We start from the raw sequence: 144,179 nt of genomic DNA, 5'->3' as shown, positions 1-144,179 counted from the left end.
AACATGGGCGTTGACTGGTCGGTCCATACCCCCAGTGACTCTGGGGAAGCTGAGCTCCAGGACACATTGGTGGGGTCTTCAATCCAGGGAAGCCTAGCCAGCATCCTGGTGGCATCTGGAACCTGGTGATTGAAAAGAGAGTTAACATATGAAGCCAAACAATTTGTTGAGCAATCATGGATCCCAAGCTTGGAATAGTGGAGAGGAAGTGTTAGGGAGGTACTCACTGCAAACTCTAGTGTAGTCCTGCTTTCAGGTATATATTTTATAGTTTATGGATACGTGTGCACATAAGCTCTCTCTCACAGAAACTGGTGTATATCTAGGTTATGGGACTTTGTTAGAAAGTGAACTACCTGAGATGAAATTAGAGTGTACTATTAAAGGAAAGGTCTCACCCGAGTAATGAAGCTGAAGGGTTGTCATTCCACACGTGAAGTCTCTGGATACATTCTGAGGTAAAGCATGTTGAGGTAGCAATCGTTGCTTTGGTTAGGTTGTAATCGGCAGATGCAATGTTATTTGGTTTGGATTGGGAGATGCATACGGGAAAGTGGGCCCTATCCAAGGGTTCCAGGACTGGGGGAAGTAGGGGCTCTATAGTGAAGATGTGAGGTTCCTGCTGTCTTAGGGTTCAAAAAGACAATCAATAGTTAATATTATCATCACATTATTTGTTAATTGGGTTAACTTTGAAAAGTCCCTTTGTTATGGTTTGCTGGACAGTACCCAGTATCTTGTATATAGCTGTGCTATTGGAAGCTTCTAATCTACTTGGTCTAGGCTTTTGAGAGAGTCCGCATATCAAATACATAGCCTATATATTAAAAAGATTCAGTTTGTCTTTTGAGAAACTTTGAGACATACAATTGATTTCCCCCTCTCATATTAATTAGCTCCTGATTTATATGTCTACATTTTGCTAGGAGTGTACATAAACACCATTCCCACCACCAAAGGACTGTGACCCATCCCTCCCGCCCACTCCCACCCCGCACTGGCCCAGGAAGCTACATGCCTACCCCTCACCACTGGGTTTTTACTTTGGTGCCCTACTTACAATTTGATCAGGTCCTGCTTTTAGTTTCCCTTTCAGATCTTCTTAGTCAGCTTCTGTTGATGAGTGGGATCATCCCATACTCATCTTTATCTTTCTGACTTAGTTCACTTAACATAATTCCTTCTAGCTCTGTCCAAGATGGGTCAGAGAAGGTGGGTTCATTGTTCTTGATAGCTGCATAGTATTCCATTGTGTATATATACCACAGCTTTCTCAGCCACTCATCTGGTGTTGGGCACCTAGGTTGCTTCCAGGTTTTAGCTATTATGAATTGTGCTGCTATGAACATAGGAGTACACACCTCTTTTTGATTGGGTGTTATGGAGTCCTTGGGGTATAACCCCAGGAGAGGAATTATTGGGTCATATGGAAGGTCCATGTCTAGCCTTCTGAGAGTTTTCCAGACTGCTCTCCACAGAGGCTGTACCAATTTACATTCCCACCAGCAATGTAAAAGGGTTCCTCTGTCCCCACATCCTCTCCAGCATTTGTTGCTGCTGTCCTTTTTGATGTATGCCATTCTTACAGGAGTGAGGTGGTATCTTAGTATTGTCTTGATTTGCATTTCTCTGATAATCAGTGACCTAGAGCAGTTTTTCATATGTTTGTTAGCCTTTTGGATCTCCTCTGTGGTGAATGTTTTGTTCATTTCCTCTGCCCATTTTTGGATGGGGTCATTTGCTTTTTTGCGGCTAAGTTTGCTGAGCTCTTTATGTATTTTGGTGATTGGTTTCTTGTCTGATGTCTGGCATGTGAAGATCTTCTCCCATTCTGTGAGGGGTCTCTCTGTTTGTTTAATAGTTTCTTTGGATGTGCAGAAGCTTTTAAATTTGATGTAGTCCCATTGGTTTGTTTCTGCTTTGGTCTTCCTTGCAATTGGGTTTGATTCATCAAAGATGTCCTTGAGGTGTAGGTGGGAAAGTGTTTTACCAATGTTTTCCTCTAAGTATTTGATTGTTTCTGGTCTGACATCTAGGTCTTTGATCCATTTGGAGTTGATTTTTGTTTCTGGTGAGATAAAGTGGTTCAATTTCATTCTTCTGCATGTTTCAACCCAGTTTTCCCAGCACCATTTATTGAAGAGAGCCTCCTTTTTCCATTTAATCCTTTGGGCCCCCTTATCAAAGATTAGATGCCCATAGGTGTTGGGATTTACTTCTGGGCTTTCAATTCTGTTCCACTGGTCTGTATGCCTATTTTTGTTCCAGTACCATGCTGTTTTGATGATGATGGCTTTATAATATAGTTTAAGGTCTGGGAGTGTGATGCCTCCATTTCTGTTTCTTTTCCTTAAGATGGTTTTGGCAATTCTAGGTGTTTTCAGGTTCCAGATAAATGATTGTAGTGTTTGTTCTATTCTCTTAAAGAAGCCTGGTGGAACTTTGATGGGTATTGCATTAAATTTGTATATGGCTCTGGGGAGAATATTCATTTTGATGATATTTATTCTTCCAATCCATGAGCATGGGATATCTTTCCATTTCTTGGTATCAGTTTCTATCTCCTTGAGTAGCGACTCATAGTTTTCAGTATAGAAGTCTTTCACTTCTTTGGTCAACTTTATTCCTAGGTATTTGATTGATTTTGCTGAAACAGTAAATGGGAGTGATTTCTGGATGTCTTCTTCTTCAGATTTAGTGTTTGCATAAAGAAATGCCACTGATTTTTGTACATTGATTTTGTAGCCTGATACCTTGCTATATTGCCTAACAACTTCCAGTAATTTTCTACTGGATTCTTTAGGTCTTTCTATGTATACTATCATATCATCTGCAAATAGTGAGAGCTTGACTTCTTCCCTTCCAATCTGTATCCCTTTGATTTCTTTCTCTTGCCTGATTGCTATGGCAAGAACTTCCAATACTATGTTGAAGAGTAATGGTGACAGTGGACAGCCCTGTCTAGTCCCCGATCTGAGGGGGAATGCTTTCAGCTTCTCTCCATTGAGTATGATGTTGGCTGTAGGTCTGCTATATATAGACTCCACTATCTTGAGGAATTTCCCATCTATTCCCATTTTCTGTAGAGTTTTGAGCATGAATGGGTGTTGGATTTTGTCAAAGGCTTTCTCTGCATCTATTGAGATAATCATGTGGTTTTTGGCTTTGCTTTTATTGATGTGATGAATGACATTGATTGATTTACGGATGTTGAACCAGCCTTGCATTCCTGGGATGAATCCCACTTGGTCATGATGAACAATCTTTTTGATGTGTTGCTGTATCCGGTTGGCCAAGATCTTGTTTAATATTTTGGCATCTATGTTCATCAGAGATATTGGTCTGTAGTTTTCCTTTTTTGTTCTGTCCCTATCAGCTTTTGGTATCAGGGTGATGTTGGCTTCATAGAAGGTAAGGTGTCCTTTTTTTCTAGTATTACTGCCTCTTCATTCATGCCTCTGACGCATTCTAGCATTAACCATCTCTATAAAACCGCTGTTCTTGGCTAACATTTTGATAGAGGACAGGCCATTGAATTCTAGGAAAATCTCAATAAGCATATGCATTAGTTTTGGAGAGGTGAGGTCTAGATCTGGCTGCTGTGTTAAGAATAGTCTTAAAAGCAAATCATAGAAGCATGTAACTGTTGCAACAATAAAAATTATTCTGGTCAGGAGACTAATTCAGAGAACATGTTTAACAATAAAGAGTATATGGATACAGGAAAAAAGTGAAATGACTCCATGTAATGTGAGAAAAATAATAAAAGTAATTTGTTTTCCAATTTAACTCTACTTACTATATCTTCTTTTATTCAACATTTAGTTTGCACCTATTCAAAAACATTTAATTTGTTATTTTATCTGAAATGCAAAGTGTTACACTAAGGCAAGGGTAGACAGCATAATGGTTATGCAAAGAGACTCTCTTGCCTGAGGTTCTTCAAGTCCCAGGTACAGTCCCCCACACCACCACAAACCAGAGCTAAGCAGTGCTCTGATAAAAGAAAAGAAAAAAAGGAAGTGTTACACTACTCAAAGACATAAAAATAAATATGTCTGAGATAACATAGCTACAATTTGTAGATTATTATGAATGCAGTGATAGGATTATGTTCATGGTATTATGGAAAGGAGAACCCCTAATTCACACTGTGCAGCATTGATCAGAGAAGGCATCTTGCAATGTGGGTGGATGGTGTGGTGAGCTAATACCATAAAGGATGAATTATTATGAAGAAGATATTGAATCTGCCAGGAGAGAGTAATTCAAAGAATAGTGCACAACTGGGTTAAGAGTGAGCCACTTCAGATTTACCCATGAAGTAAGCAAGCATTTTTTTAATCAGGTTGACACAGCATGGTAATTTGGTGAAAATGTATTACCAAAGCAAAGGGGTAATACAGTGTGAAATGTCACTGTCTATTGCTGCCGATGAAGGGACTCAGAAGGGGGGAAAGGAGGTACTAGGGGCAGGGTGAGGTGCTCCTGTCCTATGGTGGAGGAAGATGACAGTTTGGTGGTAAACTATACTGATAAACTATACTGGGGTAAACTATACTGATACCCATCCTGGGGAAATGTGAAAATGAATCCCTGTGATAACACCATCCCTTTGAGTCAACATTTTCTCAATGAATGATTCTGACATGGGGGGTGGGGTGGGGAGGGAATCTTTGCAGTTGCTGTTTTTGTTGAGTGAAAACATGCTGAATTTGCTGAAGTACCCAACTTCAAGAAGGTCTGGCTACTAGTCTGAAATAAGAGAATAGAGTGCAGGTAGACTTAAGAAGCATAAATTATAATCTATGTTTCTGTCTTTCTGGGTTTTTTTTTTTTACAGTCCATTTATTTTGCTGCCTACCTATTAAGCATGTGTTTCTTTTGAATTCTTTGTGTATATTACTACTTGTATGTATCTATAGTCACCTTCATTGTGCAAATGCATTATTGCCTTTTTTTTGGTTCCCCCTTAGGAAACATGGGACATTAGTATTTGGATGGGATGCATTGGATCGACCTTCCCGTGGTGCATCTCGTGAGTACCCATTCATTGGGGAAACTGATGATCCTTCCTAGCCGGGCAAACGCTAGAAGAAGTATTTGGATATTTCACACTAACCTCAGGACATTCCTAATAGTAATGTCCCAGAAGAAGGGTAACAGAGTGTCTCAGCTGATGGTGAAGAAGTCTAGGATATAATGGCTACTGAGTGTAGCAGGATGAAGGGTAAACAAAGTCAGGATCTTGTTGAAATCAAGGAGTTCTTATGTTGGGTACAGAGAAATGGGAGAAGACTGTCCTTACTTTAATTCTAGAAGAATTGTTATTCTTTTCTATGAAAACAGAAGCATGGTTGACACTAGGAATAAAGATGTTGAGATTCTCATAAGAGCTGCAGTCTTAGGCAGTGACAGGAGCATTGGATTACTTGGTAAGAAGGATGTTTTCTAGTAACAGAGGGAAGAAATTTTTTGACTTTCTGAGCTAAGATTTACAGAGAAATCAAACTAGTAGGTAGCAAACCCTGCGGCGTAGTATGTCAAAGTCAGCACATCTGTAAGGAACAGCAAGTCCGTCCTGAGAGTACAGCCATACATAGACACCAACACAGACACCAACACCTAGAGACCAAGAGTCCTAAACAGTGAGTCACAGTGTTTGACTGAGCTGTTCCCCACAGGTTCCTTTTTTGTGAGTCAGTATAAGAGGACTTGCAGCTTAGATATGGAGTTTCTAGACCCAAATGCCTTGAAAGAAATTGTTCATGAGTAAAGGGAAACTAGGGGAAGATACTACAGTTGCAAAACAGGATTTGACTTAGATGAGAAAACAAAATTATCTATTCTTGGGTCTAAAGGCTGAAGATAGCTTAAGAGATGACTTTGGAACTAAATCATGGTAGCTTTGAACTGTGATGAGAGTATAATAAGACTTTCTTGGGATATGTATTAAGCAACAATTATCTAGGAAGCCCTAATACGGCCTTTGATGTCCTATCAGAATGCCTCTTCCTTACCCAGATTAAAATCCACTCTCTGAAACTACTTAGCTGAAATCCTTGGCAGTTAGATGTATAGAACTGGGAGGGTGACAAGCTACCCTCTTATCAGTCACTGATATCATAGCTTGAGACTGCAAGTACAGTAGGAATACCCTGTTTCACAACCTTTGTATTCTGCATTCCTTTCCCCCAAAAGGTTTTACTCCAGGAATGCACAAGGTTTATTTCTCACACTTAACTTTTCCTCCCTTCATTGCTGTGTTGTCTTCTCTGATCACTAATTTAAAATTATCATCTCATGGCTTTGCCTCCTTCCCTACCTCATTTTTTCTTCTTAGCACGTCATGATTTAAGACTATGTACTTATTATTTATTACCTGATACTATTCACTGGAAGGTAAACTTCATGGGGACTAGAAAGCTCTTTTGTGAACTAAATATTGTATTTAGCACCTAAAACAGTGTCTGACTTGTGTAGGTCTTTAGTAAAGCTCATGAAAAGTGAGTATGACTGAACAAATGAATACATTGTTTAAGATTATGCTGGAAGATTGTGTGTGTGTGTGTGTGTGTGTGTGTGTGTGTGTGTGTGTAAAATGAGTACAAAAGGGAAAAGAGCAAGAAAATTTATATTAATAGTAGAATGTGAGTAAATGTTTCTAACTGAAGTGGGGATGTGTAGGGAGGTTTGGTTCAAGTCTCCCAGCTCAAGGATGACCTTGCTAAGGCTGCCCAACAGTATAAAATTTGAGGAGTTCAGAGATTAGTTCAGAACATTGTTGTGTTCTTCCTCTAATTACAAATCAATTCCTCATGGAAGGGAGGATAAAGTGAGACACAACGTGGAAATTCCCCATTCCTGCTGGAGCTGAACGATATATCCATTCAAGATAAGAGTGTGATACTTGGGAATGTTGATTTTTATCTAGCCAGATGCTTTTTCTGAAAACAATTTCAGAATAAAAATCTGGCTTTGGTATGACCTAGGAGTTGTTGAAGAATCTTCTGGGAAAGATAAGGAAATAGCAGGCTGGGGAAGAAAGTGGGGGAGTGTTTGGTTGCTAACAGCAGTTTGGGGCTGGAATTCATCATCTGCATGTCAGGATTTGCAGGGTTTATAGGCAGGCATAGGATTATTTAGAGAGTGTCAGACAGAAATCACCAGGATGACCCAGTGTGACAAATGAGTCTAGGGGGGCAGGGGTGGGACATGAAACAGAAGACCTGGGGTAAGGGCTGCTCAGTTTTGGTGGTGGGTGTGATCTGGAGCTACAGACTCTGTAATCTTATAATATTGTAATAATTAAGTTAATTAATTAATTAAAGGGGAACTAATAATGGTTTCCTACAGTTATTCACCTGTAAGTGGGTAAGTGACATTCCTAGATATAATGAGAAATTGAAATCAATGTGGTAGCTTTAGAGAGTAAAGCTGGATAGAATAGAGCTTTTCAAAATGATCCAGAATGACAATCACAAATCCTCTAATAGAGAAACACAGGAGGATCTCAAAAAATGAACAACACTTTCAGTTTTAAAGAAAAATCATGGATTGACAGAAATGAAATCGCTCATTTTAATTTACTTTCAAAAATTGATCTTGATGGTGGTAGCTTGCTAGTTCAGTATCATAGCAATTACTATAGTTCCTTGTTGAAATAAAGCTTTCAATTTGTAAATAATTTACTTATTAAAGTATGTTTAGGGGCCAGGTGGTGGCACATCTGGTTGAGTGCACATATTAAGATGCACAAGGACTGGGTTTGAGTCCCCAGTTTCCCACCTGCAGCGGAAAGCTTCATGAGTGGTGAAGCAGGTCTGCAGTTACCTTTCTGTCTCCCTCTCTCTATCCCCCCTCCGCTCTCAATTTCTCTCTACCTATATCCAATAGTAAATAATAAAAAAAAACCCAACAAATTAAAAAAAAAGTGTCAGACAGAAACCATCAGGATAACCCAATATGACTATGAAGTCTTGGCAGATAGGGAGGGGATGAAACAGAAGACAGAGAAGCAGATGGGCTTCTTTAATGTAGTGATTGTTAACAGGGGCAGAGAGTACTGAACTTTTTAGTCTATTTATAGTGTTTCTGTAGGGCTGGCAAGATAATTCACCAGCTTTGTCAAGTGCACAAGTCAGGTTTAAGCCTAATGTTCACTGCACTTGGAGGAAGCTTTTTCCCCCTTTTTCTTTTCTTTTAAAATTTTTTTTGTTGTTAATGATTTTATAATGTTTACCAAGATTGTGGGATAAGAGAGGTACAATTCTACACAATTCTCACCACTAGAGTCCCACATTCCAATCCCTCCATTAGAAGCCTCCCTATTCGTTATCCCTCTGGGAGTATGGACCAAAGATCTTTATGGGGTACAGAAGGTGGTAGGTCTGGCTTCTGTAATTGCTTTTTTTGCTGGAGATGGGCATTGACAGGTTGATCCACACCCTCAGCCTGTTTCTATCTTTCCCTAGGGAGGTGGGGTTCCAGGACTCACTAGCGTGGTCATCGGCCCAGGCAAGTCAGTCTGGCTTCAAGAAAATGTCATCTTGATGTAATGAAGCCCAAGTGAAGACAACAACAATAACAATAACAACAACAACAATAGCAACAAAGTTATTCAGTAATGATGTGGCTTACTTGCATTTTGACAATACCTTCTGGTAGAAAAAGGGGGTGAGATGCAACTAGGAAGGCAAGTGGAGCCTCAGGGTGAGTTTGTTCAGGAGAATATTAGCTATACTATGTATCAAAAAAATATTGGGAACCACTGGTTTGGAAGGCTCACTTGTAAGATCTATGCTGACCGAAAGTTATAATACTGCTATTTTTGAAACTTAAATATTATGAAAATGAATACACATTATGGATAGTAAAATATTTCTATGTACTAGTAACTTTACTTTGATAACAAAAGCAATACACATTTAAATATGATAAATAATTTAATTAACTTGGTTACATTTATACATACCCATGGAAATGGAGAGTTGAAGTAGTCTTTCATAAAATATCTCTAGTGTTTGAGCATTACAGGAAACTATTTGAACATATATTTGGTTTAAACTGTATATTTTTCCATTTAGTTATGTTTTTTTTTTGTTTTTGTAGCAAACATGATTTAAGTGCCACAATTTTCTCTAGTTCCTACTTCAAATATCTCTACTTTTAGAAAGAAATATATTCAAACACTCAGCAAACCAGTGTAACAAAACATTGATGTAAGAAAGGCGAAGGAAAAAAATGCTCTTAATAATTTAGTGTCAGTAATCACAGTGACCCATACTAGTTTAATTTGTGGTTGGAATTGTTTTTTCAAATCATCATAAATGTTCAGACGCAGTGAGCACTGATCCCTTGTTTTACTAAACTATTGCATTTTAAATTCCTAAATCATTTCTTGTGGAGGTCTTTTTTATTTCCTGCTGAAATAACATCTGAATATCTTTGAGAGTCACACCCATTTTATGCAGAATTAGCTACCATAAAAGTTAGTCAATAAAGATTTCTTGTGACTAATTCTCCTACGGGTAGGCAAAAAGAAGGAAGTGTGTCACTGTACTTCTTCCTTAACATGGGAATTAAAACCTTCATCTGCAGTAATCAGTAAATTTGATGACAAATTCAGCAGAGCAGTATTAGTGAAGACTTGGAGATACAGAAAGCAGAAGGCACATGAAAATTCATGTGAAGAAATGCTGTATACTTCATAAAACAGCTGTTTTCCATTTTTGCACTAAGGGAGAATAAGTCTCTGCCTTGGAATTGCTAATAACTGGAAACTTAAATCAATCACAGTTCATTATTCTTTTACCATTTGGATTTGCTTTATAGAAGTATGAATAAGTCTTTTCTTTTTTATATATATTTATTTACTTCCTTTTGTTGTCCTTGTTGTTTTATTGTTGTAGTTATTATTGATGTCCTTGAGAGAAATGGAGAGAGGATGGGAAGACAGAGAGGGGGAGGGAAAGAGAGACACCTGCAGACCTGCTTCACTGCCTGTGAAGCGACTCCCCTGCAGGTGGGGAGCAGGGGGCTCCAACCCAGAATCTTCCGCCCGTCCTTGCACTTTGAGCCACATGTGCTTAATCTACTGTGCTACCACCTGACTCCCTTGAATAAGTCTTTTAACAGTGGTTTTTGAGGCTTTCAGGAATAATGTGGCAATGAGACTTCCCTATAAAACATTTTATTGTTTTACAAAACTTTTTATTGTTTTATAAAACATTTTATCAAACATTTATTTTATCTCTTAGAGACTATATTCATTTGGTTGGTTGGTTGAAATGCACAACCTGAGTCCCAGGTGTACACAGAAGCCACACTTGACGGGCATTGTTAAGTACTTGCACACAAAACACTCCACTTCCTGATCTATGGCTTAGCAACAGTGAAATTTCACTGTTTTCTGAGTCAACAGATAGTCTAAGGATCAAACATGCACTCAGGGAAGAGTAACAAAGGACTTTCTGTGATTTATACCCTACTAGGAATTACTGTGCTAGAAATATGGTTAAAAAATTATGTAAAGGCAGTTTCTTTTTCTCCCACTTTACATGGGGTCAACTTGTTTTTACAAATGAATCTTTTTCAATTGCTGACAAGTTGACATCATAAATCATATGGCAACTGCACATAAAAGTGTCACCTGTCCGTGCACAGTAGTTGCTATTCTACCTACATTTGTTAGCACGGGTATCATACTTACAGGTGTGAAGGTCGGATCTAAAGCACTTCTTTCAGTTTGGTTTTCAAGAACTCCCCCCTCCCTATTCTACTTGAGAATGCATTAGCAGAACTCTAGGGAAGCACAATGAAAACAAAGGCAAAAAACTTCTACACTTTACTTCTGCTAATCAATAACTGCAGTTAATTTTGATTAACAGATGGAATGAGATTTTTTAAAAAAATTTCTTCTTAGCTCCCCAGGAGGGGTTTCAATTTTCTGCAAACATGAGCAGATTTTCATTGTCTGACAACACATAGTTTCCTATCGTAACACTCAGCAACATTTCTTGACATGTTCTTTCATGAGAAACATCTTTTATAAACCAGGTTTGGCAAAAATAGCCATAGCATGTATTGGCTTGTTCAGAACTCCCTGGGAGAATCTTTGTTCCATGGAACTACTTTATCTTGGTGGCACATGCCTGTGTGTTGCTTTGTTTCTTTTAAAGAGTCTTCAAAGACCAGCACAAAAGAGGATGGTTCAGGGCCCAAGAAAGTATAGAAAGAGAGGTAAGTTTGACAAGCTTGTCTCACTTGTTGGGTATCAACTGTTTGCAGCTATAAAATAACTTATGAGAAAGGAAGCCACAGCAGCTTTTAACAACTGAGAGAGAAGACACAGGAAAATATTGGCAGAACATATCAGACTAAAGGTCCTTTTCACAGATTTTTTTTCATACAAAAATGTGTTCATACTTAATTAATAGATCTTGCAAAGTGTAGGGATAAGCATGTATCCATGAAACTGTCCTTTTGATCTATACAATAAAGTTACCCATAACCTCTCAGTTTCTTTATGTCCTCTTACTTTGTATGATTATTATTTTGTTACATTAAAATGTTTAACATAAGCTCTGCCCTCTTAGCAAGTTTTAAAAGTTACAATGCAGTATTGTTAATGATAGGACTTATACACTAAATCTCTAGGCCTTAACCATCTTGTATAACTGAAACTTCGTATCCTTTGACTAATACGTTCCTATTTCCTGTTACACATTTTTTTTTTTTTTACTAACTAAAAGTTGTGCCTACCAAATCATAGATAAGAATAATTAAAAATTTTGGTCTGACATGGCCTCTTCATTATAACTTACATAAAGAACATTGGGCAGAAAAATTAGAATATTCTTTTTTTTTTTTTTGCCCCAGGGTTATTGCTGGGACTCAGTGCCTGCACTACGAATTCATTGCTCCTGGAGACCATGTTTTTCCCATTTTATTGCCCTTGTTGTCATTATTATTATCATTGCCATTGATGTTGTTGCTGGATAGAACAGAAAGGAATTGAGAGAGGAGTGGAGACAGAGAGAGGGAGAGAAAGATAGACACCTGCAGACCTGCTTCACCGCTTGTGAAGCTACCCTCCTGCAGGTGGGGAGCCAGGGGCTCAAACCCGGATCCTTACACCTGTCTTTGCGCTTTGCACTACGTTCGCTTAACCCGCCGGGCTACACCTGACTCCCTAAAATATTCTTTTAAAAATGACCAAAATATATTTCTCCTATATCTGGTTTTCACCCACAGTTAAGCTTGGAATTACAAAGCTCTGTAGTTTCTTAAGTATCAGGAGTGATAAAGGTGTTGTTTGCTGTGTTAACTGAATTAACATAATTAGCTTTAAAAAAACACCGGAGAATAGATACTTGTTAGGCAGTTGGTTTCCGTTGTCAAACCTTTGGGGAGGGAGGTGGGGCTGCACATCCAGCTTGTGAGGTCAGTGCTTTAATCAATCATACATTGTAATAAAGTCTCCATAAAAAGCCAAGAGAAGGGCTGTGTCATGGCATACCTGGCTAAGCACACACATTACAGAATACAAGGAGCCGGGTTCAAGCCCCTGGTCCCCACTTGCAGGGGGAAAGCCTCACAAGGTAAAGCAGGGCTGCAGGTGTCTCTCTATATCTTTTCCCCCTCTATCTTCCCTCACCTTTCAATTTCTCTCTGTCTCTATCCAATAATAAAATAAAATAAAAAGATTAAAAATAAATACATAATTTAAAAATAAATTTAAAAAAACCAAGAGAAGGAGGTTTTTTAGAACTTTTCTGGATTAATGGACATAGGAAAGTGTGGGGACAATGGCACAGTACTGTCACGGACAACAGAGAGCACATTAAGCTCTGAGATGCTCCCCTTGACCTTGCCCCACACGTCTTCCAAATGGCTGTCACTAAATGATTTTCATTGTAATCAATGAGGAATCTGTCAAGTAAATAGGTTTACAGAGTTCTGTGAGTCACTTTTACACATTAATTGAACTTGAGGAGGGGGTTGTAGGAACTTCTGATTTATAGCTAATAAATAGATCAGAACAACAGCCCGGGTTGTGTGAGTTCAATTCTTGGATATAGTGCTGAAGCCTAGGAATCTCTTGTAGGTGTGAGGAAGCATCCATACAAACTCATGTTGAACTGGGTTCAAGATCCTTTTCCGCAGACTCAACATTCATGTCTGGTTTGTGGGTTTGATGATGGAAAGATCACTTCAGCTACGCCAAGCTAGGCAAATATGGGCGTGTGCTGTGTGTGTTCCTACATATGTGATTTTGTTGTCATTATTGTTGCTGGGGTTTTACCATGCTGTATTGACATTTCCAGATAGACAGAGACAGAGAGAAAAGAGACGGAAACACACTACAGTACTGAAGCTTCCTCCAGTGTAGTGGATGCAGGGCTGGGACCTAGTTCAGGCAGTATCTGTGAGTTGCCTGCTAGTTAGAACTACTTAATTATTATCAGTATTATCCAGTTGGGTATGGGAAGAAATGACTGAAGTTAATCGGATATGTTGCGTTTAAATGTTCATTTTTGGCTTAGTAATGATGTCCCCTTCAGGAATGGAAACCATATTATTATGCCATTTAGATAAATATAAGATTACCTGATTCTGTTCTGCTTTCTAATTAAAAAGTTCTTTGCAATCTTTTTTGATTACAAAAGAATACAAATACTTCCTCTGCCTTCTGTTCTTCTCCTGAGCTGCGTGGTCAGTTCTCTACCGCCTGATGTCAGCACAAGGCCTACACTACTGCACCAGCCTCCAAGGGGCAGTAGCAATAGAGACTTGCAGTTGCAACTGGTAAGACATAGGGGGTCCTCTCCTCCCTTCAGCAGTCTTTTTGTTGATAAAACTGAAACCGGAGGTGACACCTCAAACTGGAGGTGACAGTTTGCCTCAACTGGCAAACTGCTGGACTGTTACTAGCTGCTCCCGAGTGTATATGGACTTTTAGCCCCAGGAATCTCTCTTTAGGCCCTCTCTGTCCACGAGCCACACTTGTTTGGACTCACCCATGACTTGGTGGGTTCCTGGAGTGATCCTAGTCTTGTCTTGTTGCATTCTCAGGTGATCCTCTTTGCTCGCCTCTGCCTTCTGAAGAAATGAGGACATGTATAGTCTTTTGATATATCTATTTTGTTTATATTACCATAATTTGATAATTTAAAAGAGTTAATGTTTACTGACTTAATATTGAGAAAACCACCAGCCAAAAAGCCTCAGAAATGCACCAAAGCATAAAATAAAAAATACACGGGTCCCATGTACTTGACTAGAACATAGGTACAGATGGAGATGTCTGTTAAGAGTAAAATAGTTGTAGTTGCTAAAATCTGCTGTTTCCTATAAATTAGGGAAACAATAAGCTTTAAGAACTCATTCAAAGTTATTTTTATGTCTAGACACATACCATATAGCCTCTTTTATGTTTATTTTTTATATTTATTTATTTATTTATTTTTTTGTTCTCTTTTGTTGCCCATGTTGTTTTATTGTTGTAGTTGTTATTGTCATTGATGTTGGTTAGGACAGAGAGAAATGGAGAGAGGAGGGGAAGACAGAGAGAGAGGGGAGAGAAAGATAGACACCTGCAGACCTGCTTCACCACCCGTGAAGCGACTCCCCTGCAGGTGGGGAGCTGGGGGCTCCAAACGGGATCCTTACGCCGGTCCCTGCGCTTTGCACCACGTGCGCTTAACCCACTGTGCCACCTCCCGACTCCGGAAAAAATAATTTTTGAGGGGAGCTGGTCAATGGCACACCAGGCTAAGTGCTCTTATTACCCTGTGCAAGGAGTCAGGTTCCAGCCCCTGGCCCCCATCTCTAGGGGGGAAGCTTCACATGTGGTGAAGCAGGGCTGCAGGTGTCTCTCTGTCTCTCTTTTTCTATCCCCCTTCCCTCTCAATTTCTTTCTGTTCTATCAAGTTAAATAAATATAGTCACTTTTTTTGCTTTTTATGTTTTCTTTTCTTCTTCTTCTTCTTCTTCTTCTTCTTCTTCTTCTTCTTCTTCTTCTTCTTTTTCCCTCCAGGGTTATTGCTGGGCTCAGTGCCTGTACCATGAATCCACTGCTCCTGGAGGCCATTTTTCCCCCCTTTTGTTGCTATTGTTGTTGTAGCCTCATTGTGGTTATCATTATTGCTATTGTTGATGTTGTTCGTTGTTGGATAGGACAGAGAGAAATGGAGAGAGGAGGGGAAACAGAGAGGGGGAGAGAAAGACACCTGCAGACCTGCTTCACCGCCTGTGAAGTGACTCCCCTACAGGTGGGGAGCCGGGGGCTCGATCTGGGATCCTTACGCCGGTCGGTCCTTGCGCTTTGCGTCACATGCGCTTAACCCACTGTGCCACCGCCCAACCCCTGCTTTTTATGTTTTCTATTCTTTTCACTTTGTGCTCAAGTCTTAGAGCTAAAAACATCTTCTGTCTACTCTACAAAATACTATTATCACTGAATATTGTAAGTAAACACTTTCCTTTGTGTCATTTAGGTGTGACTTTGTGGAAGTTGCTTCTCAGTGTCTTCATTTTTGTGACTGTCACCTTGAGGCTACTGTCAGAATGAAATTGGAATTCAACTTTCCAAGCCACCTGATAGCCTTAATTGACATCTCCTTTCTTTTTGTTCTGATCACTGCATCCATTTGTCCTTTCTCTTTTAGACTATTGTTTTACTTGAGCTTTAATTTCATAGCATCTACAGTTTTACTTTTGTTTTGTTTTTAAAGAAAAAAGTGAAGACACCTACCTAAAATGGTGATGCATTGTCACAGAGGGGATCTTAGTGTATTCTGCATCTGTCAAAGTCATCAGGGAAAATGTTCTAGCACCTGGAATTTAAATAATTCCTCTCTCTCTCTTTTTTCTTTTTCTTTTTCTTCTTTTTTTTTTTTTCTTCCCTCCATGGTTATCACTAGTGCTTGATGCCGGCACTCCACTGCTCCTGACGGCCATTTTTTCCCACTTTTATTGTGTAGGACAGAAAGAAGAGAGAGGAGGGGGAGACAGGACAAGAGAAAGGAAGACACAGGAAGACCATCTTCACAGCTTGTGAAGTGACCCTCCTGTAGGTGGGGAGCTGAGGGCTGGAACTGGGGTCCTTACACAGGTCCTTGTGCTTCTTACTAAGTGCCCTTAACCTGGTGCTCTATTGCCAACCCCCCCTCCCATTATTCCCTCACATAAAGCAATCCCAGTCTAAATTGCTGAACAAAAGTTAGATCGTATAGTTTCTCATTTGGAATTCTACTTTGTAGCATTAATAAAGGAGACAAAGAACTGCTGAATTGCCAGGAATAAGGAGAAGTCTTTAATTTGTATTCCTTTCTTAACTGTCATTTGTATTGAATGTGGTCTTTTATAGACTTTTACTTGATTTTGGAAGATAAACTAATTTTACTCCTTTCATTTCTATGAATCAGGAGAAACATATGACTTTTTTTTTTTTTTTTTTAGAATTCACTTACATAGTTTTTACGGTCTTAATTAGGAACGTTCAAGTGAAGTTATTCAGTTTTTGCTACTTTCCATTCACTGTACTTCAGTTTCTGATCTCCATACTCCAGGTCCAAGTCCGACTGTCTACATTTAAGAATAAGGAAGGTCAGACTGAAGCAAGATCCAAAGTTCAGAAGGTGCTCATTCTGTGGTATCCCTATAAAAGAAGACATAGAAATTAAAAAATGTTTACTTGAAGACAGATTCCCTGGGCGTGCTGATCTTCACCAGTATCCTAGTACATTTTTCTCATTACGCAAGGCTGTAAAACTTACCCTTTCTTTACTCCAGATCTTTTTTTTTTCTAGTCATAGAATACCAGAAGTTCTTTGAGAGGTTATTCCAGATTGGTACACAAGCCATAAGTGAGTTAATGATCCATTTACTGTTTTCCCTGGCTTCATTGAGTACTTCAATTAGCATTGCCCCTACCTGAAAAAGACCTTTAGTACCCAGCACTTGGTCTAGGAAGTTACAAAGAAGAGAGTATAAACTAGGGGAAAAATATCAAAATCCTGATAAAAATACAAACGTATGTCATTTTTTTAACATTTATTGATAATTTAATTACAGAAAGTAGTTCAGATTTTAATAATGCAAAAATGGTTAACAAAATACTTGTACACATATTGCCAGCTTTACCAGAGCAACAATACACTGATAAAGTTTAAGTTTGAAATTTATAATACACAAAGTATTATTAAGTCATTTTAAAATTTTCTTCCTATTTAAAACACTTTTTAAATTTTGGACAAAAGATACTATGTTTCTTTGAGTTTAATTGCACATGGTAAATTAATTTAAATTCTCCTAGAGAACACACTTTCACTGTGAAGATATTTAATTTTAATTTTCTCTTTATATAAACTTTGCTACTATGGCATGGTTTCTTTTGCAGTTTGGCAGTCTAGCAAAATTCCCATGCTATGGTCACTTGGAACTGTAGAGGAAAGGTTAAACTATTTTGACATTCCTGAATACACTTTTGAACTTAGAATAAGGGTTATTATGATTATTTAACTCTCAAATATAAGTAGAGATACAAATCAACTTTGTGTACTCTAGATAACCAGAGCAAGTTTTTCTTGAGAAGAGGCCCTGGTAGTAATAGCAATTGAAATTTCTCAGTTCTAGGAAGGTGGAGTTCTAGGGCCCAGTTATTCTAGCCTTGAGACCTGCACCTGCAATTCTTGCTACCTTGCCTCAGAAGATGAACATCCCAGCACTTCTCAAGCAATTCTAGCTATGCTTTGCTGATAACCACAGCACTGAGGAAAGAACATTAGATATTATGGAACTGAGGGAATCTCTTTCCTCCAAATTACCTTCTAGACTGCACCATTCTGAATATAAGTTTTATTATTTTGCATTTCATATACTAGAAACAAATATAAAATTTTCAAAATGGCAACAAACATAGAGAAGAAGCTTATATGCAATTAGTGACAGAGGATCTAAACAATGACCTTGTGAAGACTTAGCCAAGACTGAAGTTGCAACAAGTAGAAAGGACTCTCTCTGAGTTAAGAGCTGAAAATTTTGAATGGCTAACAGTGATTTGTAGAACAACACTGCCACCACAGTCATATAAACAAGACACTATATTCTAAACTTCACTATCTTAAAGTTGTTGTGTGTGAGAATTAAACTATTGTTACTGATTTAAAAGGAATAAGACATAAAAAACAAAGACTACTAATAATCTCAGAACCCCCTCCACGAACCTAAAATGCTCCTTATATTACATATTCACAATGTCACCAAGAATTCTAGTCAGAGGCTTCTACTGGTTATGAGAAAAGCCATTCTTTGTATTCTCCTTGATATTGTTACCATAGCAAACACCACTACATGTCCTATGTAAGCTATAGCTACATGCTAACATTTGAAAAATAAGTTTTCAAGGACCATTAAAAAAGTGTTTTGTTCAGATAGACTTTTTTCAAGGTGATTAAAAAAAGCAAAACTATTATCTACATTATAGTAGACTTTCCTACATGTTTTATAAGTTTTGTATTTCAGAAGTGTTTTACTGTGTGGTGTAAGAGGTTTCACGCATGATCTCTTAACTTGAGCAAAAGATGCATTAGTTTCACCCAGCACCAAGCATATTGGAAAGCATCAATAATAAAAACTTGGCTATGGCTAGGTCCTTTCCCTCCAAGGCACAAACACCTCAACACTTTCACAACTCTTTTAATGATATAAAGAAGATGACAGAGACAAGATTTGGGACTCTTGACTCTGGATGCTCAATCCACTAAAATACGTTGCTTTTAAAGTGGTAAACCTTGTTCTTTGGAAAGTTCACCTCTGAATTTTCTTTTCTTTTCTTTTCTTCTTCTTTTTTTTTTTTTTAAAAAAAAAAACATCAAGCTTTACTACCATTTAAGTAATATTTGAAACTAAGAAGTGATGCCATATCCAGCTAGGGGGTCAGAATTAGAAAATTTAAGCTGTTAACAGTACTGTTTAGAACAGGAGCATATAAGCTCCAAATTAGGCCAATTCATATGAGCTTTGTTATGCTGTTTTGAATGACTTGATCCAAATATCCATATTCAGTCAGTATGTAATTCTAGTCCATTCTGGTTATATCAGAAGGGAACAATGATCTTCTGCACAGACCATATTACATGACCCTCGTACCTCTGTTGCACCTTGTACGTTGCCAGGAACATTGGTAATGGGGCAGATCACTCTTTCTGTCACTGTTATATTTTGAGTGATTAATGGATCGCAGACTACCGGGGAAGGTTGCAACAGGGGACCAGTAGTCTTGTAAGTTTCTGTTACCAAATAGCTACCACCCTGCAAAGGGTCAGGAATGGAAATGGCTGGTTGGAAGGTAGAACTGCAAGTGTGCACAAGAGTAGATCCTTGACTGCCTGACAAAGTCTGGCACCTATCAGATCCTTGTTTCTGGATTCCTACAGCATAGCCACAAGATTCAATTCCAGAGTCCCTGCCATTGGTGGGTAGTTGAAATTGTTGGTCTTCAGCACCAAGTCCGAGGCTTATTTCTGCAAGCTTTTTAAATTTGGGGCCAAGTGAGTCCAAGAAGCTATCATCCAGATCATCAGCAATGAAACTGCAACAGCCTAGGGAGCCCACAGGAGAGCCAGAGCCACCCATGCCTTCGTTGTCGTAGATCAGCAAACAGTCATTTGCTTCCTGGCCATCATCTTCCTCTGCACAGACAAGTACTTTCTGAAGATGGATAAAAGTGGGGGTAAAGGATTTTAAAAAAGCATCAATTGAAGACAGTCATACTGATCACAGAAATCAAGATTTGATAATAATGAATGTTGAATTTGGGAAATCTGGAGAAATATGCTCTTTATAATCATATTTTGTAGAAATTGCCTGGTGTTTGACTGACATTCTTTCAAAAATGAGTCCAGGGTAGGCTTATGCCCAAATTCTTAATTGTGAAAGGACTTATATGGATTTAGTTCTACAATACAACTATGCTGATTCTTGGAAGTTTCTAGCAGACCAGGAATAAGAGTCTTCCCTTGTGTTTGCATTAATTCATAATTTTGTGTTTGAGGCTGATGGGAAGGGTAGTCACCTCACTGGGCACTATGGAAGGTAGTGTTTACTCAAGTTGGGGCCATTCTAGGCTCTGCAACTCTAAGGGGAACCTGACTCTTAACTAGGGCTCACATCATAGCCTGCAATATCCCAGAAATCATTAATTCAGACAAGTTCCTCCTGCCTATCTCTCCTCAGTTTCATCGGTCATCTGCTTCCACACCAGCCCAGATCCTGGCATGTAGCAGTTCTGATACCCAACTGGTGTGCTGCCACCTTAATGCATTGTTCACTAAGGTGGAAAAAGAATTGTTTCCCCGGGAGTTGGGCTGTAGCGCAGCGGGTTAAGCGCAGGTGGTGCAAAGCACAAGGACCGGCATAAGGATCCCGGTTCGAACCCTGGCTCCCCACCTGCAGGGGAGTCGCTTCACAGGCGGTGAAGCAGGTCTGCAGGTGTCTATCTTTCTCTCCTCCTCTCTGTCTTCCCTTTCTCTCTCCATTTCTCTCTGTCCTATCCAACAACGACAACAACAATAATAACTACAACAATAAAACAACAAGGGCAACAAAAGGGAATAAATAAAATAAATATTTAAAAAAAAATAAAAAAAAAAGAATTGTTTCCCCATTTCCTCCCTGTTCTTGTATCCCTGTCCTTTTTTGGTTCTATGCTTTTATTTTTGAGACATGAATTCAACAGTTTAACTCTTGTTGAGACATGAATTTCTTTGAAAATATGAAAACTAAATCAGAAAAATGTCTGAACGCATCTTCCTAAGTATCTGGCATAGGAATACCAAATATGGCATTTTGCATGTTTAAAGTGACCAATACTGACCCCGAGATGCACAAGACTGTTTTCCAGTGATATTCCATTTGAAGGGATGTGTTACTACTTGCTGTGCACCTTTCTGTGTAACTCTCTATTCACTGCTCCTTTTGACCAATGACTCTATTTTGGCAGGTGTCTTATGGCAGAACAGAAGTATAGTCTAATAGAAGTTCTTAAATGTGAATAAAACGACCCCAACTTTTCTCTCCAATTACCTGTGAGAAGTAAGAATCCAGGAAGTGCATATTAACTGCTCCATCCCCACCATCCCTGTTGCTTCCTCCTGTGGAATGCCTTGTTCTCATAGTTCCACTCTGTCCTCCAGAGCAGATAGTGGCTCCGAATCCCCCGGCAGCTCCAGCTCCTACTGCAGGTCCAGGCCTGGGGGTCAGTTCCATTCCCGAAGCTCCTTCTCCCACGGTTCCTCCAGCGTATGTGTTTGTACAAACTTCTAAAAACAGGGGAGAGAATTTTGAAACCTCTCATACTGTGATAGGAAAAATATACTTACTTTTATTGGTCTTTGATACCCATGAGCAATTGAAAAATAAATGAGTGCTGGAAAATGAAGTTATGTAACTAGATATCAGCAAAACACCTCATAGTTTTTACATGAGCATATAATAATAGAAGGGTTATTAGCAGGTGAAGCAGGAAGAATGTAAGTTGATCCAGCCCTTCTGGAAAACAGTCTGAAGACTACTCAGAACACTGGAAATGGACCTGCCACTATGATCAGTCAATTCCTCTCTTAGGGATCTATCAAAGAAAAACAAAAACAACTATTCAAAGAGATCTTTGTAGACCTGTGTTCATAGTAGCATTATTTATAATAGTCCAAACATCCTCAAGCTGAACCATAGATGAATGTTTAAGAAAGCTGTTTTAGATAAATATAACACTACTCAGATACCAAAAATGATGGAATAATCTCCTTTGCCTCATCTTGAATGGTATTTGAAGGAATCAAGTTAAGGGAGATCAAATAGAAGGAGAAGGCAAATACCAGATGGTATCACTTATAGGTGGAACTTTAGAAACACAAAAATAAAGGCAAATTTCAGAGTAAAACATGGACTATGCATGTACCTTTGTAGCAAGGCCAAAAAATGGGGTGATGTTGTTTGTGGGGGAGTAGCAGTGTGAGAGAAGGGGCTTGAGTGGGCATTGGAACCCACTGAGTGTACTATCCTGAGAAAGATCTAAATTGACCTTGGGAATGGAGTTCAGACACCTATTTCAAAAAGATGAGAAATTGTACCCATATGACTGACTATAACTGTCTTGTAAATTAGCAATTCCTCAGTGAAACAGCTAAGAAAATAAAGCATTCTTAAAACATAACAATTTGAAAGTGTTCAGAGGGAATAGATTCTCAGTGAAAACAACAGAAAAGTGAAGAACAGAATATTCAGTACATAATCATGGACAGCTTCGAATGTGATGCTTGCTTGTTTTCATGAAAAAAGAAATTGCAATTAAGCTGTCATGTTAACTTGATAAGGAAACCGAAGAGGAAACATTCATAAAGCTATCATGCAAATTCTTAAATGTTAATTTGATGTCTTATTCAAATTAAATAAATTTGGCTACTCTGTATGCTTTCATGTTGCACTTTCACAAAGAAAATTGATTTCTTCTAGGGAATTCTATTTTTTTTTCTTTATAACTATAATAGGAGAATCAGGTAAGGACTGAGGTAGCTGATAAAGGCAGCTAGCTATATATATGGTGGTGAGCCCATACAAACTTTTCTCGATGGACATTCCATAAGCAATTTGTTGTTAAATATGAAATTAAGAAAAACTCATTTTAGGCACCAGGTTTTATTGATCTGCTAGATTTTACTTTAGCTGTTGCATTGAGATAATATGAATAAGTCATTTGTTAAACCAAATAAACAAACAAGTTTGCCTTTATCAGAACATAAGTGGGCTTATGCCAGTACTATTGAGTAAAAGAATTGGTGACTGAACTCAATTCAGGAAGAAGAGAGGGCAACAAGACCAAGGATATACATAGAAGGTGTTAGCTGCAAGTATGATTAATGTTACTCATAGACAAAACAGAGTGGTAAGTGTCGTTTTTGGGGTGGCAGGACGCAGAGGAGAGAGAATCCAAGTGGAGAGGGAACACAATCCTTTATTTGCATGGGCACCTCAGGGCTGGGTCAGAGCACAGTGGTTTGGGCCACGTGGAGCCAGCCAAGAATGGTTGTCCCCTACTACGCGTACCACCCTTCCATCCGAGGTAAAAAACCGGAAGAGAGAGAGAGAGAGACAGAAAGTAGGAGGACTTTATAGGGCAACAACCAGGAGTGATGTGTTGGGACAGGATTGATTGAAAAAGGCACTGCGAGAATATCGGGGAAGTGGCAAAGCCTGAGGGGACAGTCTGGCAGATGTGACTGCATCTGTATAATTCCTCAGCAGGTAAGTATATAGTGTTTTGTGATGTTTTCCTTTACATTTTTCTATATGTGTGAAATTTTTCTTTAAAAAAAATCAGTAATTTGCTGTACTGGAGGTAGTGCAGCAGGTAGAGTGCTGGACATGCAAGTATGAAGTCATGTGTTCAATCTGCATATGTTACAGTGACACACTGGCTTTTATCTGTCACCTTGTATTTCTCTCTCTCACTTTCTCTCTCAGGAAATAAATATAATGTTACAGAAAGTCAATAACTGACTGAGATTGATACTTCTGTTTATTATGGCTGGGGAGAAGTAAAACAACTCTTCAGATACTAGAAATGTGATCAATGGACAAATTAACGCACTAGAGCCAGAGCAAGGTCATAGAATTGACTAGTGTATTCATAGAAAGTTATTTCTCTGACAATCAATGACTTGGAGAATTTTTTCATATGTTTGTTGTCCTTTTGGACCTCTTCTGTGGTGACATTCTGTTGATATCCTCTCCCCATTTTTTTTGGATGGGGTCATTTGTTTTCTTGTTGCTGAGTTAGGTGACCTCTTTTATATTTTGGTTATCAGCCACTTGCATGATGTATGACATGTAAAGATCGCCTATTATGTGGGAGTCTTTTGTCAGAGAAATGCAAATAAAGATAGTAATGAGATACCACTTCATTCCTGTGAGAATGTCATACATAAGAAAAAGTAGAAGCAACAAATGCTGGAGAGGTTGTGGAGTCAAAGGAACTCTCTTGCACTGCTGGTGGGAATGTAAGTTAGTCCAGTCCCTGTGGAGAGCAGTCTGGAGAACTCTCAGAAGGCTAGAAGTAGACATATGACCCTGTAATTCCTCTCCTGGGGATACATACTATGGAACCAAACACACCCATCCAAAAAGATTTGTGTATACCTATGTTCATAGCAGCACAATTTGTAATAGCCAAAACCTGGAAGCAACCCAGGTGTTCAACAACAGATGACTGGCTGAGTAAGTTGTGATCTATACATACTATAGAATCATACTACTCAGCTATTAAAATGGTGAATTCACCTTCTTCACCCCATTTTGGATGGAGCTTGAAGGAATCATGTGAAGTCAGATAAGTCAGAAAGAGAAAGATGAATATGGGTTGATCTTACTCATAGTCAGAAGTTGAAAAATAAGACCAGAAGGGAAAAAAAAAATAGGACCAGAAGGGAAAAAAAAATAGGACCAGAAAGGAAAACACTAAGCAGAACTTGGACTGGAGCTGGTATAGTGCACCAAAATAAAAGTCTTTTGGTGGTGGGGGGGTTCAGATGCTGGAACATGACCTAGCGGGGGTTGAATTGTTATGTGTAAAACTGGGAAATGTTACACATGTACAAACTATTATATTTTACTGCCAGTTATAAACCAATAATCCCCCAATAAAGACATTATAAAAATAAAGTCATTTCATGGAGACGCTATTATAGTGGTAACACCATCTATCATGTCCACATATGTGCAAACTATTTTGAAGGGTGTATAACACTTCTTAAAATTTTACATTTCTTAATTCCCTTGTTTTAATAAACAATTTTTCTGTTCACTTACCAGAATTTTCCATGAAATCAACACCATCGGATGTGATAGGTGGCACACAGATATTTGTGATTTCATGCAAACCCTGTTAAAAAATTAATACATTTAAAATAAGCCAGAGCTCATGGCACTATATGCAAAATGTGACACTTTGCAAACTGTAACAACTACTAGAAGCCAAAGTTATTTCAAGTATATACATTTTTAGGATTTTAAAAAATATTTATTTACTCCCTTTTGTTGCCCTTGTTGTTTTATTGTTGTAGTTATTGTTGTTATTGATGCTGTTGTTGTTGGATAGGACAGAGAGAAATGGAGAGAGGATGAGAAGACAGAGAGGGGGAGAGAAAGAGAGACACCTGCAGACCTGCTTCACTGCCTGTGAAGCAACTCCCCTGCAGGTGGGGAGCTGGGGGCTTGAACCTGGGTCCTTACGCTGGTCCTTGTATGCTTAACCTGCTGGGCTACTGCCCGACTCCCATGATTTTAATATTTTATGACATCTGATAAGCTAAAGTTCTGAATATTTCATTCCAACTCTGTCTTTCCAACTAGGGGTCTAGGAGTCTATTTTTTTTTAGTACCTTGTTAATTGCTTTCCTATCTTAATGTATTTAAATCACATTTTTCTTCAATGATTGAAATATAAACTGAATTTTCACCTTGTCTTCTGGTTGGGCTCCTTCAATTCCCCACTTGTGAATTGTTCCTTCTGAACCATCAGGAACTGGGATAAATCCACCTGTAACTCCCCCAACACCCCCTGAGCCACAGTCACACATCAGCAGCAGAAGCGGGGCCACTATTAAAAAAAAGGCAATTGGGTTAACTTTGAAAAGTCCTTTTGTTATGGTTAGCTGTACAGTACCCAGTATCTTGTATATAGCTGTGCTATTGGATGCTTCTGATCTACTTGGTCTAGGCTTTTGAGAGAGTCCGCATATCAAATACACAGCCTATATATTAAAAAGATTCAGTTTGTGTTTTGAAAAACTTTGAGACATACAATTGATTTCCCCCCTCTCATATTAATCAACTACTGATTTATATGTCTACATTTTGCTAGGAGTGTACATAAACACCATTCCCACCACCAAAAGACTGTGACTCATCCCTCCCACCCACTCCCACCCCCCACTGGCCCAGGAAGCTGTATGTCTACCCCTCACCACAGGGTTTTTACTTTGGAGCCCTACTTACAATTTGGTTAGGTCCTGCTTTTAGTTTAGTAATGATAACATTAACTATCGATTGTCTTTTTGAACCCTAAGACAGCAGGAACCTCACATCTCCACTATAGAGACCTTTCCTTTCATAGTATACTCTAATTTCCTCTCAGGTGGTTCACTTTCTAACAAAGTCCCAAAACCTAGATATAGACCAGTTTCTGTGAGAGAGAGCATATGTTCACACTTATCTATAAACTACTGCAAAATATATACCTGAAAGCAGAAGTACACTAGAGTTTGCAGTGAGTACCTCCCTAACACTTCCTCTCCACTATTCCAAGCTTTGGGTCCATGGTTGCTCAACAATTTGTTTGGCTTCGTATGTTAATTCTCTTTTCAGTCACCAGGTTCCAGATGCCATCAGTATGCTGGCCAGGCTTCCCTGGATTGAAGACCCCACCAATGTGTCCTGGAGCTCAGCTTCCCCAGAGACCCACCCTACTAGGGAAAGAGAGAGGCAGACTGGGAGTATGGACCGACCAGTCAACGCCCATGTTCAGCGGGGAAGCAATTACAGAAGCCAGACCTTCTACCTTCTGCAACCCACAGTGACCCTGGGCCCATGCTCCCAGAGGGATGGAGAATGGGAAAGCTATCAGGGGAGGGAGTGGGATATGGAGATTGGGTGGTGGGAATTGTGTGGAGTTGTACCTCTCCTACCCTATGGTTTTGTTAATTAATCCTTTCTTAAATTAAAAAAAAAGATAAAAAAGGCATTTTCATCATGACTTGACAATTAAAAAACTAATACACATAAAATAAATATTTTTAAGACTTATGGGACATTTATAATAGAACACATTTTTTTCTGCAAAATTTGCTAAACTGACCATAATAGAATTTCATGTGACTGTGAAACTAAACATAGAATCAATCTTGTGATTTAGAATTATCATAAATAGGTGTAAAACATTGTCATAAACAAGGCAGTTCTATGAATGGTGTTTGCTCAGTTCCTCAAACCTTCTCTATACATTTATAATTATTGCACTTATTTGTAAATGTCAAGGTGAGACAAGTAGTGGCGGGCGAAAACACAAATCAACGGCCAGGATTTTAGGTGGGCATGATAATGCTTCTAATTATCCCTCTGTAAGTCGTAATTAACCCACAATCTTTTTTAGCAACTGATGATCTAATACATGGCAGCCAATTTACTCTTAATTGTAACTTTAGCATATCTGACTTGGAAGGGTCTTTCTGTCATGGTAATTTTTATTCTTTCTTCCACATCACTCACATCTTGACAACAAAAATCAATATCCCCCTCTTACTAATGAACCAAGAGAGAAATAATCTTTTTTTTCCCCCCAAGTGCTCTAAAATAGACATACTGAAAATACAAAATGGAGGGGCCGGGTGGTGGTGCACCTGGTTGAGCGCACATATTACAGTGCTCAAGGACCCAGGTTCGAACCCACAGTCCCCACCCTCAGAGGGCCCCCTTTCCCCTTTCACAAGTGGTGAAGTAGGTCTGCAGGTCTTTCTCTTTCCCTCTCTATCTCCCCCTTCTCCCCACCTCTCAATTTTTCTCTGTCCTATCAAATTTTATCAAATAAAATCGGGAAAAAATGACCACAGGACTGGTAGATTTGTATTGCAGGCATGCAGCCCTAGTAATAATCCTGGAAGCACAGCGAGCATGGGGATCCTGGTTTGAGCCCCTGGCTCTGCGTCTGCAGGGGAGTCGCTTCACAGGTGGTGAAGCAGGTCTGCAGGTGTCTGTCTTTCTCTCCCTCTCTCTTCCCCATCTTTTTCCATTTCTCTCTGTCCTATCTAACAACAAAGACAACAATAATAACTACAACAACAATAAAAACAACAAGGGCAACAAAAAGGAAAATAAACAAAATAAAAAAAAATCCTGGAAGCAAAAAAAAAATAAAAAGAAAGAAAGAAAGAAAGACTAGCTATCTGTTCATGCTTCCTCCACTTCCTCCTCCTCTTCCTTCTTTTCTCCTCCTTCTTGGTTGTCTTGTGCTATTTTATTTAGAAAATATCACAAGACAACCAATAACACAGTATTTGCTTTGCCTTCTAATGAATATATACTGTTGACGAGTGACATATTAAATTTAAATAATTCAGACTGACCATGGAAATGTCATCTCTACCCCAGAGAGCCTGTGAAACATTAGGAATGGTCTGTTCTGCAGCAATGCATTTCTGGTGTAATGTAAAGGCGTCTGCAAATGCTGACACTCCATCCAAACCAGAACGAAACATGAGTGTACTTACAAAGCATCATCAAAAGGCCAAGAAACAGTAGTCCAATGCCGGCAGGCCCCAGACTCACAGATGACCTCCTTGTATATGCAGATCCGGGATCTTTGGATGAACCAGAATTTCCACAGATGTTCCTGTCATCACACTGACAGACCTCGAGTATCATGTTCTCTGGAATCTCACACTGTTGGTTCTGACTGTCTGTAATTATGAGGGGGATTCTGTACTGGTCAGGAGATAACTGTTGCTCGGCTCTTAAAAGTGCAGATGTAGCTGTAGAGAAACAATGATACAAATCAACATGATGGCAAGGTGTCTTTGTCTCTTAGTACTACTTATTGTTGTTAACGTAGACTGAGTTGCCATAGACATCACTGTCACATATTATGAGACAAAGGGTAAGGTGATGTTTGAGTTGTTTATAGGCTATAAGGTTTCAGCTGAAGGGACTCATCTGTAATTTCTCCTTATGCTTCTTCAACCCCAGGTGTGCCCATTCCTCTGTCCCCTGAAAATGTGATCATACCCTATTTTTTGTCCCAAAGATAATGAGTGGTGAACATATTTTAAATTTCAGGCGTCCTTTTCCTGAGGCTAACCCACTGTCCATAATATTTGTGCCAGGGTTCGGCTGCGGCACACCTGTTCAAGTATACACAAGGGCACGTACAAGAACCTGAGTTCAATCCTCCAGCCTCCACCGGCAGGGAGATAGCTTCACAAGTGGTAAGGCAGTGCTGCAGGTGTCTCTCTTTTGCTCCCATCTCCCCATCCCATCTCAAATTTTCTCTGCCCTAGTAAATAAATAAATAAAATAAACATTTTCAGTAAGTCTGCACCAATCCTTGACCTCTTGAGGAGTTCTCTGAATGAATGTCTCCCCACTGTGGCCATGTCTTTTTTTTTTAATTCTTTTTTATTATCTATTTATTTATTGGATAGAGACAGTCAAAAATCAAGAGGAAGGGGGAGACAGAGAGGGAAAGAGACAAAAAGACACCTGTAACCCTGCTTCACCACTCGCAAAGCTTTCCCCCTGCAGGTGGGCACCAGGGGCTCGAACCTGTTTCCTTGCATATTGCAGCATGTGCACTCAGCCAGGAGCACCACCACCTGGCCCCTAGAGGCCAAGTTACTTCCTCAACTACTGCTACCTCAATTGCTTTAGTCAGTCCTCCTCCCAAAGCCAGTGTCAGGGACCGCCTGTGGTTTACCCTTTGGAGTTATCAGTATTGATTGATTTCCATTGTTCATTGTTTTATTGTCCATTTATAAGTAGGCAACCAGCAGTTCTTATGAACTGTAGAGCTGAATAGCTGGAATTATTCTGACATGAGCATGCTCTATGACAGAGTGCCTGCTTTACCCAGTCCAACTACTATTGCCTTATCCAGACTCACTGAAGCAGGAGTGTCTAATTCATCTGTGATGCTCCTTTTGAAGTGTCTTAATTGTCTGTGTGTATAAACAACCCCTGTGGAACCAAATACTACTGCATACAACTTGGAGCTAAAGTCATAAAGATCTTGAAGGGTAGACAACCACACAGAACAAGATTTCTGTGTTATCTCCAGCAATGGCCAAGACCCATGATTCTGGGCACTATAGAGAAGTAAGGTTAGTTCAGAAAAGACCTAGAGAAAAGTGAGTTCATAAAGGATGGCCACTGTAAAGTCCAGAAAAAGAGAGTTTAACTGAGTCTAATGACTTTATCTGTGAGAATCCTAGAATGCATAGGAAATACAAAATGAGCATGATAAAGCTTAGAAAAAATAGGAGGATTTAATTCCCATTGTACAAAGGCTTACAATTTTTAGTCTACCATGTCAAGATTCTTGACCAGTGATAAACTATGCAGCACTTTCCATGAATATTAGGCCATTTTCTCCAGTGTGTGTGTGTGTCTGCTCACAGCTTTCCAGTTAGGAAAATTTTATTCATTTAGAAATTATATAGATGTTTAAAACATAAAGAGAGGTTTAAAACATAAAACATAAACAGAAAGGGAGATTTAGAGAGACAGCACCAGCTTCATTTAATGTAGTGGAGATTGGTTTAAATCTGGGTCTTGCACACAGCAGAGCTGTGCACTAGCCACATGAGCTATTTTGATGATCTGAATTTAGAAATTTAAAGATTGGGGGCTGGGCGGCAGTGCACCAGGTTAAGCACACATAGTATGAGGCACAAGGATCTGGGTTCAAGCCCTTAGCTCCCCACCTGCAAGGGGATAGCTTCATGAGAGGTGAAGTAGGTCTACAGATGTCTCTCTATCTCTCTCCCTCTCTATCTTCCCCTTCTCTCTCAATTTCTCTCTGTCCTACCCAGAAAAAAAAATGGCCATAGAAGCAGTGGATTTTTATTTTTTTTAGTGCAGGCACAGAGTCCCAACAATAACCCTGGAGGCAAAAAGAAAAAGAAATTTAAAGATAAATTGAAATAAAATAGACATGTGCCTCTAATTCTTCTGTATATGTGCTATGGAAGTAGAAATAAAATACTAACAATAAGATCTTGAAATCCATATGGGATACAAAAAATAGTAGTTATTATTTTTCACATATTTTACATTTTAGCATTCAAAAGAGATCAGTTTGAAAGAGAGAAGACATTTCACAAACAAGGATGGCATCTTCAATAAAAAGAATGTTCTCAATCTTAGAAAGGAACTGCTCTAGATTATCATTCTGAAAAAGCACCCACTTTTATTTATGCAATCAACTTTCCTGTTCCTCACCATTAAGCGCTGTAATACTCCACAAAACTGGCAACTTTTGTGGCTGCTCCTCCAGTGAAAATGTATATGGACCAGTATATCTGTCTCTGTCTAGTGCTCTTGCTGAGACAACCACAGAAGATGATGAACTGCAAATAACATCCTCGCTGAAGACAATTGTAGGACAGTTTTCATTGAAATCAGGTACTTTAACATAGATAGTTCCTGTAGAAGTTTGACCTGTGGTTTCTGTAAAAATAAAATTTTAGAGTTAAAGAATACTCAGAATAAATTCTACAAAAATCAACCTTAATTTTCTCTTGTCTACAACCAAGACTTTTGGTTTCTTATAATAACCACCCAACCATTGCCTCAGAACCCTGCCTATGGGTCCGACAAACAGGGTCACAGGGAAATACAAAAGCCACTCCAGGGGCCGAGTGGTGGCGTAACTGGTTGAGCGCACATATTACAATGCACAAGACACGGGTTAGAGCCCCTGGCTCCCACCTGCAGGGGGAAAACTTCATGAGTGGTGAAGCAGGGCTGCAGGTTTCTCTCTGTCTCTCTCCCTATCACCGCCCTCCTTCTTGATTTCTGGCTGTCTCTAACCAATAAATAAAGATAATAAAAAATTAAATAAAAAAGCCACTCCACAGAGAAAATCAATGATATTCCTATAAGTAAAAATAAGTCATCTGGTTTCCACATCTTGTAAATAAAAAAATTTAAGATTATCAGCTAGGCTGGTGCCTCTAATTAGTAGTATTGACTATTAATTGGATATGCTTGGAATCATATGGTTATGTAACAAATTCATTGATTACAAATAAAATGAACTTATTATAGTTGTCCTCAAGGTATTCTCCTGAATGAGCCCAGAAATGCATGAAAAGAATTTTGTTTTTAAAGCTTGAGCCAAAGAATTTGGAATAAATCATGATTTCTATTTCCTAAGATATAAGATTTAATTAAAAAAAACTTAAACATGACACTTAAAGATGCTTCAGTGATTGCTTTTTCACCAGGTCATATAATTTTTGGTGTTTATTATTTTGCTTTATGTTTAAATTTGTTAATATTCCTGAACATAATTCAATATTAAACTTAGGGAAACACAATACATATTATCTTTGAATAAGAAATTCACAGGACTTCATATTTGTGAGATTTCTTGATTAATTTTCTATAAATATTTTATTCTCCATTTCAAACCCAGAAATTCCTGTGGATCTAAAAATTTCTTTCCCAAACACAACTTGTCACAGGAACTGAATACAAAATTTATTGGTAATACAAACTCCATTGAGAAGCTAGGATGCCTACTTTTCTCCTGGGTTTAACTGCCTCAGATATGAAATCTCAGGTCCATAAGATAATAAACTTTATCTAGTGACAAAATTAAGAAGGTAATTTTAATCATTTATTCATAAAAATATTAGTTTTAATAATATTTATTCAAACATTATAGAAATATTTTCTTACCATCTATAGCCAGAATCTCAGCTGTGATTGTCTTGTTATGTATGAAAGAAAAATCTCGATCTATGTTTTTGATAAATTTAATTTGTCCAGTTTTTGAATCAACAGTTAGTAAACCACCATTATTGCGTCCCATGATATATCTATTTTATAACAGAAAAAAAGGGATTAAAAGTTATGGAATGCTATTTATTTTACAAAAATGAACTCACTAAATATTTAATTTATTTAATACAGACATTATATACAGCTATAAATAGCATCATAAAATTTAAAATTTCCATTAATAAATAGTATTTAATGACTCTTTGATATGTATTAGCTCAATTTTTTTTTGCTTTATGAACTATATAGTTCTTTATATAACAACAAATTTGCATGGTCTTAGATTTTAGACTGAAGTTATTTGATTTTGTTGTTGTAACTGTACCATGCCATTTTATTCTCTTAGGAATAGCAACTAAAAATTTCTGTGAGATTTTCCTGATGTCTCTAGAGATGCTGGGAAGGAATTCTCTCCATTCTATATTAACCTATGAAATGTTATCTTTCCTCATAGCACAATGTGTTCTCATAAATTAGTCTGTGTCTTAAATTCTCCTTAATCATCTTTGTATCTTTTGCATTCTTAGGCATTATTCTGGAATACCTTGCAGATTAAAACTATATCAAGGAATAAGAAAACAATGCAAAAACTGATTTACCTGACAGATGAAGAAACTTTTCTCGTATCTTCATCAATGGCTTGGTATGTTCCTAGGATGTAATTGACCAATTTTTTACTGCTTATGCCTTTCTGGACAGTAAATGTCTTGGAAGCAGGATGGAATGCAATACCTTCCTTTATATTGATTACTTGGATTGTGACAGGGGTTGACTGAACTTTATATTGAGAGATTACTGAGTGGTGAAATTCAGCTTTGTTTCTGACAGCTACACTCAGCTGTACTTTTTGAAGTTGTTCATAATCCAGAGCCTAGAGTAAAGACACAATTAAAGGAAAGAAGTGTCACAAAAATACAATCTAGAAAACAGCACCAGATTATTATGTTGTGATAAAGCAACCTTTGATGTTTTTTTTAAAAAAGATTTATCTACTTATTTATTTATTATTGAATAGACACAGAGAGAAATTGAGAGGGGAGGGGAAGATAGAGAGGGAGATTTAGAGAGATCCCTGTAGCCCTGCTTCACCACCCGTGAAGCTTTATCCCTGCAGGTGGGGACCGAGGGCTTGTGCACCGCAATGTGAATGCTTAACTAGGTGTGCACCACCTGGCCCCATTAATCTTAGAAGATTTTAGTCTGGTAATAATGCCTATGTAGGCTGAATCTGTTGATACAGCATGGTTTGAATTCTGATTCTATTACTTAATAATTATGTAAATCAGGTACAATATTAATTTTCTCTCATCCTTAAGTAACACTTCTAGGGGAAAAAAAAGAAAATCTTACTTCATCAAACCATTGTGAGGACTGAACCTATGAAGAACTGTAATATAGGGAGGTAGATAGTGGTGCTCCCAGTTGAGTACACATGTTATTGTTGATTCAAATTCCCATTCCCATCTGCAGTGGGGAGGCTTCACAAGAGGTGAAGCAAATACTACAGATGTCTTTCTCTCTCCTTCTCTGTTCTCAACTATTCTGTCCTATAAGAGAAAGAAAGAAAGAGAGAAAGGAAGAAAGAGGGAAAGAGAGAGAGAGATGGAGGGAGGAAGAGAGAAAGGAAGAAAGAGGGAAAGAGAGAGAGATAGAGAGAGGGAGGAAGAGAGAGAGAAGGAGAGAGAGAGAGAGAGAGAGAGAGAGAGTATGAGCCACAATACTTTGCTGTAAACAGTTGTTATGGACACTCAGAGAATAGTTACTGAATTCAAGCATAATATAATTCTGCTGATGCAAATGGGCAACTGGAATGAGGGTCATATAGGCAATGAACAAGGGAGGGCTTTAAAAAAGAGAGAAACTGAATCAAATGGTTTTAAACATAGTGGGGACCACCTAGTGGGTGGTGGTGCACCTGGTTGAGTGTACATGTCATGTACAAGGACCCAGGTTCAAATCCCTGTTCTCTGCCTGCAGGAGGAAATATTCGCAAGTTGTGAAGCAATGCTGCAGATTTATTTCTGTCTTTTTTTCCTCCATCTTCTTCTCTGTCTTCTCCTTCCCTCTCAATTTCTCTCTGTCTCAATTACTCTTTGTCCTATCAAAAGAACTAAATGAAAAGATAAAGAAGAAAGCATATTTCTGAAAAAAGAAAGAAAAACATGGTAGTGGACTAGTGGCAGTCAGAGAACATAGGGAACAAGAAACATGTAGAAACATCTACGGTAGATTTCTGTCAGTAAAGGAAGGAAGGCCATGCTGGGCTTGAGCACAGAAAATTAACATGCTAGGGCCTGACCAGTGGGTTAGACAGCGGGTTAAGCACACATGCTGTGCACGGACCTGTGTAAGGATCTTGGTTCGAGTCCCCAGCTCCCCCCCCCACCTGCAAGAGGTCACCTCACAAGCGGTGAAGCAGGTCTGCAGGTGTCTATCTTTCCCTCCCCTTCTCTGTTTTCCCCTTCTCTCTCAATTTCTCTGTCCTATCCAACAACAATAACAATAGTAACAACAAGGGCAACAAAGATGGGGAAAATGGCCTCCAGGAGCAGTGGGTTCTTAGTGCAGGCATCAAGCCCCAGTGATAGCCCTGGAGGCAAAAAAATATATATTTAACATGCTAAAAAAGTTGTCTTTGTGTAGTTGAGCTATGCGGTTAAAGAAAAAAAAAACTCTCTACTTTTATGTTTTCTATCTTTTTTTTTTTTTAATTGCTACCAGGGTTATTGCTGGGGTTAGGTGCAAGAGGTCCACCACTCCTGGTAGCCATTTTTCCTTTTTTTTTTTTTTCCTTTTGTATTGGATAGGGCAGAGAGAAACTGAGAGAGGAGGAGGAGCTAGAGACAGAAAGATAGGCATCTGTAGACCTGCTTCACCACTTGTGAAGTGTCTGCTTGCAGGTGAGGAGCCAGAGGCTCAAATCTGGGTCCTTGCACTTAGTACTACGTGCGCTTAACCTGGTTCCACCTCACGCCCTGGTCCTCCAACTTTTCTATAAATATGTGGTATTATTAGTAATAAACGAAAGAAGTCTATTTATATAAATGATAGTTTGGATCAATATAGAATATTTTTTACCACTGAAGAGAAATCAGTCCTTACCTTAACCACTTTCAGGATACCTTCATTAGTTCTGGGATCAGTTTGTATTTCAAACCAATTCCCTTCATTTCCAGAGGTAAAGTAATACACGGCAAGCCAGTTATCTGTAAACTCTTCATCCCAATCAGTTACTTGAAATCGAAGTAACTCAGAACTTAAACTGTTTTCTTCAATACGTCCTGAATACTAGAAGAGAGTCAGAATTTAAGATTGATGTTAAGTTTTAACTAAGGGTGCTACTAATATCAATTCTTACATCATGCATTGCCCCTTGAAGGTTATTGAATTTTTTTTTTCTGATTGAAGGAGCTTTATTATTTAATTGCCACTAAAGTTTTTAGAATAGTTTATTGAAGGGTTATTGAATTTTTATATATTGCAAAAACATATTTTACAGAAAATTTCAATGAGCTACAAAACATCAGCAATTAAGAAAGTACTGTGGGAGTCAGGAGGTAGTGCAGCGGGTTAAGTGCACAAGGACCGATGTAAGGATCCCAGTTCGAGCCCCTGGCTCCCCACCTGCAGGGGAGTCACTTCACAGGCTGTGAAGCAGGTCTGCAGGTGTCCTTCTTTCTCTCCCCCTCTCTGCCTTCCCCTCCTTTCTCCATTTCTCTCTGTCCTATCCAACAACAACGACATCAATAACAACAACAACAACAATAAAAAACAAGGGTAACAAAACGGAATAAATAAATAAATAATATTTTAAAAAGAAAAAAGAAAATACTGTATTAAGATAGCTAAATATAAAATAATGTGCATTATTCTTTAGGAGTAGAAGACATACCTGTGATTCCTTAAATATTGGGAAATTATCATTGACATCTTTCACTTTAATGCTACATTCACAATGAGATGATAGTCCTTCTCCATCTCTGTCTGCACCACTTACAACCAGACGATAGCTGCTAACTTGCTAATTAGGAGGATAAAGAAAAATAATTAATATTTACTCTCAAGAATACAAATGGTAGCTACTTGTTTCCTATGGGGGAAAGGGGTAAAAATATTCACATTCATAGTTCATTCTCTAGAAGGATAACATACACTTTTCCTGCTCATCTAAAAGTAGGCATGTGGAGTTCTGGGTGGCTAGATGGATGTAGGTCATGGTTTTGTCCTTTTTACATGACCAGAATGGTGTTGTCTCTGTTGTGAGTTTCTGGTGGCAAGATATCCACTTAGATAAAAAATTGGTGATGCCCATGGCGGGGTACTTATTGGAAGATAACTCTCTTATACAACTTTCTAGTGAGCCCATTTGGAAAATCATTTGTATAAAGTCAACATGGTGTCTGCCAGGTCGGACATGGTGGGAGAGATGATAGTTAATGGTGGCAGGATAAAGAGAAAGGAAGGGGAGGGCATGGGTGGGGGAGCATCTGGTTGAGAGCACATGTTACAGTGCTTAAGGACCCAGGTCCCCACCTGCAGGGGGAAAGCTTTGCAAATGATGAAGCAGTGTTGCAAGTGTCTCTCTGTTTTTTTTTTCTTCCTTTCATACCTTCCCCTCTCTATTTCTGACTGTCTCTATCCAATAATTAAAAAAATAATTTAAAAAAGAGAGGAAGGGGGCTCTTTCTAGTGTTTTAAAAGCAGGATAAAATTAAAATTAGTTAGAGGAAAAAGTTTGGCATTAGACAAAGCTATATTCCAGATAGAAATTTCTCCTTTCATCTCAGAATTTCTCCCTCCACCCCACTATATGAAGAGTCAGTCACAGTTCAACCTTTGTCCATTTTGTCAGTACCTTCTTTTAATTCCCCCCTTTTAACTTGATATAATATGCTTGTCTATTTAGGGTAAAACTGATTTACTATCCCACCCAACTAGATTCATGTTTGAATCTGAACAAATTTCCTACTGACCAAATTGAATACTGAGATATACTTATCTTTCTTCTTTTCTTTTTTATATGAAGTGGAATATTTTTTTTGGCTGTTTTACAAACAAACCATTTATTATTGAGTATTCGCAAGTGATTTGCTTTACCTCTCTATCCAGAGTATTAGTCATAGTGTGGACTTCCCCAGTGTGTCTGCTTAGGAGAAACATGGGCATGCCTGCAGGCTCCTGAGAGATGATTTTGAAGGCAATTTTAGAGTTCAGATTATTCGGTTCATCTGCGTCTGTGGCATTCAGTATCATCACCAGAGAATCTAGAAATACAGAATTTCACAGATCACTTAAAATCAATATTTTGTTTACATGAAATATTCAAACACAATTACAAAGACATCTTTGTTGTTTTTAAGACCCTAAAACTGTCTGTATGCTAGAAAAACACCACTTGAAATAGCTTTTACTGTCTTTGTCAATCAAGTAGAATTATGCTTTCTTCTCCAGTTTTCTGTAAGACTTTGCAATTTTAAGGTTGAGTACATTTTCTGTGTTTATTTCTTCCCTTGATGATGAATGACCTTATCATTATACTTTTTCTCTTAAATTATCCAACTTATCTGAATGCACCTCTGACACTTAAAATCTAAAAAAAAAAGAACCCAAACAAACAAACAAACAAATACAAAAGCAGCTGATACAGTCAGGTAGCCTAAGGTCACTTCTTTAGCTTTGCATCTATTGGTACAACAGTCAATCGAACATATCAAATAATATACACTGAAGTGAAAACAGGATCACTACCTAGAAGTCCAATAGCCATGGATAATCCAGCTTTAGGACTACATGGTACTCCAGCAGCCTGTACATACAGAATAAGATACACTGATTTGGAAAAGATACACTGATCACTATGTAGAAATACAGCAGTCATGGATAGTTAACTCAACCACTACTGAAAAGGAATTCCCAGGTTATTTTGATGTTTTCTTTTTCCTGTAAAATTATTGATGAAATTAAAAGAATAAACTAGCTTACAAAGTATACTGTAATGATTCTTGTGTTGGGGAGCAAATACAAGTGGTTGGTACAATAAAAGACTTACTTGAGGCACTATTTTCTTCAATCTCACCCATGAATACACTTTGCGAAAATACTGGAGGATTGTCATTGACATCTAAGATCTTGACTACCAATACTAGTGGTCTCTCCATCTCTCTGCCGTGGATATTTATTGCACGACATGTGATCTAAAAAAAGAGGGTTAATATTAACTATGATCTTACAAACTTTCAGGCTATGAAAATGTGGAGAAATAAAGCTTCTAGTGGCATGTGTAGATCTGTGGGGCACAGAAGAAAGATAAAGTATGTAAAGGTTAAAGGTAGAAAATGATCAATCACCACAGTGCGTAGACCAGTTGGGTAAGCTGCCCTTTTCTCTAGTCTGATGCTGTTACATGTCATAGTAAACAGAAAGAGTTTCATATGTTTCATTTTGGGGCTCAGACAATCAGTCTCCTGGTGTATTTTTTTCGGGAGCACATCTGTAAATGACGGTTCCTTGTAGTGGGACTATTATAGTTTGTTGGCAGATCAATACTTGCATGGAAGTATCCTTCAACCAATGAAAGAATATTTTTACAAAGCCACAGTACATGAGGGGAAGGGTGCCCAGTGCTGAGGACACATTCTTACCTGAAAACTTGGAGTTTGCTCCCGGTCAACTATGGATGTTATGTTAATTTCTCCTGTATTTTCATCAATAACAAAGATTCCTCGAGGGGGCTCATCAATTCCCATTCCAGAAATTCTGTAGAAAATTTTCTGATTTGCTTGGAAGTCTGAAGAAATCTGCAGCCCCCCCCAAGATCCAAAATGTTAAGGTGATCACCACTCAAACCTTCTCCTTTCTTTCTTCCTCTACCGCCATAGTCTTAAGTCATTTGTTTACTCACTTTTTCTGGCACTATACCATTTACTTTTTTTTTTTTTTTTTTGCACTGAGAAATACAAGTTTTTGTTTCTTTTGACTCTGGTATATTTTCTCTCCTTTTCTTTTCTTTCTTTTTTTTTTTTTTTGATAGAGACAGAGAAATTGAGAGAGTAGGCGGAGATAGAGAGGAGAGAGACAGAGAGACACCTGTAGCCTTGCTTCACCACTTGTGAAGGTTTCCTTCCTGCAGTTGGGGTCCAGGGGCTTGAACCTGGGTCCTTGCACACAGTAGTGTGTGTGCTTAACCAGGTGCACTACCACCTGGCCCCGACTCTGGCATATTTTCTTAGACTGTGGCCATCATGACGATTTTAAGAGGTCTAAGACTCAAGTTTATTTAATTCTGACAAGGCTATTTATACTTTTCTTTTTTAATTTTTTTATTATCTTTATTTATTTATTGGTTAGAGACAGCTAGGAATTGAGAGGGAAGTGGGTGATAGGGAGAGAGACAGACACCTGCAGCACTGCTTCATCACTTGTCAAGCTTTTCCCCTGCAGGTGGTGGCTGGGGGACTTGAACCTGGGTCCTTGTGCACTGTAATATGCACACTCAACCAAGTGCACCATCACCCAGCCCTCTTTTCTTTTCTTTTAAAAAATATTTATTTATTTATTCCATTTTGTTGACCTTGTTGTTTTATTGTTGTAGTTATTGTTGTTGTTATTGATGTCATTGTTAGATAGGACAGAGAGAAATGGAGAGAGGAGGGGAAAACAGAGAGGAGAAGAGAAAGATAGACACCTGCACACTTGCTTCACTGCCTATGAAGCGACTCCCCTGCAGGTGGGGAGCCGGGGGCTCGAACCTGGATCCTTATTCCAGTCCTTGCGCTTTGCGCCACGTGCGCTTAACCTGCTGCGTTACCACCCGATTCCGCTTTTTATTTTTTCTTTAAGTGCCATTACTTGAATTCCTGGGGATGAAACCAGGGGACTCATACATAGAAGGACATACACTCTACTACTGATCTATCTCTCCCATCCCTGCACAATGCTCCTTCTCTGAACAGATGATATTAAGAGAAACATTGATTTCAATTTAAGTAAGGAGAGCTGGAGAGAACAAAGAAAAAGGGGCTGCTGAAGTCAATATTAGAATGTGTGTTATAATGATTTGATTTTTATTATAATAATTATTCTTTTCAATGCAAAACTTCTTAAATACACACGCAGTTAGAATAATATAACAAACCTGATATATTTCACTACCAGCTGTAATGTATAAATTCACAACTGATATAGTACTGACTTCCAGTCATTTTTCCAGTTATTTTATTCTCATAGTTTTCCTGTTTCTAAGTAGAGTCTGCATCTATATTTTTAGTCATTAAAACTGGCCTTTTTACCTGAATTACTTTTTATTACTCTGAAAATCATAGTTTCTTCATCTTTCTCTTGACATTTTTATTTTATTCTCCCTCATCCTCTTTCCTTTCTTCCTTATCTTTCTCTTCTTTTTGGGGTACTGGCATCTCACAAAAATGTGATTTGACATATTTGTCCAAGGTGGATTTTCATTTTATATATATACACATGTATAATGAATTATATATTATTCTCTCTCATAATAAGCATATGAGAGAAAGAGAGAAAAAAAGAGAGGAAGAGAGAGAGAGAGAGAGGGGAAGAGAGAGAAAGAGAAAGAAAGAGAGAGAGGAAGAGACAGAGAGAGAGACGGAGAGAGAGCGAGGGAGGGGGAGAGAGAGAGAGAGAGAAACATAGCACAAGAACTTTCCTTGCTGTTGTGCCACTCCTAAGTGGTACTGGGACTCAAAAGTAGGTTGTATAAATGGCAAGGTACATACCCTACCCGATGAGCTATCTTTAGGCCTCTTTTCTCTTTTTCTAATTGTTATTATCAGTATATATATTTTTGTTGTTGTTGAATTTATCAAATTATTTATTCTATGGGTGCCCAAGTCTTCATTTTGTTCACTGGAATTGACTCATTATTTTAAATTTACTTAACATGTTTACTTGAGATGCTCATATTATCTTGCTGGTGTGACTTACTTTGGCAATTGGGTTTCTTTTGGAGTTGTCTTCTCTTTCTCTGCAGGGTTTCGCAAACTTCACCCACTCACGTTTATATCTTCTTCTGGCTGGCTGTACTGCCATCTCATCTTCTCCATGTTGACTTTTTGTCTTATGGCAAAAGGAATTTCATTTTAGTTGGAAATTTTAGCTTTGAATATTGACTATAGACACTTAGGCTGAGAAGTTCCTCTGTCTTTTAAGATATCTAACACCATTAATTATCAAATTTGCTCTACCTTAAACTTTGTTAAGCAAGTCAGAAACGTTAACTTAAATTGTAAAAGATCATACGATTTTTAATATTACCCTATTCAATATTTCCTCTAAATATTCAACATTGTCATGCTACTTGGGCACACAGGGCCTGTGTAATGGAAACCTGTTGATTTGTTTAATATGAGAAGAAAGATGATCAGCTGGAGAGTGAGCAGTGCTCTGGTTAAAAAAAAAAAAAGAAAAGAAAGGAAATGAAGAAGGAGAAGAAGGAGGAGATAGAAGAGGTGGAGGAAGAGGGAGGAGAAAGAAGGGAAAAGAGGAGCAGGAAAGAGGATAAGGATGAAGAAAAAGCAAGGTTTATATGATATACAGCATTCATATTAATAGTATTTAAATATTACTGGGTTGCCAAATTTTTAATTTTCTTTTCACAAGGTTTTAAACAATTTGAAGGATAATTATTTATATAACCCAAATGAAATGAAAAGTTATAGATAAACTAGTATTGAAATACAAAAATAAACTTTTTTCCATACTTTACCTCTAGTCTCAATTCTCCATGAACCAATACAATCACCTATAGAGATTGAAATAAAGTAGCATTAAACATAAATTCTTCAAATGAGAAATTATATAAGAAAACAGTTCTTGGGTTAGGGAGACAGCATAATGCTTATGCAAAATACTTTCATAACTCATTCTCTGAGGTTCCAGATTCAATCCCCAGCATCACCATAAGCCAGAGCTGAGCAGTGCTCTGGTCTGTCTTTCTCCCCCCTCCATACATGTATCTGGATCTCACTCATTAGAATAAATAAAATATTAAGGAAACAAAAGATTTCTGGTCATTGTATTCTAATATTCATTTTTTATTTTGCTTCTATTAAAAAATATATGTGGAGAAGTAGTACACAGAGGTGAAATCCTACCAGGAGGAAAAAAAAGTTCTCAGTCCAATGAAATGCTCCAAATTGTTTTATTTGACTACAGAATTTTAATGAAGACTTTATTGAACTTTGAAAAACTCTGCCTGACAGCGAATTGTAGTCAGACATTTCTTTTGATTGTTCTGATCAAGGTATTTACTTTCTTAAGAGCATACAGAACTAACCTTAGTCTGTGCTATTTTTCCATCCTGCATTCTACCAGGAATGTATTTTCTCTTCATCCACTCAATTTTTTTCCAGCCAAGGTTATTGCTGACACTCAGTGTGAAGATTATAGCGGTTTTGAAACCAAAGAAAGACCCAACACTGGCCACCAGCTATAGACCAATTTCTCTCCTCTCCGTGCGTTACAAACTCCTTGAGAGGCTGCTTCTGTCACGTATTTCTCATCTTACAGAGAAATTCCTATCACCCGCCCAAGCTGGTTTCCGCCCAGGAAGATCTACCTGCGAACAAGCCCTGGCCCTCTCAACTTACATTGAAAATGGATTCCAGAAGAATGTAAAGACGGGTGCTGTCTTTGTTGATCTCACAGCAGCCTATGACACGGTCTGGCACCGTGGTCTCCTAGTCAAGATCTCAAGATGCCTGCCTCCATGGGTGGCCAACACTATATTGTTTCTTCTCCAAAACAGAAGATTCCGGGTGCATCTGGGTGACAAGTCTAGCAGATGGAGACCTGTCTCAAGTGGCCTCCCCCAGGGCTCTGTTCTGGCTCCTACGCTATTTAATATTTACATCAGTGACCTCCCAGAAACTTCTTCAAGGAAGTTCATCTACGCCGATGACATCTGCTGTGCAACTCAGGCATCCAAGTTCGACATCCTCGAGGAAACACTCACGAAAGACATGTCTCTGATATCTGATTACTGTAAAAAATGGCGACTAATCCCTAGCACTGCAAAAACGGTATCATCTGTTTTCCATCTACACCATGCCTCGGCCTTGTGTGAGCTTAATGTGCAGCTTGGCGGTACGAGAATCCGGCATGAAGCCCAGCCAGTCTATCTTGGCGTTACTCTCAATTGCACTCTGTCATTTCACAAACATCTCGTAAAAACTGCAGCAAAGGTGGGTGCGAGGAATAACATCATTGCAAGACTGGCCAGCTCCTCATGGGGCGCGAGCGCTTCCACACTACGATCATCATCTCTGGCATTATGCTATTCCACTGCAGAATACTGTGCCCCAGTATGGTTCCGTAGCCCCCATGTCCACTTGGTCGATTCCAAATTATATTCCTCCATGAGGATAATTTCTGGAACCATCCGTTCCACCCCAGTTCCATGGCTGCCAGTTCTTAGCAACATCGCCCCACCAGATATTCGTCGGGATGCGGCATCATCTAAGTTCATTTCCCACGTCTACGCTTGACCGGACCTGCCAATATACGCGGATATCTTTGCCCACCCAGTCCAATGCTTGACGTCTCGTCACCCAATCTGGTCCCCTATGCCTACAATGAACTTCTCTGTTCCAGTCTCTTGGAAACAGAGCTGGCAGTCAGCTGAGGTAAAGAACAAACACCTCATCACAGACCCCTGCAAGCGTCAACCCAGCTTTGACCTAGCACCTTATGATTGGGCTCTCCTCAATAGCTATTGAACAGGCCATGGCCAGTGCACTGCTATGTTCCATCGCTGGGGAGTCAGAGATGACCTGAATTGCCCCTGCGGCTACAGACAGACTATGACCCACATAGTCAATGACTGCCACCTCTCCAGATTCAAAGGAGGTCTCGAAACTTTACATTAGGCTCAACCTGACGCTGCTGACTGGCTATGGAAGAAGGGCAAACGCTAGAAGAAGAAGTGCATATACAAATTTACCCCCCCCTCGCCCCAGAGGATGAGAGAGAGAGGTTGAGAAGCAGTAAAAAAGAGTGAAACACACAAAAGACAGAGGAGAGTCACCTTAATACTGCTCCACTAGTTATGAAGTTCCTCCCCTTCACGTGGGAACTAAGGCCTTCAACATGGGTCCTTGCATATGATAACGTGCACAGCCACTTGGTGACCCACGTCCAAGCCCCTACATACTTGAGCGCTACTGATCCTTTAAGATCAGTTATCCTTCAACAATCCCCATGAAACAGTTTTCATTGCTTTCTTCTTTTCTGATTTTCTATAAGATGCATTCTGCACCATGCAATTTAGCCCCAAGTAGTTTGCAATGAGTTATGATTTCATATTCTTTTATAAGCATTACATTGCTACTAAGTCAGTAGAATTACTAACTTCCAAGTCAGAGCTTTTATACTTTATCTTTTAGTTGTGAACTTCACAATACCTGTCCCTTAGATACATAACTTTGCAGAACTACTGATTATCTGATCAAAGAGAGTCTGGCAAGGCAAAGACTGTAAAAATCAGGTCAAAAGAAAAGAAAAAACAGAGCAATAAGAATAGCTAATGTTTATTATGGAACTTGTGTCAGGCACAATCCAAAGAGTTATTTATTTACTTATTTATTGTTGCCAAATATTCACTTCTCTAGACTGAGTTTTGTAGGAAGAGAGAGGCAGAGATAGAGATAGTGAGGGAGAAAGGGAAAGGCACTATAGCATCAAACTTTTCCCAGTGAAATGGGAGCTGGTTCACACCTAGGTAGAGCACATGGCAATGCCAACATCATTCCTGGTGAACTCTCTAACAAGTTCAAGCTCCATATGTATTATCCTTTAATACTTAATAAGGAGAAAGAGGGTCTGCTATTCTAATCCCTTTTATGAGAGAAAGAGAGAATGAATTCTTTGTCTTAGCTGTTACCACTAGTGGAGTGGCTGTTAGAACTTCAACAGCCTGATTCCAAAGTATGTACCTCACCATTACACCAAAGTTGGCAGAAATTAGTAGAAAGAACATAAACCAGGTTCCAGATGCTACCATGATGCCAAGCAGACCTCTCTGGGAAGATAACCCCACCAATGTGTCCTGGAGCCCTACCTCCTCAGAGCCCTGCCTCACTAGGGAAAGAGACAGGCAAGCTGGGAGTATAGATCGACCTGCTAACGCCCATGTTTAGTGGAGAAGCAATTACAGAAGCCAGACTTTCCACCTTCCACACCCCACAATGACCCTGGGTCCATACTCCCAGAGGGATAATGAATAGGAAAGCTATCAGAGGAGGAAGGGATGGGATATCGAGTTCTGGTGGTGGGAATTGCGTGGAGTTGCACCCTCTTATCCTATGTTTTTTGTTAGTGTTTCCTTTTTATAAATAAAAATTAAAAAAGGAAGAAGGAAAGAAAAGAATATAAACAACTTCTCAACATCACTTATTATCAAGGAAATTAAAATATCGACTACAACAAGGTATCGTCTCATACTGTTAAAAATGGCTTACCAAAAAAAAAAAGTTGGAAACAACTGCTAGAAAGAATGTTCAGAATAAAGAATTTGGACACTCTACTGGCGGGGTTGTTTCAACTCCTATGGTAAATGGTACTGAGATTCTTAAAAAACAAAACAAAACATAGAGGTAGGCCATGATCCTAAATACTGCTCCTACACATTTATTTGAAGGACATAAAAATACTTATTGAAAAGGATATATACACCTTTAGACTTAGAAGACAATATGCACAATACCCCAAATATAAAATCAACCTAAAATGCCAATTCACAGATGACTGGAGAAATAAGTTGTCCAATATCTACCTAATGGAATACTACTATGCCATTACAAAGATGATGTTACACTAAGAGAAGTTATGCTAAATGAAATAAGTAAGTAAAAGACAACTACAGGGTGGTTTCACATATATAGACTAACAATAAAACAAACAAGCAAAAAATAACCCAAAAGGGTATGCATTCAAAGTGTCCATGAAAAAGAATATATAGCTAGAACAGGATTTGAAATGAATTTTACAGCATTGCTAAGCGATTTCATGAGTGATTTGGGGGAGAAGACCAAAGCAACATAGTAATTATATCCCTCCTTCTCAGCTTATAAGCATGACTCAGTCACACGAGGGAAGGGATGAGCCAAGCATGCTCCCTTTACAGGAAAACGGGAAAGAGTCATCTAGAAAATATGAATCATGCTTGTACTAGCCTCAGAGAGAATGGATCTTGTGGTAAATGTCCTGGGAAGCACAAAGGAGAAACCCTGGACAATAGAAATGAATGTTGCCGTGGTCACCTCCTCCTTTGTTTAATTTTTACAGAATCAAAGTCTCAAGAGAATTTTGTTAGCCCATACCTTTATTTTTTTCCAGTCTCTCTTTTAAAGTCAGGTCACCGTGAATGTCCCCTAATTTTGGGAATATGGTGAAAATATGACAGTTTTTATGTTTTTTAGAATATGGGATAATTAATAAAAAATAGTTCTAAATATATACACTATTCTTTGGATATTTTGAGATATGTTTGAGGCTTTATATTATTTAGAAGAATGTTTTAAGATTTAATTATTTTAATTCACACTGGCAACTGGTGTCTTAATTTTGTAAATAAATACACTAATAAAATTACTTGAAATGTTTAATTTATACATAAAATTATATTAAATGTAATTTCTGGCAATGTAAATCAACCAAGTTGTTTCTTATCATCCTATCAATAGATTAGAAATAACAATATAGAGAATCCCTGCAGTTTTCTCTCTCTTCCTCTTATCTCCTGCTTATTTGATATTTTGATTATGTGCCTTGTATAGCATTGATATGGCATAGATATTTTGGTGTAGACAAAAATCAAAAATACCTTCAGAGAAATCCAGATGACTGAATTAATAAAATGATATGTAATAAACCAATTTGATACCCATATGCCCTGTTGACTAACTCAAACTTATGTAGTTATATGGTTCATATTGTATGGTTCATATTATATGGTTATGTAGTTATACAGTTCATATTATATGGTTTGCCTTCAATATGGTTCATATTGAAAGTGGTAGATACATACTAAAAAGATTTGAGGATATGAGTGACCAGTTGAAACAATTTTTTTTTTCAGTAATAGCGGTCATTTTACTTATTTTGACCAGAATGTTGTTTGCAGTTGTCTCTGGATTTGGTGTGGGGCAAAGACCAGGAGACAGTTTATTGAGTTCAGGGAACTTCCCAGTGGGCTTAAGGCACAGCCTCTCTCCTCATCTCTAGAATGAGAGGTATGGGTGGATCATACCCACCTCTCCTTGGGAAATCTGTAAAATGAATTCGCTAACTCAAATAAATCATTACAAAGTTTAAGTCCAAGTATGCGTCAAATTACTTTTGAAAAAGTCATGAGCATATATGAGTTTTTGAAACTTCTTTTGTTTTCTGTTTTTCATTCAGATAAAGAGAAAGGAAGAGAGACACAGAACCACTATGGTATTAGAGTTACCCCTGGTGACACAGCACTTCCTTATGGTGGCGGACTTAGATTTGGGCCAAGTGCATGAAAAGAAAAACACTTTACCTGTAAGCTATTTCTCTGACTTTCTACATTTCAGATGTTCTGAGGGGGGCAGATAAGTACACAAGAATCCTAGCCCACGGCAAGTGCTAAGTGTAATAAGTGTTAACCACTTGGTTGCCAAATTTAAGAAAAGAGGTGAGAGCCAGTTGGATATGAAGTGTTTTCTTACTGTTACTAAAATCAAGTACATGTAACTTTACTCTTTTTTTGAGCTCCAGTAAAAAGGTAAGAACACGTGTCCCTCTGTACAGTGTATAGGTTGCTGCCTGCTCAACTCCAAGAAGCTATATTCTCATTATAGTTTGAATGAACTTCCTTGAATTGTGTGGTGCACAGCTCAGCCATCTGCAGAGTGGCCCTGCAAGAAAGATTTGCATATGGGACAGACGCAGTTATTCATAGCATAATTATAGAGAGTAGCAAATTATTTATAAAATTTCCAAGTCAGACTTCACTCACCTTAGGCTATCATATTGACTCTTAACCGGAAAGGCCAAGAGGTTTAAGGGAAAGATTACGAGGTCCTGACTGTTCTGGTTCTCAATGAAAACTGGTTTCAGGTATTAAGTGAGTGGGAGTGGTAATTGGTAGAAATAATCACATCTTTCCTGACATCTGCCCAAGTCAGGTAAGCCTGACCAAAATTGCTTATCAAGCCTCTTCTGATTCTTAATTTTTGATGAAATGCAAGAGGAAACTTGTTTTCATATATTTATGAACACTGGAAACTGGGTTGTTTCATTGATTAAGAGGAGAAAAGATATCTCAATTTATTTCTATATAAAATGTGAATAATTGAATCTAAAATTCTTTTCCTTAAATTTATTTTTCAAGTGTAAAAGAAGGTGGCTAAATATAGTTCTGTGCTATATTTAGAACATTGCACACTTTCAATTCAAAATTTGGCATTGAACTACTTATCTCATTTTCCAGAACTTCCACTATTAATTTCTTTTCTTCTTCTTGTTCTTCTTCTTGTTCTTCTTCTTGTTCTTCTTCTTGTTCTTCTTCTTCTTCTTCTTCTTCTTCTCCTTCTCCTTCTCCTTCTCCTTCTTTTTTTTTTTTTTTTGCCTCCAGGGTTATTGCTGGGGCTCAGTGCCTGCACTACAAACCCACTGCTCCCGGAGGCCATTTTTCCCATTTTGTTGCCCTTATGTTTGTTGTTATTATTATCCTTGCCATTGCTGTTGTTGTTGTTGGATAGGACAGAGAGAAATCAAGTGAAATGGGGAGACTGAGAGAGGGAGGGAAAGACAGACACCTGCAGATCTGCTTCATTGCCTGTGAAGGTCCCCCCCCCCTGCAGGTGGGGAGCCAGGGGCTAGAACCTAGATCCTTATGCCGGTCCTTGAGCTTTGTGCTATGTGTGCTTAACCTGCTGCGCTACTGCCCGACGGCCCCCCCCACTATTAATTTCTTTAAAACACTGTGTTTTTAAAACCTTTAGATTTCAAATATTTCTACTCATTTTCTAATGAGTGTACTAAAAAAAATTTATTAGGGGGAAATAATGGTTCACAGTAAATATAATTGTTAATACGTGTAGAATTTCTCAATTTTCTGCAAAGCACTCCCAGCCAAGGTCCTTCTCCACCACCATGCACCAGGACCTGAAAACCTCCCCACCCCCAGAATCCTTTACTTCTATTCAACACACCAAACCTAGTTCAAGTTCTGCTTTGTGTCTCCCCTTTCTGTTCTTATTCCTCAGCTTCTGTCCATGGGTGAGATCATCCCATATTCATCCTTCTCTTTGTTGCTTATCTCACTTAACATGATTCCTTCAAGCTCTATCCAATATGAGGCGAAGAAGGTGAATCGTTCTTAATAGCTGAGTAGTACTCCATTGGTGTGTGTAGACCACAGCTTTCTCAGCCACTTAACAATTTTATTTTTATCTAATATATTAACATGAAATTAAATGACTTGTTGTTCCTATGCTAATAGGAAGGCTGTGCTTCAGATTTTGTAGATTATAAAACACTGAATAATTAATCTCATTTGAAGATAAGCATTGTTTTCAGATGGTTAGATTTTTAAGATTTTAATTCCATATCTATAAAATGATTATTTTGCATTGTGTGAAATTGATTAAACAAGCATAGGAAAATGACTAATGACTAATTTTTTCTTAGTAATAGGTAGATGTTCTGTCCTCTCAAATAAGTAATCTAGAAGACTAAAGAACTGAAAATTTGAATCAAGCTCCATCTTTGAAAATATATTTTCCAATATTCATTATTATATTTAGTTAAAATATAGCTTTTTTTCCTGTAAATTTTCATAAAGGAATATCATTTGTTTTTGATATGCTGTTTTGTATAAGAAAAATGTAGTTTCTGTCTTGACTAAGAGTGGTGTTGGTGGTTATTTAAAAAAGTAAAGGGGATGGGGGCTGGGCGGTAGTGCAGCTGGTACAAAACTTAAGGACCCACACAGGGATCCTGGTTTGAGCCCCCAGCTCCCCACCTGCAGAGGGGTCACTTCACAAGGGTCTGCAGGTGTTCATCTTCCTCTCTGACTTCCCCTCCTCTCTCAATTTTGATCTGTCCTATCCAATAAAGATGGAAAAAAGGCCTCTACAAGCAGTGGACTTATAGTGTAGGCACTGAACTCCACTGAACCCTGGAGGCAAAAAAAAAGGGAGGGGAGCAGGCAATGGCACGGTTAAGTGCTCACATTATAGTACTCAAGGACACAAGTTCAAGACCCTGGGTGAAATCTTTACAAGTGGTGAAATAAAGCTGCAGGCGCCTCCCTGACTCTTTCCTTCTCTATCTCCCCCCTCTCATTTTCTCTCTGTCTTTATCCAATAATAAATAAAATAAAAATGTTAAAAAATAAGGCAGACCCTGGATTGAAGACCCCACCAATGTGTCCTGGAGCTCAGCTTCCCCAGAGACACACCTTACTAGGGAAAGAGAGAGGCAGACTGGGAGTATGGACCGACCAGTCAACGCCCATGTTCAGCGGGGAAGCAATTACAGAAGCCAGACCCTCTACCTTCTGCAACCCTCAACGACCCTGGGTCCATGCTCCCAGAGGGCTAGAGAATGGGAAGGCTATCATGGGAGAGGGTGGGTTATGGGGATTGGGTGGTGGGAATTGTGTGGAGTTGTACCCCTCCTACCTTATGCTTTTGTTCACTAATCCTTTCTTAAATTAAAAATTTAAATAAAAAAAAAAAAATAAGGCAGAAAATTAAGAAATTACTGAGAGTCATCTAAATACTGTTACTAAAATACTGTAAATATTAAGAATTAGTATTTTAGTAAATAGTTAATGGTATTTATATACTTTCCTCATGTTTGGGGGCTATTCTCAACTCTGTCTTCCAAACTATACTTTTTAGTCCACCTGCATGATATCTATCAGGCTCAGGCAAACATCACTAAAGTCATGAGCCCCTTGAGACATAGCTAAAATAGACTTCATAGCTTCTTCCCACATGAAGACCCCTAATTCCATCTGCTCTATTTCTACCTTTGGGTTTTTGTTTAATAAAAATTTGTCCTGCTTTATATCTTATAGCCTTTCAGCCACCAAATTACAGACACTACTAGGATTCCATCTTGACTACCCTGGGCAGAAGACCTCAACAATGAGTCCAGATGTCTCACCTCTTCAGAGCCCTACCCACTAGAGAGGGTCTGAATTGACCTGCCAACATACATGTCCAGCAGAGAAGCAATTGCAGATTCCAGACTTTCCACTTTCTGCACTCTATAAAGAATTTTGGTCCATACTCCCAGTGGGATAAAGACTAGGGAAACTTCCAATGGAAGAGATTGGGATGGAATTCTAGAAGTGAAAACTGTATGGAATTGTACCCCTGTTATCTTGCAATCTTGTTAATCTTTATTAAATCATTAATAAAAATAATAATAAAAATAATTAGTCTTTTAGAGCCCTGACAGAATTTTTTGCATACTTACTTGGTCATTGTTACTTTAGTCTCACAATAGTCAAGTTAATTAGGCCAGGGGACTATTATAATTCTTATTTGACAGTTGTGAATATAAGGTCTGGAGTGAGTCAGTGGTACAGGACTGGATTAAAGCTTTTACCTTTGCTTCTTCTTCTAGCGTTTGCCTTTACCTTTGCTATTATATCTCACCTCTCTAGGGAACCTTTGTGTTGTCATAGGATGATGGAATTAATTCAAAACCTTCAAGCATGTCTTCCAACTTTCAGACCTCACCCTTCAACAACAAAAGGTGTGCGTTCCTACTTGACAATTGCTTTCTTTTTTCCCCCATTACCATACTATTTCGAAACTCTGGGTGGCTCCTTACTTTTTAAAAGAATTCCATTAGCCTTCACAGAATGCACTTTTCAATTTGACCCTCATCTGTCTTTCCTAGTCTTGTCTAGTTTCTCTACCACAATTCCAGCCAAGCAAGTGTGTTAATTGGCCTTGGGCAAAAGCCTTAATTGGACTTACTTTTGCTTATGTTGGTCTGACACACTAAGATATTGCCCTTTGGCCCTTCTAAACTTTGCAATAAGCAGCTCAACCCTCATTTTGTCCATAGAGCCTTGTTTGCCTACCTTGCATTTGACTGACACTGACTTCCATAAGTAGCATTAACAGTAAATGAGCCCTGTTCAACAGACATAGAACTACAAACGCAAGTCACACACGTAATTTTAAACTTTTAAATAATTATTTTAAAGAGAGGAAACTAACTTTATAATTACATTTTAAAGCATAATACATAGAAATACTAAAAAATATTGCCATCTCAATATGTAAACAGCACAAGAATTATTAATGACATATTTCACACTCTTTCCATAAGAAGTCTTTAGAATATTGCACTTGCTTTACTTATTTTAACATATACAATCTACTGAGTGTGCCACCACTTAAGGGTGGTGGCACACTCAGTAGATTGTATATGTTAAAATGCCTAAGGACCTCGTTCAAGGTCCTGGTCCCTGCCTGCAGAGGGAAAGCTTCTTGAGTGGTGGGTGAAGTGGTGCTGCAGATTTCTGTTTCTATCTCCCCATCTCCCCTTTCTTTTTAAAAATGTTTTTTAATATTTATTTATTACCTTTTGTTGTCCTTGTTGTTTTATTGTTGTAGTTATTACTGATGTCGTTGTTCTTGGATAAGACAGAGAGAAACGGAGCGAGGAGGGGAAGACAGAGATGGGGAGAGAAAGAGAGACACCTGCAGACCTGCTTCACTGCCTGTGGCGACTACCCTGTAGGTGGGGAGCCAGGGGTTTGAACCTGGGCCCTTACACCAGTCCTTGTGCTTTGTGCCCTGTGTGCTTAAGCAGCTGCACTATCGCCCGACTCCCTCCCCTTCCTTCCTTCCTTCCTTCCTTCCTTCCTTCCTTCCTTCCTTCCTTTCTTTCTTTCTTTCTTTCTTTCTTTTTCTCTGTCTCTATCCAGTAAATAAATAACTTTTTTTTTTAAAAAAAAAAAGCAGCCCAACTCCAATCATTCAGACCATTTACATTTCATATGATTAAGAGCCACATGTGGTCTGTGGCTATCATACTGGTAAACCATTTCTAGATCAGTTAGCTGAACAATTCTGTATGAAGCTCTACTGCTTTTTTATTTGGTGTATGTGTAGAAAATTTTCCTGAGGGGGAGGGAGAGGCATACTTGACATTTCATAATTTCCACCAGACTAGCATTATAATAAGCACTGTGGGTACAGGGAATCATATCTTGGAGAGTTCTCACTGATGTCCCATTTTTCAAATAATTTTAAGTCCACTGTTAAAAATATATTGTAGGCCTTGGGGGGATATAAAGCTGAGTATGCAGTGCTCAGTATAAAGATTTCATGGTCACTATGGAGCCAGAGAGGTAACTGAGAGTCTGACAAAGCCAACAGCTACCTTGCACTTATGGCAGCACAATTCTATAGTATAGTCAGTGCTATCCTGACACGCCCTGCCTCACAATCCTCTAGCTTTTTTGTGTTAGTCATTAGTTTGGACCTGTGGGTTATCAGGATACCTGCACTTCAGTGTTAAGGCAACCACTCTAGAAAGGTGTGCGTGTGTGTGTGTGGGGGAAGTCAAACAATACAACTCTTGCACAACATTCTTGTCTCAAATGCATTCATTAGTTAACTCACACTAACCATGTGATAATAAAAAATAGTCAGACAGAAGAAAGAATTTTTTTTTTTTCTGTTTGAACAATGTCCCGAGAGTGGAGGCTGAGAGCCTCTGCTTCAGCAGGCAGCCTAATCTAATTTGAGACCCATTCAAGTTTTAGAAAGTCCTTTCTAGACATCTATTTCCCTGTGACCTCTTGAAGTTTAGTTACTTGAATTTTTCCAATGAGATAGTAAACTGATGTGAACACCGATGTAACTTATTAATAAAGTGTGCCATAATTATTAGGAGCCTTTCATTATTAATTTATGCTATATCTGCAATAATTTGACGAGAGAATGAGACTGATAATATTGTGCTATGTATTATTCTTCTGTATAAAAGATAAGGAAGGGATAAGCCAGTTTATAACATTCAGGCAGATTTGCTCTCCAAATTTCACTTCTCTCTTTGATAAATATACAACTTTCTCCATCATCAAGTGTATTACTCTCCTGAAAGAGCCCCTATTAAATGTTGTATATCTATTCTTTTGCCCCAGAGTTGAATATATTTTGCAAGTAATGACAAAATATGCTTTTCTCCATAACTTCCCAACTTTCCTACAGCTCAACATTGCTTTGATTTTAATTCAACTGCCTATCTCGCAAACACGTCAGGTATCAAGACCAGGCATGTACAAGCCTTAGCCACATGCTTAAGGGATATGTAACCTTGGAAAATAAACCTGGTTTTCTTTCATATGCTTTAGTTCTGAGTATTAAAAAGATGAACAAAAGCTTTATTTTGAAGAAAGCGAAGGGAATATAGAAAATAGCTCTGAGATCAGAGTGGTATAACCTTTCAACTAAAGAAAGGCTGAACGGCAACTTTCACATTTATTCCCCTCTGGTTTGTTTTCCTGTGTAGAATGTAGCATTGTAAAACAACCACAGGGATGCTGTTGATAATCTTTATAATTTCATCTCAAAATATCTATTTCTACTGTATATTTTTTTTTTTAGTATTTAAAATGGAAAGCCTGCAATCAAATATTTTCCCTAACAGGGATAGAAACAGAAAAAGTTGATTAGGAAAATAAAAACAAACAACTTACCATTAAAATGGCCAGAGCCCCTGTAGTCCTGAAAAAGAACCAATTCATTGTCACTAAGTCTTCTGGTCACCAAATCCAAGGGAGCTCCTGCTTCAGGCCCTCCAACTGTCTGCATATGAGGTCTAAGAAAAGTCCTTTTGCTGTGTCTTTACAGATGGCCTGTTATGAGGTTCCTCCCCTTCCCAAATCAAGGGTTGGTCTCACCACCAATGCTTGCATCACTTTTGCTCCCAGGTAAAAACCTAGACACACCTCAATTCCTCAAGCAATGAAAACGTTTGTTGAAAGCTGATTGAAAAGTTCACAAGCTAAAGACAAAGTTTAATAGGAAGATACCAGATGAATAATAAATTAATCATGGTGTGGAAGAGCAGAAGTACATCCTGACTTCACTGGAAAAGAATCTAGTTGGCTTCTTCTCAGGGTTTCAATGAAAACCGAAAAGCAAAACAAAACATGTGAAATCCCCCCAGTCTAACTTGTGGAAAAGTGTTTCTTTTTAGCTCAAGTATACATGGACAGATTCAAAAGTTAAACAAATGGCAGGTGCCAACTAAGATATTGTACTGTAAGCCACTACTTATCTAAAGAAGAAATCCAGCGTATAAGCAGCTACTAACGAGGTTCTATTGAAAACAGTTGAACAAATAGGCATATGTCTTAACATATTGAAAATATGTAAATAGTATCTTCAAAATGAGATCTCTGATAACAATCAGATCACTTTTTATTTTCTTAATTGCATTTCTTTTTATTTGTAGACTGAAACAATAGGGCATGATGGAAGGTGGAGTGGGGATAGCAAAGACCATTTCAGTTTTCTTCTCATCTCAGAGTTAAACCTTCTCTATAAAGTTTCAGAATGGGTGACCAGAAAGTGAGACACCCAGCAAAGTGCAGTTTGCCATGTGTGAGGGTCTGTGCTCAAGTCGTTGGTCATCACCAAGACTGCCTACGGGGGAAGCTTCAAGGGTGATTCGATGATGATGTCTCATCTCCTCTCTCTGTCTCTTTGTCTCTCCTATTCTGTCTTCAGCTAAAAAAAAAAAGGCTTTAGGAATAATGGAATCAGGCAGCCATGGAGCCCCAGTGATAACCCTGTTGGGGGAAAAAAAAATCTACATGGGGACTGTGTGAGAGCTTGCCTGATAGAAAATGCACTTTATTATGCATGAGGACTGGGAGACACCACATGGGAATACCATGCATGGGGGAGGCCCCAGGAGTGGTGGGTTAAGGGCTGTGGCTAACTCTCTTCTCTCTTTCTTTTTCTATCTGCAGGGGGCGGGGGTGGTAGAATAGCACAGGCAGGAAATCCTAGGGAGGCCCTGGCTGGCAGAGGGAAAAAGAAAATTCCCTTAATATTTAATGAAGGATTTGGTAGAAGAACCATTTTATCTTTGCAAGTATTTAGGCTTCAGGTTTGGAAGCTTTTTATCTTCAGGGAAAGCACTGAGTCGCAGTGATATCTTAAACAGAGAGGGTTTAATAGTCGAGGACTTGAAAAATATCTTGTAAGTAAAAACAAGTATTTTTTTGTTCCTTTGTGTGATTGCTTATTTTAATTGTGGCAAACGATATTGTAACTACTTTAAGTATTTGGCTGAGTGGCATTAAGTTCACTCACAATTGTGCAGCCATGTCCCCATTCAGCTCCAGAGCAGTCTTGGTTTTCTAAATAAAGTTTTATTTAAATTTTTTAAATTGATAAAGTACCTGTAGTGTTTTTATCTTGTATTATTATTATTATTATTATTATTGTTAGAGAGAAAGAGAGAGAGGAGGGGAAGACAGAGGGGGGGAGAGAAAGATAGACACCTGCAGACCTGCTTCACCAAAAGCGAAGTGACCCCCCTGCAGGTGGGGAGCCAGGGGGCTTGAACTGGGATCCTTACTCCAGTCCTTGTGCTTTGTACCATGTATGCTTAACCCTCTGCGCTACCTCCAAGCCCCTCTAATTTTATTATTTATTTAAAAAAAATCTTATTAGTGACTTAATATTGATCCACAAAATTATAATTCCACACCATTCCAACCACCAGAGTTCGTATCCCCATTCCCTCCAATATGGGAGTTGTCATATTTCTCTCAAGGTCACATATTTGGGTTGACAATGACTTCTGTAGTATTTCTATATTTTTTCCCATAATCCCATCTTCTCTTCCTTTCTACATCACACCTATACTTATTATTACTTCCAAATGTTCTTCCCTTTTTCCTCCTCTCTCTGGGTCTTGATGGAGTTGGAGTTCAGAGCCCTCTGCTCATCTTCCCCTTATCACTTCTTCCCTTCTGGAAGTATGGACCAAAATTATTTTTGGGGTGCAGAAGGTGGGAGTTCTGGCTTCTGTAATTGCTTCTCCTCTGGACATCCTGTTACTATCTCCTCTTGAAAACCTGTTACTATCTTTTCCTAGTGAGGTAGGGCTCTGGAGAGGTGAGGTTTCAGGATACACTGGTGAGGTCCTATGCCCAGGGAAATCAGGATGGAATCATGATACTGTCTGCAACTTGGTGGCTGAAAGGAGATAAGATATAAATCAGGGCAAAATGATTAATGAACAGGAACCACAAAGCAAGAATAGAGCATGTAAGAATAGGGATCTTAGGGTAGAAATAATTTAGGGAATTTATTTTAGGTATGTTCCTAGGGGGTCTATGACTTTTATAGATTTTGCTTGAGTTTGATAGCTAACATGGAGTTCTAAAATATATTTGTATATATAGTTTTTAAAAATATTTAAGTAACTCACAAACTTAGACCAGACTAGTTGGCCCTGTCAGTATCTAAGATATAGAAATTATCAGATACCCCTAAAAAGCACAAAGCATAATGAAGTCAAGTATGTTACCATAGATCCTAGTCATTGGATTTCTATAAGAAAATATACCTAAGTTGGTTATAATAATAATAATTGACCATTGCTATTTAAAAGTCTTCCCAGTGCTACAAGAAACCTGTCTCATTCTCTTTAAGATCTTTATTTCTTCTAGTCCAGGAAACTCTAGGACTATGGCCATATTTCTTGATGATGCTTCTCTCTGATTCCTTACCATCATATTGCCTCTATTGACCTCATTAAATCAACGCTGCCATGCCACTCTATACTGCTCCTGACTTGGTACTGCAGATTGTTGCCAGAGACACCAAGACTGAAATGTCTACTGCTGAACTCCTCTATCTGTTGAGATGTTTCATTATACATGGGACTATCTAGTTCCATTCCATATAGCACATTATTTTATTAAAAAAAACATTTATTTATTTATTTACTTGTTTATAGAGGAAGGAGGAGAGAGAGAAAGAACCAGACATCACCCTGGTACCTGTGCTGCCGGGGATCTAACTCAGAATCTCATGCTTGAAAGTCCAACGCTTTATCCACTGTGCCACCTCCCTGACCACACTCAGTACATTATCTACCAAAGTTAGATACTAGATGCAGGCTAAAGTTTAGGGTACTGGGAACAGATGTATCTATAAGCAAGGGGGCTAGTATATAACTCGAAGTACTTAATAGCCCTCTGTGATTAGACTTAATAAGCCTGAGATCCTAGGAGAAGAACCTAAAGAAAGCACCATAAATTCTCTAACTAATCAGGCTTAGATCAAATAAGCTTGGCAATCTAGAAGAAAAGCCGAAAGAAGGCAGACCCCATAAAGCTAATACTGGTTGGATACAACAGAAGATGTCCCAGTGCTTTGACAACTGTAGAAATTATAATCTCGTCAGATAAAGAAAGGACTACAAAAGCTGGATAATGTCAAGAGACTGGCTCACTTCATAATGGTCTTGTCAGTCAATACCAGACCACCCATCATCTGGGGCCCTAGTTAGGGAACCCTTAGATTCCCACAAAGATATGATGAGCCTAGACCTTTAATAGATCCACCATCACTGGTCACCTCTATCCAGAACATTAGAATAAACTCTCTTGTAGGTCACTCCAGGAACTTGTCCTCCTTATAAAGTAGCAAAGATAGATACTGCCCTACTCTCCAAAGGGAGGTGGCTTATCCTACTCTGCCACTCAGGGAACACTGGTCCAGAAATGAGTGCAGCCTGGAATGTTCCTGCTGTGACCATGAACTGTGAGTTCAGACTGACAGGGACTCAGAAGCTACACAGGCTCCCATGTTAAATATATATATGGACCTTGTGTCAGATGGATGGGATAAACAGTTAATCTTATTTATAGATTTTCTTCAAGGTTGGGAGCTACTCTCTGCCCTAATCCAACATTCTAGTCTTATTCTCAACTCTGACACTATTTTTTTCAGACAATATTTTTGTTCAACTACCATGTAAGTAAAGTCTTATTGGAAGTTAAGTCATGTCCATTTATTCTGTGTTGTTCTTGTGGTACAAGGGCAGTGTTAAGCAGAGCCAAATAATTGGATAGAGACTGAACGACCACAAAGTTAAACATAAAATCTTTCCTATATTTATTTACTTTTAGAACACGTGTGTCTAAAGGGTAGGACAAGGTGGACTTCACTGGTGATACTGTATGCCTGATGATACCATGATCTAAAGAGTGGTTGTGACATTTCTGATGGGTGTTGACTTTAAGAGAAACAATAATAATTCAAATCTATTTCAACTTGGAAATTAAAATTCTAAAGACCATGCCTGACAGTCTGCTGTTGTAAATTCGATAGTGAATACTTTGTGTGTGTGTGTTTACTCGAATCAGAAGGTTAATTTCTGCTAAATGCTTTCTAACACCAAAAGACTGAAACATACAACAAATTATTTTCTGAATTGAGATGTAGTTTCCCTGTGGTCAGATTAGTTAGTAAGTCTGAAACAACAAAGCTGAGATAATCATTACTGAATTTATTAGTGATCTCCGCAATGCAGAATTCAGTGACTAAAACGTTGGTTATTTTCTGAATTTGGTATTTAGCTATGTTTAACAGTGGTGAGAATTTTGGGTTTATATGTTTATATATTGTAACTTAAAAAATAACAAGAAGAAATATATATATATATGTATCCATATATGCAAAGATAAAGAAGAATCTCTATAATGAACTAGGATTTATGATTTAAATGAGATGACTTCGCACTAATCCTCCCTTATTCCTGTGAAATCAGACTGACAATTTCTCAAAACACCATTGTATGCCTTTAGACTTTTGTTTGCAGTGGTAAACGTGTCTCTTCAAATGTCTGCTACCATTACACACGCAAGTGTTACTCTTTCACCACCACAGTCCATAGGTCCCTTTAATCTCCCCATCCACCAAACTCAGTTCTATTGTTATATTTTAAGGGCTTGCTTAGATTGGTTTTGTCTTTTATTTCCTTGCTTTGTGCATTAAATTTATTTTATTAGTGATTTACAAGATCATAAATTACAGGGGTATAGTTCCACACCCCACCCATCACCACAGGTCTTTTTATTCCACATATCAGTTAAATTATCTAGTCTTTGTCTTTCTGAACTTTTCGCTTAGTGTAACCCCTTCTAGTTTAATCCATAGTTAACATTTCATCTTTTCTTATAGCCTCTTAGTGTTCTGCTGTACAAAAATAGAAATAGACATCTTTTAAAATAATTTTTAAAATTTATTTTTTCTTTTGTTTCCCTTGTTGTTTAACATTGTTGTGGTTATTGATGTCGTTGTTGTTGGATAGGACAGAGAGAAATGGAGAGAGGAGGGGAAGACAGAGGGGGCAGAGAAAGACAGACACCTGCAGACCTGCTTCACCGATTGTGAAATGATTCCCCTGTGGGTGGGGAGCTGGGGGTTCGAACTGGGATCCTTACTACAGTCCTTGTGCTTTGCCCCACGTTTGTTTAACCCACTGCGCCAATGCCCAACTCTCAAGAAATAGACATCTTTATACACCATTTGTCACTGGACTTCTGAGTTGTTCAGTGCTCTGAACTATTGTACTTACAGTTACCATGAACATAGGTGTGAATATATCTTTTTGGATTTATGTTTTTATAATCTTTGGGTAGATACAGAGGGGTGAAATTGCTGGATCATATGAATAATCTACTTTAATATAATATACAAAACAGGGCTGGAGAAATACCATAATGTTTATGTAAAGAATTTTCATTCCAGAGGCTCCAAACTCCCAGCAGTCCTCTGGTGCTTCTTTTTGTGTTTTTCCTCTGTATTGTTCTCATTAAAGTAAAATAAATAAAATATTAAGACAAGCAAGCAAACAAAAATTTATTTTTAATTCATTTAGTTTTTGTCTTTTCTGGACTTCCCACAGTAACAACATCTCAAGTAATCTAGGCAGTGAGCCTATGACTGAGCTCCCTTCAACCACTCCAGCCCTCTCAACCTGAGTGCTATTTAAAAAAGAATTCTGGCTTCCAGTGTCCTTGGAACAGAGTCAAAATTGCCCGTCGTGGCATATAGGGAACTGCGTGATCCATTCTATTTTTGTTTCCAACAGTATCTCACACCCCCTCTCATACTATCTTTCTGCTTGAAGTCTTCACTCAGTTTCTCTGGCTCCTATTTGGGTATTTCTCCTCCTCCTCCTCCACCTCTTTTTCTTCCTCCTCTTCTTCCTCCTCCATTTTCTTGCTTTTACTGCTTCAGCTCCTTCTAAAGTTTGCTTATGTGGTCTTCTCAGAGAAGTCTTCATTTCCTACTTCTTCTATTAGGAACTTTTAGCCCCATTACTCCTTTTTGCTTATCATCTCAATATGTTCTGTCTGCATTTGCTACCACATGCAAGTTGTGCTTCTTAACTGGATTACTCATGGTGTCTTTCTCATCACTTGACTGTGAGCTCACTCAAGGAGGACTCATGCCTGCTTCATTTACTAGCATGTTCCCAGGACTTTGAAGAGCGAATAGAGAAAATATCTGTGAATCTTTTGTGCAAGTACATCTACTGGATCAAAGGGCATATGTAGTTGAACTTTTTTTCTTTTAGTAGGCTGTCTTATTGATACTGTAAGAAACTGGTTGTCTGCCTCTCCTCATATACAGTTTATTATAGGTAGCTATTTTCTGCATCTTTTATGTTAAAATAGTACCCGTAGGAATTTGAGCTATATGAATTTGCTTTGTTAATCTAATGCCAATTTATTATAAATACTAATATAAAGTTAAGATTATGGACATGGAAATTTTAGAAATTGAACTGAAAGAAATCAATAAATTCTGAAATCTTGGTCAGCTCTCAAGGACCTGACATTCCTTCTATAGTACTAATATAATTCTGACCTATTCACCACCTCAGATGATATACTGCTAGCAGAAATGACAGTCAATATTCCATATCTAGCATGAACATCCTACAATTTCTGCTTATTTCTCCTATTTATTTATATATTTTAAATAGTAATTTAATTGATCAAACAAATGTTTTATCTAAGTTCTAAGTATTTCTGTGTGCCCTGGCACTGTGACTTATGTTTTTCTGGTAATCAGATTGTACCAGTATTAATGGTCTTTCCCAAGAAGAATATATATATATTTCACCCATGGGCAAGAATATCCTGTGAGATGTTCCATCCACTTTTCAAACCATATGCCATGAGGAGTGGCTGTCAATGAAAATGGATACACAGCATCTATGTTTCCAGATATGCCAAGAAGATACTAAAAATGAAGAATCTTTCAAGGATAACAAAAGTTGAGGACCACTATCTCTTTTGTGAGGAAGAGGGGGATACTTTTGAAAACAGTCTGTTTTCTTCTATTCTTCTGTTCTTTTTTTCTCTCCCAAACGTATCATGTGTTATTTATTGTCTTTTACTAAACTCAGGAAATATTCTTCACCCACACCTTCACAATTATTAAGCTCCAAGTGAATCTATGAACAGTATAAAACTTAAACAACCTACAGAGCTCTGCATTTTTATATTGCTATCATAGGATAGCACCAGTTATCCTTTCAATTCAAACAGAGGAACCTGTTTCTTCAGCCATTTCGGAAATGTCTTGTGGGAGTTTAGCTCCACAAGGGTTCAACGAGGGGGAGGGACATGAAACACACTTAGGCAAAGAACCTTGTGTGAACCATTCAGAAATGGGAACGGACATTTATTGGAGCATACTTATACAGAAATTTTTGAGAAACTTCCCCATGAATTTGGATCTTTCACTCAGTTACGTAATTATGTGTCTTGTTGGCATGAGACAGTCTCTTTCCTCTAACCTAGTCTGGGAGAAGGGCACAAGCAGCTAGTGGTGGTCTTTACAGCACTTACATAAAGAGATTTTCCTCAGAGAACTATTTCAACAGCATGTATTCCCTGGAGGTCTTCCTCTGAAAGCTGATTCTCAGCCCCAGGCACAGAGGTATTCCTCTGAAAGCTGATTTACAGCATTCTACTATGAGGTTTGTCTCAGAATGCTGTTTTAAAAGGTTTTTCTGGGCAGATGGCCCCACCAATGTGTCCTGGAGTCCTGCTTCCCCAGAGCCCTGCCCCATTAGGGAAAAAAAGAGACAGGCTGGAGTATGGGTCGACCCCTGCCGATGCCTATGTTCAGTGGGGAAGCAATTATAGAAGCCAGACCTTCCATCTTCTGCACCCCATAATGACCCTGGGTCCACACTCCCAGAGATAAAGAATAGGAAAGCTATCAGGGGAGAGGATGGGATATGGAGTTCTGGTTGTGGGAATTTTGTGGAGTTGTACCCCTCTTATCCTATGGTTTTTGTCAGTGTTTCCTTTTTAATAAATAAAAATAAAAATAAAAGGTTTTTCATCCTTTTTCTCTTGACCTGGTCTCCTACAATGTCTATTTGATCTTCTCTGAATCAACACCACTACTCTATTTACTGGCATTAAGAAGTAGAACAGAATTTATTATTTACCTGAATCGTCAGTACATCTAGCTTTCTGAAACAAAGTATTGTTAAGCCTATATTTTTCTATGTTATTTCACTTTAGCTGCTTTGAACATCCTCTCAATCTACTTTTTTCTTAACTGAAAACTCTGAAATGTATTTGTATTGTGACTTTACATTCTTTTACATAATTTTGGCACAGCTACAATATATTCGGTGTCTTTTCTGCAGAAGGATACACCTAGAGAGAGATTAAAGGTAGAACAAACTCCACCTTGCTTCTTCCTTGTGCAGCACATCCATGAGTCACTTGGAGCTCCATGTTTGCAACGATAGATGCCAGATCAGTTCTACAGCTGTTTGTTCAGGTTAATTCACTTGTACGAAATGTTGACTCAACACTGATCTTCAATTCTCTATGTGAAGTCAAGACTGACAAATTCTCAAGATACCTTTTTATTCCTTTAGACTTTGATGTTAAACAGTTTTTATATTTTGGGTTAGTCAGATTTCATTGGAAGGAAGTGCGTTCGCATATGAGATTTTCTGGCCAATTACTCAAAGTTTCACTAAATTGAAAGACTTCAGTATACAGTTGGTCTGTGGAGATTTTCCTCTTTGTGGACCACATCATGGTGATTTATGGTTTTCTTCTTATATTTTTATTGAGGAGATGAATGGTTTATATTTTTCAATGAGAGCATTCGTTATTTTTCTGATGTTTTCAAATTTATTGCATATTTTAGGATAGTGCTTTTCTTTTTTATTTTATTTTATTTTTTTATTTAAGAAAGAATTAATTAACAAAACCATAGGGTAGGAGAGGTACAACTCCATACAATTCCCACCACCCAATCTCCATTTCCCACCCCCTCCCTTGATAGCTTTCCCATTCTCTATCCCTCTGGGAGCATGGACCCAGAGTCATTGTGGGTTGCAGAAGGTAGAAGGTCTGGCTTCTGTAATTGCTTCCCTGCTGAACATGGGCGTTGACTGGTCGGTCCATACTCCCAGTCTGCCTCTCTCTTTCCCTAGTAAGGTGGGTCTCTGGGGAAGCGGAGCTCCAGGACACATTGGTGGGGTCTTCAGTCTAGGGAATCCTGGCCGGCATCCTGATGACATCTGGAACCTGGTGACTGAAAAGAGAGTTAACATATGAAGCCAAACAAATTGTTGAGCAATCATGGACCCAAAGCTTAGAATAGAGGAGAGGAAGTGTTAGGGGGGTACTCACTGCAAACTCTAGTGCACTTCTGCTTTCAGGCATATATTTTGCACTAGTTTACGGATACGCGTGAACATATGCTCTCTCTCACAGAAACTGGTGTATATCTAGGTTTTGGGACTTTGTTAGAAAGTGAACCACCTGAGATGAAATTAGAGTATACTATGAAAGGAAAGGTCTCACCCGAGTAATGAAGTTGAAGGGTTGTCATTCCACACGTGAAGTCTCTGGACACAGTCTGAGGTGAAGCATGTTGAGGTGGCAGTCGTTGTGTTGGTTAGGTTGTGATCGGCAGATGCAATATTATTTGATATGGATTGGGAGAGGCATACGGGAAAGTGGGCCCTATCCAATGGTTCCAGGACTGGGGGAAGTAGAGGCTCCATAGTGGAGATGTGAGGTTCCTGCTGTCTTAGGGTTCAAAAAGACAATCGATAGTTAATGTTATCATCACATTATTTGGTAATTGGGTTAACTTTGAAAAGTCCTTTTGTTAGGGTTTGCTGTACAGTCCCCAGTATCTTGTATATAGCTGTGCTATTGGTTGCTTCTGATCTACTTGGTCTGGGCTTTTGAGAGAGTCTGCATATCAATTATACAGCCTACATATTGAAAAGAATCAGTTTGTGTTTTGAAAAACTTCGAGACATACAATTAATTTTCCCTCTCTCGTATTAATTAACTAGTGATTTATATGACTACATTTTACTAGGAGTGTACATAAACACCATTCCCACCACCAAAAGACTGTGACCCATCCCTCTCACCCACTCTCACCACCCAGGATAGTGCTTTTCTAAACATGTTTAGAAAGTTTTTAAAAATACTTATTTAGCTCTCTTAAAAAATACTTATTTCTTCCCTTTTGTTTCCCTTATGGTTTTATTGTTGTGGTTATTATTGTTGTTGTTAGTGATATCATCGTTGTTAGATAGGACAGACAGAAATGGAGAGAGGAGGGGAAGACAGAGAGGAGGAAAGATAAACACCTGCAGACCTGCTTCACCGCCTGTGAATCAACTCCCTACAGGTGGGGAGCAGGGGACTTGAACTGGGATTCTCCTGCGGGTCCTTGCACTTGGGGCCATGTGGGCTTAACCCGCTTTGCTACTGCCCGACTCTCCATGTTTAGAAATTTTGCATTAATAAGCAACATTTTACCCTACTCATAAGAATCTAGAAAGTGACATGAAAGAATGTGTCCAATCACAATCTCAGTTAAAACTGAACTATTGGAAAGTAGATTTATTCTTTTAAAATCTTTTTTTAGTTTAGTAAGAGATGAGAGAAAGAGAGGGAGTGAGAGAGAGAGAGGGGAGAGAGAAGAGAGAAAGAGAAGAGAGAGAGAGATGAGAGAGAGAGATGAGAGAGAGAGATGAGAGAGAGAGAGAGAGAGAGAGAGAGAGAGACCAGAACAGTTCTCAGTTCTGAATTATGGTGGTGCTGGGGATTCAACCAGGTACCTCAGAGTTCAAAAGTGCTCCCCCCCCATAATGCAGCAAGAATATCAATAAAGGACCTACAACAAGATCTAAGGAAATAGAAAAATTTTGTTTCTGGGAGTCGCGGCAGGTTAAGCCCACGTGGAGCAAAATGCAAGGACCAGAGTAAGAATCCCAGTTAGATCCCCAGGCTCCCCACCTGCATGGTTGTCACTTCATAAGCAGTAAAGCTGGTCTGCAGGTGTCTAACTTTCTCCTACTCTGCCTTCCCCTCCTCTCTCCATTTCTCTCTGTACTATCCAACAACAACGACATCAATAACTACAACAATAAAATAACAAGAACAACAACAACAAAAGGAATAAATAAATATTTTTTAAAAAGAAAAGTATTGTTTCTAAATGAAAATGCTAATTTCTGAGGAGGGAGATACCATACTGGAACCTACTTGCCTGGGACTTCTGAGTCCCAGGTTCAATCCCTTGCACCACCAAGAACCAAAGCTGAGCAGTGCTCTGGTAAATAAATAAATAAATAAATAAAATAAATATCTAATAGAAAATGTAAAATATCAGTTTTATAGAAAAATATTAATATAATTCTCAGACTTAACTTATAATAAATTAAGAGATGGACACAGAAGAGATTTAAAAAAACAAATCTCTAAATTCTATAGGAAAGAAAAAGATGCCCAACAAATAATAAAAATATGATTAAGAAGGGTATTAAAATCCTTTGCCATATCTTATTTCAAGATTTGCCACAATACTATTGTCTAAAGAAAAAAAAAACAGCACAACTGTTTTTATATATAACTCTTATTTCTGGACTCATATTTTCTGTGAGGAGATATTTTTTCAGCTACAATCAAATAATTCAGCTGTATAGAGAAGTGTGAGAGAGAGAGAGAGAAAGAGAGAGAGATAGAGAGAGAGTGCTGGGCGTTGAGCTTGGGCTGAGTTATCTCTGTGGCCCTCCTTCTCTTTTCCTGGCTGTATCCCAAAGTTTGTCAGATTCAAAGCCAATCTTTCTTGCTCAGAATATGTTCTATGTATTTTCATTTTGCCTCTTGTTAGAAGAAAACTACAGCTGACTGACATACTTGCCTCAGTGAGTGTTTCAACACCTCAGATTAATTTAGGGTTTGTGTAGATTTGCAGAAAAGTTTCTAGAGATCTGAAGTAATGTATTTTAAACCTATAATACAGGTTCCAAAGTATTGCTATAACTAATGCTTAATGCTGAAAAAAAAAAGTGTTCGATAATCAAGTGACTCCCTGAAAGTCCCCTTACTATCCAAAGACAGTGCAGTTTGCTTGCAGAGTGATCTTCAGTCTATGTCTCTTGGCTCATAGATTGTCACAGAATCAGGTGGTGTTGGAGGTGCTAGAAAGATCAACTCAATTCTGTCCTTTTGCAAATTTTTAGTACAAGAGGAACAGTGAAAAGATTCATGTGAACTGCATATCTGAGCATATATTTTCCTGTCTAAATTCTTTTAATATCTCTTCAACTTTTGTAAGATAAACTTTCAGCTTTATGATATGACTATGTTTTTCTACTGATTTGGTCCAGTTGGACATCTAAGTTCCTTGGTATGCCATTGCTGATATATATTTTCTTTCCTTTTTTCCTTCTCTCCCTCCTTCCTTCCTTCTTCCCTTCCTTCCTTTTTGCCTCCAGGATTATGGCAGGGGCTCAGTATTTGCACTGCTCATGGAAGCCATTTTTTCCATCTTAATTGGATAGACAGGGAGAAATTGAGAGGGGAGAGGAAGATAGAGAGTGAGAGAGGAAGAGAGACACCTGCAGACCTACTTCACCACTCATAAAGTATCCCCTGTAGTTGGGGAGTGGGGGCTGGCACCTGGATCCTTACACCAGTCCTTGCAATTCCTAATATGTGTGGTTAGCCTGGTTCTCTACCTCTTGGCTCCTATTCTCTTTTCTTTATGCTTATGTCATATTGTATTGCGGATGAGTATCCAATCACAATTCTGACACTCCCTATCCACCTCCTTGCTGTCTGCCTAACACTACACTGAAACACCATCTTCTAAAGTACCATCTGGGACCCCCAGATTAACAGGTGTGTTGTGTTTGCATGTCCCTACAAGGCACCTGGGCAGAGATTTCTCTAAGCTTATGAGGAAATGTTTGCTTAAGAGCAGATCCTTCTACTAGTCTATACCATCCCTTAGGGTGGGGCTGTGCCTTGTTCCTCTTATTTTTTTTTAAATTATCTTTCTTTATTTATTGGATAGAGACAGCCAGAAATTATGAGGGAAGGGGGTGATAGAGAGAAAGAGAGTCAGAGAGACACCTGCAACACTGCTTCACCACTTGCAAAGCTTTCCTCCTGCAGGTGGGATCTGGGGGCTCAAACCAGGCCCCACCTTGTTCCTCTTGGTAGTCTAAGTGCCTCACCTGTTTAAGGTGGCAGGTAATAAGTCATTATTGTATACTATGAAAGGAAAGGTCTCACCATAGTAATGAAGCTGAAGGGTTGTCATTCCAAACGTGAAGTCTCTGGACACAGTCTGAGGTGAAGCATGTTGAGGTGGCAATTGTGTTGGTTAGGTTGTGATCGGCGGATGCAATATTATTTGGTTTGGATTGAGAAAGGCATACGGGAAAGTGGGCCCTATCCAAGGGTTCCAGGATTGGAGGAATTAAGGGCTCTATAGTGGAGATGTGAGGTTCCTGCTGTTTTAGGGTTCAAAAAGACAATGGATAGTTACTGTTATCATCACATTATTTGGTAATTGGGTTAACTTTGAAAAGTCCTTTTGTTATGGTTTGCTGTACAGTCCCCAGTATCTTGTATATAGCTGTGCTATTGGATGCTTCTGATCTACTTGGTCTACGCTTTTGAGAGAGTCCTTTCATAGTATACTCTAATTTCATCTCAGGTGGTTCACTTTCTAACAAAGTCCCAAAACCTAGATATACACCAGTTTCTGTGAGAGAGAGCATATGTTCACACGTATCTATAAACTACTGCAAAATATATACCTGAAAGCAGAAGTACACAAGAGTTTGCAGTGAGTACCTCCCTAACACTTCCTCTCCACTATTCCAAGCTTTGGGTCCATGATTGCCCAACAATTTGTTTGGCTTCGTATGTTAACTCTCTTTCAGTCACCAGGTTTCAGATGCCATCAGGATGCCGGCCAGGCTTCCCTGGATTGAAGATCCCACCAATGTGTCCTGGAGCTCTGCTTCCCCAGAGACACACCCTACTAGGGAAAGAGAGAGGCAGACTGGGAGTATGGACCGACCAGTCAACGCCCATGTTCAGCAGGGAAGCAATTACAGAAGCCAGACCTTCTACCTTCTGCAACCCACAATGACCCTGGGTCCATGCTCCCAGAGGGATGGAGAATGGGAAAGCTATCAGGGGAGGGGTTGGGATATGGAGATTGGGTGGTGGGAATTGTGTGGAGTTGTACCCCTCCTACCCTATGGTTTTGTTAATTAATCCTTTTTTAAATAAAAAAAATAAAATTAAAAAAAGTCATTATTGAATGGAAATGAATTCAGTGAATTGAAAAGTTGAACAAAATGTAGGCTGGGAATCATTTCTCTAAGGGTTACATTTATTTGAGTGAAGTAATCACGGAGTCCTGGCTGAAAATCTGAGGTCAAGATCAGTTAAGGCTGAGGGATGTAGTTATGCTGTAGTGTATGAAGCAGGACTTATTAGATGAGCAGTCAGGCAACCCAAGTCATTTAGAAGGACAGAAATCTCAACAGAATACAACTTCAGGTTGGTGTTCAAGACTAGCATGTGAAGACAACAGAAACAAAATGAGAATAAATATTCTCAAATTAGGACTGGGTGGTGGCGCACCTGGTTGATCACATATGTTAGAATACTCAATGACTTGGGTACGAGACCCCTGTCCCCAATAGCAGGGGAAAAGCTTTCCAAGTGGTGAAGCAGTGCTGTAGGTGTCTCTCTGTGTTTCTTCCTCTCTATCTCCCCCTATGCTCTTGACTTCTGGCTGTCTCTATGCAATCAATAAAGATAATTTTAAAAAAAGATTATCAAATTAAGAACAGATGTTCAGGAATCAGAGCAGGCAATAAATTCACCTAGCTCCCAACAGGAAATGACTTTCTTTAGAATAAGATTTTACCTCTGCTTTGTCTTATGTAAAGCCTTCCTGGTGAGGTAAGATGAACCTGGGCAGGTGTGGTTGCTTCCAAAGCGTGGGAGGCTGCTACTTGTTAGTGAACCCAGCATAGGTTCCAACTGCCTTCCTTTCAGCTGTGGCCTTCGAGTCTGACTTTCCAGATGCAGTCTATATTCTCTTTTTCTTGTCCTTCTTTCTCCCTCTCACCCTACTCTCTCAAGTTGCTTCAGCCCCCGTCCCTCCATCTTTCTATTATTTCTTGTCTTTCTTTTCTCTTTTTCTTTTACCTCTTCTTTTTAAAAATATTTATTTATTTATTTATTTATTTTCCCTTTCATTGCCCTTGTTGTTTTTATTGTTGTTGTAGTTGTTATTGTTGTCATCGTTATTAGATAGGACAGAGAGAAATGGAGAGAGGAGGGGAAAACAGAGAGGGGGAGAAAAAGATAGACACCTGCATACCTGCTTCACTGCCTGTGAAGTGACTCCCCTACAGGTGGGGAGCCAGGGGCTCAAACCGGGGTCCTTCTTTAACCTCTTCTATGCTACCTCTGAGAAGATCAGAGATTTGAAATTTGTATTAATCTGATTACTAGAGGAAATTTGAGAGAAGGGAAATTTAATGAGTAGTGCAGTAATACTGTGATGTCTGAAATTCCTAGTTTAGCTTTGTAGAATTGCAAATTCTGGTATATATTGTCCTGACATATTATTGATATTTCTTTATAATTTATATTTTAGAAAGATGGAGTCTCCCATAATCTACAACTAGTAGCAGAGATTTTAATAAATATTTTAGGTAATAACTGAAGAAAGATTGAATAACAAGTGTGAGTTATAGAGTAATTTACCTCACTAATACGTTCCATGAACAGTTTGAACGTAGACATACAACACTGAGTGAGGTAGTTGTGGAAATGTGGATTATTTCCTATCAGCATGGAAATAAAGGAATGAATTTATTTCATACTGTGAAAAAAATTGACAAATATTTAACGAATACTTAGAAATGGTGACTGCATCTTGTAAAACTCCCATTAACAAGAACGCATATGTAAGGGAGCGAGGGGTAGGTGATTTAAATTTAAGAATGAAAGAGATGGCAATAGTTATTGTGAACCAATACTGGAAATCTAGTAAGCATGGCCACTATTAATCATGTACCTCATGTGAAGAATTACTAATTGCTCCAGGTTTCACAACTGTTTAGCCAGCATATTTTATTTTGACTAGATTTTCCAGTTGACAAAGTTATGAAAGGTTTCTCTCTGAAGAAAGAGAGAACTCATTGTTAATCAGTCTATCATGGAGCTTAGTGACTTCAACCTCAGATACCATTTCTCAGCTTTATTTCCTGTTAAACTACATGCTTTTCTGTCTTAGTTGAAGACACTCCACAAGTTCTTTTTTTTTTTTGCCAAAACATGCAACAAGATAACACACCCAGCGTTGTTTTCAAAGTAGGGGTGCTACTTTCAATTGCATGGAAACCGCAATGCCTAAGACACAGAGATCTTCCATGTTCCTTTCTCTAGTCCCCTCCTTTTACTCTCTGGGGGAGGGAAGTAGAGCTGAGTGGGAGGAATGAGGAGGAGTTGATGCCCTCTTGACCTAATGGGTTTTCTTTTCTAAAGTAGCTTGTGGTAGAGAACTGGGAAGAACTCTTGATTTGGAGAGAACCTGGGAGAGACCCGAGTTAATGTAGGGTAGGTGTCCTGCTCCTTCTTATTCCACTCAAGACCTGTTTCCTCTTTCAGATTCTCATACTTGCTTCCTCTCAGCAGAAAATAAGGCTCCCTGAAGACAACCCCCCCCATCAGAAAATTTGAAGAATGAGGGGTGAAGGCATTAATGGATTTGTTATTATAGAATGAGATATAGAATTTTTCTTTTTCTCTTCATTTCTTAAATAACCAATTATTTTGATGAATTTTATGAAATTGGGCTAGGTGTTCTTAGCTAACTTTTATAGTGCTGTTTTGTGATTTCTTTTAAATTTTTTTCCTTCTGTCAGTGTAAACATCCTGATTTTAACCATGCTGTAGAGACTGTATTTTTGTAGAGATATAAAACAATTGTAAAATACAGCTAAGGATTATTATTAGTTTGTGATGTTTATTTGGGGGGTATTTGAATTGCTGTTTGTGATTCTTATACAAATGATTATAAGTCAAATGTCCCCTCAGATTTCCAGGGCTTCCATCTTCTGTGTTTAATTGTTAAAACAAGGTATTTTATCATGACTTTTCAGTTATTTGCCACCTCTCTTGTTTCATCAGTTTCTAAGAGCAGATAAAACAATATAAATTGCCTAAGTTAGAGGGAACAGGATGAGATATTGAAAAAGTGATTTAAAATTATAGAAATGGAAAATCATAATGGACAAGCTAATACTTGAAATAAAATGACAGTATGGTTTTATTTTTTTGAAATTAAGAACTAAGGGAAGTAACTGTCATTTGAGGATGAGATCTAACATCATTACATTATGTCATATCTCTGCTGGAATATTTTTCCCACTCCAAAGTGCATATTTAAATTTAAGGCTCTTTTGTGACTCTTGGTTAGTGAGGTTCTAACAATCAATCTATAGGTAGGACCTTTCAGGGAGGAGAGGGTCTTTTAAAATTTTTATTATCTTTATTTATTTATTAGGTAGATACAGCCAGAAATCTAGACAAAAGGAGGTGATAGGGAGGGAAAGAGACAGAGAGACACCTGCAACATTATTTCACCACTTGCAAAGCTTTCCCTCTGCAGGTGGGGCTGGGGACTTGAACCTGGGTCTTTGAACACTGTGAAATGTGTGCTCAACTAGGTGCACCACCACCCTGCCCAGAGAGAAGCTTTTAAATGATTCAAATGGTTAGTATAATTTGATACTTTGTTAGAAGATAAGATGGCCCATAACTTTGACTTCAGGATTATACTATCCACATATCAGGACTGAATTCCTTATATCAGTAGATAGTCTGTACTGTCTTTAGCTGAAAAATTGTTTTGTGGCCACCAAAAATAACCTGGAGCAAACTAAGCCTTAGTAGCAGAGAATTTTTATTTGTATATTCCTCAACAGTGCTGAGGGTCTCACACACACACACAAAATTTTTATAACGATTTGGTGCATCTATTAGATTAATGTACTCAATTTCAGAACTGGAAGGAAAACTTGGGCTCCAAATATTAAGACTATATATTACAAACATGCTTATTACACTTTGCTTGTATAAATTGCTTTTTTTTTTTTTTTGTACTTGTGTGTTTTTGCTTTTGTTTTTGTTTTTGCTTTTGTTTTTGTTTTCCCACCAGGGTTTTCAATGGGCTTTGGGTGCCTTCCACAACAAATCCACTGCTGCTCTGGGAGGATATTTTCTTCCTTTTTTTCTTATTTTTTAAATTTTTATTATGATAGAGACAGAAATAAGGTGAAGTGGGGGAGAGATGGAGAGTGAGAGAGAGACTTGTAGCCTACTGTACCACTCCTGAAGTGTTTCCTCAGAAGGTGGGGCCTTGGTGCTCAAGCCTGGATTCTCTCTCTTACAGTCACTTGTGCTTTTCTGGTTGTACCACCTCCTAGGTCCTGTGTACATTCCTTTACTGACACTCAGCACTGTCTAGCTACTGTGTATAGATCCTTAGATATTATAATAATCTGATGACAATGATGTGAACTTCTGTGCATGAAAGTATCACTCACAGCCCAATGTCCAGTCATATAATGAACAATTCCTTGGAGTTTGTTGTTTCAGGATTTATCTGCCTCCCCTTCCCAACCCCAGAAAGAAGCTATTCTGGCCCTAAGTGGTACCAGGATAGATTCCAGGCCTCAGACTTGCTAAACAAGTGTCCTACTAGCCAAATCACCTTCTTCAGTTCTTCCAGAGACTTTTAGAATGTAAACAGTAAGCCTAACTTAAAAATTTTGTTTTATTTAAATAAGAGATAGATAGCACTGCTCAGTTCTGGCTTTTAGTGGTTCCCAGGACTGAATCTGGGACCTTGGAGCTTCAGGCGTGATGGTCTTTTGCATAACCATTATGTTATCTTGTTCCTTATTTCATATGCAAGTAAGCACAATTTTTATATATAATTTTTAACTTGAAAGTTCATAAATAAATGTGTAGGGAAAGGGGGTAGAGACCAAACAGCAGAAACAAATTTAGGTTTCTTAGGCAGCACCTGTTATAAAGGATAAAACTATAATAGTTTGACTGAAAGGAAAGCTATTCATATTATTTTGCTAACAGTAATTGCCTTTGAATAATGGGACATAGTTTTCATTTTTTATGTGCTTTTTTCCATAGCATACTAGTTTTGGAATAGGAAAATAATGCACTCATATCAATTAAATACTTTATCACCTTAACACTTATTTTTCTTCTAATTTCATTTCTCTTCCTTGCACATGTAGAAAGCATATTAGTCTTGAGGTGAAAGGTTGAGACTTAGTCTTGGTGTCCTTTTCCTTCAGTGGATGTCTCTAGTAGTGGAGAGGGCATTTATTGGGCTCTGTGTTATTAGGTTACAGTGCCATCTTTGGGGCACAGCTGGCATAGCTTGTTGCTGCCATTTGTGATGGTGTAAAAAAAAAGTACATTTATGATATGGTTTTGTGGTGCAGGTAGTTAATCCACAACTAACCTAAGGTTTATGACATGTGGATGCAATTCAATTTGTTATTTCACTGCCTTGATTGATTGGAACAACTTTTGAACTGATCTCTTTATCGACGGCCTCATTTCCCTCCTGTCTCTAACACAGTAACCTCTTAAGTGATTCCATATTTACTGTTCATTTATATATGTATATTTTGGTGGTTCTCTTTACCTTACCAATTAAAATAAAAATTTCTTACCCTGTCCTACATACCTAGGCGTCTTAGTTTGTTTTTGTCTGTATTACTATCTTCCTTCATTCTTAGCCTCATCAAACTACACCTAGTTTCCAGAAGTGAGTCTGTCCACATTTCTTGCTTTTCTTTCTCACTGTCCCCCATTCTGCTCTACTGGGCTGGATAACATCCTCATTTCTACATCTCATTATTCTCTGTGGATCCTCCAGGCTCAACTCGAAGGTCACTGCCTCAGGAGGACTTTTTCCAATTCCATTTGGCTGGATTCCTCTTCTCCAATAACTCTTTCATTCACTACTGCCCGCCCCGCCCTCCCTCACTCCCCCCATTCCCATTCTGTGCCCATTCCCATTCTGTGTAATGCTCACACTGGATTTTAAATACTTATTTCTTCCTGAGTCTTACTGTAATATCTTTGACTGTGAGTTCACTTTTCAGATACCACTTAACATTCTGGTAAAGAGTGAAACTTGTTTCAACAGTGAAATGAGCATTAGGACTTGTTTTTTCCATATCACATTTTCCCCTAACTTTTCTATCACAGGAAACCTATAGGTGGATTACAGAGAGATATCTGAGAAGCTAGCTTAATGCTTGGTGCACGATGACAAATATTTAGTTTTTTATTCTTCTCTCTTTACAACTGCTATCTAGTTTCATGCTCTCCACTCCTAGTGGCTCATGCTTCATTGATACCAAAGTCTCTGCCCAGTCAGTTCCTCCCTGTTGAATACATAACTAAGATTACAGTCAACCAATACCTATACTGGTCACATGAACACAAAATGACTTTTGTACCAACACCTCATCATCACTCACCATGCTTATTCACTGCCACCCTACTGAGCACACATTCAGCATCTCTTTTGTCTTTCATTGAGTCACAGAGACACTCATTTCTAGGGATTTATTTATTTTTATTGCCATCAGGGTTATTGCTGAGCTTATGAATCCACTGGACCCAGTGGCCACCCCCTTTAATATCTTTATTTATTTTAATGAGAGATACAGAGAGAGGGGAGAAAGAGAGATCAGAGCACTGCTCAGCTCTGATTTATGATGGTGCTGAGGATAGAATCTGGGTCCCTGAGCATGATAATATGTATGCTTAACTGGATGCACCACTGCCTGACCTCCATTCTATAGATTAATGATCAAAGTGTATTCTCTTTTTTTATGACTTTTAAAAAAAATTATCTTTATTTATTTATTGGATAGAGACAGGCAGAAATCGAGAGGGAAGGGGATGATAAGGATTGAGAGAGACAGAGAGACACCTGCAGCTCTGCTTCACCACTTGTGAAGCTTTCCTCCTGCAGATGGGGACCAGGAGATCGAACCTGGGTCCCTCTGCATTGTAACATGTGTGCTCCACCATCTGGCCTCTTTCTGGTTTTGCTTTTAAGGTTAATCCTTTTCTGCTAACAACATCAAAGAGAAGTGGTTTTCAATTTTCATTTGCTTTACTTTCAAGGCCCATTATCCACATATATTAACACCTTTCACGGCATATTGCTTATGCTCAATTTTGTCTTCATATGAAATAAAGCACACGCACCTTGTGTTGGCACATGGTACCTGCCTGTCATAGTTCAGTATCACCATCACCAAATTATACAGTTTATTTGTATGATTATAATTATGAAATGTTTTTCCTCTTTCCCACCATATATTCTGCATTAAATTTTATTGTTTAAAAGTGATAAACATGTCATAATCTTTTATCAACATGCTGTCTTCTTTTTCTTTACTTCCCTTCATCTTTTCTTTTCTTTAATGAGCTGAGCCCTCATGCATGCAGGGTTCATCACTTCCAGGCTGCTTTTTCATTCAGATGGAGAGACGGATGAAGAGAGAGGGGGAGACATCACATTATGAGATCAACCCTCAATTCTGTGGCATTCTTATGGGGTGCTGGTAGTGGAACTTAGGTTCCATACAAAACAAGGCAGGTAACCGACTTAAATTTTCCTTCTGCCCTCTCTTTTTTTTAATAAAAATTTTTATTATATTTATTTATTTATTGTCTAGAGACCATCAGAAATCGAGAGGGTGGAGACAGAGAGACACCTGCAGTGCTGCTTCACCACTTGTGAAGCTTTCCCTATACAGGTGGGACTGGGGGCTCCAACCTGGGTCCTTACACACTGTAACATGTACGCTCAACCAGGTGAGCCACTACCCCGCCCTTGGCCCTCACTTTCTTTTTTTTTTTTTAATATTTATTTATTTATTTATTTATTTATTTATTTATTTATTTATTTATTCATTCCCTTTTGTTGCCCTTGTTGTTTTATTGTTGTAGTTTTATTGTTGTTCTTATTGATGTTGTTGTTAGGACAGAGAGAAATGGAGAGAGGAGGGGAAGACAGAGAGGGGGAGAGAAACATACCTGCAGACCTGCTTCACTCCTTGTGAAGGGACTCCTACCCCCCTCCCCCCAGCAGGTGGGGAGCTGGGGACTTAAACCTGGATCCTTAAACCAGTCCTTGCACTTTCTACCATGTGGGCTTAATCCGCTGCGCTACCACCCAGCCCCCAGTAATTTCTAATATAATATAAACTCATTTTTTCCAGTTTTCCTCATTTCGTTTAAGCTGAAATTGAATTCAATGAAATTGTATTAGCAAATTAATTTTCAGTATATGGATTTAATGCTTAGTTCATACTTTAAACATTGCATAGATGTTCACACACTGTAATTTTCTACAACAAAGTCAAGTGTCAAAACTATGCCATATTTCATAGCAAGAAGACATGCAACGTTTGCTTGTAATGGTTTGAGTCCATTTATTTGTTTTTTAAACTTTATTTAAATTCATTATTTATCTATTATTATAATTTTTTATTGTTACCAGGGCTATAGCTGTGACTTGGTGCCTGCATGACGAATGTTTCTCCAGATGACCATCTTTTTTCTTTATTTGGTATGACAGGGTGCAACTGAGAGGGGAGAAGAAGAGAGAGAGTAGAGAGCCAAAAAGACACCCACAGTATTTGCTTTACTGTTTATGAAGCTTCTCCCTTGCATGTGGGGAGTGGGGGTTCAAACCAGGGTCCTCCTGTGTAGTAACTTGTGCACTTAATACCCATCCCCATTTATTTGTGTGTCTGTGGCTATTTCAAAAAAATATGACGAATGTTAGGGAGTTGGGAGGTAGTGCAGTGGGTTAGGTGCATGTGGATCTGGATTCAAGCCCCTGGCTCTCCACCTGCAGATGTTTACACACACACACACACACACACACACACACACACACACACACACACACACACCCTGTCTTCCTCTCACTCCATTTCTCTCTCTCTTATCTAACAATGATGACATTAATAACAACAACAACAATAATAACTGCAACAACAATGAAAAAACAACAGCAGTAACAAAAGGGAAAATAAGTAAATAAATATTTAAAATTATGATGGAACATAAATAAATTGAATAGTTGGAACTTCATTTTACTTTCTGTTGCACTTATGAAAGAATGACTTTTGTCAATGAACTTATACCTAAGAAATAAAAGACATTGGGGAGGGGTTGGAAGACACCTCACCAATAGAGCACATACTTTACCCTGTCTGAGGACAGGAGTTTTAAGTTCCCAGTCACCACATGGAACCCCATGGGAAGAAGACCATTCACAAGTAATGAAACAGTGCTGTGGTTTCTCTCTTTCTTAGTCTCTCACCTTCTACTTGGAAATTAAAAAAAAAAAGATTCTACTAGGTGCAGTGGATTAATATACCCATGAGGTCATAGTGAAGCTGTGGTGGGAGAAAAAAATCAGGGTGGGGGGAACTATCCTTAAGTCAATGACTATGATGAACTGTAATTTTATTTTCAGCAATCTTCCACAAACATCTGAAAGTTTTTACTTGCTTCTGAAGTATCCTGCTCAAAATATCATATTATGAAGGCTCCACACTGACTAGTGCAGTTTTGAAGGTCTCAACATTATTCACCTAAGAATTCAAATGAGTTTTACTTATTTTCAAATGAAAGGTTCATCCAGTTGATTTCATTTGACTTTGCATATATCAAAGTACTGAGATGATTTCGAATCAAAAAGTAACTAATGTTTGGAGAACTATACCAATCAGCTACACCAACTCCATATCAGATATTGAAATATATTATTGAAACCAACTATAAGCAATATAATTCCGTTCTAACAACAGGCAGAATTATCAGCATGCTTAATAATTTATCACTGTCTTAGAAGAGAGATTAGAAACGTAAACATATGTGGTAATGTTTGCTTAATTATTCCCGTTTTAGTCTGACAATAATAGCTGATTGCCAGAATCTATGCTGATGATTAATGAATGAATGCTTGCTATATATTAGGTAATCAACTAACAGGGCACCTATAGAAGTGAGAAATGAATTCTCTTTGTTCTCAAGAAGCTTCACTGACTAGTAGGTGTTGGGAAAAACTTGTTAATCACTGAAGTGAATAAAAAAAGTGTTAGCTAAACCAGGAGGCTGGGGCAGTGGAAGAAACATCAAAAAATACTTCCATGGGGTTGGATGATAGCTACCTAGTAGAGTGAACACTTTGCCATGCACAGGGACCAATGATTGAGACTATGGGAACATCATGCCAAGGGGAATCTTCTTGAGCCTGGGAATGGTGCTTTAGTTAGCTGCTCTCTCCCTCTCCCTCTCCCTCTCCCTCTCCCTCTCCCTCTCCCTCTCCCTCTCCCTCTCCCTCTCCCTCTCCCTCTCCCTCTCCCTCTCCCTCTCCTTCTCCCTCTCTCTCTTCTGCTTACTCTCTATCTGGGAAAAGAACAGCAGCAGCAACAGAAACAAAACCAAGTTTGCTGTTAACAGTGGCATCCTGCAGTCAAGCAGCCCTAGACACCCTCCCCACCTTCCCCCACCCCCCCAAGGAAAGTGCTCCTCTGAAGTGTCAATGCTTGAGGTGAGTGTTAAAGGTTGAATAGGAAATAGGCTGCTAAAAGAAGGACCCAGATAAAGGAACTGGGCTGGGTCAGAACAGAGTGATAAGAACATGAGAAAGCATGACTGATTTTCAAAATTGCAAATAATCTATACATCTTATGTAATGTAATATAAAAAGTTAAGGGTATTTCATACACATTTACTTTGATTCACTATAGAAGACTGATTTGGTGTCTCTTTAGTCAACTGCATATGAATCTACTCACTTGAGGATCTCCTAGGTTTTGAGAACAGGAAGCTCAACTTGGAGTATTGTTTTTTCAGAAGTTCCTAAGTAAGCATTTCCTTTTCATTCATTCATTCTTTTTTTTCTTTCTTTGTGATCAGTCAAGAGAGTATCTCAGCATCATGCTGGCTTGCAGGATACCAGTTATCAGGGGGACTCATGAGGCCTGATCAGGTTTTCATAGTAGAACTCAGACATTGACCAGCACAAACATGTCACTGGTTCTCTATTTTTAAAAGTTTTTTTTTTTTTTTACTTCTTTTACTTTTTTCTTTTTTTAATTGGGGGGCTTAATGTTTAAGCAAGTGTTTTTTTTTTTTTTTTTTTCTATCTCCAAGACTGTGAGGACTATGTGGTTGAGGAGTGGCATAGAACTTTAGTGATGGGTGCAGTGTGGAACAGTACCCTTGCGGCCGATAAACCCCATTAATGAATATAAATACTAGCCCTGGTTGGTATTTAATCACCTCTAACAACCATCTCCCATGCATCCTTTCTTTTTTTAAAAAAATATATATAATTTTTATTTATAAAATGGAAATGTTGACAAGACCATAGGTTAAGATGGGTACAATTCCACACAATTCCCACCACCAGAACACAGTATCCCATCCCCTCCCCTGACAGCTTTCCTACTTTTTAACCCTCTGGGAGTACGGACCCCAAGGTCATTGTGGGATGCAGAAGGTGGAAGGTCTGGCTTCTGTAATTGTTTCCCCACTGAACATGGTGCATTCTCTTATTGCTCACCCTCAACTTAGTTTTCCACCGTGATTCACTAGGCCCCAAAGCACTCTCCCCCCAACACACACACTCTTTAACTTCATGCCTCCCTGCTCTCCTTTCCCATAGCCCTTTGCTTTGGTGCAATACACCAAGTCCAGTTCAAGTTTTACTTTGTGTTTTAGCTTTTTATTTTCTTGAATACCATCATACTTTAATTTAAATCTCATCAGAATTTTTATTATTCACTATTTTTTTTTATAAATCCTTGACTTGCAATAGAACAGAAACATCAATTGACAAATACTCATTTCAGGATATACCATAGGACTAAATGCATTAAAGAAGTCACTTGATTTGTTTATTGTTGAAATGACTGTGGCATCAACGTTTTTGGTTACTCAGTGGATTTTGTTGAATTATAGAGTATTGAAAAGTAGCAGATTTTTTTGTTGTCAATAACTAAAGAATGATTAGTGATAGACCATATATATATATATATATATATATATATATATATATATATATATTAATTAGAAAATCTGTAAATAACCTTAATCTTCTGGCATTATGATGTTTTTGCTATTACACACTTAAACTTCACAAGATAGTTTTTTCAGACATATTTTTCTTTCAATGAGGAATAACAAAGGTCATCTTAATAGGTCACACTATGATTTCCATGTCAGATGAAGTTATATTTTTCTTTACTGGGGGTATTAACGGTTTATAGTCAACAGTAAAATATAGTAGTTTGCACATGTGAAACATTTCTTAGTTTTCCATATAACAATTTAACTCCCCACATAGGTCCTCCTTTGCCATCATGTTCTAGGACCTGAACAACCACCCCCCCCCCACTACCACCCCAGAGTCCTTTACTTTGGTGCAATACAACAAATCCAGTATAAGTTATTTTTTCCCTTCTGTATTTATTTTTCAGTTTCTGTCTATGAGTGGGATCATTCCATATACATCCTTCTCTTTTTTGGATTATCTCATTTAACATGATTCCTTCAAGCTTCATCCAAGAGAAAGGGGAGAAGGTGAATTCAACATTTTTAATGGCTGAGCAGTATTCCATTGTGTATATATACCATAAGTTTCTCAGCCACTTGAGATGAAGTTACATTATTGAAAAGCTCTCTGGTTTGAATACCTGAGCAATGAGTTTGAAATTTTATATCATAATTAGGTAGTTTCTGTCACTTGTCTAGTTCAATACCTCTTTTCTATAAAATGAGATTGTCAGTCAAGAGAGTATTTGAAAATTTACTGTAGTTCTACTTATGAAAACATAAAACTGAGCAAGAGGCCCTACAATTATTTCCTATTAAAAGAAATAGGTTTTGAAAATAAGTTTATCTCTTTTACATCATTTTTACTAGACACACATTATAGTTACTATTACTTTTTAGTTTACATATTTTACAGAATTAGATATGAGTTCTTTGGCTAGAATTCATTTTTTTCAAGCTTATGTTATACCTGCAAACATAAGCAATCTATATATGTGCTTTCATTTCATTCATTCAACTTAAATAGAGGTGTTAAAAAGCAGGAAAATAGCTTGGTCATACACTTAAATATTTTGTTAATTATTATTGGAAGGAACTCACAGCCTTATCCCCATAGTTTTATATTAAATCTAGAAATGAATTATGAATTCTATGAAGACAGGAAGCCTGCTTTTTCTCTTCAACTGTATATTTTTCACAGCCAAGAACATTCAACACATTTCTAGGTGAATATTGATGCATACATACAAGAGACTTGCATTACAGAGGTGATTTGGGAGAATACTTGGTTTCCAGATGAAAGCCTTATAACTCAGGCTAATCAAACTTGTTAAACTATATATATATATCTATCTCTCTCTATATATATATGTATATATCTATCTCTCTCTCTATATATATGTATATATATGCTTATATATACACATATATACATTAATGGCAAAATTGGCATGAGTAGGGAGAAATTTTCTGTTAAGGGACAAAATACTAATACTTAAGAAATATTTCTGCTGTGATGTCACATTTTTGTTACTATCAATTTATATTTAATAATGTAAGTGAATAAAGTACAATCAAATTCATCATATTGAATTATATATGTGTAAATATGCATATCTACACATTTATAAAATTCCTTTATGAATCAGTTTCAATAATCCACTTAGCTGGCAAATCTTTCCCTATACTATATTAAGCATGATGTAAATATTGAATATCTTGAAAAATCATTTGAAAAGAAAATGACTTCAGATCTGTAATTATTTCTCTTAACACAAATATGATTGGTGAACATAGACAAGACTCTTGCAATGACCACTTCTAGAGGCAAGGCCTTTAAGCTTACCTTAAGTTGTATACTATTACTATGGATAGAAAGTATCAAAAGGATATTACATGTTTTCTTTCTGTATATTTTTTCAAGGTCACTGTTATGTTAAAGCTTTGGCCATACTTACTCCAAAAAAGATACGAGCAGAGAGCTATTAAGCTTTCAATATTTGCATATATGTTGACTATTTAAACATTAAATATAATACCTTGTATATCTTTGATAGGTATGTTGATGATTACAAAGTGCAGGATATTCACATAGAATATGACCATAAAGCATTTACTGTTGAGTGTAATGTATGTTACTATAGTGTGCCACTCTATGTCGAGATGTCATTGGGGATGTGGAACCAATGGTCTGACTTATGTGAATGTCTGGATTTACCATCTGTGTCACTTGAATTTCGGGTCCTACTAGAATACTGCCACTCATCAAGGGCCCCATACAACCATCAGCCGTGATGCTATTATTCATGTCAGAACTAGACAGTACTCTCTCAGTATAGATTACATTGTGTGTATCAGCTAACTCGGCAGGTATACAAATATTCCCCTGGGCATCATAGACAGGTGTCATAACTGTTTCAGTCACTACGACATTAGGTGCAAGCTGAGAATCAAAAACAATTGTTGTGGGCTGCATACGTTGATCAGAAGTAGTATATGTCTCAGTTACTATGATATCCCCATGAAGACGGGGTTCAGGGATGGCCATTTCTGCCTGGAACTCAGCTTCTGAGAGATTCATTCCTGAAGAATCATTAACAAAGTAATTCGGTCCAAGCAAAGGGAGGTCAGTACTGATAGGTATACAGGCTTGGTGTGAAGGGAATGGTTCAATTTCTGTGTCTAAGCAGATTTCAGCAAGAGTCCTAAATTTTGGATCTAAAGTTTCCATGCAGCTTTCATCTAAATCATCCACAATCCAACTGCAACAGCCAATGGAGCCCACAGGAGACCCTACTCCCTCATGGTCATAAATAAGCAAACAGTCATTTGCTGGCCGACCTTTATCTTCATCTGCATAAGCATATGCTTTCTATAATTAGGAGAAGAATAGAAAATTAGTAGTTTGTTTTGCCTTTAAATGATAATAAAAATATCACAACAATATTTTAGAAATTCCTACCCTGAGATGTTTTGACAGAATGACTGAGAAAATGACTGGTGTTTTAGTGTGTTTCTTAAAAAAATTTTAACCTATTTTCCTCTTCTCCGATTGATTAAATAGTGATTTATAAGATTATAAGTTAATAGGAGTATAACACCAAATGTCTGTGTCCCTACCCCCACTCCCTTTACAGTGAAGCTGAAAATCTACCCTCACCCTCCACCCAGGGATTTTACTTTGGTGAAATACTCCAAACTCAGTCAAATTCTCCTTTGCTTTTCCCTGTCTGTTCTTCCTTCTCAACTTCTGTGTCTGAGCTAGAAGGAATTATGTTATATGACGTAAGTCAGAAAGAGAAAGATGAGCATGGGATAATCCCACTCATAAACAGAAGTTGTTTTATTTTTTTCAAAAATTATTTATTTATTATTGAATAGAGATTGAGAGAAATTGAGAGAGGAGGGGGAAATAGAGAGGGGGAGAGTCAGAGAGATATCCGAAGCCCTGCTTCACTGCTCGTGAAGCCTTCCCCCTGCAGGGGGGCACCAACAGCTTGAACCTGGGTCCTTGTGCACTGTAATGCATATTATTAACCAGATGCGCCACCACCTGGCCCCAACTTTAGCGTATTTCTAAATAATTAGTTTTTTTAGGAGGTCGGTATTGCATTAAGTGTGCATACACTTTATGCAAATGTGAATTTTTCTTTTTATATGGCTGGTCAATAATAATTTTTACATTTGATTCAGATTTTGAATCAAAGATAATATTTTAACCTACTGGATTTAGTATTTTCTGTTATCCAGGTGGTCCAGAAATGATATATCAGAATTGGAGTCGCTTCACAGGCGGTGAAGCAGGTCTGCAGGTGTCTATCTTTCTCTCCCTCTCTCTGTCTCCCCCCCTCCATTTCTCTCTGTCCTACCCAACAACAAAAAGATCAGTAACTACAACAAAACAACAAGAAGTGAATAAATATTTAAAAAAAAGAAATACAAAGGATCAGATATTCCGATGCTAAGAAAAAAAAAAGAATTAATATGTTCAACTTATTCATTCAATGAGAGGTATTTGATTGATTTGGTGTAAAAGTAGATTTAAATAGCTCTTAGCATCAGAAACTTGTATCAAAATATGCAGTGTGGTGGAGAGAATTGGGATTTTCAGCAGTTGGGTTAAGAGGAGGAAGGTAATACATGGCTATCTATTGTGATTTTGAAATTGCTTTAAACAGTCTTTAAATGCTATCCAAGGTAGGAATGCCATGTGTCCTAGAGCCCCACCTCCCCAAAGACCTGCCCCACTAGGGAGAGAGAGAGAGACAGGCTGGGAGTATGGATGACCTGTCAATACCCATGTTTAGTGGGGAAGCAATTACAGAAGCTAGGCCTTCCACCTTCTGTACCCCATAGTGACCCTGGGTCCATATTCCCAGAGGGATAAAGACTAGGAAAGCTATAAAGGGAGAGGATTGGGATTGTGGTGGGAATTGTGTGGAACTGTACCCCTCTTATCCTATGGTCTTGTCAATATTTGCATTTTATAAATAAAAGTTTTTTAAATAAACAAGTCTTTTTTTTTTTTGTCTCTAGGGTTCTGTGGCTCAGTGCCTGCATTATGATGCCACTGCTCCTGGCAGCCATCTTTTTTCCATTGTTGTTGCTATTATTGTTGTTGTTGGATAGGACAGAGAGAAATTGAGGGAGTATGGGAAGACAAGAGAGTAGGGAGAGAAAGATAGACACACTTGCAAAGTGACCTCCCTGCAACTAGGGAGCCACCCGCTCCAAGGGTTGCAATTGGAATCAATGAAGCAGGTCTACAGGCATCTTTCTCTCTCCATCTCTTTATTCCCCTCACTTGCCAATTTCTCTCTATTCTATCCAAAAATAGCTGCCAGGAACAGTGGACAGAGTGGACACATAATGCCAGTACTCAGCCCCAGTGACATCCCTGGTGGCAAAAAAAAAAAAAAAAAAAGACAGGAAAGGAACACTGTACTTAATGTCATCATCATTATTACTATTCAGTCTCAAGACTGTTTTGTGCAATTGTTTGCAGGGGTCTTACATCAGAGAAATAGCTGTCCAAGAATGCCATGTTCAATCCGGTGTCAGCAAATTCCCACTGGGTCCCCAGGGTTGAGCTTCTCCTCCTGATTGCTCCAGATGCTCCTCCAGCTGCCAGGCCAGCAGCTGTACCCAGACCTGTGTTGAGTTCCACTCCGGATACACCTCCTTCTACAGTTCCTCCACCAGCGTAAGTGTTAGTGTAGATTTCTGAAAGGAGAGAGAGCTCCTGTAAGTATGCTGGAGTCATGTGATGTGTAACAGTCACTGTCTGCTGGGCCTCACCACACAAAAGGAATTCAGATTATCCACACTCTTATGTTTGTTGATAGTAGGTGACACAGAGGGAGACAGCTATTGGACTTGACCTTCTGGCATGAGTGTAAACTTCTTCCCCGCACCTAAAAGTGTTCAACTAGCCAAGAGGATACTGTATCTGCGTTTTCATTTCATTGCTCCCTCTAAGCTCTCCAGTTCACCCCTGAGAGTATGAACACACTCAGGGATCTTTCACAATGAGATAAGGCGGGGGGGTTTTCTGTGACTGAAACAATTCTCATGCACCCTGGTGCAGGATAGAGAGCTGGTATTCACAGGAGTGCTGGGTCACACTAGGTCAGGTTTTGTTCCCTAAGGAATTACCATAGAGGTATCTCAGTCTTCTTTAGAATTGGACTACCTACCTGCTTTGTTTGATGATTGCTCAACAGCTGTGTTCCCCACCTCCCAATTCTTTGGTGTGCATGTGACTAGCATTCTTGTGAGGACACAAGAATGGTGAGGAAGATGCATGTGCAAATTTAAGAAAAGCTTTTTAGGAGCAGGAGGAATAACACACCATGTAGGGTACCTGCCTTGGAATGTGTCTGGTTCAGGTTTAAGTCCCAACAGCACTGTGCTGGGGTAGCTCTGGTGCTGGGGTGTCCTGACCACTTTCTCTCTCTGTCTCTCTATCTGAACCAAAAAAATGGGCCTGAGAGCAGTGGAATTATGCATATATGAGGTCTTGGCTCATTAAATAAGCCCTTCATCATATTATTAGAGAGAAACATTTAGTGCCTTTTCCTTTCTTACATTTTTAAGTTGCAATGGCTACTATAGTACTTTGCACTGATATCTTTTTGGGGAAAGAAGGCTCATAAATATACAGACACATATACGTGAGTATATACAGATATGATACCTAGCAAATATTTAATATACCACATGCCAATCCATCATTATGCATTATGTTATACATGTATGTATATGCTTATATATGCTTACTAACTCCTCACAGCAACACTTTGAAGGAGGTTGTATTTTAAAGTTAGTTTCTTTTATTTAAATTGATTTTTAAAAAAATATTTTATTTATTTATTATTAGATAGAGACAGAGAAAAACTGAGAGGGGAAGGGGAGATAGAGGGGAAGAGAGAGATACTTACAGCTCTGCTACACTGTTCATGAATTTTTACCCTGCAGGTGGGGACCAGGGCCTGGAACCCAGGTCCTTGCACATTGTAAAGTGTGCACTTAACCAGGTATACCACTGCTTGGCCTCAAAGCTTAGTTTCAAAGATAAAGAAATGAAGGCCCAGAGAGTGTGTCTTTCCCAAGGACTCATGACTAGTAAATGGCAGATCTGAGAATCAAACCTAAACATTCTGACTCCACAGTTTGCCTCTAGTAGCTATATCATACTTTACTGCTCAAAGATGAAAACAGAGAAACAAAGTGGCCACCCCAAACATTCAACTTTCTTATTATGCTATACCACTCAAAGAGGTTAACAGACATATTCTTTAATAAGCTACTTATATATTAAATCTGTCTTGTTGAATTGTGGTGTAAGTTTTGAATGGAACAATAGATTTTGGTTTCCACTGACCAGAAGAATCTATACGATCCTGGGTGTTGGAGGCTGTCATAGGTACACATATATTTGACACATCCTAAAAAGAAAAAAAAAAGAAAACAGAACTTTCAGTGTAGATGTTTTATGTTAAACATAGCAAACTAACATATATTTGTGTGGTGTCTAATTGCCAAGATATGCTCAATTTCTTCGAACAATCACACTTTTCTAAGAGCAGAAGTCCACTTACCCTGTCCTCCGGATGTGCCCCTTCTATTCCCCAAGACTGCATCACTCCTTCTCCTCCTTCTGGCACAGGAGCAAACCTTGTCCCCAGACCTTCTGGCTTTCTTCGTTTGCAGCAACAAATGAGTAGCAGGAGTGGTGATACTGCCCAAGAAAGTATAAAGGAAGAGTTAACATGCATCTCTCAATTTAGAAAGTAAATGGTTATCTCATGAAAAAAAAAAGTCACGGTGTTTAGAACCAAAGAGTGAAATACAAATGTAGAGAGGGTCAACTTTTTCCTGAAGGATTGAGATTGCATGTCCGTGTTTATAAATGCAAAATCACCAAATGACATCGATTTTCAGAATCAGTATGGAGGGAATCTGAGACAGTGAAATCTGAGCTCTTCATTCAGAAGTAAGGACAGTAATATTATTTTTTTTAAGTAGTACACACACACACACACACACACACACACACACACAAACACACACACACACAAAATATATTATCACCATCATGCTTATCCCAGGGGCACTGTGGTTGCACCATGAATCCATTGCTCCTAGCAGTAATCCCCTATTCCCTTTTCCTTTTTACTTGGTAGGACCAAGAAATTGAGATGGGAAGAAGAGGGAGGGGGAGGGGAGGGAGAGGGAGGAAGGAAGAGAGACAAGGGAAGAGAGACACCTGTAGCATTGCTTCACTGCTTGTGAAGCCCCCCCCCCCCCAGTAGGTGGGACTACGGGCCTGAACTCCAGTCCTTGAGCATGGTAATATGTCTACTCAAGCCAATGCATCACCACCCAGTCAATCTCTCTTTACTCCTCTCAAGCCCAAGACTCCTAAACTGTTTGGAGGTAGAGCTATGACTGAAGTCCAGTTTTCTGTTCCTAGTTCCCCCATGACCTGTATGTGCACTTACACACTTAAAATGACGTGTGTATGTGTTAACTTTGTATATTTGAGTACTCATGAACAAATATGTAATTTCATTTTCATATTTATTTATTTATTTATTTATTTTTGCCTCCAGGGTTATCGCTGGGACTCAGTGCCTGCAACTAGGAATCCACTGCTCCTGGTGGACATTTTTTCCATTTTGTTGTTGTTTGTTGTCATTGTTGTTGGAGAGGACCGAGAGAAATTGAGAGAAGAAGGGGAGATAGGGAGGGAAAGAGAAAGAAAAACACCTGCAAACCTGCTTCACCACTTGTGAAGTGAACCCCCTGCAGGTGGGGGGCTGGAGACTGGAACCTAGCCCCAATGATAACCTTGGAGACAATAAATAAATAATAATAAATAATTTAAAAAGCTTTCCAGTCTTTTATCTTTTTTTTGTTCATGTCTCTTTGCTCTTAAAGCATTTGGATAAAATTTTCATAATAGAATCAATTTTAGTGATTTTCAGTATTATACTTAAAAATTTATAAGTAATATTTATTGATTGACTGATTGATTGATTACCTCCGGGGTTATTGCTGGGGCTTGGTGCCTACACTACAAATCCACGGCTCCTGGCAGACATTTTTTCTTTCTTTCTTTCTTTCTTTTTTTAAATATATAAAATAGGACAGAGAAAAATTGAAAGAGGAGGAGGAGGAGACAAAGAAGGGGAGAGAAAGACACCTGCAGACCAGCTTTACTGCCTGCTAAGTGAGCCCCAGCTGCAGGTGGGGAGCTGGGGCCTCGAATGAGATCCGTTCACCAGTCCTTGCGCTTCATACTCTGTGCGCTTAACTTGGAGCACCACCAGCGGGCCCCAAATGATGTTATATTTATGACTCTCACTAAACATTCTTAGTTATCATTATTGAACACATATGTATCCTTAGCAACTCCACTGCTTGTTTAAAAAAAATTAGAGACATCAAAAAGAAATGGTTCAATGAACCTAGTTATTCCAGAGAGCCTGACTATATTTCTGTTGTGAAGAATGACTGGAAAGATGAATTTAATCAACTACTTACAAAGCAGCAGTAAGGCGCCCAGGGCTATCATGCCTATTCCTGTCCTTCCAAGACCAACATTTGAACCCCCAACATGGTCGTCAGTGATGTAGATATCATTAGTAACAGAGCTGTAGATGTCTGTGGTACTAGGATATAAGCACATTTGATTGTAGTCACAGTCGCAGCCTAGTAACTGCACAGTCTGTGGTGATTCACATTCTCTGTTATAGCTGTCCTTCACTAGAATTGGAATTTGGTAAAATTCTGGAAGTAAAGGTTGCACAGCTGTGAGCACTGCAGAGGTAGCTGAAAACAAAGAGAACACAGAGAAAACAAGTTAAACAAAATTGCTTGGAAGTGATCCTTTCTAATACCCAAGACTGACTTAGGTCTAACAATTTTTATGCTCTCATAGTTATATTCATATTAAAAAACAATTATACTTGTTTCACATTTTGTTCTGCTGAATTTTTATTTCTACGAGGAAGATCAAGAACCTAATCCTATTTCAGAGCAACAACATGGGACCTATAATATGTACTCATTTAAATATTTGTCCACTGAATGAAAGTTGAAAGAAAACATTAGAAACCTTCTCTTTAGTATTACAACTTATGAATACTGCAATGTATAGTCAAAGAAATATCTCAGTGTTAGAGCAAAGAACTTTCATGCCTAAGACTCCAGGTTATAGAATACAGGATACCCATATGCCAGAGCTGAATGGTTTTCTAGTCTTCCTCTCATTGATCTCTCTCATAAAAATAATTTTAAAAAGTTACAAATACAAAAAAATCAGTCCAATACTTATCCTTAAGACTTTTTAAATCTTTTCCAAAATTTCTGACCTTTGATATAAAATTATTTCCATAACGTCTGTTTTCCTAATTATTCATGCCATCATTGTATGTCAACTTTTACAGAAGCTCTTTCTTAAAATATAGGTTGACATTTGTTTATCAACACAAGGAAGGGTTAGAGCTTGATCAACTTGATACTTACATTATGAATAATATCTATTGATCTATAGCAATTTACGTTGTTATGGTTTATTACTTTTATAAGTTGTATGATAAGCCAACACTGTCTACCAAAATATAACTTGTGCACAATCTAAGAACTGAATGTGATGTCACAGAATATGTAAGAATTCATTACTTTAGTCACACCAACACTGAAATGAGGATCAAGAAATATTCTCTCTAGTATGTTTAAAGTTTTTACTGTCAGATTTACAAATATCAGCTTTCACCAAGATCCATGTACAACATATTTTCTTATATTTTCACTCTTCATGTCTGGATCTGAATGAGGGAAAAGTGATTAGCAATTATTTAAGAATAGGGATTTTTGTTTTTATAGGTCATGGTGAACTCAAAGTTGTTTTGGCTTTAATGGCATTTTCTTTAATGTATTTTGATTTTTAAAATGTTAAGGTGGTTATTGAAAAAGAGTATACACACACACACACACACACACACACACACACACACACACACACACACACACAGTTTAAAATGACTTGTATATTTTTCTTCTTTGACCAAGGACTAAGTCCTTATTGGAGGGGGTGCTTTATTTTAGGGTTTTAATCAAGACATTTGATTTCATAACAATGAGAATTTTCTTTCACCTTGGGCCCCACAGTCTGATCAGAGAACTGCTGCTACACCCAACTTTTCTTAATGCCCCAAGTGCACGTGAAATTAGAGAACTATCTTTGCCCAAATGAAGTACTGTCATAGCATTTCATTTTCTATCACATATTTAAAATTTTAGGAAGGAAAGAGAACAGAATGGTATGTTACCTAAAATTTACTCTCAGGTTTTTTCTTTATTGGGGAGCTTAATGGTTTCCAGTTGACAGTAAAATATAATAGTTGGTACATATGTAACATTTTTCAATTTTCCACATCACATTCTAACCCACCACCTAAGTCTTCCTCCACCATCATGTTCCAGGACCTGAACACTCCACCCACACCTCAGAGTCCTTTACTTTGGTGCAGTAATCGCAGTTTTTTAAATTAATGTTGGACATTTATTTTTATAACACAGTAATTAGCAGAAACAGACATTCTACTTTAGAATATATCTTTTTACTTTCCATACTCAGGTTTATGTATTTCTTTGTATCCAAAACTTCACACAATTATAATTTAATGCTGTATACCATTACACTTAAGTAATTTGAACCACATTATCAGTCTTATATGTAAGTCTGAGTTCACATATTTCATACAGATGACTCCATGGTTGTATGTATTCAAGGAGAAAATGAGTAAACTTATTCATGGGATGCCTTTGTTTCAGAGACTCAGCTGAAATAACATGGGATGGAGAATTGTAACATCTAGTGAGTCAATTATTTCAAACTAATCAAATATGGGTTTAGTATGCCAACTATGTCAAATGATGGCCATGTTCTTATTGATGTACTGCTATTTATAATTTCAGTAATGACAAATCATTTTACTTTTATTTTGGTTCAGATTTTTTTTATAAATAGCTAAAATTTATAAATAAGAATTGCTCATATGAATATGACAAGAACCATGGAAACAAATATAGAATGTACTACCACATGGTTTCCCTAATTATTTTGTTAGTTTTTTTGTTGTTGTTGTTGTTGTTATTTACTAAAGTATGGGCAAATTTGTGTTTCACTTACCATTAATAGATTTGATATTCCATAAGTCAGCTGTTCCTGGTGGCTGGTCAACAACACAGAAGGTAAAGGGAGACCCATAGGAGTGTTGGTTAACAGAGATAATGGTTGATGGAGAATTAATGCAGATGCTTTGACTTTCAGCAAAAATGATCGGACAGTAATCATTTGTGTCAGGAACTTCGATACATATGGTTCCCGTAGCTGTTTTTCCAGAACCATCTGAAACAGCAAAGAATTGTGGTGTTGGCATAAATTGAGCAAGGCTGAAAATTTTCCCATCACATGATGATGATGATGATATGTAGTAATGCATAGATAAAATATAAATAATTCTTGAGATAATGCTTGATAGATTTTTGTCTGTTTCAATAGCCTGAAACTACTTTTGCCTTTGCTTGCGACCTTCTCGTCACAGTGGCTTCTTTCTAGGTTATTTGAGCAAATTTCTTCCTGATTTAGGTCTCATGCGCACTATATTCATTCTTCTGAAAATGGTTTCACACTATTAAGTTCTATACATCTTACAAATCAAAGATGGGCTTAGTATACCCACTCTATAAAATTATGGTCATGCTATTATCTATGTACTGCTAATTATAATTTCAGTATTGATAAATCATTAATCAGCTATCCTTCCTCAGAGACTTTACTGTCTCTTCCCATTACATCCCCCAAAATGAAACCCAGTATCTTCATGTGGCTTTCCATTCAGGGTGTCTATCATATTACGAATTGTGGAAATAAACACAAATGGAAGTGAGTAATTGTGTATATTTTTCTTTCTGTTTCCACTTTTTAAAAAATGTATATTCTACAGATTAATGTCATTTCTTTTGGAAATGATGGTTCTGAAGGTTAATATAAATCTGAATTTTAAAATCTATTTTACTTTATTGAAACAAATGCAAATCTATTTTTCTAGCCCAGTTTTGGATTAGTATAATTTATTCAGTGTCTAGGCCACTAAACTACTTTATGACTGTTAGAATGATTAACAAATTATTATTATTATTATTTAAAATCTAACTTGCAAAGGACCTTAGTTTGCTCATTTACAACCTAGAACATCATCTTCAGAATTTTTTACTTGGTCTTTTTTTGAGACACTAAGAAACATCCTTAAAGAATCTTTTGAACGCTAAAGAGAGAGAGAGAGTCACTAAATACATCGCAAATAAACAGAGCCTTTCCAGACTCTTCATGGTTCTGTACAGCATGCTCTTCTAAGGCACTGAACATAGACCTTTCTAGATAGAGCCTCTCATTAGAGATATTTGTTTATCTCACAGATTGTTTTCTGTGTCATTCTCTAGTCTTTCAAAGATTTCTTTCTTATATTTTTTAATTTTTTATCTTTATTTATTTGAGTGGAGGGGAATGGTAGAGTGGGAGAGAGTCAGACACCTGCAACACTGCTCACCACTTGCACAGCTTTCTCCCTGCAGGTGGGGGCCAAGGGCTTGAACCTGGGCCCTTAAGCATTGTAACATATGTGCTCAACCAGGTGTGCCACCAGCCGAACCTTTTTCAAAGATTTCTTAGATCCTGGGTGGTGGCGCACCTGGTTGAGTCACATGTTACAGTGCGCAAGGACCTATTTCAAAGCCCGGTTTCCACTTGCAGGAGGAAAGCTTTATAAGTGGTGAAGCAGGACTGCAGGTATCTCTCTCTCTCTCTCCCCTTCCCTCCCTCACTATCTCCCCTATATCAGTTACTGGTTGCCTCTATCCAATAAATAAAGATAATAATATAAAAAAAGATTTCTAATAGCCTATTAATGTGGCAACCTAAAGAATAAACTATTGCTAATAAACCTTTGCTACCAGGTAGTATCCGCTGACCACAGAGTGCTGTTTCTTCACTTGTTGACTAGATAGTCTTGATCAAAAGTTTTGATTCCTAAATGATTTTACTGAGGGGATAATAACTTATAGTATAAGATTGCTGAGTGCAATATCTTCTCTGCACACCACTCCCAGTCCCAATTTAGGTCCTTCTCCATCATTGTCCAACTGGTCCTGAATGCTCTTTCTGCTCCTGGCCATCCTCTCCTTCCCTTCTTTGCTTTGGTGCTCCGCGTCTGGATGGCTATGTATTAGTTCAAACACTCAATTTAGGCAATTAGATGGTGACCCTTGTTTCCAGTGTTTTCAGTACATTTTGATAATGCTTTTCCCTTTTTTCTTTATTCATCTTAAATGATTTAATTTTATTCCAGAGGTTTAAGATTTTAATATATGGCCAATACATAACAGGTCATGATCAACAAGCTCAGGCTTTTTTTAGGAGCAAGCTTCCAGAATATATTTTGTAAATAAGACAAGATAGGTTATGTAAATTTTCCAGATTGTATGAGTTATATTTGGGTATGATCATGGTTTATTTATTTATTTTGCCTCCAGGGTTATTGCTAGGGCTTGGTGCCTGCACCACGAATCCACGGATCCTGGAGACCATTTTTTTCCCTTTTGTTGCCCATGTTGTTTTATTGTTGTTGTTGTTGTTATTGTTGTTATTGATGTCATTATTGTTGTGTAGGACAGAGAGAAATGGAGAGAGGACGGGAAGATAGAGAGGGGAAGAGAGAAAGATAGACACCTGTAGATCTGCTTCACCACTTGTGAAGTGATCCTCCTGCAGGTGGGGAGCCAGGGGCTCGAACTGGGATCCTTGAGCCAGTCCTTGCACTTCACGCCATGTGCTCTTAACTTGCTGCATTGGTTTATTTTTTATCTTAAGTTGTCCACTTTTTTTTTCCTCTTTGTCTTTTTTAAAGCTCAGAGAAAAGCTTAATACAAATCTGCATTGCCCATATTATGTTAATTATGTATCTGGGACATCTGTTTCCTTTGGGGGATACATTTTTTTTCATCTATTGTTTAGTAGTTGGCTTCCTAGACACTACTCCAGAAATTCATTAACTCTTGATCAGTCTAAAAATTCCAGGAAGGTTCAGATTTCCCTTAAGGAGAAGCATCTAATACAACCTACCTCATTACCTGTGCTTTTATTTGGAACTTCATATTTAGAGTAATGGTGTGCTTTCTTGGTCATTAATGGCTTATTTTTTAACAACATATCTAATAAAAAAATTACAGGATATCTTATTGTAGCTCTCAGTTATAGTAGTTGTAAAATATCTATACTATATGCAGAAAATTCATTCCATAGGTCATTTGTAATTGAATTTTACGCATACCTTGTAGCACTAACTTTAAGTATACAATTTGTACATTACTGTATATGTTAGATTAACCACTCAAGTAATAAGGACTTAGACAAAATCTGAATATATATATATATATACATATATATATGTAAAACACTATAGGTCATATACATTTTTGGAACATAAGTTAAATTATGACAAGTGTAAATAACATGTGTAAATATATGCTGAATTCATTTCTTGATTTAAGCTATTTAGAATTTTCTGTCTTTCAAGCACTACTGAATAGTATATTTCATTCAAACCAATTAAATACCAATATAATCATACTTATATGTACTATATAATAACTTTATTAAAAGCTGAAAATAAAATTTCTTACCATCTATAGCTAGAATCTCTGCTGTATATATCCCATTGGTAATATATTTTGACGTCTTATCAAATTCCCTGGAAAACTGTATCTCACCAGTCCTTGAATCAACTTTTAACCAGTTGCCTGCATCCTGCCCTATGATATACCTGTTTTAAAATAAATAAATCACTGTGTTTATATGTTTGTAAGTAACTAAAATCACATAAGAACTATATTATGTTAAACATATCGTATTGATATGATCACAGCAATAATTGTCTTAGAGTGAAAATTGGCACTTCAGTAGCAGGCAGCTTCCCAATAGAATTTTTACATTTTCACAGTTCTTTCTTTTTAGATGGACTGAGAAAGTAGAGAGTCAGTGAAAGTGAAAGAGACCACAGCACCAAAGCTTCCTTTAGTGTGGTGGAGATTGGGCTCAAACCTGGGCCTAACATGCAGCAAAAACAGCAAACTATTCAAGTGAACTATTGATATTTTTCCAAACCTTCTTATCACTTCTAGTTCTTAAATTAAATGCTAGCAAGAGATAGCACTATTAAGAGAGTATCTTATTTTTTCCTAGGTTCAGAGCACTTGGATTGTTAGGAGTTGTGGACTCCTCCCTCTACCTTTTGTGTATGAGCTTCCTTACAGACAATGGATTCGAAGTTATTGACCTTTTGGGGAGAACAGGTCTTTGCTCCAGAAACAAGTATCCAAGGTACTTAACGGATATATTCTTTTTGTCTTGCTCATAATAACGAACTTCATAATTTTTGTTGTGTAATTATTTTCCAGAAAAATCAATGTGTTGGCTTAATTCATATATAATTTAAGTACCTAGTGTCCCTAATACCTAGTCTCTTTTTTTTCCAGTTCTTTCTTCATGCTCATCACATTTCTGGAACACCTGTGTCTTAGCTTCTTCTAATATATATATATTAGAAGAAGCTAAGACATATAATATAATATATATTATATAATATATATATTATATATATAATTATATATATTATATATATAATATATTATATAATATATAATATATTATATATTATATATAATATATTATATATTATATATAATATATATAATATATATATTATATATAATATATATAATATATATATTATATATATAATATATATATATATATAAATTTTTTTTTCTCCTTTGAGCAAAGGGTTGAAATCAGTCTCAAAGTCATAGGTAACAAAGACCTTAAGGAAAACAGCAGTGACTAATCTTTTATGATGTCATACTGTTTACAAGAAACTGACTCAGCCAGGTCTAAGTTAGTACAACTGGTCACAAAAGATCAAAGAGACTCAGAGGAATTAACTGTAGGAGGCTCTTTGATCTTACACTTACTCTCTAAACAGAATTACTTTCATAAACCCGTTGGCTTTCTTACAGCCTTTAAAAAGACTATGAATGGGAGCCAGGCGGTAGCGCAGCGGGTTAAGCGCAGGTGGTGCTAAGCACAAGGACAGGCAAGAGGATCCCGGTTTGAGCCCCCGCCCCCCACCTGCAGGGGAGTCGCTTCACAGGCGGTGAAGCAGATCTGCTTCTTTCTCTCCTCCTCTCTGTCTTCCCCTCCTCTCTCCATTTCTCTCTGTCCTATCCAACAACGACGACATCAACTACAACAACAATAAAAAGACAACAAGGGCAACAAAAGGGAAGATAAATAAATAACAATTACCAAAAAGAAAAAAGAAAAAAAATTCTAAAAACAAAAAAGACTATGAATATCCAGCACAATCACTGAAGACAAGCATATTAGAAAAAAGGAAAAAAAGAAAAAGGCAAAGCAAAACTCCAAGAGTATTTCAACCCACATACTTGAACATATACTCCATAGATGAAAACTGACCAGGTTTACCACTCTAATGGGAGCAAAGTATCATAGTACCTAACATTTGTTGCTGGGTGTCCTGTGTCCATATCTACAGCAGTGTATGTGCCAAGCACATAATTTAACCAAGAGCCACCTCTTACTCCTTCTCGCACACTGAAAGTCATGGAAGTTGGATGAAATGTTGGTCCTTCTCTCACATTAATAACCTGGATTCTCACTGGTGTTGACTGCATTCGAAATTGGGAGGCAACTGAATGGTGAAATTCAGCTTGGTTTTTAACTCCAATACCAAGGTGAATATTGGGCATTTGTTCATAATCTAGCATCTGAAATGAGAGAAAGTAAAACTTTTGAAAAAACAAAAGAGTTCTGTTGATTTGGTAAGAAAACAATGCACTAGATAAGTCTAAGAATTATGAAATTCACAGTTTGAATTGATAAAATTTATTTATAACTGCAGTATTTTAGCTATATTATTTCTTTTATCTTTTTATCGCAGTTCAATAAGTCATGTCAAACTAACTATAAACTTTACTAAAATTTTTGAGTTATGAACTTATTTAAAAAAAAACAACAATAAAATGAAAAGAAAAAAAAAAACGTTTTTCTTTCCAAATGCGGAAAACAAAAGTTAAACTGCGTGTGAAATTTATAAAGTAGGCAACCATTGAATAAACAGAGTCTAGCTTTTCTTTTTTTATTTCCTTATTAGGGGATAAATGGTTTATAGTCGACAGCAAAATACAGTAGTTTGTACATGTATAACATTTCCACATAACAACATAACTATGTCCTCCTCTGCCATCATGTTCCAGGACCTGAACCCTCCCGGACATCCCAGAGTCTTTTACTTTGGTGCAATACACCAACTCCAGTCCAAGTTCTGCTTAGTGTTTTCCCTTCTGATCTTGTTTTTCAACTTCTGTCTATAAGAGAGATCATCCCACATGCATCCTTTTGTTTCTAACTTAACATAATTTCTTTCTTTTTCTTTCTTTCTTTACTTCTTTTTTTTTTAAATTTATTTTTTGCCTCCAGGCTTATTGCTGGGGCTGGGTGCCTGCACTACGAATCCACTGCTTCTGGAGGCCGTTTTTTTCCATTTTGTTGCCCTTGTTGTTACTTGTTGTTGTCATTATTATTATTGTTGTCATTGCTGTTGTTTTTGTTGGATAGAACAGAGAGAAATCGAGAGAGGAGGGAAGACAGAGACTGGGAGAGAAAGGTAGACACCTGCAGACCTGCTTTACCGCTAGTGAAGCTAACCCCCAGCAGGTGGGGAGCCAGGGGCTGAACCCAGTCCTTACACTGGTCCTTGCTCTTTGTGCCATGTGCATTTAATCCAGGTTTTACCAACAGACCCCCTCAGTTAACATAATTTCTTCAAGCTCCATCCAAGACAGGGTGAAGAAGGTGAAATCACCATTTTTAATAGCTGAGTAGTATTCCACTGTGTATTCACCACAGCTTTCTCAGCCACTCATCTGTTGTGGGAGGGTCTAGCTTTTCTTTATAGTTTACATCTGGGAATCTCTTGAAATACAGTCTTCAGGAGTTGGGTGCTAGTGCAGCAGGTTAAGCACACGTGGTGCGAAGCTAAGGAGATCCGGGTTCGAGCCCCTGGCTTCCCACCTGCAGGGGAGTTGCTTCACAGGTGGTGAAACAGGTCTGCAGATGTCTGACTTTCTCTCCCCCCTCTATCTTCCCCTTCTCTCTCCATTTCTCTCTGTCCTATCTAACAATGATGACATCAATAACAGCAATAATAACTACAACAACAATAAAAAAGGGCAACAAAAGGGAAAATGAATAAATAAATATAAAAAATTTAAAAAAGAAATAGTCTTAATAAAAGTATATATATATATATATATATATATATATATATATATATATATATATGATATAATTGAAAAAAGCAAGTTAAATGAGGCCATGTAGTGGCGCACCTGGTTGAGGGCACATGCTACAATGTGCAAGGACCCAGGTTCGAGCCCCTGGTTCTCACCTACAGGGGGAAAGCTTGGCAAGTGGTGAAGCAGGGCTGCAGGTATCTTTCTCTCTCTCTCTCTCCCCCTTCCCTCTCAATTTCTGGCTGTCTCTAAGCAATAGGTAAATAAACATAATAAGAAAAGAAAGAAAACATAAGTTAAAAATGGTGCACATTACCTCTAAAGGAAGATTCATGATTATTATAGTTCATCTTAAATTATAATTTCCTTGTACTAAATCTGGTGGACAAGAAATCTCCTTCAAGACCCATTAAAATAAGTATACTCAGAGAAAAGTCATTTTTGGGATGGTTTTCTCTATGAAAGAGGAATAGAATATTTTGATCCAGAATAAATCATGTGGTGACATGAAAAGTCACAAGTGAAAAAGCAGTTTGTAAAAAACAGAGTTTTGAACAGTGTGTGGGTGGAAGTATTTTGCAAATTACTGTAAACGTGATTCTTAGCATATTTACCAGCAATAGATGTCAGTGCCATCAACAAGATTCTGAAACAAATCCTTGCTTCTTATTTATTCTGATGGTATGAATGTTTCCTTAGATTTTAAATTCTTCACAAGGGCCGGTATGACAGATAGATAATTTTACCTGAGTTCTTATTTGCGAACTGCTCAACATATTTCATTTAAATTTAATCTAGTCTCAGAGACTTTGGATTTTGATAAACATTATTTTCTCCATGGTCAAAATAATGCATAGCGCAGAGCTGAATACTAATTCCACACTCAAAAAATGAACTTTCAATAGGAAGAGATACCTTTCTACACCAAAATTGAATTTTCTCAAATTCTATGTTATCTTCAAATAAAATAAATGTCCGAAATCTCAACTGGTAGAGAAATCTTTTTGCCTTCCTAATGAGTAGAGTGCCCTTAAGCTATATGAATAGATGTTTCAAGATGTGTCTGTTATTGCTATTCAGAGATCAGAAATTAAGTAGGGGCAGAGAACTGGCTGAGGAAATCTGCCAGGACAGATAAAGGCAGGTAGAGGATAGGCAGAAAGTTCCTCATTCATTCTCTAAGTGGGATTCTATATCAAAGATTTCCTAAATGTGCCCAGTGGTCAGGGTTGTGCAAAGAAAAATAAAAGCCATTTTTTTAACCTTTGGATTTTTGCTTGAGTTCGAATGGAGAGGCTGGGAAAACTCAGTCTGTGCAATTAATGGCATGGTTGAAGCATAATCACATGCAGGTGTGTATTAGAAAGTAGAAGTTGGGGCAGCCTCCTGAGGTCCAGATTGAGACTCAGGGTAAAGACCATTCCTGAAATTGAATTTTCTACTAGGTTCTCTGCACCCTCCACCCTGATGTTTTCTCTGGAGCTAGGTGCTTGAACTATGAATCCACTGCTCCTAGAGGCCATTTTTTTCCATTTTATTGGCTAGGACAGAGAGAAATTGAGAGAGGAGGGGGGAGGTATAGATAGATAGATAGATAGACAGATAGATAGATAGATAGATTGATAGATAGACCTGCAGACCTTCTTCACTGCTTGTGAAGCATCTGCCCTGCAGGTGGGGAGCTGGGGGCTCAAACCCTTGTGCTGGTCCTTTCACTTAATGTGCTTAACCAGGTGCTCCCTCACCTTCCCCACCCCAGAGTACGTATATATTTAGAATAACTCATAAAAGGCATGGTATATAAATCATATAGGGTAGGGAAAATAGCATAGTGGTTACGCAAAATATTTCATATGAAATATTTTCTTCCTTCTCCTTCTCTTCCTAACTCCCCCTACCCTTTCCCCATCTTCTCCACTCTCCTTTTCCTTGGTCTTTTTTGATAGAACATAGGGAATTTGAGAGGGAAGGGGGGCCGATAAAGAGGGTGAAAGATAGACACCCGCAGTACTTGCTTCATGGCTCCTTAAACTCTTCTTCAATGGGGTCCTTGTGCATGGTAACACGCACTTGACCAGGTGTGCCACTATCGGGTCCCCTTCTTGCTATTATTTTAGTAGTGTGAGACGCAGACCCAAAATTAAGAACAGTTACATATTATAATACAAAGACAATAATTAAGATGGTAAGAAGCCTAGTGAGGATTTCATAACATTTCTACATGTTTATTTCTAACCAATATGCAATGTTAAACAGATTCTGATCTCTGGAAGTTAAAAAAAAAAAAAAAGGAAAACTAAGTATTGAAAATTTGACAAGGTGTCAGGCTACTTTTGCTTTTCTCTTGAAATCACGTTACACTTGACAAGGACTCATACCTTTCCTGTATTTTCATTTTATTAAATAAAATTAATTAATTAATTTAAGTGAGAAAGATATGGAGATGATAATACACACAGAGACCAGAGCACTACTCAGCTCTGGCTTATGGTGGTGCTGGGGATTGAACCTGGGACCTTTGTAGCCTCAGGCATGAAAAGCTTTTAGCATAACTATTATGCTGTCTCTCCAGTGTTCCTCCTTTTATTCTCTGTTATGGCCTTTAATCTTGTTCTTAGTACCTTGATTTGGATAATAATAATTTCTAAGCATTAATTTTTTTCAGAGTTGAACTTAATAACAATTTAAAATATTTTTAATGAATTTTAAAACTTTTTGGTCTACAAGTAGGGGTGGTAAGTTTTTACTATTAAAAAATAATAATTTATATAATGGAGGAGGGCTAAAGAACACCACTCTAATATGCTACCGAAAGATGGAGTCTCTCCCAGATTTTCATTGTTAATCCTATACTCAACCTGCTGAACCACCTTCCCAGCCACAGACAAGATTTTTGTTTGTTTATGTTGTTTAAGGGCAGATAATAAATCTTTTAGGCTTTGGAAGCTACAGACAGTTCCAGGCTCAGGAATTTAACTTAGTTATTAGAGCATTAAAAAAAAGTCAAAGGAAATACATGAATGAACAAATGACTTTTCTCTATTACATTAATGTTAACTGCAATCTTATTGGCCTTAGCCATATTTGTTTCTGAGTTGTATTTTTAGATTTAACTCTTGTTCATAACATAAAGATATAATATAACTGAAGAAAAACTAACCTGGAATTAGATAAAAATAAAATATTGCAGTCCAGTATTCAAGATTTCAGCAGACTAACTCCAATTCCACATGCCTATTCTGGCATTTTGTTGCTTTGTTTAAATACTTTACCATGTCTTCCACATATTATTATTCCCTCACTTTTATATGTTTGTCTATTTTACTGTATTCCCTGAATTAAACATTTTCAGATAAGTTGAGCTCAAAGATGTCACCTCTTATATCAGTAAGTATCTCACATTTTACTCACTGAACAGTGGATTGAGTTTAATATTATAACACATGTACTATTGTTTCACCTCACATTATTATTCCACTCATAGGTGCTTGGTTTGTTTTTCTGACCTGATAGTGAGCACTTTGAAAAAAAAAACTTTGTTTCCCTTATTCATAAATATTATGTTGATGAACTGAAAAACTCAGACTCACACAGCAAGCAAACTTAGGACACTCTACACATACTAAGTTTCAAAATTATTGAGTACTTTTAAAAGGCAGAGACTGTGTCTAATAGTCTTTTAAATTTTTGTTGGAAGAATATATCAGGTCCCATACTATACCTTGACAACTTTCAAAATGCCTTCATTGGTTCTTGGGTCTGTCTGAATATCAAACCAATTCCCATCATTTCCAGAAAGAATTACATAATTTGCCAACCAATTATCTGTTCCTTCTTCATCAAGATCAATTGCTTGTAATCGTATCAATTCTGAACTTAGACAATTCTCTTCAATACTGGCTGAATACTGAAATGACATAGATCAGTGTTGATTTTAGTAAATTTTCAAAAGAGGAAAGGTATTTATTAATACATAATTACCATGCAAAATACTGATAGCAAACTATGTCAGTAGTTTTTGTACCATAATTAGAAGCCATTTTTTTTCAATCAGAAGTAGAATAATAAAATTATTTTAAGATAATAGAACTGATTTTCTGTTTATTTATTCATTTATTTTGGATAGAAACAGAGAAAAATTCACACAAAGGGCATGGGGAGATAGAGAGGGAGAGGAACACACACAGTACAGTTTCACCACTTGTGAAGCTTCACCACCCCCCTAAATGGTTTGAACTTAGGTCTTCTGCACACTGTAATGTGTGTTCTAATGCACAACCCCCCACCCAGTCTCTAGAATTGATTTTCATTGATATACATGAAGTCAAAGTTAAAATGGCACTTCGTTTCCTTTTTAAAAATTAATTAATTAATTTATTCTCCAGGGTTATGGCTGGGGTTTGGTGCCTGCACTATGAACTACTGCTCCTGTGGCCATTTAAAATTTTTTTTTTTTGATAGGACAGAGAGAAATTGAGAGGGGAGAGGAAGGCAGAGAGGCATAGAGAAGGACAGACACCTGTAGATCTTCTTCAGGGCAGATGAGGTGACTGCCCTGCAGATGGCGAGTCGGGGGCTTGAACTGGGATTCTTGCAGGAGTCCTTATGTTTTGTATGACGTGAGCTCAACCAGGTGCGTCACCGCCCGCCCCACCCCACCCTACCACGTTTCCTTTTTCTCGGTTCCTTTTCATTTTCCTTGATTCTCTATCTACTTTTACTGTATAACGCCAGGTAGTAACCAACTAAGCTTTTTGAGTCAGAGAATTCATGTCGTAATGATTCCCTTTTGCTCCAATAATTCTGAAATGGACATAGACAGCAAAGGAGGGGATGAGAATGGTAGTAGCTCAAGAAAAACATTTTCTTTTATTTTTACCAAAACAAGTCAACTTTGCCTTATGGTTTTCAATTAGTGTATGATATTAAACACATTATCATGCAGAAGAAACTCCACAATTCATATAACAAGTATATCTATACATCTATATCTATCTATCTATATGCCTCCAGGGTTATTGCTGGAGCTCGGTGGCTGCACCATTAACCCACTGATCCTGGAAGCTATTTTTTTCCCCCTTTTGTTGCCCTTGTTTTTTTTTTTTTTTTTTATCGCTGTTGTGGTTATTATTATCGTTGTTATTGATGTCGTTGCTGTTGGATAAGACAGAGAGAAATAGAAAGGAGGGGAAAACAGAGAGGGGGAGAGAAAGATAGATATCTGCAGACCTGCTTCATCGCTTGTAAATCGACCCCACTGCAGGTGGGGAACCAGAGGTTCGAACTGCAATCCTTAGCCAGTCCTTGTGTTTCAAGCTATGTGCACTTAACCCGCTGTGCTACTGCCTGACCCCCATATATCCATATATTTAACAGAAATTGTATCATAAACTATCAGGAAATCCAATTGACAATGGACAATTAGAAAAAAAATGACGAGTGTAGCAACTTACTGTAGTTTTTTCTAAGGTAGGGAAATTATCATTGACATCTAAAACCTTGATTCTACAGTCGCATTCAGAAGACAGTCCATCCATCGCACCATCCCGATCTGAGCCTCTCACAAGGAGGTTGTACATACTGTGTTGCTTAATTAGGATGAAAAAAACAATCAAGACTTAGATCTTGTCTTAAACTCTGACGTTATTTTGCTTTGTATTTGCATAATAAAGTATTATGCCTTTGCATAATCTGTTAGTCCAAATTTTCTTTTATATCTTTTATATTATCGTTTTAAAAAATGGTGACTGGGGGAATATCTCAGTGGTAGAGCACAGGACTTACAACCTGAGGCCCGAATTTCGACCACTGATAATGCATATGCCAGACTGAACGATGCTCTGATGTCTCTTCCACACCTATCTTCTTCTCTCTCATAAAAGTCAACAAATCTTTAAAGACCACGATTGGATTATTTTTCTAGCCTCCCTCAATTTGGAGGAGAGGTATAGACAGATCATTTCATCTTTGACATTTTCAGATCAAATCCTTTATTTCTTATCATTTATTCATAGAAGGCTTTACCTCTCTGTCAAGGAAACTGGACATCGTGCGAACTTCTCCAGTGTACCTGTTCAAGATGAACATTGGTGCACCCGAAGGCTCCTGAGAAACAATCTTGTAGGCAATTTTAGAATTCAGATGATTGTCTTCATCCGCATCTGTGGCACTCAACTTTACTACTAGTGTGTCTAGAAATGAAGATGGAGGTGGAGTATGTTTGAGACTGTCAGAATCAATTAGGTAGATCATCAGGTATATATAGAAAGAGTGATAGCTTTTCTTCTGTTCTAGATTTTCCATGAAGCTGTGTTACCATAACTCCTAGCTATGCCTTTGCTTACAAAAGTAATGGTGGTTTGCTCCTGCAACATCATTTATAAAATACTAGCATTCCTTAAAGGATTAAATGGCACATTAGTAGCCAGGGGTATGAAAAAGTTCAAGAGACTTTTTTTGTGAAGTGGAAGATATTTATTTCATTATTTTTTGTAATTATCACATGGAATGATTTTAAAACTTATTTATTTTTTAATATTTATTTCTTTATTCTCTTTTGTTGCCCTTGTTGTTTTATTGTTATAGTTACTGATGTCATCGTTGTTGCATAGGACAGAGAGAAATGGAGAGAGGAGAGGAAGACAGAGAGGGGGAGAGACACCTGCAGACCTGCTTCACTGCTTGTGAAGCGACTCCCCTGTAGGTGGGGAGCTGGGGGCTCGAACCGGGATCCTTACTCCTGTCCTTGTGCTTCGCGCCACCTGTGCTTAACCCACTGCACTACTGCCTGACTCCCAAAATTTATTTATTGAGCACCTTGTAGCTCACCCAGAAAATAGAGAACTGCCATTGTTGTGTTGAGAGATAATAAAACTTTGCCAAGTAGTCAGAAATTGGTAATTGTTAAATAGAAGTTCTCAGAAAAATCAAGTCTTTAACTATCCACAGCATCAGAGAATAGGTATGCTAAGCTGATCCTCAAGCCCACCAGCCCACAGGATCTTTTTTTTTCAAGGCTGGCAGGTCCCTGATGATTTTCTGCTTATCAGTTTATTTTCAAACTGAAAATGTCTTACTCCAAAGAACCTGAGAACCTTGAGTAGAGTCATAAATTATATGTGTTGGTCCAGAGGTTAATTCTCTGTATATATGGATGCCATAATTAGGCTGCTGCTTAGTAACTAAATGAACATGGATGTGAACCTGGATTCAGTTTGATCTTCCCTTCCTTACCCAGTGACGTAGACTTTGGAGACTGTCTCTTTGTTTTGCTCCTCTTAGACCAAGTCTTCATTTTGTTCTCCTATTCTGTGTTGAAGAACATCCTGTGTCTTTCATTTATAGGGAATCTGTATGAGTTACCATGACTTTCCCTATTGTCCCTACCTTTTATTATCTTTTCCTCTTGCCTGTTTCCCTCCAGATTTCATCCCTTTTCTTTGACTCTGAATGGGTAGTTTTTCTTGCTCTGTTATCTGCCTTTTCCTTTTTTTCTTTTTTTAAGTTTTTGTCTTTTTCATCCTCCATTCCAGATTTTATTTACATAAAAGAGGGGAAATACTGATATGAAATGGAAGAATGTTATTGTGCTGTCAGAAAAGTCATGACATATTTTTCTATGAAAAAATGTGTCATGAATTTTCTGATAATCCAATAAAAGGGAAAACAAAGGACAGAGACAGAGAGAGATTGAAGAAAGCTGCAGTATAGGAAAGGCACAATTGTATCAATGGAAAGGAAAAAAAATCAAAACTAATATGAAGAGAGGGGAAATGAGCACCTTAGACTTATAAATTGAACTAAGTAGGATAAAATAAAATGAAGAAATGAGAAAATATAATCTAACTGGAGGTGTAGACTGTGAAGGATCATGGTTACTTCAATAAACTATTTTGGGGGGGTATTTTGGGGTGTGATTAAGATAAGACTTTGAGTAACACATAGAATCAAGTCCTTTATCATAATCACACTTTCTTCCTCATTTTACTCAGTTGAATTAATTATGATTGTGTAGCTATCTCTGTGGAAGGCAGGACGCATTTATTAAGTCACACATGTCAGAATACTTCACATACTTGAAGCCCTCATGTTAAGTGAGCTAAGCCAAAAAGAGAAAGAAAATGATCTCACTGATAGATGCAACTTAAGAAATAAGGAAAGAGAGGGAAAATACAAAGCAAAACTTGGACTGGGTGTGGTATCTTGCACCAAAGCAAGGAACTCTGGGGAAGGAAGGTTAGAAAAAGACTGGAAAAAAAAATAAATGAAGTTCAGCTAAGTAATATTTAATTTAGCTGCACATTTATGTTCCTCTCTGTGTTAGAATTCTTCTGGCCAAATGTTGAAAACAATATTCATTGAGTACTGGGGAAAAAAAAAGAATAGTTCACAAACAATAGGAGAGTTAGCATAACATATTATAATAATATTATTATTATTATTAGTTTACCAGAGCACCTCTCAGCTCTGGCTTATGATGGTACAGGGGACTGAACCTGGGACTTCAGAGCCACAGGCATGAGAGTCTCTTCGCATAACCATTATGCTATCTACCCCTGCCTAGAGAGCTAGCATTTTAGACATGACTATCTTTGCTCAATTTGAAGTTAGAATTTTCTTGGTTTACCCAAAATACAAGTTTCAAGTTTTCTGATCTTTAAATTATCTATACTTTAATCTTCTAAGTTTTGGCGAAGAGAAATTGATACGATTTAGCACAGAGAAAGAGTGTGATTTTACTCACTAGCATCGCTATTTTCTTCAATGTTGGCTGTATATACATTTTGAGTAAATACTGGTGGGTTGTCATTTATATCCATAACTTTGACTCGAAGTTCAAGAGGTCTTTCTAAATCTTCACCCCGTGAATTTAGAGCCCGGCAATAGATCTATAAACAGTAGAGAAAAACTGTTATCACCAAAAGAAATTAAATAGTATGTTTAATTTTAAAAGATAACAATTGCAAAGAAACCATTTTCCCAGTGAATCCGTACTATTTTGTGGTCTAACAATTGAAGCAGCAAGACATTGGATCACATGCATGTGCCTCATACTAAAGAATTCTTACGTCTTTTCACTGACCTTTCATCATATTCTTTTAGTCCTCCAAGTCCTTTATTTAGTCAAAATGATTTTTAGGGGAGAATGGTGAGAGAAGAAAAATAATAAAGATAAATCATAACTTACTGTGTGACTTACCAAGAAAAGTGGAGTTATTTCTCTGTCAACCACGGAAGTGATGTTAATTTCTCCAGTCCGGGGGTTAATAGTGAACACACCATAAGGTGGTCTATCAATCCCTACCCCAGAGATGCGGTATGTAATCTTCTGGTTTACCTCACAGTCTGATCGAATCTATCAGCAAAATAACCAGAGTTATGGGGGCTGGGCGGTGGCACACTAGGCTAAACATGTATTACCAAGAGCAAGGACCTGAGTTCTAGCCCCCAGTCCCTATCTGCAGGGGACCCCTTTCATGAATTGTGAAGCAGGTCTGCAGGTGTCTATCTTTCTCTCCCTTTCTCTGTCTCCTCGTTCTCTTCAATGTCTCTCTGTCTTATATAATAAAAATGAGGGAAAAAAGGGAAAAAAAAGTTCACAGGAAGCTGGAGCAGTGGACTCCAACTGCAGGCAGCGAGCCCCAGTTATGACCCTGGTGGCAACAAGATAACTAGCAATGTTGTCTTATCTACTGCAGGCCATGAACTTCAGAGTGTAGTGGGTGCAAAAAATGATCTCAAAGAGTGATATGGGCTTGGGTCGAAACTCAGGTCCTTTACTTTGTTCTGTGTCCCTGAAAGTTCACTTAACTTTGTTAAGGAATAATTTATAGTGAGAAAAAACCGCCTATATCATAGATGTTAAGAGCACACACACACACACACACAAACACACACACACACACACACACACACAAAATAATAAGTCAAGAAGAAAAGGATGGATATCATATAATCTTACTCATAAGCAGAATTTAAGAAAGGACAGGGAGGGAAAACAAGTAAAACTTGGACAGGGTTTGGTAAGTTGCACTAAAGCTAAGGACTGTGGGAAACCAGGGAGAGACAGGGGCCTGGAGGAGGGGGCTTTGGGGTAGAGGTGTATGATGGGAGAGGAGTACCTTGCTTAGGGGTGAGGATAATTTGTAGACAACTATCACAGGGAGATGAGAAATTATATTCACATGTCAACAACTATACTGTAAACCATTAAACCCCTCCCCCAATAAAATCAATTTAGAAAGAGAGAATCGATCTAATAGTTCTTGGTAGAGGGTTACTAGGACTTCCATGGTGAGCATGGTGTGATAGTATACATCAGAAAGAGGTGTGAAATTACACCCCTGAAACAGAAAAACTTACAAATCAATATTCAATATTTTTAAAAATGTAACTAGGGACAATTGGATAATTTAGATTAGTTATCCTCTAGCCCAATGATTTTATTCATTATATATATATATGGAACTCCAGGAAATTTACTGAATGTGACTAAAAAATGTGTATCATAAGTCTAAGAACATAAAACTACAAAGATAGTTGAACAGAAATAATAATTCAAAAGCTTTCCAAAAATTTGAAAACTTCTGAGAAAGAAAACTTTTCTTAAACTGAGAAAACTTTTCTTAAACTGAGGTTGTTATCTGTATTGTGGTTGATGCTTACAATAGCTTAATGGAAGAAATTCCCATAAATCATCACTCTTGAGTTAAACAGTGGCCCAAGGTCAAAATATTGGTGCCACACCTGGTTGAGTGTACATGTTACAATGTGCAAGGACCTGGATTCAAACCCCTAGTCTCCACCTGCAGGGGAAAGATTCACAAGCAGTGAAGCAGCGCTGCAGATGTCACGTTGCCTCTCTTCTTCTCTATCTTCCCTTTCCCTCATGATTTCTCTCTGTCTCTATCAAATGAATAAATAAATAATACTAAAAGGTGAAAAAGAAAGCTTTAAAAAGACATCTGGAAAGATCAAACTGTGATGATAATATGTATTTTATCTTTCATGGATTAATTTATTACATACTTTCCTTTAACTCTCCTTCCTTAATGATAGCCTTATTTGGGATACTTTTTAAGACTACTTCAATTTCTGGATTTAGAAATCTAGTTGGAGAACTTTTGTCATGGTCCTTACTTTCTTGGAGAAGATTAATACTGACTTTGGTGAGCTAGAGTGAGAGAATTTTAGCACTATGTGAAGGCCTTTTCCTTTCTTTTTTTTTTTTTTCCTATCTTTTAAAAAATATTTATTTATTTTTCCCTTTTGTTGCCCTTGTTTTATTGTTGTAGTTATTGTTGTTGTTACTGATATCGTCATTGTTGGATAGGACAGAAAGAAATGGAGAGAGGAGGGGAAGAGAGAGGGGGAAGAGAAAGAGAGACACCTGCAGACCTGCTTTATTGCCTGTGAAGCGATCCCCCTGCAGGTGGGGAGCTAGGGGCTCAAACTGGGATCCTCATGCCTTGTGCTTCACCATGTGTGCTTAACCCCCTGTGTTACCACTCAACCCCTGTGAATGCCTTTTCTATGGCACGAGATGGTAAGCTGAACTCAGGTGAATGAATGAAGCAGAGTTCCCAGTTTGAGCCACACAAATAGCTTTGTGTCAGCTTCCAGAATGTGATAACTCCAAACTGTGTCAGTGACAAAAGCAAAGAACTGTGACATCCATCTTCTAAAATCATTACGGAGTAATGAAGGCTGTAAATCCCAGAGGTGTTTGAAGGTGCTTCTTAAGGGCAGAAACACAGGGATATCCCTGACTATTTCATCACTTACTCTGGCAATTGGATTCCTCTTGGAATTGTCCTCTCCTTCCCGGCAGGCTGCAGCAAACTTGATCCACTCCCGCTTTTGTCTTCTGACAGTTTGCCATTTTGTTGTGTCATTTTTAATATCTAATTCTTTCACCTTAAGAAAAATGTCCATATTTCCAATCAAATTTGAACAAAACTACAAATACAGGCATTTACTCAAGGACTAAGTAAGTGCATTTATTATAAGGTGCACTCAGAAGCAAAGGTATTAAATTTCAGGAACAAGGAGAATTCTTACTAAGTCACAGCTTTAGAGATATCCGTTGGTCAGTTTGACAAGTTACTTGTGGAATCACCTCACTTATAATTATATATTCCATTAAAGATATTTTTTTAAGCCACATGTGAGTATGGCTTTAAATGAGGATGATATATTTAATTTTTCCCTTTTTCATTCTGTCCTCATTTGGTAGAAGTTTCTGCCCACTTTACTTTTCATGGAAATTTGGCCATTATTTTTGGTCTCCAGAGTTTAGAAAATTTCTGGTGTTCCATGTGAGCACAATCCATGCAAAAGTAGAGTTGTAGTGCTGAATATGAAATTTAAAAGAGTTGAAAAACAGGGGCTGAGCATTGTCACATGTTATCATGTACAAGGACCTGGACTCAAGTCCCTGATCCTTACATGCAAAAGGGAAACTTCTCTAGTGGTGATGCAGTGCTGCAGTCTCCCTCTCCTCTCTCCCCTCAATTTCTCTCTGCCCAATTAAATTTACAAAAAGGGGGAAAAAGATGGAAAAATTGCTACTGGGAATGGTGGGTACATTGTGCAGGCTCCGGGTCCCAGCAATAATTACAGTAGCTAAAAATAAAATAAAATAAAATAAAATAAATTGTCCTCTACTAATGATATCTTTGTGGCTGAAATAAATGAATATTATGGCAGTAGAATATTTTAAATAAATTGGTGGTTCTTGTGTAATCATGTTTCCTCATTGCTGTCCATTTATACTTCTGCCTACCATGTGTCTTTCTCTCTGCAGACTTATGTAGCTATCTCTGAAAGATGTCAATGTCGATACTATTAAATAATTTAGAAATAGCACTACATGCATAAGCATATTCATACTACAAGCACATTCTAGTTTGTAGTGATTGTAGTCGTTAACATACTTACTGAGATGCAGATGATCATGAATTTTTTTTATGCTAAGATTACACTTAATTCTCACTTTAGGGAAAGGAAATACTCTCTGTGAGTAAAACCTGTCCTTCCAAGTGCTACAATACTTATATTTCACCTATCTTAACATGACTGCCAGAAATGTGCCCCACATAGTTCCGATTTTGCCAAGACAGGTGAAAAAAGTAGCTTCATGTTTTGAAATGATTTAAAATAATCTGATGAGTGTGATTACACAAATAAAACTAAAGTCTGCTAGAAAAGACATTAGGTTTATTTCCTGAGTTCCACTCTAAAGGGCAGTGGTTTCTTTCTTTTTCTTTTTTTAAATTTTTTATTTAAGAAAGGATTAGTGAACAAAAGCATAAGATAGGAGGGGTACAACTCCACACAATTCCCACCACCCAATCTCCATAACCCACCCCCTCCCATGATAGCTTTCCCACTCTCTAGCCCTCTGGGAGCGGGGACCCAGGGTCGATGAGGGTTGCAGAAGGTAGAAGTTCTGGCTTCTGTAATTGCTTCCCCGCTGAACATGGGCATTGACTGGTCGGTCCATACTCCCAGTCAAGGGCAGTGGTTTCTCTGTTGTTCTGTTTAGTTGCGATTACACATTTTTCCTTTTTGTTTCTTCTACTCAATGACTGACCATCAACTATGTTCTTAATGTAAGTCTCTAAAACTCCTCTTTTCATTCTAATGAGCTATTTTGTTTCTTTTGCCTTTTGTCTTTAGCATTGGAGACATATAAATAAGTTACTAGTATAGACTGGCCAGTAGGAGCTACTCTCACACTGAGCCATGATGGATAGTATAAAATGTGGGGTCTTGGGTTTGAATGCTGCTACTTTATTTTAATGGGAGTTCTTTTCCCTTTTATCCAGGTAATTTTGGTTTCAAATAGCCTTATCTGGGCTGTAGGATGCATTACAAAATTCAGGTTTTTTTTAAAAAAAAAAACCTCAATTTTACACTAAGAAGATTGTTTTATTATACATTACCTCAACGATGAAGTCACTGTTTACTTCGAGCACCACCTGTTAAGGCACAACATTAGCATAATTTAAAGAAAGCAATACCATGAAAATACCAACAATGTCATGTCACTTAAGTGTGCATTTACACTTAAATATGCTAGTATTTAAAATATTATGTGATAAGAATAGGTAGTGAATGGATGACACAATATTTTTATTCTTCAAAGACGTTAGCATTTTGAGGTAAGACACAATAAGTAAAACAAGTTAAGATACATCTTACACCAGAGACCTCAGTGGACTCAATGTGGTGTGTAGCAGATAACTCAAGTTATCAGTGTGCATTTTGGGGAAACTTCATAGATAAGTAAGGACTTGAAAAGACTGCAGGATGAAACTGACAATTTAGGAAAAAAGTATTTTTTTGAGGAGATGGTAGCTTACAACATCGTGTACAGCTTGATACATCTTCAAATATATGGCTGGAGCTTGTTTGATAGGAGGGACTGACAAGAGAGAAAATACACAGTCATAATAAATCATGAAGACAGGTAGATGGACACACAACAGCAGACAATGCTCCATAAACAGTAAATATCATTAACTGAAAGTAGGAGAGATAGGGAGAAGACAGCAACTGGGGCTTCACTACTTCAGGTCTATTTTGCCAGTTAGAAAGAAAGAGACAGGAGGTCCAGTGGCAGCACAGCGGGTTAAGCGCACGTGGCGCAAATCGCAAGGACTGGTTTCAGCCCCTTGCTCCCCAACTGCAGGGGAGTCACTTGAAGCAGGTCTGCTTTCTCTCCCCTTCTCTGTCTTCTCCTCCTCTCTCTATTTCTCTCTGTCCTATCCAACAATGAATGACATCAACAATAGCAATAATAACCACAACAAGGCTACAACAACAAGGGCAACAAAAGGGGGAAAAATGACCTCCAGGAGCAGTGGATTCATGGTGCAGGCACTGAGCCAGAAAAAAGAGAGAGACAGACAGAAACAGAAAAATAGAACAAGAGAGGGAAAGACACCACAGCACTGAAGTTTTTCTGGTGCTGGGGCCAGGGTTTAACCCTGGGTCTAGGGCATGACAAAACAGGCATCCTTCCTGATGAGCTATTTCGTTAAATTAACAACACTGTAAAAACAGGTCATTGATGTGGAAGGAAAAAATGAAGGTAAAAAACCCTCGAAATTAAGACACTTAATGAATTAGACAATTGTTTAGATGAGGCATAAGTTGGAAACACAGGGGGTGGGGCAGTAGTGCACTGGGTTAATTTCACATAGTGTGAAGCACTAGGACTGGCTTAAGGATCCAGCGTCGAGCCCCCCAGCGGTTCCCCACCTGCATGGGGGTCACTTAACAAGTGGTGAAGCAAGTCTGCAGGTGTCTATCTATCTCTCCCCCTCTCTGTCTTCCACCTCCTCTCAATTTCTCTCTGTCTATCCAACAACAGCAGTAGCAATAATACCAGTACCAATAACAACAATGGAAAAAAAAAGGCTGCCAGGAGCAGTGGATTCATAGTGCAGGCACTGAGCCCCAGAGATAACTCTGGAGGCAAAAAAAAAAAAAAAAGGGAACACGGATATTCCAGCAACACAAGAAATATCCCAAAGAAAGGAAGGAAACATTCCCTAGGAAGTCACAGGGCAGATAGACTGTGGCTCCCACAAAGATTTGTCTTTTAGGAGAATAAAAATATTGCTCATTGAAACACAAAATTCAAAGGAGACTATCACTATAAGATGATGACTTAAGTTTTTGCTTGATTTTCCTGTTGTCTCTGGGGATTTACTGATGCGAGACTACTTTTTCAGATAGAGACAGAGACAGAGGGAGAGAATGTGTGAGGGAAAGATACTACTACCTCCAGTGTTGTGAAGACTGCACTCAAGCCAGATATGCTGTTTAGGAGAACTACCTTTCTGGCCCATGTCTGGAGTTCCTAAAATTTATTTTCACTGTGCTTCTAAAATCTGGACTATAAAAACTAAGGAAGCAGAATTTTTCCAATCAAGAGTGTTATTTGAGTACGAAGGAAATGAAGCAATTACAGTGAACACTTTAAGAAGATATATGAAGGGGTGGGCAGGGGTAGATAGCATAATGGTTATGCAAAGAGACACTCATGCATGAGTCCCCAAGGGCCCAGGTTCAATCCCATGCACCACCATAAGCCAGAGCTGGAAAATTCTCTGGTAAAAAAAAAAATTTAAAAAATTATATATATATAGTAAGCTGCCTGGAATAGAGTCTTATGGGTAGCGTTTGACGAAAGAAAAAAAAACTGTAAGTTAAAGGTATTGAGGAGTGAAAGCAAATTCATGAGTGCAGAGCAGACTCTGTTAGTGTGAGAATTTTAGGAAATGTTGGAGGGGGCATGTGAAATAGTTCACATGGACAGTGTGGAGCTTTGCACAGTGGGAAATCCAATTTCAAACTGGCCCTCACCACACTGAAGGAACCTTTACTGTTGGAACCTCTTTCACTCTCTCTCTGCCTCTCTGTTTCTAACTAAAAGAGAAAATATGAAGTGGTGGAGGTTACAGTAGATGATCAGTAAGGTATCTGAGTTTTGGGGCCAGGTGTAGGTGCACCTGGTTGAGAACACCTGTTACAATGCTCAAGTACTTGGGTTTGAGCCCCCTGGTCCCCACCTGCAAACTTTTTGATTGGTGAAGCAGTGTTGCAGGTGTCTCTCGGTCTCTTTCCCTTTCTATCACCCTCTTCCCTCTCAATTTTTGGCTGTCTCTGTCCAATAAATAAATAAAGAAAATAAAAAACAGTTTTCTAAGGAATCTGAGTAGAGGATATATAAGGAAGGGACTAGAAGGAGGTTACTGCTGTGATAGATCACAAAAGGAATATTCGGTGGTCTATATGTGTTTGCAAGACCAAGGAGAATGGGAACTGAGAAGGTTATTGGATTTTTTAAAATACTTTACTTTTAACAAGAGAGATACAGAGATAGATAGAGACAGAGACCACCATGGTTTATGGTGGTGCTGGGGATTGAACCTGGGACTTTAGAGCCTCAGGCATGAAAGTCTTTTTGCATAAACATTGTGCTATCTCTTCAGCCCACGTTATGGGATCTTGTCTGATGTATGGCATGTGAAGATCTCCCATTCTGTGAGGGGTCTCTTTGTTTGTGTGGTAGTTTCTTTGGCTGTGCAGATGCATTGGATCGACCTTCTCGTGGTGCATCCCGTGAGTACCCATTTATTGGGGAAACTGACGATCCTTCCTAGCCGACTGAACCCACATGGATCCCAGTCACTTTCAAAGCCAGCAACAAGCAGACATCAGGCTCAACCTTACGCTGTTGACTGGCTACGGAAGAAGGGCAAATGCTAGAAGAAGAAGCTATTCAATTTGATGTAATCCCATAGGTTTGTTTCTGTTTTATTCTTCCTTGCAATTGGGTTTGTATCCTCAAAGCTGTCCTTGAGGTTTAGGCAGGAAAATGTTCCACAAATATTTTCCTCTAAGTATTTGATAGTTTCTGGTCTAACATCCAGGTCCTTTATCCATTTGGAGTTGATTTTTGTTTCTGGTGAGATAAGGTGGTTTAGTTTCATTCTTCTGCATGTTTCAACCCAGTTTTCCCAGCACCACTTATTGACGAGAGCCTCCTCCTTCTTCTTATTTAATATTTTTGGCCCTTTTATCAAACATTAGATGTCCATAGGTGTTGGGGTTTAGTTCTGGGCTTCCAATTCTGTTCCATTGGTCTGTGTGCCTATTTTTGTTCCAGTATCAGGCTGTTTTGATGATGATGGCCTTATGATATAGTTTGAGGTTTAGGAGTGTGATGCTTTCATTTCTGTTTCTTTTCTTCAAGACTGTTTTGGTGATTCTAGGTGTTTTCTCATTCTAGATAAATGATTGTAGTTTTTGTTCTATCCTCTTAAAGAAGCTTGGTCAAACTTTGATGGGTATCACATTAAATTTGTATATGGCTCTGGGGAGAATATTCATTTTGATGATATTAATTCTTCCAATCCATGAGCATGGGATGTCTTTCTATTTGTTGGTATCATTTTCTATTTCCTTGAGTAGTGACTCATAGTTTTCGGTATACAAGTCTTTCATTTCTTTGGTACATTATGTGATCTTAAAGCAGATAGTCATTGATAACTTTTGCCAATAGCTTAAGCCAAATTATAGGAGTCAAGGAATGGATTGAGAGAGTGAAAACAGCAATTTTAGATTACATTTCCATCAAAGCAGGAAACAAAATAAATGTAAGAAATAAACTGAAGTTTGAGAAATTAATTAGACCAAGACATATATTTTAGGTTGACAAAGTATTTAGTCTATAGGTACAGGGATAGCAGTTTATAGAAAAAGAACAATAGAAAGGGAAAAGTCAAAAGCAGGAAGAGAAGGGGGAAAAAGGTTGTGATTCAGAGATAATATGGATGACAGAATTAATGCAGGCAGGGCTGACAAAATAGCTCACTTATCAAAGCACTGCTCTGCTATGTGTGGCACCCATGTTTAAGCCTGACCCCCACCACTCTGAAGGAAGCTTCAGTGCTGTGGTTTCTCTCTCTCTCTTACTCATTCTGCCTCTCTGTTTCTACCTAAAAATGCAAATAAAAAAGACCTGATAATGAGAAAGGCTATTGCTTCCTCTGAAATAAAGGGTCAAAAGAGTATAATGAAGACAGAAAACCATGTTGAGTCTTCGTTGAAGAAAAACTGCAGAGGTCTATCACAAAGCTTTATGAAGCTGAAGTCAGCAGGAATGGGGAGAGGCTAGAGGAGACTGCCAAGCAACCCGTGAAAGAGTCAGTGACAGCAGACAACCAATGCCATGAATCAGTGAAGTGTGGTAGGTCCCGTGATAAATCTTGAGTTAGAGAGCAGGGAAAACATAAATCTAGAAAGTTCAAATCAGAGTAAAGAGTAAAAGATTATTGTATAGTTGATGAAGAAAGAGCTTGAGGGCCAATGGGGATTAGAAATCAAGGAAGTGACCCTGCAGTCTGTTATGTACTTTCTCTAGAAGAACTTGGTACCCTGGGAGTATGTAAAGAATGTGAAGGCTTCTTCAGTGTTAAGGATTGTTAAAGAAGACAGTGGGTGGGCCAGGTGGTGGTGTACACATGTTACAGTGTGTTAGGATTGGGGTTTGAGTCCCTAGTCTCCACCTGCAGGGGGAATGCTTCAGGAGTGGTGAAGCAAGGTTGCAAGTATCTCTCTGTTTCTCTCTTTCTCTAGCTCCCCCTACCCTCTTGATTTCTGGCTGCCCCCATCCAATAAATAAAATAAAGGTAATACAAAAATAAATAAATAAATAAGTACATACATAAATACATAAATAAATAAAAAGAAGATAGTAGAGATTCAGGGAGGTGACTGAGTATACTTATGAACTTCCATGAGTCAGGGAGCAGAGTAGTGTCAGGAAGTGTCAATGAACTGAGAGACCACAGAAAACCCGGGGCAGGTGGAGTGGGCCAGAGCAGCGTTTGCAGGTGTGCGTGTTCTGCGTGAGGTGGGATGGAGTAAGAGGGGGGTGGAAGAGAGAGTATGGGTGACAATTTAGAATGATAGCTGAGTTTAAAAGGATGAAAATCAAATTAGAGATTTGTAACAGAACATAATAGTTCTCCATAATTCACTTAATTCACTCAAATGAAGCATTATTAATTATTAGTAAAATTATCCAGATCTGGAAAAGATTCCCCTCAAAGTGTCTCTGTACTTGTCCTCTCTGAAGTGCTCACGTACAAGTTCACCTAGCATTTTAAAACAGCACATTCAGAATATTTTTGTTTGATTTGGGAGACTCTTCCTTTTTTTTTTTTTGCCTCCAGGGTTATTTCTGGGGCTCAGTGCCTGCACTAGGAATCCACTGCTCCTGGAGGCCATTTTTCTCATTTTGTTGCCCTTGTTATTATTGTTGTTGGACAGAGAGAAAATGAGAGAGAAGAGGAAGACAGAGAGTGGGAGAGAAAGACAGACACTTGCCGACCTGCTTTGTGAAGAGAACCCCCTGCAGGTGGGGAGCTGGGGGCTCTAACCCATTATACTAGTGCTTTGTGCCATGTGCACTTAACTCACTGTGCTACCGCTGGGCTCCTCAGAGAGACTATTTCTGTACATTGTATGATTTCAATTACTGTTACTATAACTTATATAGAAAAATTTTAAGCTTTCATAAACTCCCCAAATCACTTACCAAATAATAACAAATAGAAATGCTCTATTTGGGGAGTCGGGTGGTAGTGCAGCGGTGGTTTAAGAGCACATGGCACGAAGCGCAAGGACCAGCCGTAAGGATCCTAGTTCGAGCCCCCGGCTCCCCACCTGCAGGGAAGTCATCTCACAGGCAGTGAAGCAGGTCTGCAGGTGTCTCTCTTTTCCCCTCTCTGTCTTCCCTTCTTCTCTCCATTTCTCTCTGTCCTATCCAACAATGATGACATCAATAACAACAACAATAAAAAAGGGGCAACAAAAGGGAAAATTAAAAAAAAGAAAGAAATACTCTATTTTCAGATAACAGGGGAAACCTGCATCTCAAGAACACTGGGCTCCAGCTGAAGACTGTTGTCATAGCAGCAATGGAAATGCTATCAAGTTCCTTAAATCAGTGTGTATCTCTTTGGTCTAAACTATTTTTTTAATTTATTGCTTATTAAAGAGAGTTTCACATGAGACAGACAGAGAGAGAGGAGAGAGAGAGAGAGAGAGAAAGAGAGAGCGAGAGAGAGAAACAAGCCAGACCAACACTCTAGTACATGATGCACCAGAGATGAGCCTGGAACCAAAGGCATACAAGTCCTGTGCTCTACCAGTTGGGCTACTTTCTCAGCTGCAGTATAAATTCTAAGTCATGGAATTTGCATTTCAGCGTGTATTTATATCATCTATATATTCAATTAATATCTCGTATACATGTTGTTTTAAATTATAGATTAGCACTAGAAAAAACAATGGGATTTAAGAACAAATACTTTGGACTTGAAGGGAGAAGAGTTAAATACGTTTCTTTTTTATCTTTTTGAATTTTATTAATTATTGGATAGTCAGAAAAATTGAGAGAGGAGAGGGAGATAGAGTTGGAGAGAGACAGAGAGACACCTGCAGCCCTACTCTACCACTTGTGAAGCTTTCCCCCTGCAGGTGGCTTAAATATGTTTCTTGATTCAGTTTACCAGCTATGTGTGTGACATTGGACAAATCCCTCAGTCTCTCTTTAAGTCAAATTATAATTTAAACAGGATGAAAAATATGAAGTTGCTAGGAACAACTAGTGTACATTTATAGGGGGGAAAGATCAGTAATTTCTTTTGTATCTTAGCACAAAAAAATGTAGTTATATAAAAAAGTCAATCATTAAAAAATTAAAATAAGCCACATTAACCCGGTTTGTCCTCAGTTTAAAGGGATAAAGGGAGTATTGTGATTTTATTTTGCCTTGCTCTTATTTTTTTCTAAGAGCCAACTCAGTAGAGACAGTCCAAGGTAGCCCTTGAGAGTAAGCTTTTCATTCTATCTTTTTACATTCTTAAGAATCCTTTAGGAGTGGCTGGAGAGACAGCATAATGGGTATGCAAAAGACTTTCATGCCTGAGGCTCCAAGGTTCCAGGCTCAATCCTCAGCAGCACCATTAACAAGAGCTGAGAAGGGCTCTAGTCTTTCTGTATCTTTTCCTCTGCATCTTCATCTCTACCTCTCTCTCAATAAAATAAAATACTTACAAAGAAAGAATCCTTAAGAATAAGCTTTTCTTGGGAGTCAGGCTGTAGCGCAGTGGGTTAAGCACATGTGGCACAAAGCGCAAGGATCTGTGTAAGCATCACAGTTTGAGCCCCAGGCTCCCCACCTGTAGGGGAGTGGCTTCACAGGTGGTGAAGCAGGTATGCAGGTGTCTGTCTTTCTCTCCCCCTCTCTGTATTCCCCTCCTCTCTCCATTTCTCTCTAAAAAAAAAAAAGAAAAAAGAAGCTTTTCTCTTTGTTTTAACTGCAGCAGTTGCAGTGTCAGATTTTAGGGTTCTTCTCTAGCATAATTTATTTATTTTAATTTTTTTCAGTTTTTTCAAATTTATTTTCACTTTTGTTGCCCTTGTTGTTTTATTGTTGTTGTAGTTATTATTGTTATTGATGTCATCATTGTTGGATAGGACAGAAAGAAATGGAGAGAGGAGGGGAAGACAGAAGGGGATAGAAAGATAGATACCTGCTTCACTGCTTGTGAAGTGACTCCCCTGCAGGTGGGGAGCTAGAGCTGGAGCTCGAACCAGGATCCTTATGCTGGTACTTGTGCTTCGCACCACGTGCTGTTAACCTGCTATGCTACCTACCATCCAACTCCCTCTAGCATAATTTATATCATGAGCCTTCTGGTACCTTTCTAGTGTTCCTGCTCTGGTGGTCCTACTGATGAGAGTAACAGTAAGTCCTCAAGTCCTCCAAATCTTTTCTTTATATGTAGCTACCTATAAAGAAACTTGAAGATATTTTCTGTTTTTATTAGTGGCTTACTAATGGTTTACAAGATTAGAAGATCACAGGGCATAGTTTCACAATGCAACCACCACCAAAGTCCTGTGGCCCCTCTTTTGCAATGATAACACCCTAGTTCTCACAGAATCTTACAGACAAGAAACTTAAAAGCTTTCTTCTCAGGCCTTAGGAAATCAGGAACCCATCAAGGCACTTCACAATTTGCAGAAAACACCTGAGAATAGTTGTTTTATAAGAAACATGAAGTGACATCATCCTACACTGAATGCAGTAGGATAATTGCATGAACCTCAAATAGGCTGTGAACATGTTAATGGGCTGCTGTATAATTACAAATTTTTTTTTGCTTGACAGCTGTCTCTTAGATCCTATATATAGGTCAGGCATCATCCATCTATGAGGTTTGGTCTGAAAGTCTGGCTGAAAGATATCGCACACAGTGAATGGAGATGACTGGACCAATTACCATAATGGTGGGGCTCTCAAAAAAAAAAAAAAGGAATGTAGAAGCATCTATAGTCTGGGAAACGAAAATCCCAGGGAGATTCAGGAATGTATCACAGATTTTATGAACTTGTTGGAGAGTTTCCTATCTTCTGTTTTCTTTGGTTTCCTTAGAATGAACTACCTTAACTAAAGTAACTTGATTAGAACTCTCTCTTTCCGGCAATCTAAAAGGACATGAGAAGCTGACATATATGTTTACAATCCTTCGAGACTATGATGTAGCTAGAGATAAAATACCTTCCCAGAAAAAAGGTCACCTTAAAAGTGGGAGGAAAACAGGTAATGAAGAAAAATGTTGGGAAAAAATATTTGAATGCTGCAGATATTGGAAAGGAAACATACATAGGATAAGACATTGATCCAGAAAGGAAAGGAGTTAATTTCTGGAACAATGGACCAAATTTTAGACATGTAGTATTGGGTTCAAGTTCCATTTGTACCAATTATAGTACACTTCTAGATCACTTATAACCCGGATATGTCTTTATTTATGGAATAAATGTCAATTTACTTTTTAAAAGTCTTTTCGAGGGTTCTGTATATGAGATAATCCTGTTAACTAGAAACTTTTTGCTAGCATAGGTGATGAAATGGGAATACACCAACAAAGGAAATCTCAAGAGAGTCAGCTCCTTTCTTGTCTCAAGTTTACACCTTCAAGCTCACTTTGAAGCTCTCTCAACCACAAATTGCTTATTAGCATTCAGTTGGAAAATAGTGTGAAGTGACTTGGTAAGAACTGTAAATTAGAAGTGAAGTTAATCCATTATTTCAACATGTTCAGTGCTGAGATGCTATGACAGACACATAATGCTTTTGTTTGAAAGATAAGTCCTGATGTTACAGTGTAGACATTCTAGGGGGGGTACTAGGGTTCCTGATGTCACAGTGTAGACGTTCTAGGGGGGTTATTAGGGTATCCATTCTTCTACAACTACATCACTTTTGCAAATGGAAGTTTTTCTGGTCCTAGTTTTTTTTTCAATATTTCAAGTTTTTCTTTGTTTCTTTGTTTCTTTCTTTAGTTAATTTTTAGAAAGAGAGACTAGAATGATTTTATGTCTGGTCGGTAGAACCCAGTTCTTTAAATGAACTTACATGTTCTTTAAATGAACTTACAATGTTCTTTAAATGAACTTACAATGTTATAGTACACATTATCTCTGACATACTCTTTTTAAAGTAGTCACTACTGAACAAAGCCATTTTTCATCTCTAGGACTTACCTTTTTGATGCCAGTTTTCACAGTTCTTTGCACACCTAGCACCAACTTATTAATAAGCAGCCTTTTCCAGAATAACACTGATATAAAAGCAATTGAATTAAAGCACTTGTGTTCCTCAGAGGGAAATGCTAGCAATGCCAAGTTCAAGCCTAATTACACCACTTTTGTTGATAATTGCAGGTATATCAAGTAGTGCCATTTTAGTCTGTGAGCTGTGTAATTTTCTGTGTAGAAAGGAAGGCCAGATATTTCTCATGAAAGCAATGCCTAGAAGTTTCACTACAGACATTCCTTTTACAAACCCTGTCATCAGAGCTCCTGTTAAGTGAGGAATTCCTATTCTGATCCCCCATGGGAATGAGAAGGAAGAGTTCCTTGAGAAACTCTTCCTAGATTCTTAAGAACAATAGACTAATCAGAAGGTTGTATTTAGAACCGAGAAGTTTTCTAGAAATGAGAAATACAACTTGAAAAAAAAGAAAGGAGGTGGATGTGTGTGCTAAGGAAGTACCATGGATTTCAAGATCCATGAAATATATTTGAGAGAATTTTTATCCTGTAATCATACAGATTTTTGAAATATTATTGATTTTAATTAGTAGTTATGTAAAACTATAATAGTTATAACTATATATAAATAGTGAAAATTCTTTTTTATGGGGGTTAATGGTTTATAGTCAATAGTAAATACAATTGTTGGTACATGTGTAAAATTTCTCTGTATGACACTCTAACCCCCTGCCTAGGTTCTCCTCCACCATCATGCTCCAGGACCTGAACCCCCTCCTGCCTGAGTCCTTTATTTTGGTGCAATACACCAAACACAGTCTAACTTCTGCTTTGTTTTGTCCCCCTTCTGTTCTTATTTCTCAACTTCTATGACTGTAGTCATCCCACATTCACTCTTCTTTTCCTTTAATTTTTAAAACTCATTTTTATTTGACAGAGACAGCCAGAAATCAAGAAGAAGGAGACAGAGATGGAGAGAGACCTGCTGCACTGCTTCACCACCTGTGAAGCTTTCCTCTTGCAGCTGGGGGTTGGGGGCTTAAACCCAGTCCTTTCATATTGTAACATGTGCTCAACTAGGTGCACAACCACTCAACTCACTCATCCTTCTCTTTCTGGCTGATCTCACTTAACTTCATCCAAGATGAGATGAAGAAGGCGAATTCATTATTTTTAATAGCTGAGTCGTAGTCCACTTATATGTATATCATAACTTTGTCAAGTACAAGCAGGATTTGTCTTTCATTGCCATGGCTTCAGTGTTTCAATTTCCAGATAGGAAGACTGAAGCAGAGAGAAGTGGGGGTGAGGAGATATAGGGCAGCACTGAAACTTCCCTGATGCAATGCAAGGCCAGGTTTGAATTTGAGCTACTTGCAAATCAAGCACAGTATCCAGGAGAGTTATGTACCAGCTTGGTAGGCAGGTATTGTTGAAAAAAAAAAAAGATGGTATTAGCTGTAGGTCATTTTAGGGTTTTAATATTAGATATCTCTTGGGAATAAAAATCACTTTAAAAAAAATTTTTAGCTCACCATAGTCTTTCCAAGAAATTTAGGCAAAATTATACTCTTTTTAGAGACTGCCAGAAATCGAGAAGGTAGGGGTTATAGAAAGGGAGAGAGACAGAGAGACACTGCTTCACCACTTGTAAAGCTTTCCTCCTGCGGGTGGGGACCAGGGGTTTAAGCCTGGGTCCTTGTGTGTTACAATTTAATGTGTTCAACCAGGTGTGACACCTCCCACTCCCCTCTTTTAATTTTGTTTTTAAATGTATCATTTAGTTCCTTAGTCACTATAACAATAGCAGCAACAACAAATAGTAGCTATGAGGTTTGTTTCCACATAGCCTATAGTACTATAAGAACATCAGTAGTCATACTGAAATTATTTAATATTATTTAATATTATTCTGGGCTTTCTCTTTAGGAGAACTAAAAAGATACATGATATAATTTTGTCTCCATGAGACTATAGTTTTAGAAAATTGCCTGAAAAGATATATATATATATATATATATATATATATATATATATATATATACATACATTTGCTGGGGAGACAACTGTTAGACAAAAGACTTTCATGTTTGAGGCTCTGTAGCCCCAGATTCAATCCCCAACACCCAACACCGCCATATGCCAGAACTAAGCAGTGCCTTCTCTCACTGTATCTCACTAATTAAAATAAACAAATGAATTGTTCCAAATTTAAGAATCACTTTGTTTTGGAGCTGGGACATAGTTCACTTGGACGGTGTGCTACTTTGCCAAGAGCAACACCCAAATTTAAGCCCAGCCCCCACCATATGAAAGGAAGCTTTGGTGCTGTGAGCTTTTTTCACTTTCTGTCTCTCAGCATCTATCTACAAACACACAAATAAGTAAATAAATAAACAACAAATAGGCAAGTTTTTTAAAGGAACCATCTTGTTTTATGTGAGAATTAAGTTGGCATGTAATTAGGCTAATTTTAATGAGTTTTTAAATTTTGAGTCCTGTTGTCAACTTAAAGTGAGATGAAGTCTATCTTCTTGGTCATCTACCTTCCCCTTGTCCTCTTCCTCCTCCTCCTCCCCCTCCTTCTTTTCTTCCTTGCCTCCAGTGTTATCTCTGGGTCTCAGTGACAACCCTATAAATACACTGGTCCCAGAAGCCGTTTTTTCCTTTTTGTTCTTTCTATTTTTATTTGATAAGACAGAGAGAAATCGAGACCAGAAGAGGAGCTGAGAGGAAGAGAGAAAGAGTAACACCTGCAGACCTGTTTGCCTGCTCTTGAAGCTTCCCCTCATGGGAGGGGGGGCTGGAGCAGAGGCTCAGACTCAGTTCCTTAGGCATAGGAACATGCGCACTCAACCTGGCGTGCTGCTACCCTGCTCCTGGCCATCTGCATTTTTACTTTTCAAGAATTGGAATATTTAATTAAAGTGTTTACATCTCATATGTAACACCAAAGATTGCCAAAGGTACACGATTTTTTTTTCCTTAGGGTGGTGCTGGAGACTGTACTTGACCCTAGTACCTCAAAGCCTCAGGAATGAAAGGCTCTTTGCGCAACATAATGCTGTCTCCCCAGCCAGCACAAAAATTCTTATATGAAAAAAAATTACATGGTTATTTTCATGATCTTATCAATTAAATGAAATATAGGCCTCTCATAGTTAATAGCTATTCTCCTATATGTGGTTCCTCGCTGGTAAAACTTAGACAACCTGTAACCCTAAATAAATCTTTAGCTACTTCAACCAACATTGTGAAAATAACGTTTGGGTGTCAGATATGAATGTCCACTCCATTTAGTAAAGATGTTTTATAGACTCTCAGAGTTTTTGAATTGAAAGAAAGCCAGTGATGGCATGTGAATGACAGTAGCTCACACATGGCACAGTGAGGCCCTAAGAAGTTGGGTACCTTGGATATAATTAAGAAGCCCCATTTCAAAGGGAAGGTATGACACAACCATGGGGCTTCTGTACCTCAGTTTCTGCGTTGACTGTATTTCACACCCCAATCCATTTCAGGGAAGAACATCGCAAAGGTACTTAGGAAGAAAATGCAGGAGGACTTAAAAGACCATTGGAAACTTTTCTTTTACTGGTAATTTTTTATAGTTTTTTTTCTAACAGAATTAATTAGCTAGTCAATTCATTATTGGATAAATACAGAGAGAAATTGAGAAAAGAGGGGCAGATAGGGAGGGAAAGAATCAGAGAGACCTACCTGTAGCCGTACTTCCCCACTTGTGAAACTTTCTCCCTGCAGGGGGAGGGGCAGGGGCTTGAACCCCTGTTCTTGCACACAGTGTGCACTTACCCAGGTGCCCCACCGCCTGCCCCTGGGGTTTCTTTTTATTGGGTAAGTTAAAATCTTGTTTAAAGTACTCTGTGGTTTAGACGACACAAAGTATCTTGAAGTCCTTTAGAGGCTACTACACCCTTTTTACTGTAAACTATAGTGATGCGCTCAAGTCTTTGATTTAGTTAATGAAAAAGGGGCTAGAGTTCATGTGCAGAAAATAAAAGACAAATACACATGTCTGTTTTCTATAATATCTATAATGTAATGATTCTCCTTAAACACTTTTTTTAGTCTTGAAACATGCTACAAGACTTTCCTCTTTACCACAAGGGATCCAATAGATAGATTAAAAAGGAGCTTTGTCTAGTATGACTACCAAAAGCAGTAAAACACAAATACTTAAGGTCAGTGAGGAGAGGGGATATATTAACTCTTTAAAACACTAAACATTTGAAAGCCAGTAATCCACCAAATAAAGGATTCTGAGAATCTGAAATGCACTACTCTCTCAAGATCCAGGAGAGCAAAAATTAAGGCTTCAATTAAATAATACTACCATAAAACATGTTTATGCAGAGAGTAATAAGGGGGCAATATTTCAGGTTCAAAAGCTGTTTCTAAAATCTTGACTCAATCGGTTATCCTTACAGCAAACTCAGGTTTTATCTGAGTCAAAGCATGTGGAGATCCAAAAGAGAAATGTACTGTGAGATTTCTACTGATGATGCTTGGTTTCTATTAATAATCTAGCTAGGATCAATTCTTTTTCTTTAGTAACATAAACTGGAGTTGCATTTATAACTGGAATTTTTCAGTATATAAATACTTTTTTTTTTTTTTATAAATGGTCTTCTTTAATCATCCGTCTCTCAAACTCAGACACTGAGATGTTCTACCACTATTTGCTTCCAAGGTCTGAAGACGTTTCATTTGTCAATATTGGGCTTTTCTGTAATCTTGGAGGTTATCTGGAAAAGCAAACTCCAAAAGAAGAATACCTGCTGGGTCAGCTAGACGAAATATGCTTCCATGTCTCCCAGACTTTGTTGCTCTCTGCCTTTTTGTTTGTTCGTTTTTCTTTTCTTTTTTTAAATATTCATTTATTTATTTTCCTTTTTTTTTGTTGCCCTTGTTGTTTAACACTGTTGTGGTTATTAATGTTGTTGTTGGATAGGACAGAAGAGAGAAATGGAGGGAGGAGGGGAAGACGGAGAGGGGGAGAGAAAGACAGACACCTGCAGACCTGCTTCACAGCTTGTGAAGTGATTCCCCTGCAGGTGGGGAGCCAGTGCTCAAACCAGGATCCTTATGCCGGTCCTTGCGCTTTGTGCCACCTGCGCTTAACCCACTACACTACTGCCTGACTCCCTGCTCTCTGCTTTTAGAAATGACTGTTCAATGTCACTTGTCTGACAACAGGTGGAGGGTGAAATTCATTTCTTTTTTTTTTTTTAATTCTTTTTTTCATTTTTTATTGTTGTAATTATTGTTTTTATTGATGTTGTCGTTGTTGGATAGGACAGAGAGAAATGGAGAGAGGAGGAGAAAACGGAGAGGGGGAGAGAAAGATAGACACCTGCAGACCTGCTTCACTGCCTGTGAAGTGACTCCCCTGCAGGTGGGGAACCGGGGGCTCGAACCAGGATCCTTATACCGGTCCTTGCGCTTTGCGCCATGTGTGTTTAAACCGCTGCGCTAGCGCCTGACTCCCGAAATTCATTTCTTAAGTTATGTCTTAGCACCACTACAGACACCACAACTCAGAGACTGAGGTATGGCCAACTAGATAGAGTATTTGCCTCGGAATAGATACAATTTCTTCAGAGTTTCTCTTATCTTTCTGCTTAATTTTAACTGTTCAACTTGAATTATTCTCCTTTCTGACCTTAAGCCTGATTGAATGTAATCTAGTTTACTGGTAGTTAAGCAGACAGTCTAACTGAATTAATAATAGTTTGGTGAATTGACCTTGATTCTTGTCCTCTGCGGAACTGGGAATCTAGTTGCCTTACCTCTTTAAAAGCACAGGACGTGGGCTATGTTTAATGGCTATCTGATGGAGTTTTTTTATTTTTTCTTCAGCTATTTATAAGCATAAAAGATCAACGCACGATTTAAAATTTTCCTATGGAGTTTTGGTATATCTAACATGCCTCTATGTTGAAACAAACTCACAGGCAAATGACTTTAAAAGAACTTGATCAACTTTACTTCTGCACACTTTTTAAGCCCACTTACTTGGGAAATGTTGATTCTAATCTGTCTGAACTAAGCACAGCTAAAAGATTATAACTTTTAGAATGTCTCTTGGATTCAATATGAACTAGATTATGTTTATAACGCTATTCAAGTTTAATTCAGCTGTTTTCTTAAAAGGTTTTCTATGAAATCTGATCCCCCAAGACCTAGAAATTTCTCTAGTGCAACAGAGGCTAATCTCTGCAGTAAGGAGTTTAAAAAATTTTATGTCTCCTTTAGAAAGTTTGACAACTGAGAAAGGAGAGAAAACCTCGGGTTGCATTATCCTTCCCAGACATTTATATTCGACTTACCATTAAAATGATCAATAAGCAAATGTTTCTGAAAGGGAGCCAGTCCATTCTTCCAGGTTTCTCTTGCTCACAGATCCCAGTGAAATTAGATTTTGGTCCCAGTCCTCTGGGTCTGGAATTCAATTCTGCTGCAAGATCTACTTCCAAATGCCCTTCAGGAAGGCATGGGTGATAACTCTTGTGTTCTCTGGGCAGAGGGATGAAGATGTTCTATAATGACTCTGTTTCCCCACCCCAAACTCCTGGGCTGAGTCTGGAAGGCTCGCATTGTTTGGACTCTGGGTAAGAACATAGACACACCTTGATTCTTATTGCAATGAAACCCTTTGTTGGACACCAAAGAGAAAATCTTACAGAGTGAGGGTAGGATTTACAGGGAAGATACCCTATGAATAATAAATTACTCACAACATGAAAAATAATTAAAATGCTAGGACCTATCATCATGCTGAATAAAATTAGTAGCTTTCTTCCTACTGCCAGCATTGTAAAAGTAAAATTACATATACTGACAACACACACACACACACACACACACACACACACACACACACACACACACACACACACACACACACGAGAACCAACCTTATGGAATGATTCTGTGAGCATAGGGCAGTGTGAAAAGGCACTAGCTCTAAAGTATGGTGTAGCGAAAACCAAGAATAGCAAGACTAATGATTTTCATTTCATCCTCCACTAGTTCTGTAATTGAACTATACTCATCAGTTCTAAAGATGTTTTAAGAAAGTTAAGATGAGGAAGCAATGTTTTTACAGGGATATTTGCCTCCATATTTTAACTCTGACATTTATGAATGTTCACTCAAAACTGTACAATGTAACATCAGCTAAACTGTTTAATATCCTATAAACCATCATAATAATTCATTAAGAAATTGAAATTGGAAAACAATTTAAGGGAAAGAGAACAGAGCAACACCTAGACATTTCTGAAAATCACTTCCACTTACTTCTTCTCCTTTGTATGCATGTATTTAGAAGATGGTTATTCCCATAACAAATGTAAACTGGGGTTAGAGAGATAACACAGCCTCTTAGTACCCCTATGTGCATTCTCCAGATTCCAGAAGCGATAGATACAGTCCTGGCATCATGCCAGAGCTGAGAAGTGCTGTGGTTTCTCTGTTCTTTTCATTCTCTCTCTCTCTCTCTAAACAAATAAATAAAACAATTATAGACTGGAAGTAGCAATAGCAAACACAAAGATGAGGTTTAATTAAAATTGTTTTTAATTATTAAAATGTATTGATCGGGAAATTCAAAAGGGAGAATTCACTACTCCACTGCTTCACCTCAAAAATAAGAGGGCTCTGTCTCTCATAATGGAATGTATTCTAGGTAGCTCTTGGGTTCTTCAGAACCTTCATTTAGCATTCATGGACTCCTAAAGAGGAGTCTGGGAAATTAGAGGTCTGGCCTGGTACCCTAGAAGAAAGAGAAATGAATTATATGTTTAATATATTTATGAGAAAGAAAGCATGCTATTTTATTTTAGCAATTTAAAGAACACATTATTACGAAGAGGTAGGATATATATATATATATGTATATATATATATATATATATATATATATATATATATATCAGATCTTATATATTGGGGATATTTTCCTAATGAAAAATGTAAACTGATCTAAAAAAGCATGTAGACAGTAAGATGTGTTAAAATATGTTTGATCTAGTCCTTGAGAGTCTCTGGAACACTAGTGATTAAGCCATTGTTTCACTGCATACTAGGTAGATATTTAAGCTATGAGTTATGGAAAGCTATGCTTGAAAAAAAAAAGCTTTTATATTATGTTATCATCATTTAAATCAAACTGGATTTCCATCATTGTTTTAATGAATTTTTTCCCAGAGATTTCAAATCAGATATCTCTCACAGAAATTTTTCTTTTATACTTAGGTGTGAGCAGAGTTAAATTATTTTCACTCTTTGCATGTAACTTTTTATAAACCTCAATGAGCTTTGAATTCTTTAGGTCCTATTTATCCTCTGTTTATCAATATGTGGAAAGCACAAATGGTACTGCTGCGTCTTTTCATTGGCTATAGATGTGTTTTAATTTCCATACAAAATATTTGACTTATTCAGGATCAAGGAAAGATGACTAAGGAGAATATACCACTGTGAGGGGGTATTTCTTAGTTAACAGGACATGTTTCTAACTTCAAAGACACCAAGTAAATATCTATGACAATATTTTGAGTCTTATGGACATTTAATATACAACAATGTTTAAAATTTAACTTATAGAAACATAAGAATTGTCTAAAAATAAAGTGTCTCAAGTAAATGGAATTTTAGGCTTAGATATATGCTTCACAGTTTCTTTCTATATGTTAATCAGTCTTTCATGTCTAATGTGTATGCAATTCTTTTTGGTTTCTGAATCAAAATGATTGTGAGAAGATGCTAGAAAAATACAGCTTTTAGTAATGTGCTCAGAGCCTCCCATAGAAAGAACTGTGAAATGTCCCACTCTTACAGTCAACTAATTTTTGACAAGGGATCCAGAATATGAGGGGGGGGGGGGAGAGGGAGAGGGAGAGAGAGAGAGAAAGTCATTTCAACAGTGTTGGGGAAATTAGGTTAAAATGTGCAGGTGAATGAAACCAGACCACCACTTTACACCATACATAGAAGTCAAATCCAGATGGATCAAAGACCTAGACACTAGACCATAGACTATCAAAATACTGCCAGAACACTTTGGGACTTATGCTTCAGAAATATCTTTGAAAACTCAAATACAATTTCAAAGAAAATTAAAAAAAAAAAGTATAAACCAATGGAATTAGATCAAGGTAAAAAGCTTTTGCATAGTAAAGGGAATCCTCATCAAAGCAGAAGGAAACTCTATGGAATGAAGGAAAAATCTTTTTACACTATATGTCAGATGAAGGGCTTATAACCAAATTATGTAAAGTGCGTTGCACCAAAGTAAAAGACTCTGGGGAGGAATTGGGAAGCTGTGAAAAATGTCACGTGATACTGATGTGCTTATATGTCAAAAGCCATAATGTGTTCAATGTTAAGTGCTTAACTTTGCACTCACTACTGCTTTTGTTGATTTGCCTAAGCATAACATCTTGTTGCTTTTCTTTCTTCCTTCCCCCCTCCCCCAGGCCTCCCTCAGCCTGGTAAGGAAACCTTCACCGTTTCCCAGCACATGCTTATGTACACATATTTTAACGTGCCTCTTGGTAGTCTTTTTTTTTTTTTTCATGGCCGTAACTAAAAGCTGGAAAGTCAGTCTTTGGGGAAGTCAGGAAGGGAGAAAAATATTCTATTAATTTATTCAGGAAAGACTAAATTGTGTAAAAAGAAAAAAGCTGTATTCCCCCTACCCCCACCCCCAGATGCCTCCTTTTATCCCCATGAAAACAGCTTCCTAGTATGATCAGTGTAGTCTGAATTTTTAAGCCCTGGTAGGTAATACATGAATGTGACTACAAAGAAGTCTTTCTCAGGTGCAGGGTCTGGAATTGTGTGGGCCGGGCCACTCAGTAACTCAGATGACTGAGGTAATCACACAGAGGATTGGGGGGAGGAAGTGAAGCTCCTGGAGCAAATGTCAAAGTTTGGGATTCACTGTGGTAACCTTCATACTAGCAAAAGGAGCTAGATTTTTATTTTTTTTTTAACAGGGCTGATTTCCTTTTGGGGGCTTGTCACCAATGCAGTTTGCAAGTGGTTCTCCTCACCCCAGCAGAGTTGTGTGATGTCACAGCTATGGGGATCTCACACACCTGTGATAGAGCTGGAGCTATCCACCACATCACACTTTAGGATTTCTTTATTAACTATTTAATAATGCCATACATTTTTATAAATTTAGATGGTTTGTTTGAAACCATCTGTTTACATTCCATATTCCAATAAAATCATGTTGGTATTAGTAGGGAAAAAAAAATCTTCGCAAAAGAAGAGATCCAGATGGCAGATAGACATTAAAAAAAAAAAAGCTCAAAGTTGCTGATTCTTGGAGAAATGCAAATAAAGATAATACTGAGATACTATTTCACATCTGTGGAAATGTCATGCATTACCAAACAGACACAACAAGCACTGGCTATGATGGAAGGAAGAAAGAACTCTTCTGCGCTGCTGGTGGGAATTTAAGCTGTTTTAACTCTGGAAAACAGTTTAGCTATTTCTCAAGACACTAGAAATGAACCTGTCCTATGACCCAGTGGCTTCTTCCCTGGGGATTCATTCAAAGGAAAGAAAAGCACCTACACAAAGAGGTATATGTTTGCCTATGTTCATAGAAGTATAAGTCATAATAAGCTAAACTTGGAAGCAAACCATGTGGCCAACAACAGATAAGCAGATAAGGAAGATAGATCATATAATATACACATGCACACACACACACACACACACACACACACACACACACACATACATACATATATATATCAGCTGTTAAAAGTGAGAAATTTCCCTGGCTCCCCACCTGCAGGCAGGTCCCTTCACAGGCAGTGAAGCAGGTCTGCAGGTGTCTGTCTTTCTCTCCCCCTCTCTGTCTTCCCCTCCTCTCTCCATTTTTCTCTGTCCTATCCAACAACAACAACATCAATAATAACTACAACAATAAAACAACAAGGGCAACAAAAGGGAATAAATAAAATAAAATAAATTTTAAAAAAAGTGAGAAATTTATCTCTTTTGCCTATCTTGGATGGAAACTGAAGGAATCATGTTAACTGAGGTAAGCCAAAAAGAGGATAAATACTACATGATCTCCTATATATGGGAACTTAAGAAACAAGGACATAATAGGAAAACAATATGAAACTTCTTCTGTGTATTGCACCAAAGCAAAGGACTCTGGGAAAGAAGGGGCTGGGAGGAGGTGGAGAGGGCATGACAGTTCTAGTGCATGAAGATGGAATAGAAGACATAAATTGAGGGTGAGAGTGTTTTGCTGACCTGTCACAGGGAGATGAGAAATTTTAGCCATGTGTCAACAACTGTATTGTCCAACCACTAACCCTTCTTCCAAGAAAATAATATAAAAGAGAAATCATTGTGCAAGGCCTTGTCTGTCATGAGAATTACTGTAGAACAGGAGAAAACAGAAGGAATCAGATGATATTTTAGGTGGATTTATGATTATAAACAATGGATCAGCCAGGACTCAACAAGGAAATAAGGGGTCATGAAGGATTCAACAAATGTCATGATGGTTTTACTTTGAAAACTACTTCTAAACAAGCTTGAAGGCAGTCTGAAATGGTCTAGTAACATGCATCAAATGCAAAGTTAAGCATTGGTCAGTGAGCTATAGAAGGTTTTCTAATTTCATTTTTTAACAAATATTTATTTTATTTATTTATTCCCTTTTGTTGCCCTTGTTGTTCTTATTGTTGTCGTTGTTGTTGGATAGGACAGAGAGAAATGGAGAGAGGAGGGGGAAGACAGAGAGGGGGTCAGAAAGATAGACACCTGCAGACCTGCTTCACCACTTTTTTTTTTTTAACATTTTTATTTATTTTTTTTTTTTCTTCCAGGGTTATTGCTGGGCTCGGTGCCTGCACCATGAATCCACCACTCCTGGAGGCCATTTTTCCCCTTTTGTTGCGCTAGTTGTTGCAGCCTCGTTGCGGTTCTTATTGCCATTGTTGACGTTGCTTTGTTGTTGGATAGGACAGAGAGAAATGGAGAGAGGAGGGGAAGACAGAGAGAGAGGGGAGAGAAAGATAGACACCTGCAGACCTGCTTCACCGCCCGTGAAGCGACTCCCCTGCAGGTGGGGAGCCGGGGCTCGAACCGGGATCCTTATGCCGGTCCCTGCGCTTTGCGCCACGTGCACTTAACCCACTGCACCACCGCCCGACTCCCACCTGCTTCACCACTTGTGAAGCGACTCCCCTGCAGGTGGGAAGCCGGGGCTCTATCCTTATGCTGGTCCTTGTGCTTTGTGCCACGTGCACTTAACCTGCTGTGCTACAGCTCGACTCCCTCTAATTTCATTTGATGTTGATTTACCGTAATTTAATTTGCCTGAAAGAGTTAATTCTTCTTCTAGCGTTTGCCCTTCTTCCGTAGCCAGTCAACAGCGTCAGGTTGAGCCTGATGTAAAGTTTCGAGACCTCCTTTGAATCTGGAGAGGTGGCAGTCGTTGACTATGTGGGTCATAGTCTGTCTGTAGCCGCAGGGGCAGTTTGGGTCGTCTCTGGCTCCCCAGCGATGGAACAAAGCGGTGCACTGGCCATGGCCTGTTCGATAGCGATTGAGGAGGGCCCAATCATAACGTGCTAGGTCAAAGCCGGGTTGACGCTTGCAGGGGTCTGTGATGAGGTGTTTGTTCTTTACCTCAGCTGACTGCCAACTCTGTTTCCAAGAGTCTGGAACAGAGAAGTTCAGTGTAGGCGTAGGGGACCAGATTGGGTGACGAGACGTCAAGCATTGGACAGGGTGGGTGAAGATATCCACGTATATTGGCAGGTCCGGTCGAGCATAGACGTGGGAAATGAACTTAGATGATGCCGCATCCCGACGAATATCTGGTGGGGCGATGTTGCTAAGAACTGGCAGCCATGGAACCGGGGTGGAACGGATGGTTCCAGAAATTATCCTCATGGAGGAATATAATTTGGAATCGACCAAGTGGACATGGAGGCTACGGAACCATACTGGGGCACAGTATTCTGCAGTGGAATAGCATAATGCCAGAGATGATGATCGTAGTGTGGAAGCGCTCGCGCCCCATGAGGAGCTGGCCAGTCTTGCAATGATGTTATTCCTCGTGCCCACCTTTGCTGCAGTTTTTATGAGATGTTCGTGAAATGACAGGGTGCGATCGGGAGTAACACCAAGATAGACTGGCTGGGCTTCATGCCGGATTCTCGTATCGCCAAGCTGCACATTAAGCTCACGCGAGGCCGAGGCATGGTGTAGATGGAAAACAGATGATACCGTTTTTGCAGTGCTAGGGATTAGTCGCCATTTTTTACAGTAATCAGATATCAGAGACATGTCTTTCGTGTTTCCTCGAGGATGTCGAACTTGGATGCCTGAGTTGCACAGCAGATGTCATTGGCGTAGATGAACTTCCTTGAAGAAGTTTCTGGGAGGTCATTGATGTAAATATTAAATAGCATAGGAGCCAGAACAGAGCCCTGGGGGAGGCCACTTGAGACAAGTCTCCATCTGCTAGACTTGTCACCCAGATGCACCCGGAATCTTCTGTTTTGGAGAAGAACCGATATAGTGTTGGCCACCCATGGAGGCAGGCATCTTGAGATCTTGACTAGGAGACCACGGTGCCAGACCATGTCATAGGCTGCTGTGAGATCAACAAAGACAGCACCCGTCTTTAAATTCTTCTGGAATCCATTTTCCATGTAAGTTGAGAGGGCCAGGACTTGTTCGCAGGTAGATCTTCCTGGGCAGAAACCAGCTTGGGCGGGTGATAGGAATTTCTCTGTAAGAGGAGAAATACATGACAGAAGCAGCCTCTCAAGGAGTTTGTAACACACGGAGAGGAGAGAAATTGGTCTATAGCTGGCGGCCAGTGTTGGGTCTTTCTTTGGTTTCAAAACTGCTATTATCTTTGCACGATGCCAAATTTTGGGCATAGATTCGGATTCCAAGATGTGGGACAGGAATGTAGTGAGCCACTTCTTTGCCACGGGGCCCAAGTTAAGGATGAATTCTGGGGTGATGTTATCATAGCCAGCATCCGTTCCCGGTTTAACCCTCTTCAAAGTGTCTTCCAGTTCAGACAGTGTAAAGGGAGAGAGTTTTGGAGATGGACAAGATAAACGGAAGTGGGATGACCACTCATGGGAAATTTCTCTTTTCCAGACTGGGTTGATCTTAGCATGTCCAACTTGAGTTAGGTGACTGGCCACTGGGTTTGGAGATACGGGAGGATGGGAGCCGGGAGAGGGTTGGCTACCGGCACCCAGACTATGAAGAAGCTTCCAGGTCTTCCTACTTGAGTGGGTGAAGTTCAGACTTTCCGTGAGTTGTTGCCAGTGGGCTTGGCGTGCTGCATCCAGGGATGCAATGAGATGGTCGGCCACATCTGGGTCGCCCAACTCATCATACTGCTTTAGTAGTTGCTCGCATTCAGCATGAAGACAAGGCGTATAGTTAGCACGTCTCCCACGAGGAATAGCTTGGGAAGCTGCTTTGAAGATGGCTTGGTGGAAGCGCCTGTAGGAATCTTCAGAGGGGATAGAGTTAATTGGAATTGCAGGAATAGATTTGTTGGTAAGATCACTGAACAGACGCCAGTTTGCTTTCCGAAAGTTCCATCTTAGTTTCTCCGGGCACAGAATCGGTGGGAGCTGGAGACCAATGTGGATGATAGCTGGGGGGTGATGACTGTGCGGGAAGATCTTGAGAACTTGTCTCGTAGCGGGAAAGGCTTGGCCGTTGACTGTGCTAATCCAGCACAGGTCGGGTGACGAGTCTTTATTCCATCTAGCACTGTGAAAAGAACCTGGCTGTTTGGGATCGTATAATAGGGAGAGGTCATTCACTGAAGCCCAGTCGGCTTAGAGCCATCAGCACGAGTGGAGGAATATCCCCAGTCTTGGTGATGACTATTAAAGTCTCCAACGTAAACAGCTGGGTGATTTGGGCTAGGCAGGACCTCATTATCCCATGAGGCACTGGGAGGCTTATATACGTTACGAGCTGAATAGTTCCAATAGTAATGGAGTCGTAGAAGGTCGAAGAGGCCGTATGGTAAACGTCCGCAAGATACGATTTAGCGTAGATGGCTCGGCCGTGTTTAGGATGGAGATTATAGCATATTAAATCGAATCCACTGATGGTAAATCGAGCAGCTTCATCGACTGCTATATGTGTTTCTTGCAGGCAAATAACATCTGCCTGATGCTGTATCGCCAATTGACCAATAAGAACGCGTTTGGCAAAGGACAGTCCCTCAACATTAAGTTGGAGGACTCGAAGAGCAGGAACAACAGCTTGAAAGCTCTCAGGAGCTGCTTGTTGTTGGCTTTGAAAGTGCCTGGGATCCATGTGGATTCAGTCGGCTAGGAAGGATCCTCAGTTTCCCCAATGAATGGGTACTCACGGGATGCACCACGGGAGTTAATGAAACAAAGCTATAGCCCTATGTGCTATTTCTACAGGGGAAATTACATTTTTATCTTTCCTGTCTGGTGGAGATTTAAAAAACATTTTTAGTAGTGATTTAATAATTATTGACAAGATTGTAGCATAAGAGTGGTACAATTCCATACAGCTGCCACCACCAGATTTCCATATCCGCTCCCCTTCATTGGAAATTTGTCTATTCTTTATCCCTCTCGGAGTATGGACCAAAGGTATTTATGAGGTACAGAAGGTGGAAGGTCTGGCTTCTGTAATTGCTTCTCCACTTGACATGGGTGTTGACAGGTCGATCCATACTCCCAGCCTATTTCTATCTTTCCCTAGTGGGGCAGGGCTCTGGGGAGGGGGGCTCTGGGGAGGCAGGGCTCTAGTACACATTGGTGAGGTCATCTGCCCAGGGAAGTCAGGTTGGTGTCATGCTAGCATCTGGAACTTGATGGCTGGAAAAACATTAAGATATAAAGCAGAACAAATTGTTTAATAATCAGGAATCTAAAGGTAAGAATATAGCAGATGAAATTTGGGGTTAGAAGGAGTTAGGAAGTCTATTTTAGGTATATTCCAAGGGGCCCATGACTTTAGTAATTTTTACCTAAGTTGGGTAGCTAACATGCAGGTGGACTAGGAGTATTGTCTGGGTGTCAGAGTTGAGAATAGGATTTGAAAACTGAATCAGGGCAGCGAGTAGCTCCCAAATATGGGAAAAGTATATCAGTACCATTAACTGTAAACCCTATTGATCTGACCTATGCAGTGAAGCCTAGAAACATAGGAAGAGAGAAAGAGGAAAGAAAGAAAGGAAGGAAGAAAGAAAAGGAGGAAGGAAGAAAAGGAGGAAGGAAGGAAGGAAGGAAGGAGGAAGGAGGAGGGAGGTGTCATATTCATATTTAGCACAGGAGCCTGCGCAGTCTCTGCATCCCTGTCAGTCAGGACTTGCATTCCAGGCTGCACTTATTTCAGGACCAGTCTTCCTCGAGTGGCAGAGCATGTTGACCCAGGCTCCCTTCAGACAGTGGGGAGATGGAGATATTTCATTGATGTAAGGGTTCCCCTCTTTTGTTTACACTAATATTGGTTGACCTTTTTCTGTCAATCTGAATTGCTATTTATAGGATCAGTTTCAAAGAACCCAAGTAGTGGAAATAGTTACTAGAACATTTAGTGACTTAGCTAAACTTCCTCATTATAACTTCCTATTTCCTCAGTCACCAAAGTTGAAGCTGAGGGGTGCTGCTGTTAACAGATGTCAAATATTCTCCAGCAACCACAAAGTGACCATTTGACACCCTAGAAAGTCACTAGTTTCTGCTACTTACTCCCTGGGAGAGTTGTAGAGATGAGCTCAAAGGAGCATCCCCAAAGGATTCCAGTGAATGGATTTTTTTCCAAAGGAAAACTTTGTCATAGTTTTGAGCTGAGACAGATAAAACACAGCTATTTCCTTTTCTCTAACAGGAAACTAGACATCACAGAAATAAAGCAAGCTTAAAGATATTATAGAGATCATTTCCTCCTTCCCCCTTCCTTCCTTCTTTCCTTTCTTCCTTCCTTCCTTTTCTTTTTCCCCCTCCATCTCCTCTCTTCCCTCCTTCCCCCTTCCTTCCTTCCCTCCTTTCTTCCTTCCTTCCTTCCTTCCTTCCTTCCTTCCTTCCCTTCTGCCTTTCTTTCTTTCTTCCTTCCTTCCTTCCTTTCTTTCTTTCTTTCTTTCTTTCTTTCTTTCTTTCTTTCTTTCTTTATTTCTTTCTTTCTTTCTTTCTTTCTTTCTTGTTTCTCTCTTCCTATGTTTCTAGGCTTCATTGCATCAGGAGAGTTTTACAGAGATAAAGATAGACAGCAACTGAGAGACTGAGAGAGACAGAGGGAAAGAGGGAGGGAGAAAGAGAAAGAGGTGACAGGAAAGACGTCTCAACACTGAGGCTTCCTCCAGTGCTGAGGGGAGCAGGCTCCAACCTGGATATGAAAAAACAAGTGGTTCATGTAGGCTGTTTGGCTACCCTGACCTGGATAACTCTGTTTCTTAAAAATGAGGTGTTAGTGGAAAGAGAATTTATGTGTATGTGTATGTGTTTGTGTGAGTACATGTGTTTGTGTATATATGATTCTATATCGTGTTTTTCAAAGCAGTATGCAAGTAGTTTCCAGAGCTGACTCAAGTATAAGGGTTCTCATTAGCATGGCCGGGGGGGGGGGTGTGTGTTGGTGGTGGAGAATAGGTAAACAAAATTTGTCTTGATTTTGACCTAGAACAACTGCTGTAGATTGAATACAGGTTGGACTCTTCACCTTGTGATGATAACACTGAAGACAAACAACCTGTCTCCTCTTGTTAAAGCCAAATTATCTCTGGCAACTAGGGTGCCAGCAACCCGGTTATTGAGAGGGTGTCAGAAATCGTGGAAACTAAATGTCAGTTTCCCAAAGTGTCATGCTAATACCGTAAGGATGATGTGAGTTTACACCCTAAAATCATACTTGCACCCTGACAGAAGGGCCTTGTTGATTCTCTCTGTGACTTCATGTCCAGGGTTTGTTTTATCATCCAAACAAGGGCATAAAGAACAGCGTGGCTTCTAACTATGCATTAATTAAAGTGTGACACTTACATATTACATACTTGCTACCTAGTTATCCTGAAAAATGTCATTTTGGATTGCTTGCTAAGTCTTGATTATGAGGATGGTGGTAACCATTTCACAGTGTGGTAATTACTTAGATGTCACTCAGTCTACTTTGATGCACTGGCTGTGTCTCCCTTTGACAGAGTTAAAATGTGTATGTAGCTTACTTTCAAGCTGTGAGTTACATAATCAACAGACTCTAAAGGTCATGCAGGCTCAGGAATAAGAAGGTAACAAACCAGGTAGTGGTCTTTGAAATACATCCCTTGAGTGATTTGTACCAAACTCTTATGTGCAGAAAGTAGAAGATGCAGATTTCTTGATCCTGGTCTAGTCTTCGATTAGACTCTGAAAATGGGACCTAAACTTGTCCATTCATACCATTTTTCCAGGTAATTCTGGGACTATAGGCTGAAATTTAGCAAGCACTGAGTCATAGTGTAGCAGTCTGGCCCTATAAGTGGTGTAAGGAGAAAGGACAAGTAAACAAGGGTATTTTCTTAAAGAAAGAGAGAGCTTAGAGTTTCTTCATGATATGGCATTGATTATGCTTCTTTGTATGTGAAACATGCACTTCTTTTTTCTTCTTTCTATTCAGTGACTGATGTTTTTATTTATTATTTAAAAAAATACTTTTATTTATTTATCATTTGATAGAGACAGAGAGAAATTGAGAGGGGAGGGGCAGATAGAGAGGGAAAGAGACAGAGAGATACCTGCAGCCCTGCTTCACCACTCATGAAACTTTCCCCTTGCAGGTGGGGACC

The 144,179-nt window shown here is 38.4% G+C and overlaps 2 protein-coding genes across 4 annotated transcripts; both read right to left on the bottom strand.

Moving 5' to 3' along the window:
• Positions 1 to 17,043: 17,043 nt before the first annotated feature.
• DSG3 (desmoglein 3) lies at positions 17,044 to 55,554 on the bottom strand. The gene is made up of 16 exons (XM_060173660.1): positions 55,352 to 55,554; positions 42,353 to 42,388; positions 41,572 to 41,703; positions 39,258 to 39,413; positions 38,666 to 38,810; positions 37,714 to 37,880; positions 36,509 to 36,637; positions 35,719 to 35,904; positions 33,216 to 33,487; positions 32,515 to 32,654; positions 31,051 to 31,278; positions 28,326 to 28,586; positions 25,521 to 25,660; positions 24,871 to 24,943; positions 21,091 to 21,326; positions 17,044 to 19,716 (listed from the first exon to the last, which is right to left on the bottom strand). Exons 1-16 carry the CDS (start codon positions 55,397 to 55,399, stop codon positions 19,099 to 19,101), a joined length of 2,967 nt encoding a protein of 988 aa, XP_060029643.1. The 5' UTR covers positions 55,400 to 55,554; the 3' UTR covers positions 17,044 to 19,098.
• Positions 55,555 to 82,392: 26,838 nt separating this feature from the next.
• Positions 82,393 to 131,932, bottom strand: DSG4 (desmoglein 4). Of its 3 annotated transcripts, none has more exons than XM_060173669.1 (17): positions 131,668 to 131,932; positions 115,114 to 115,149; positions 112,952 to 113,083; positions 110,355 to 110,522; positions 109,911 to 110,055; positions 107,192 to 107,358; positions 106,621 to 106,755; positions 104,889 to 105,074; positions 99,369 to 99,640; positions 97,478 to 97,617; positions 93,927 to 94,145; positions 91,274 to 91,561; positions 89,326 to 89,465; positions 89,109 to 89,172; positions 87,240 to 87,448; positions 83,651 to 85,097; positions 82,393 to 83,608 (listed from the first exon to the last, which is right to left on the bottom strand). In XM_060173669.1, exons 1-16 carry the CDS (start codon positions 131,713 to 131,715, stop codon positions 84,339 to 84,341), a joined length of 3,108 nt encoding a protein of 1,035 aa, XP_060029652.1. In that variant the 5' UTR covers positions 131,716 to 131,932; the 3' UTR covers positions 82,393 to 83,608; positions 83,651 to 84,338. The 3 variants fall into 3 exon arrangements, with proteins under 3 accessions (XP_060029652.1, XP_060029654.1, XP_060029653.1); XM_060173671.1 differs by having other exon boundaries at positions 110,367 to 110,522; positions 131,668 to 131,931; XM_060173670.1 differs by having other exon boundaries at positions 82,393 to 85,097.
• Between the last annotated feature and the right edge of the window lie 12,247 nt (positions 131,933 to 144,179).

This window comes from Erinaceus europaeus, chromosome 15 (genome assembly GCF_950295315.1).
Source record: "Erinaceus europaeus chromosome 15, mEriEur2.1, whole genome shotgun sequence".
Classification (NCBI taxonomy): domain Eukaryota; kingdom Metazoa; phylum Chordata; class Mammalia; order Eulipotyphla; family Erinaceidae; genus Erinaceus; species Erinaceus europaeus.
The sequence above is the reverse complement of the archived record's forward strand: the minus strand, read 5'-3'. Positions and strand labels throughout refer to the sequence as shown.

Excerpts from the sequence above, each read along its gene's own strand:
- DSG4 (XM_060173670.1), bottom strand. The coding sequence starts at position 131,715 with ATGGACTGGCTCCCTTTCAGAAACATTTGCTTATTGATCATTTTAATG. Across the intron at positions 106,756-107,191 it reads CCAGTTTCCTTGACAGAGAG|CAACACAGTATGTACAACCT; the intron begins GTAAAGCCTTCT and ends ATCCTAATTAAG. Across the intron at positions 97,618-99,368 it reads CACCCAGCAACAAATGTTAG|GTATATCATAGGGCAGGATG; the intron begins GTACTATGATAC and ends ATTTTAAAACAG.
- DSG3 (XM_060173660.1), bottom strand. The coding sequence starts at position 55,399 with ATGAATTGGTTCTTTTTCAGGACTACAGGGGCTCTGGCCATTTTAATG. Across the intron at positions 37,881-38,665 it reads TGAAGAAAATAGTGCCTCAA|ATTCTCTGGTGATGATACTG; the intron begins GTAAGTCTTTTA and ends CTGTATTTCTAG. Across the intron at positions 24,944-25,520 it reads GAGCCCAACCAGAAGACAAG|GGTTTGCATGAAATCACAAA; the intron begins GTGAAAATTCAG and ends ATTTTTTAACAG.